Genomic DNA, 144,179 nt, shown 5'->3' on the forward strand with positions numbered 1-144,179 from the left:
TTGAATACTATGGATCGCTACCTCTGGCTACATTGAGTGTGGCGTATGGTTTACCTTTCCGGTTTTCGTACTTTACATGCGTGCAGCCAGTTTACCATTGCCTGGATTGCAGTTTTGAATGGGCTCTGGATTTGTGTCTCTGCAATACGGTGTCTCCTAACCCGGATTATGATCTACTAATGAGTCCCTTAGTTGCTCATGAACTAGACTGTTCTGGTGTCGGCATTATGGCCTGCACAGCAGCGCATGGAGTCCTAGACAATTGGGATATATGGACTGCAGCCCATGACTTCCTGGCTCGCAGTTATCTGGAAGAACAATCAAGTTGTCCTTTAATGGTGCTAGAGGCTCCGGCTGTTGAAGAACATGTGTGTTCTTTTCCATTACTGGCTTGGATGGCTGAAGTGTTCACTGGCGATAAGAACGACTTCCTATTGGAGGCGGTTGCAACGTACCATGCCTATATAAAGTTGGATTGAAGTGACAATTTTGTTTTACTTCATAGACACGTACTGGACTCATGATTTTTCCTCTTCATTTTTTCTTTCTACGCATTAGCTGTTTTAAACTCTATATACCCCTGTTGGTTTTTGAAGTTTTTTTTGTGGTTGCTGTTTTGGAATTTTACTCCCAATTATCCAGTTTGGCAAAATTTTGAACTTGGTTCTGTCTCATTTGAACTTAAACTCTGCGTTCTAAAATTGCCTCCCTTCTTGTGTGTTCTCCGATCAAGGGAGGGTATAGTGAGGTCAGATCTCTGTTTGCTCACATTGTTATGTTAGCATAAGCATAAGCATATTAGAAGTTTAAACGCCATTTTGCCTTTTTGCCGCTTTTGCACATCTTTTGCACATCTTACCCCCTCATTAATAGTTTGAGGTGGAAATATACCGATCAGGACTACAAAACATCTTTGGGCAAGGGCGAGGGTGCTGCAGAGGACACTTACAAGGATCACATATTATTCTGAGCTCCCCTTGATGATGGCACAGTCATGGCCCGTCACAGAAAACTAGAGAGGCCTGCACACATGGGTGGAGGCGGATCTTACTATGAATGCAAATCTGTTCAAGAGGGTGTACCCACCTTCTTCTTAGACTTGCAGGAGACCTACGACTTTCTGGCCGGGAATTTTCTTTTATATGAGGCCTTGAAGGGCAGGGTGAATGGCTATTGAGTTTCAGGAACTGTAGAGCTCCCAGAACATGAATGTCTCCCTTATCTCTTCCTTATAACGGGGAAGACTAAGTCTGTCGCACTCCTTTATCTAGCCTTCTTGAAGGGTGCCTAGACAGTGATGGGTGGCAGAAATACTGCTCTCCTTTGATAACGTGGCTTGGAGGAGGACACTGGCCCGAAGTGCAAGGATTAAGTTGATTCAGTTTTATTTTTTGCACAGGGCGTACCTCACACAGTGACGCATTCATGGCATGTTCCCCAAGGCTTTGTCGGCGTGCCCCCTCTTTGGTGCGGAGGATTCAGACTTTGCCATATGGTCTGGAACTGTCCAGTGCTGACCCCACTTCTGGGACATCATATTACAGGTTATCCATGGAGCCACGGATCGGTCCTCGAGCCAACCCCACAATTGTGCTTGCTAGGTTCACGCAGACACCGTGCAGCTCACAAAGTAATGGATAGGCTCACGGATATGGCACTTATTCTGACTTTCAGATAGTTAACAATGAGCTGGAAGTCGGCGGGAGGTGCTACCCCTTGTCAATAAAAATTCCATATGTGGTTGAAAGAAGTTGTTAAAGGAGCAGAATGTGACCAAGAAGCGATCCGGATGGAGGCGGACAAGGGGTGAGTAGGAACCCCAATCCTACCAGCACTGGATACAGTGCTGTATGCTTGCCCTAAGTTAGACCTTCAGGGTAGAATACTGATGGCGAAGGTAACCCCCAGGGAGTCCCCGACAAACCCGACCTCGCCCCTAGGGAGGGGCTGCTGTGAGCACCTAGTTGGGGTGGGTTTTGGTCATTGAACACTGGTAGGCCTGGTTGCTTAGAGCATGAGGATGTGAATGGGCAGTATAAAGTCCGGCCGTGTAATGGCACATTTATCTGGCTATGTTTGCAGATTGCTTGTGCAGGGAGTCATCACAACAGCCCCTTTTATGCTTGTGTTGTAATGTGAACACCTATATATCCTTTTATTTTAATGCCTCATTTGCAAGCCATGACTGTACACCTTATTGTTGATTTGTATTATTGTGTGAATTTGTTTTAAAAACAATAAAATGTTTTACAAAAAAAAGAAGACAAGAGAGATCAAAATATAGAGGGGCACAAGACAGGGCTGCCCGCTGCCCCTCGCCATTAACAATGAGATTGAGGAAGAGTTTAGGAATTGTACCTTTTCAACGTAATGGTTGGGAGGAGAAAGTGACTTTGTATGCCAACGACCTAATGGTTTTTACATTGGACTTGGAAATTTCCTACCCTACTTTAAAAGGAATTTTAAAGAATTTGGGGAGATCTTGGGGTTTTTGGTTAACAATACTAAAACCAAAATTATGGTATAGAACATGGGTACTCACAAACTTTCTCTCGGGGGCCAAATTTACAGTCTGGTTTATGGCCAAGGACCGCACCAGTGGGGGCGGGGTCAGTGGGGGATGGGCGGGGTTATAGCAAAAAAAGAAAACTGTGACCATGAGGTTGAACACAGGCCCATGCAGCGGACGCCTTCGCCCACTGAGCCACCAGACCTGGTATGTATATGTGTATGTGTGTGTATATATATATAGATATATATATATATATATATATATATCCAACAAATCCAGTATTACGAAAAGAATTCACACTGGTGCCGCGGCCTCAGTTCTTCAAACGCTTTTATTTATTTATTTATGCAACGGGTGCCCAACGCGTTTCGCTGTTTCAATCACAGCTTGTTCACGGGTTAAGTTTACACGGATGCAAATGTGTATTTAAAGTGGTAGAGACTAGTTCCGCCTTTACTAATGAAAACAGTGAAAAGAATCCATTGCCTAAACTTTTAAATTAATCAGTTTAGATACGTAAGTATTGTTCAACTCAAAATATAATACATAATTATGCATTCTTAGAGTTAGTAATAGTGCAAAAATAGATGTCACAACGTTTGCTGCCCAAGTGGGCGTGGCTTGATTTTTTTTTTTTTGCTTTTCTTTCTCTTTCTTCATGCCTTTGTATCGGTACATATTAGACAAAAGGAAAATGTTCAAATATACCGCCCTAGTGGGCTTTGGAAATTCATAATCCGCCGGGCATACCATGTACCTGTGTAGCATAATGTGCCCCTAAATACAATCAACTGAACATCATTCTGTTTTGCGCAAATGAAAATAAAAGTCCAGCTCAAGTGAGCATATACATAATTCATCTTCCGGATCTTCAAATCTGTCATACAGTTCATTCTGCAATGGAAACATATATTTTCTAATTAAGTGTCAGAGGAACTCTCTCTTAGTGAATATAAAAACAATCAGTTAAAAAACTATTCAAGAGACAAATTGACGCAAAGGTTCAGACAAATTAATTCATATTATTATCTCAGATGAATTGACAATTCCTCATCAAAGTTTAACCCTGCAGGTATCATGATATTAAACCTTATAATCATTTTGTATTTAAGTTTCCTCAACTCAATCATGCGATTTCCCCCTCTTTCCCTCTGGGGTACTGAATCTAACACACAGAATTTGAGGAGGTTTTGGTTTTGGTTGTGGGCTTCATGGAAATGGCGAGCAACCGGGTACTGTCTATCATTATTAGAGATTGCTCGTAGGTGTTCAAGAACTCGTAATTTGGCTTTCTGGATGGTACTTCCAATATAATTGAGGTCACAAGGACATCTCAATGCATACACTGCGAACTCAGTGTCGCAGGAGAAATGTCTATTGATTTTGAACACCGGTTTATCTTTCCTCAATTTGACTGTTTTGCAATTCTGACTATACTTGCATGCCTTGCACTTCATACAAGTAAAAAAAACGTCAATTGGATTTTTCTTTTTAGTTTCTTTTATAGAGTTTGTCATCAAAGTGTCTTTGAGGGACTTGCATCGTTGGAAAGTGATAGATGGGTATAGTCCCACATACTCACTGAGATCATCATCTGTTCTTAAAACTTCCCAAAATGTATTTAAGCTTTTCCGTACCTCCCAGGCCTGGTTGTTGTACGTAGTTATAAACCTAAGCTTATTGTCTGTTTCTTTCCTCTCTTTAGATTTATTCAACAGGTCATCCCTATTAAGATTCTTCATCTTCTCAACTGATGCTAGAATAGTGTCCTCTTTATAACCCCTTTCTCTAAATCTATTGCACATGATAGTCTTTTCTTTTATGTAGTCCTCAGCAGAGCTACAGTTGCGTTTGGCTCGCAATAGTTCTCCAAAAGGAATACTTGCAACTAGATTTCTAGGGTGACAACTCTGAGAAAGTAACAGACTGTTACCCGCAGTCCTTTTCCTGTGCAATCTACTCTGTATTGAATTGTTGTCAATATATACTTCAAGATCCAAGAAAACAATTCTTTCCTTACTGGTCTCACTGGTAAACTGTAAGTTACAATCATTCACATTGAGTATTCGGACAAATTCATCTGCTTTCTCCTGCTCACCTCTCCAAATACAAAAAATATCATCTATGTACCTTGCCCAGAGGAAGACATGGTCTTGGTACAATTTGATGTTCCGGACCACCTGCTTCTCCCACCAGCTGAGGTAAAGACCTGCAAAGCTGGGGGCGAAGCAGGTCCCCATTGCCGTCCCCTGGATTTGTCTGTACATGGTTTTATCAAAGATGAAAAAATTATTCTTCAAGCAAATACTGATCATATCCAGTATCATTTCTGTGTGAACTAGAAATGATAATGATCTTTCTTTTAAGAAGTGTCTGCACGCATCCACTCCTGCATTCTGTGGAATGCTGGTGTATAGGCTACATACATCCAAGCTTAAGAGCAGGTAATCATCTTGCCAATCAATTCCATTGATCTTCTTTAAAAAATCCCCTGTGTCTTTTATATAGGCCGGCAGGCTTTGCACATATGGTTGTAGAAAATAATCAACGTATTTTGATACATTTTCCAATGTGCTGCCTCTGGATGAAACTATTGGTCTACCTGGTGGTCTAGTGGCATTCTTGTGTATTTTGGGTAGGAGGTATAATACAGGAATTTTTGGATCTTTACAGTATAAATACATGTATTCACTATGCTCTAATAATTCCTGTTCCCTCCAATGTTTCAGATTGTCATATACCATTCTGTTTGACTCCTCATACTCTGATTTACTTGCCTTACAGTATTTAGTTACATCATTCAATTGCTTAAGGCCTTCCTCAACATACATATTTAGGGGCTAAACCACCACATTGCCCCCCTTGTCCGCTTTTTTAATAACAAAATCTCTGTGTTCCTCCAGCGCTACAATGGCATCTCTTTGTGCTTTGGTTAGATTCTGTTTACTTCTATGTTTTTTAGAATCCAACTTCTTAAGTTCTTGTATCATCCCTCTTTCCAAACAATTTATGACATCACTGTTCAATTGTGGTAAAAATATTGATTTGGGCTTAAAGCCACTATCACTCATCATTTCGATGTCAATGTTAGTATTGATCAAATTAAGAAAAGGATCATTGATAACATCCCCTTGGTTTCCCAATTCCTGCACAGTTTGAAGGGTTTCAATATCATGCACATTGAGATTGGTTGGGACATTAGAGACTTTGTTCGGTTTATTCTTATGCGTTGCATACCACTTCTTAAGTTTTAGTTTTCTAGTAAAGTTAAAAAGGTCAATTCCAGATTCAGTATAATTAAAATTAGCCGAAGAACAGAAGGACAATGCTTTGGACAGAACCTCAAGCTCTATGTCAGACAATGAATAATTGGAGAGATTTACCACTGTTAAGGTGTCAGCCATCATTTCTTCACCGTTTTTCCCCTTGTTAGCATTCCCACTGGGGTTTCTCCTGTACTGCGAGTGGATTGACCTCGTCCTCTTCCTCCTCTGCCTCCTCGTCCACGACTTGGTCCTGGACTTTCGCTTCCGGCCTGGATGTTTTGAGCTCTCCCTTTTGCCATTAGCGTGATCTCCTTTAAAAATCTTTATTTTACCCTTTCTGTATCCTTGGGGTCAAATGCTCCACTGGTAGAGGCAGGCACATTGTTGACTTCGTCAGTATGGCGTTTTATATAGTGGAGATAGCACGTAAGAATATGAGGCCAGCTGTGGTTGGTCAAAGGACTGGACCAACTTTCAAGAAAAAATACATGATTTTTTCAGGAAACCCTCACTCACCCTAGTGGTGACATGCTTCATCATCGGGTCCACTGGGGAGATCGAGTACCTCCCCAGTGTGCTACGACGCCAGGAGACTGCGGAGCAGGTTTTGTGAGAGTGAAGAGTGAAAAAAAGTGTGGTTAAAAACTGGGGAGGTACTCGATCTCCCCAGTGGACCCGATGATGAAGCATGTCACCACTAGGGTGAGTGAGGGTTTCCTGAAAAAATCATGTATTTTTTCTTGAAAGTTGGTCCAGTCCTTTGACCAACCACAGCTGGCCTCATATTCTTACGTGCTATCTCCACTATATAAAACGCCATACTGACGGACACTCTTCCTTTGTTTATGTACTTACTGATTGGGGACTAAGAGTGCCCTTGAACCCTGTCTCTCCTTTTGTTGACGGACATTGTTGACTTCTTCTTGCCCTCCTGTCGTTTCTTCAGCTGCAACTGTGACTGCTGCCACCGTTGTACCACTGGAATTTCCTTTTCTTAAGTGGTCAAATTTTTTACTGAATGTCAAAATTTGGCCATTTCTGTAATCTGCTTCATCACGTTCAAATTTAGATAACTTTTTTTGCTTGATTTCTTCTTCAATCTTGGATAATTTTTTATTCATTTTGCTGAGTTCCAGTTCGAGTTCATCAGCACTGCAGAGGTCTTTCAATTTTCCCATTAGTTCCTCGATTTCTTCATTGAGCTTGTCGCATTCTTTTTCTGCATACTATATGAGGATTCTTAGAATGTTAGCAGAGCATTCCTCGTTATTCCCCATCCATTTACTTATCATCTCCGGGTCAGGGTTCTGGAACGTAGGGATGGTATATATTCTAAAGCCTCTTGGTACCCTGCCGACCTCTACATACTGTCTTAATGCCATTGCTTCCCAACCTTTAGATTGTTCTTTTTTAGAAGCTTTCCATAAAGCATCCCATAATTTTCTTTTGTCAACTGGTACAACTGCTCCCAGTTGAGCCCCACCTGGGCCTGAATTGTTTGTCATAGATTTTGAAAACAGCAAAGTAGCTGCCTCTTTACGTTTATTTGACCTCTCCGATGCCATTTTTAAATTAACGCTTCTTTTCGCGTCTTCTGATGCGTTTTATCAGACCCAAGGAAGCACACTCAATTCGTGTAACTTCTTACAGTCCTCCGCTTTCCCTTGCGCATACACGGAGCCGATCGTGCACTTTGGTATATATATATATATATATATATATATATATATATATATATATATATATATATATATATATATATATATATATATATATATATATATATATATATATATATATATATATTACCTACTGGCAGTCGCCAGTAGGTAGTTATAGTTAGGATTTTTTTCAATGTTAATCTCAAAATTCTATTTGGAATAACTTTGGCGCCGGTTGACAAATCTGACTGAAAATTTCCTCAAAATGGCCTCGCGGCATCCCGGTCCTTCCCTGAAAGTTTGGAAGGGATTCGTCAAGCGGGAGCCGAGATAAAAGGGGGGTCCCATAACGCGTTTTCCCCATGTTAATTTTCATAGGGCGGTCGATTTCACTTTTAGCCCGAACGGCTGAATGGATTTCCACCAAACTTGGCAAAATTGTATGGACTGGTAGCCTGATGTGCCTTTGCTATGTCTCAAGATATGTGCTCCAGTGGATTTTGAGTAATTTAGGTTCAAAAAATATATATATCTATAGGTGCGCTCCGGTGCGCGCACCGGGGAGCGCACCAGGCGCGACACGCGACTTGCTCGCGGAAAGCTGATTGGCTCACGGGTGTCTGTAAACATTCGAAACAGTCCAGAGCGGCCGCCATCTTGTGTCTCGGTAGGATCGAGACACAAGAGGAGACATAAAAAAAGGGAGAAATGACTTATAAGGGGGTAGGGTAGACCCCCCTCCTGACCCCCTAGGTTTGATGTGGGGGCTAAAATAGGGTCCCGTGGGGCATTTTTATAAATAAAAAAAAATTTATTTGCGCGGGGGAGCGCCCGTTACGTGCACCGGGAAGCGTACCGGGGAGCGAAGCACGGGGAAAATCCAGGGCCAGTTTTGCGCCGCCTGTGCGTCACTTTTTGTGACGCACCAGCGGTGTAAAAAAATGCGCCTCGTTGCGCTATATTTAAAAAGTGACGCATCTAGGTAGATGGGTCACTTTTTAAAACCCTGCGCCACATTATACCTGCGTCAGGTATAATGTATGCAGAGGGGGCGTTCCGCCGCAAAAAGCTTCGTAATAGCGACGCAGTGAAATCTATGAGATTTCACTGCGTCACTTTTAGGATGCTGTTGCGTCAAAATCTCGCGCCTGCCTCACAGCGGGTGTAAGACTGACGCAAGACCTTTCACATGGTGCTTTCCCCATGTGAAAGGACGCATTACTGGAGTTGCGTCACTTTTGTGACGCACTCCAGCAATGCGTCACTTTTGTGTTTACAGATACGTCAGAAATACTGACGTATCTGTAACTCCTTGCGACATGATTTGTCATACATTAAATATGACACATCTGGAATGTCGTAAGGAGTGCGCACAGAAAAGTGACGCATCGCACCAGCGGTGTAAAAAAATGCGCCTCGTTGCGCTATATTTAAAAAGTGACGCATCTAGGTAGATGGGTCACTTTTTAAAACCCTGCGCCACATTATACCTGCAAATAAAACAGGTGATGGACAGAATGTGGATCAATGTCACACATTCATCCCAGTCCAAAGATCTGGGCCCAAATCCATCGTTTGTTTGCACTCCACACCTCCCTGGGTTAGACAATGGCGATATGCAAATCAGCTCTGACCCTGTGCCCCATGGGAACAGTCCAGTCCGGACTACAAAAGCCATGTCCTTCCCAGAACGGAATCAAGCATCCGAGGACCAGACCGGTTTCGAGGTAACACCTCTCATCAGCCCGGCTAGCTTGACTCCAGTGGTGTGGAGTGCCTGTGACCCACGTCTGAGCATCCCCAGCGCACTTATGGCGGTATTGCAAACAAAACAGGTGATGGACAGAATGTGAATCAATGTCACACATTTACCCCAGTCCAAAGATCTGGGCCCAAATCCATCGTTTTTTTGCACTCCACACCACCCTGGGTTAGACAATGGCGATATGCAAATCAGCTCTGACCCTGTGCCCCATGGGAATAGTCCAGTCCGAACTACAAAAGCCATGTCCTTCCCAGGACGGAATCAAGCATCCGAGGACCAGACCGGTTTCGAGATAACACCTCTCATCAGCCCGGCTAGCTTGACTCCAGTGGTGTGGAGTGCCTGGGACCCACGTCTGAGCATCCCCAGCGCACTTATGGCGGTATTGCAAACAAAACAGGTGATGGACAGAATGTGGATCAATGTCACACATTCACCCCAGTCCAAAGATCTGGGCCCAAATCCATCGTTTTTTTGCACTCCACACCACCCTGGGTTAGACAATGGCGATATGCAAATCAGCTCTGACCCTGTGCCCCATGGGAACAGTCCAGTCCGAACTACAAAAGCCATGTCCTTCCCAGAACGGAATCAAGCATCCGAGGACCGGACCGGTTTCGAGGTAACACCTCTCATCAGCCCGGCTAGCTTGACTACAGTGGTGTGGAGTGCCTGGGACCCACGTCTGAGCATCCCCAGCGCACTTATGGCGGTATTGCAAACAAAACAGGTGATGGACAGAATGTGGATCAGTGTCACACATTCAACCCAGTCCAAAGATCTGGGCCCAAATCCATCGTTTTTTTGCACTCCACACCACCCTGGGTTAGACAATGGCGATATGCAAATCAGCTCTGACCCTGTGCCCCATGGGAACAGTCCAGTCCGAACTACAAAAGCCATGTCCTTCCCAGAACGGAATCAAGCATCCGAGGACCGGACCGGTTTCGAGGTAACACCTCTCATCAGCCCAGCTAGCTTGACTCCAGTGGTGTGGAGTGCCTGGGACCAACGTCTGAGCATCCCCAGCGCACTTATGGCGGTATTGCAAACAAACCAGGTGATGGACAGAATGTGGGTCCCAGGCACTCCACACCACTGGAGTCAAGCTAGCCGGGCTGATGAGAGGTGTTACCTCGAAACCGGTCCGGTCCTCGATGCTTGATTCCGTTCTGGGAAGGACATGGCTTTTGTAGTTCGGACTGGACTGTTCCCATGGGGCACAAGGTCAGAGCTGATTTGCATATCGCCATTGCCTAACCCAGGGTGGTGTGGAGTGCAAAAAAATCGATGGATTTGGGCCCAGATCTTTGGACTGGGTTGAATGTGTGACATTGATCCACATTCTGTCCATCACCTGTTTTGTTTGCAATACCGCCATAAGTGCGCTGGGGATGCTCAGACGTGGGTCCCAGGCACTCCACACCACTGGAGTCAAGCTAGCCGGGCTGATGAGAGGTGTTACCTCGAAACCGGTCCGGTCCTCGGATGCTTGATTCCGTTCTGGGAAGGACATGGCTTTTGTAGTTCGGACTGGACTGTTCCCATGGGGCACAGGGTCAGAGCTGATTTGCATATCGCCATTGCCTAACCCAGGGTGGTGTGGAGTGCAAAAAAACGATGGATTTGGGCCCAGATCTTTGGACTGGGTTGAATGTGTGACATTGATCCACATTCTGTCCATCACCTGTTTTGTTTGCAATACCGCCATAAGTGCGCTGGGGATGCTCAGACGTGGGTCCCAGGCACTCCACACCACTGGAGTCAAGCTAGCCGGGCTGATGAGAGGTGTTACCTCGAAACCGGTCCGGTCCTCGGATGCTTGATTCCGTTCTGGGAAGGACATGGCTTTTGTAGTTCGGACTGGACTGTTCCCATGGGGCACAGGGTCAGAGCTGATTTGCATATCGCCATTGCCTAACCCAGGGTGGTGTGGAGTGCAAAAAAACGATGGATTTGGGCCCAGATCTTTGGAATGGGTTGAATGTATGACATTGATCCACATTCTGTCCATCACCTGTTTTGTTTGCAATACCGCCATAAGTGCGCTGGGGATGCTCAGACGTGGGTCCCAGGCACTCCACACCACTGGAGTCAAGCTAGCCGGGCTGATGAGAGGTGTTACCTCGAAACCGGTCCGGTCCTCGGATGCTTGATTCCGTTCTGGGAAGGACATGGCTTTTGTAGTTCGGACTGGACTGTTCCCATGGGGCACAGGGTCAGAGCTGATTTGCACATCGCCATTGCCTAACCCAGCGTGGTGTGGAGTGCAAAAAAATGATGGATTTGGGCCCAGATCTTTGGACTGGGTTGAATGTGTGACATTGATCCACATTCTGTCCATCACCTGTTTTGTTTGTAATACCGCCATAAGTGCGCTGGGGATGCTCAGACGTGGGTCCCAGGCACTCCACACTACTGGAGTCAAGCTAGCCGGGCTGATGAGAGGCGTTACCTCGAAACCCGTCCGGTCCTCGGATGCTTGATTCCGTTCTGGGAAGGACATGGCTTTTGTAGTTTGGACTGGACTGTTCCCATGGGGCACAGGGTCAGAGCTGATTTGCATATCGCCATTGCCTAACCCAGGGTGGTGTGGAGTGCAAAAAAACGATGGATTTGGGCCCAGATCTTTGGACTGGGTTGAATGTGTGACATTGATCCACATTCTGTCCATCACCTGTTTTGTTTGCAATACCGCCATAAGTGCGCTGGGGATGCTCAGACGTGGGTCCCAGGCACTCCACACCACTGGAGTCAAGCTAGCCGGGCTGATGAGAGGTGTTACCTCGAAACCCGTCCGGTCCTCGGATGCTTCATTCCGTTCTGGGAAGGACATGGCTTTTGTAGTTCGGACTGGACTGTTCCCATGGGGCACAGGGTCAGAGCTGATTTGCATATCGCCATTGCCTAACCCAGGGTGGTGTGGAGTGCAAAAAAACGATGGATTTGGGCCCAGATCTTTGGACTGGGTTGAATGTGTGACATTGATCCACATTCTGTCCATCACCTGTTTTGTTTGCAATACCGCCATAAGTGCGCTGGGGATGCTCAGACGTGGGTCCCAGGCACTCCACACCACTGGAGTCAAGCTAGCCGGGCTGATGAGAGGTGTTACCTCGAAACCGGTCCGGTCCTCGGATGCTTGATTCCGTTCTGGGAAGGACATGGCTTTTGTAGTTCGGACTGGACTGTTCCCATGGGGCACAGGGTCAGAGCTGATTTGCATATCGCCATTGCCTAACCCAGGGTGGTGTGGAGTGCAAAAAAACGATGGATTTGGGCCCAGATCTTTGGACTGGGTTGAATGTGTGACATTGATCCACATTCTGTCCATCACCTGTTTTGTCCACATTATACCTGCGTCAGGTATAATGTATGCAGAGGGGGCGTTCCCTCGCAAAAAGCTTCGTAATAGCGACGCAGTGAAATTTATGAGATTTCACTGCGTCACTTTTAGGATGCTGTTGCGTCAAAATCTTGCGCCTGCCTCACAGCAGGTGTAAGACTGACGCAAGACCTTTCACATGGTGCTTTCCCCATGTGAAAGGACGCATTACTGGAGTTGCGTCACTTTTGTGACGCACTCCAGCAATGCGTCACTTTTGTGTTTACAGATACGTCAGAAATACTGACCTATCTGTAACTCCTTGCGACATGATTCGTAATACATTAAATATGACACATCTGGAATGTTGTAAGGAGTGCGCACAGAAAAGTGATGCATCGCACCAGCGGTGTAAAAAAATGCGCCTCGTTGCGCTATATTTAAAAAGTGACGCATCTAGTTAGATGGGTCACTTTTTAAAACCCTGCGCCACATTATACCTGCGTCAGGTATAATGTATGCAGAGGGGGCGTTTCCCCGCAAAAAGCTTCGTAATAGCGACGCAGTGAAATCTATGAGATTTCACTGCGTCACTTTTAGGATGCTGTTGCGTCAAAATCTTGCGCCTGCCTCACAGCAGGTGTAAGACTGACGCAAGACCTTTCACATGGTGCTTTCCCCATGTGAAAGGACGCATTACTGGAGTTGCGTCACTTTTGTGACGCACTCCAGCAATGCGTCACTTTTGTGTTTACAGATACGTCAGAAATACTGACCTCTCTGTAACTCCTTGCGACATGATTCGTAATACATTAAATATGACACATCTGGAATGTCGTAAGGAGTGCGCACAGAAAAGTGACGCATCGCACCAGCGGTGTAAAAAAATGCGCCTCGTTGCGCTATATTTAAAAAGTGACGCATCTAGGTAGATGGGTCACTTTTTAAAACCCTGCGCCACATTATACCTGCGTCAGGTATAATGTATGCAGAGGGGCCGTTCCCCTGCAAAAAGCTTCGTAATAGAGACGCAGTGAAATCTATGAGATTTCACTGCGTCACTTTTAGGATGCTGTTGCGTCAAAATCTTGCGCCTGCCTCACAGCAGGTGTAAGACTGACGCAAGACCTTTCACATGGTGCTTTCCCTATGTGAAAGGACGCATTACTGGAGTTGCGTCACTTTTGTGACGCACTCCAGCAATGCGTCACTTTTGTGTTTACAGATACGTCAGAAATACTGACGTATCTGTAACTCCTTGCGACATGATTCGTCATACATTAAATATGACACATCTGGAATGTCGTAAGGAGTGCGCACAGAAAAGTGACGCATCGCTGTTTTCACGCAGTGATGCGTCACTTTTCAAAAATGAGGCCTCCAGTTTATTCACTGTGTCACCTCTACGACCCTTTCTTGCGTCAATACGTCCCTTTTGCATACATTACACCTGACGTAGGAATAATGTGGCGCAGGGGCTTACAAAGTGACGCATCTACCTAGATGCGCCACTTTGTAAATATGAATAAATAAGGTGCATTTTTTACTGGACTGATGCGTCACAAAAAGTGACGCTCTGGTGGTGTTAAGGTGACGCATGGCTTCATAAATGAGGCTTTCAGCCTTCAACTCCAGCAATGTATCTTTTCTTACCCTTCCACTCCCATTCCTTTTCAACATTTTCTTTGAATATCCACATTCCCCATATTCACTCTCCTTCTCCTTACATTCCTTCCCAACACTCACCTTCTTTCAGTCCCCCTACTTCACTTCCTTTCTCCTCTCATACCTTTCTGTTCTTTCTTACTCATTTTCCTTTCCATTATCAATGCTCTCCATTTCACTTACTCTTTTTCATTTTTTTTGTAAGAATATAGCTCTTTGATGAGAATTGGAGGTAGTTCTGAAAAGAACTTTTTGTTTTCTTCTTTTTTCAAAACAGGAACAAAAACAGGGAATGGAAACTGCTCAACAGGAGCAAAAAGAACAAACAAAAATAATTAGGGGTGGAAAGGGCAGCAATGGTTTTCTAATGCTCGAACCATGAGCTGTACACTTTGTTCTCCAAAGGTAAGCAGTTGATTGCAGTATCTGCATCTGAGGGCAGCATGGTTAAAAGCAGGTTGAATGTTTGGCACCAGCTCCTGCGATTGCCCCCTCCCAGAAGAAGTTGCTCCTCCGGTGGATGTTGAGGCCCCATCACTGGGAACCTGTTGTGCCAGAGCCCTGACACTTTCCCGGGCAAAATTCTGGGGGTGCTTCCTCTCCACATGCCGGATCATCGTGAAGTTTCCAAATGAATATTTTTTTAAGGGGTTACCCCGTGGCAGCACTTCTTTGCAGATCCTGCACTCCACTTTTGGAGCATTCACCTTTTTTTGGTTGGGTGGTATTTTAAAAAATTTCCAAATGTTCCTTCACCTTTCATTGAGGAGGCTCTTCATTGATAAATTCAGGTTCTTCATCACTGCTGGATTCTCTGGCAGCCATGGTAAAACCAAGAAAGATCCAGGAGCAAAAAGGCAGGTCTTGCAGTCACAAAAGTGAAAGAAGAAGTGAAGGAAATGGGTGGGGATTTCATTCTTTGTAAAAAAAACTGTTAGCAACCAATAAATAGTGTTATTTTAAGGTCACATGACTTGACGCGCTGACGCTGCGCGCTCCGGAGCGCTTCCGGGGCGCATATGCGGCGCGAACGTAGGCGCTTCCGGGGGCGCATACGCGGCGCAAACGTAGGCACTTCCGGGGGCGCATACGCGGCGCGAACGTAGGCGCTTCCAGGGGCGCTTACGTTGCGCGCCGAAGTCACGTCATCATAGTTTTACGGAAATGCATAATCATTTTCTTTTCCTTATAAAAAAAAAACCTGCTTTTATTTGTATGGTACGAAATGTTTTGCGTTATTATTAACTTTTCTTTCATATTTTTTCCCACGAACGAAAGTAGCGCTCTGGGTGCGCTTGCAGGAAAGCTTACCGGAGAGCTTACCGGAGAGCTTACCGGAGATCTTACCGGAGCGCGCACCCAGAGCGCCCCAGGAAAAAATGATTAAAAAAAAAAAAAAAATACAATTAATACTTGCACAAAACAGCAAATTGTAAAAAAAAACATAGGTTAGAAACTCGATATAGAAAGGAATTAGCATTTAAAAAACCTATGAAATTCACTGAAAAAAACCATAGGTTTCACACCAGTTATAGTTAGGAATTAGCATTTAAAAAACCTATTAAATTCACAGAAAAAACCATAGGTTTCACACCAGTTATAGTTAGCTGGAAATTTTATTGACATAAAACCATTGAAATTCCCACGTTATAGTTAGTTGGACTCACTATAACTTGCGCGCCTGCAATGCACTGCTGATGACGTCATATATTACATCACTCATGACATGGTCAGTGACATCACTCATGACATCACTGATGACACCATCCTTGTGACAGAGTGAGAGACCTCCTTTCAGTGTAATGTAAGCCTTGAAACACATATTCAAAAAAAGTCTTTAACATTTTCAAAAAAATGGAGATACCCATACCAGTTACAACAAACAATTCAGTAATTCCACCATCTATATACACATCCACTCATTCACCAACAGTTCTATATAGTCACTCATACCTATACTCACTCATTATATGTAGTGATACACCTATACATCCTGTTACACTTCGACAGTCATCCAAAAGTTACTCACACACATATTCACACATGCACAAAAACTATTGAACATCCATTTATTTGCATATACAGCAATACACACACTACCACTTTACTTCTAAGAATACTTACACATACTTACTCTCTTAAACAATCACTTATATAAACACATACTTATTTAAACAGAAACACTTTCAATCTCTCACTCTCACATATACTCACTTATATACATCAATACTCACATATGGTAGATTAAAACATATGTCGTTACTGAAAAAGACAACAGTGAGACAGACATTCACTCACTAACACACACATATACACACTCATCCACCCATACAGTCCTGCACATATGCTGTCTTAAAAACACATACAAACAGTGAGTCAGTCACCAACCCATACAGCCACTTTTACACAAAGTGAAACACTGATACATACATTTCAATATTTAAAAGTTATTGCTAATATATGTATTCACTAAGATACACTTAATAAGGCAGTTAACCAATCAATTCTTTTAAAAACAAACATCCATTTACACACTTATTTAACCATTTATTCTTCCATCGTACTTTACAAATACATATACAAAACAAATTTATTTTTCAGAAAGACACATATTCACAGGATGGTGTCATCAGTGATGTCATGAGTGATGTCACTGACCATGTCATGAGTGATGTAATATGTGACGTCATCAGCAGTGCATTGCAGGCGCGCAAGTTATAGTGAGTGCAACTAACTATAACGCGGGAATTTCAATGGTTTTATGTCAATAAAATTTCCAGCTAACTATAACTGATGTGAAACCTATGGTTTTTTCAGTGAATATATATATATATATATATATATATATATATATATATATATATATATATATATATATATATATATATATATATATATATATATATGTGTGTGTGTGTGTGTGTGTATGAATGTATATAATATATATATCCCACCCTCTGTCTCCCTCTGTCTGTCTCCCTCTCTGTCTCCCTGTCTCTCTCCCTCTCTCTTTCTGTCTCCCACTCTTTCCCTCTGTCTGTCTCTCTCTGTCTTCCACCCTTTATCTCCTTCCCTCTATCTCCCTCTGTCTGTCTCCCTCTGTCTGCCTCCCACTCCCTCCCTCGGTGTCCCACAGAATCCCTCCCTCTGTGTCCCCCTGACTCCCTCCCTCGGTCTCTCCCCGTCTCCCTCGACCTGTCTCTCTGTCTCTGTCCCTCTGTCTGTCTCCCCGTCTCTGCCTCTCTCTCTGCCTGTCTCCCTGTTTCTGCCTCTCTATCTCTGTCTCTATGTCCCCCTGTCTGTCTCTGTCTCCCTGTATCTCTGTCTCTTTCTCCCTTTCTCTTTCTCCCTGTCTCCGTCTCTTTCTGTCTGTCTCTGTCTCCCTGTCTCTGTCTGTCTGTCTCTGTCTCCCTGTCTCTGCCTCTCTCTCTGCCTGTCTCTGTCTCCCTGTCTGTCTCCGTCTCCCTGCCTCCGTCTCCCTGTTTCTGTCTCCCTGTCTCTCTGTCTCCCTGTCTCTGTTTGTCTCTGTCTCCCTGTCTCTGCCTCATCTGTCTCAGTCTCCCTGTCTCATCTGTCTGTCCCTGTCCCAGCTCTCACTCCCTGCTGCCCTCCGTCACCCTCTGTCACCTCACCCCGGGCTGATACAGCTTTCCGGGCACACACACCGCTACACCCGAGCAGTTCACAGGTCTTTATAAGACCATTTACATGTTAATGAGGCTTTGTTGTATTTCACCTCTTCTTAGCGCCCCTGCAACTCCACTCAGTCAGAGTCTTTAAAAGAATCGCCTAGCCACAATAGAGCAGAGTCCGCGCTGCTGCAACCAGCGGTATTTTGCATGTAAAAAAAGAAAACCACAGGTACGAGGTCTGCAAGGTCCGCGGGCCGCGAAGGAAGGCTTGCCGGGCCGCGGGCTGTCCTATGAGTACCCGTGGTATAGAACATCCATTGGGAGGGCCACCCAGAGATCAGATACTTAGGCATACTGGTGACATATGATTTGGAGGAGTAAGCACATGTAAGTTTCAATAAAGTTATGACTGAGATGAGAAAGCTCCTTAAGGAAATTGAAGGGAACCTGAACCTACACAAGAAAATTGAATCTTGACGAACGCAGAAAAGCCCTGGACGCCCCACCAGTGTCCGTCACATTGGACAGCCCACAGTCAAGAGAAGTGCTGGGCTGTTTATTTAAGTGAACTGTTAAGGAAGATGGCTTTGTATATACTATACCAAAATGAGTTCTAGAATGATAGGCCTACTTCTTTCTCATTTTTTCCACTCTCCAAATCACAGGAGAAGTATGAAAAGATCTGGACCATAAGCCTTGTGTGCCAGTTTCCCTGCCCTGCATAGCAGCTTTTCAGTTCCAGAGAGTCAAAGTAAGGTTGAAGAACTACATTTACATTTCTTTTCAAGTAACAAAAAATTCTTCAAGCATATGGCAGACTGGAATGGATTTTCTTCTGTTCCTGTCCGATTTGTGCCACAATAGTGTAGTAAGTGCTTTATTGTACAGTTAATAAAAACCATTACAAGTAGCAATTGGTAGTAATAAAAAAAAACAGGTTATAAAAAAAAAAATAGATAACAGTTAAAAAACTATTAAAAAGACAGAGTAAAAAATTAGAAGTGGGGGAATGTCCATCCTCCACGAGATACATATGTGTTTCTTAGACAAGGAATTTGTGTGTCTATCCTCGGTCTTGCTCACAACGGGCGTGGTGTTCTGTCAACTCCATTCCCCATATTGCCTTTCGTGGTACAGTCTAGCACTCTCCCTGATTGTTCATAACTCTTTGAGGTTGTCCTTCGTTGTGGCGGGTCAGTTTAAATCTCAGGGCAAGCCTGATGTTTAGGATCTGACGATGTTGAGGGAGTGGTGTCGATATCCCTTTGGTCTTTTGTTGTTTTGAGCCTTGTTTCTACCACTCCGAGGTATTTTACCAGTCGGCAGGCCATTTGCACATCCCCTCCACTGAAGCAAGTCAAGGTTGCTTCTCTGCAAGACCTGATTCCTTTTTTTATAAATAGGGGTCTCAGTAAGTTCTTACGGTCTTGCTGCAGCTCTTTGCAGATAGTAATGAGGTGTGCAATGTTTTCCTCGTGCATACCGCACAGGCGGCATCTTGCAGGCGTTGTTGGGCGCAGCCACGGGGCCATGTGACCAGCTGCTGGTAATACTCCCAGTCGTAGTTTTAAAAATGATTCTTTTGTTGTTTTGGTGAAACTGGTCAACAGATACGCCTGTGGAGTAAGTTTGTTGTAAGTTTGTACTGTCAGCCAGCCATGTGCTCTCTTAACTAGTGAAGCTTTATCTTGAAGGAGGGATTCTTTCTTAACGATTTTGTTTACAGTTTTTTTAAAACCCGCAAGGTTCCCTTGCAGTTCCCATAGCTGCCTTGCCCCCAGGTGGTTGATGGCATCCTCCAGAAAGAGTTTTGCTGGACGGTCATTTTTGCTTTGTAGGTCATTCCAGAGGAGTGCGTTAAGGGTGTTTGCTTCCCCTCTGCCACAATAGTGGTAGTAGTATTTTATACATGGTTAAGCATAAATCACGGGTCTCCAGCCTTTTCTGTAGTGAGAGCTACTTCTGATCAGTGTAAATAGTTGTGAGCTACTAAAGGCAAAGCACCTCGCGCATTGTTTTTTTTTAGAGACTGCACCAAGCCCAGTTTAATTGACTGTAAGCCTGGCTGGGCAGGCCATAGCAGGCACCGGGCGTTTCCCTAGTGGGTCGCTAGGGTGGGGGCCGATTTTATTACCGGGGGTCAGCAATATCAGCCCCCTGTAACAAAATCGTCCGAAACCGGCCCTCGCAAACTGCTTGGCTGCACTCCCCTTCACCCCCTTTGGGCGGCTGAGCAGTGTGCCAGGGCCGGTTCTATTCCCAGTCCGGCCCTGACTGTAAGCCTAATTTCTTTGGAGCCCATACTGTGATTTGAAAAAAAGGGGCGACACTCCCTCTTTTGAAGCAGACAGCTACAGGTTGAGCCACCTGAAGCAAAAGCTTGCCTTGCATGGCAGATTTCCTGGCAAGTGTAACAAGCTGCTACAGGATACAAGCCTATGACCTCCTTTTGTAATCCTCGATCAACTTGTTCACACACTGCAAAAGCTAAACCTCAACATATATTCCTTACCAAATGTTATTTTTTTAAAGTCTAGCTTAGATGTGCAGTCACTAGTTTTCCAAAAAGACACTAATTTTACTATGAATAACCTCAATTATTTCTCCTTCACCACATACTCTTTTTTTCACAGTTTTAAAATGTCCCATCCTGGTTCAGATGTAAATAATTTTTAACTCACTTGATTCATTATGGGGCTTTATTCTCTCTTTATGTAGAATACATATTTTCCAACGTAATACATGACCCAATCAAGTGCAAGCTTCATTGAGTTTGTGAAAAAAATAACATTTTAACTGTCACAGATGCTCTAGTCTCGGAGCCAATGGGAAGGTTTCCAGTTCTTCATGTGGCTATTCTATCTCTGCAAGTACGTACCCTCCCTTAGCTTACTTTGCAAACAGGATAACTTCTGAGATAGAGGCTATTTATTTGGGGGGAAAAAAGAGTTTGAAATGCTGCTTTATATCAATGATTAAATGTAGTCATTAATAAAGCAGAGTTTCACACCATGTTTTGTTTTAGACAGCATTTAATATGCAAATAAAATCTGCAACACTGCATCACCAATGCAGATACTAGGCCAGGGCAGAGGCCCACAATGAATGCATCTGTAAAAAAACTTTGGGATCCGACGATACATGAAAGTATGTTAAACACCTGTTGTTTTTTAAATGCTTTTATTGAATAAAGAGGAAGGCCGGCTATTTTGGAGTCAAAGCACTCTTAACAGATAAGCTCTGTTCCCAAGAGGCAGTCAAACTCAACCTCCAAACTGAGGATTTAAATAGAATACTCCAGATCTGTCCATGTTATCTAGAATCCAGAGAAACTGCTGTAGTGTTGGTGTTGATTACTGTAGTGTCCTGCTGGACACGGTCTAGTTGTTTTAGGTGATGTAACCCACACTCTACACCCACCCACCACTGGTGTCACGAGTCACGTGAGCCAGTTAATAAAGGGGGCCGGGCGCTCGTGCTCGAGGCCAGTTTAGTAACCCACTACCCTGTGTCCGTGTCTCCATGAGCGCTGCAATGCGGGCCTAGGGCCCAACACGACACTGGCGACAAGGTGGCTGTGCCCCCGCGTGCACCAGCCGAAGAAGAAGGGGGAGAGAATGATGCCCACCTAAAGGCACCCCCCTTGCGACGATCGGCGACGGCCACCGAGAGGCCTGCTGAGCGAGTGCCTAGCCCCGGGTTTGCACGTCCACGAGGAGGTGACCGGGACCCCACCCCGAACCTCTCCAGCCCTGCCGAGTGCTGCCATGCTGAGGAAGGCGCACAGGGACACAGCAGACCGACCGGAGCCCACCCGCGTTGGCCGCAATTGAGGCCCCACCACGTGGAGACCGACGCGGTGCCCACCCGCGAAGCAGAAGAGCCCGTAGGCCAGAGGTGAGCCCGGGCGCTGATAATGCCCTCGGGGGTCGCGTGAGCCTGAAGCGACCCCCCCCATTGAGACAGTAACAATAAGCGGAGCCCACCCGCTGTAAGGTGACAACGTGGCCCCACTAGTGCGACACAGACACTGGGGCCGCCCAACACTTCCCCCAATGAGAAGCAGGGCCAGCGGAGCCCACCCGCGGCCTGCCCGCAGCACCCCTGTCCCCGCCACGCAGCGCGCGTGGTGTGAGGCTGCGGCGGGGTGAATGAACAAAAAAAAATAAGAGAGAAGCGCCTGCAGCATGTGGAGAGCTGCCGGGCGGAAACATAGTGCAAGCGGAGCCCACCCGCAACCTGCCGGCAGCGGCCCCAGCAGAGTAAGGCCAGCAAGCTACGAGTCCGTCTCCAGGTTAAGAGGCTCCGCACCATACCCAGAGTTACTCCTGCACCAGTGACTCTGGAGCACCGCCCGCAGCGCAGCAGCGGGCCATCAGCAAAGCAGCTTGTGACGCCACTAGAGAGCTGCCTACCGCCATACCCCCCTCCCTATCAGCAGACTCAAGGCAGGCTACCTACGCTCGCCAACTGCTGAAAATAAATAACAAGGGAGCACCTACCTCACCACCAGCAGTGTGGGAGAGACCTGCACGTCCATAGGGAGAGAGTCCGCATCGGAGTGAATCCCTGGTCGGAGCAGACGCCCGAAGCTTCCAGGCCAGGAACTTAGGCGCTACACTGCCACCCAGCCTAGACCTCCATACAAAAGGAAGCAGCCGCACGCACCAGAGTCAGATTCTTGCACTCCCACACTGCCACGCACATCCGGAGGCTGCCAGCTGAGAGCATCACCCCTACGCCTACCTACGCTGCACTCCACCACCCAGAACCTTGAAAGGCCCTGAGGAGTATCAAGAAAGGGGGATCTCAAGCCGAGACAGACCGGTGTGGGGGACGGTGAAACATAGCACAAGAACGTGCCAACAAGAAATAGACAACAACGCCCATAAGATAGCAAGCCACAAGAAGACTGCCACACCAGAAGGGCGCCACGGCCTCACATGCCAGGAGACGGCGCAGGGACGCGCCGGAAGCGCTAAAAACGCGCAAAGAGTGCAGGAACTCAACAAAGGACACTCAAAGGACATCAGCACGTACACCCAGGAGAAGCAAGAAGCCCAGCCATCAGCACATGAAAAGAATTCGTCACAGGAGCGGTGGCGCAACCCTCCGGACACAGTGAAGCACCTGAAGAGCGCAGACAAAAGCGCGCCAAAGCAAAAGCAGCGCAAGCAACAAAGTGCAAGAACCACACAGCATCCTGCTAACTGATCGGCAACCGCAGCCAGCAGATCTCAGAGGACACCCCGCCATCACCAGGAAGACTGCCTGCTCACGCCCAGTGGCTGAAATGGACTGCACACAGGACACTCAGCAGAACGCACAGCAAAGTGCGCCCATGGAATCCAAAGCGCGCCAACGCTAAAGCATTGCAACGGAAAAAGAACAGTGATCACACAGATCGGAAGCATCCAAGAAGAAAACTGAGTACGTGTTATATTCTGATCATCTCTTTCCCTGCTGCTCAGCCTGTGTGTGTGTGATGTCATTAGAATGTTCGTGTATGCATGGTTTGAATGTGTGATCAGTTTGAATGAGTGGGGCTGAGCAGCTGGATGCTGCTCCCGGTGGTCCTTCCTATTTACCAACTTTTAACTAATAAACATCTATTTAAGAACATCTACAACTACTGGATCTACTTACATTACAAAGTACATTTAGCATTGTAACAATGGCGACGAGGGAGAAAGAACTACGCGTGCAGGAACTATATTTGAAACATGGAACTACAAGATGTGAAGAAAAGCTTTTAAATGAAGACAAGCAACGCTTCTTGATGCCCCACCGGTGTCATGATACATCTGACAGCCTACTGAATACATCTTTTCTAAAGGTATGTTTTGGGCGTTGGACAATGTTTGACTCATATTGCTTTAAATCAAATTCTCTACAAATGGTTATTTTAAATATTTTGTGAGCTGGAGTTTGAGACCTGAAACCTGCTATTACGACCAATTTTGGGATGTTTTGAACTTTACTTCTGTCATCCGTTTAATATGCTTCTGCCATCTAGTGGGTATTTTGCACCAGCTTCTCCCTGCAAACATCCTCCTTTATTTCTAAAGACATATAGGAAGCTATCTATTCATCCTTGTCCAAGCCTCCTTCCACATGGTTCACAATTCGACATCACAACTCGGCATCAACAATATTTTGAAAAACTGTTCAAGCGTGCTGTGGTCAAGTTTATAAGCTTTTGTCAAGCAGCTTGTGTGTGGAAAACCTAATGTTTCCTATTTTGAAAAGAAGCCGTCACACTCAGTAAGCTTTATTTGCCTTTCATCAAAAACTCTGACACTCACCGTCCGGTTGGCAGATGACAGTTGAGTTGTCAGTTGGTTTGCAGCGATCTTTGCCCTTTCCCTGCCTCAGTGTGATTGATGACGTCTTCTGAGGGCTTCGAGGAGTTAGCGAAGTGAAGCTCTCCTCGCGTTCTGCTGCTGTGATGTCAGACTTTGAGTCACCGCCTTTGTCCATTCGGAGTTTTCTTCTGTCAGCACATTTTCGCCGACAGCCATCTGGTGAAGACGTGACAGCGTGATGCTTGCTGCGTGCTGTCGTCATCAATCTAACGCTTTCATTTTGTTTTTTTTTTCCTTGCCAACTTCGTTTTCCTTTCTAGTGGTTTGCTTGCTTTACTTACGGAGGTCTCAATCAGGTCTGCCATCGCATCTCACCATCGTCCTACAGCGATAGGCACGCTTTATCATATTTGCCTATTTCATTTCTTCAAATTTCTTACAGCGACTGGCACGCTATCTTTTCTTTGAAACCCTGCATTCCACAAGTCTCCGGAATGTTTTGTTCTATTTTCATCGAGACAAGGTACTGTTTATTTCTTCATGAGTTACAACGTCTAGCATGTTTTCCGGTTGACAACGGTGACTACTTTTATTGTTTTAGTTTCTTATTTTGAATTATTTGCTAAACACATGTGTATTTATTTACATGGTTGTGTTCAGAGTGACTGATTTATTTACTTTTACTGCGTGGAACTGTTATGTGCTGAAATATTTTATGCAAGTGCTTTTTTACTGTTATTTTGATGCATTAATTTACGTTTACTGAATTTCTTTAAGTGTTGATTTTTAGTTGTCAGGCTTTACTATGCTGAGTCGTGGAAATGTTAAAATTTTCTTTATGGTAATGAACCACATATGTGCTCAATTTATTTGAGGTGTTCATTCTTTATTGTATTTGCTTTAATTTGTTGAGCCATATAAGTGCGCAATTTGAGATGCGATGCTCAATTTAATGTATTTCTAGTGATTGTTAAGTTGGAGCGTGTGATACTGATATATGTTTTGGAACTACTTTTGGTAAGTGTTGAGATTTATTTATGCTGTATGTTTTGATGAACCACTTATTTCATAGTGCTCTATTCTAATAGAGGGTGTTCACATATTTACTGCGAAGAGTCGTACAGGGACTACATTTTCCTTTTTATTGCTATGAACCACTTTAAGTGCTCAAATATTTTGAGGTGTTCAATTCTAGTGTGTATTTTTCTGAAGATTTGTTCTCCAGTTTGGATTTTTAGTATGCCTATTTTGCGAAGCCACATAGGTGCTCATTGTTTGAGGCGCTCCATCTGTTTCAGTGTATTTTCTGAAGATTAATTCTCCAGTTTGGATTTTTAGTATGCATATTTTGTGGAGCCACATACGTGCTCATTGTTTGAGGCACTCCATCTGTTTCAGATTGAATTATATGAGGTTGCAGAGTCCTCAGTTCTGTTAATGCTCAGTTGTATACATGATTTATTTTGTTGAACCACGTAAGTGCTCTATTCATTTAGAGGTGTTCATTTATACAGAGTGCCGTTGAGAAGTCATATACTCCGTGCATTTTATTTAGTTGGGTTCCCTGTTTATTGCTTTTCGTGACAGTCTGGCCAACTGGCATGATTGGTGATATTTTGGGTTTGGTTTGTGATGGGGGATGGTGGTTATGTAATTTTGCATTGGTTTTGTGCGAGAGGATATTATTTCTCTTTTCGTGTTTTATGCAAGTTTTATGCAACAATTCTTATGTTATGATATATTGCTATTTCATAATTTTTATTTACAGTCATTCATTTTCTTATGCTGACTGCTTATTTGAAATCCTGACCTTGTCATCGTCAGGGCATATTGTATTTAGTTTCTCTTGCTTTCTTTTGTTTTCATTGTTTTAAAAGAGGGAGATGTGTTATATTCTGATCATCTCTTTCCCTGCTGCTCAGCCTGTGTGTGTGTGATGTCATTAGAATGTTCGTGTATGCATGGTTTGAATGTGTGATCAGTTTGAATGAGTGGGGCTGAGCAGCTGGATGCTGCTCCCGGTGGGGCCTTCCTATTTACCAACTTTTAACTAATAAACATCTATTTAAGAACATCTACGACTACTGGATCTACTTACATTACAAAGTACATTTAGCTTTGCAACAGTACGCAAAGGACACGCAAAGCCAGAAGCGCGCAGGAGATCGCGCCTGTGAACCTGACTGCGCAGTCAGCACCCAGGAAACCTCTCCACACAGAAACACTGCTGAACGCTGGTCGGAGAGCACACACATCTCCACCGCCACAGCGAAGCCCTACAGTAGGCCAAAGACCACCCACGGTGTCCTCCCTCACACTGCCTTAAGACGGAGTCAGCCACGACCCAAGATCGGCAAGAGAGGAGTCGCACACCCCACGTGGCAGGCCGCCGCAGCACCATGTGCTCCAACAACCAGCGACACAAGACCGAACGTCACGTCGCCTAGCAAGCAAGAAAACACGTCACCAAGTGACTAGTCCAGACAAGCGCGCCAGAGCAAAGGCAGAAGCCGGTGCCACGACAGCGCCGCCTCGAGGTCCAAACACAACGCCCTCAAAGAAAAGAAGAAGAGTGACAGCTCTGTCACCCTGAAGACCGGATGAGCACAGGTGGGCTGAACAAGCCAACAAAGGGAGAACACCGAGGACTCACAGCCAGCCAAGAAGCACACCCTGACACGCCAGACAGCCACCAAGGCGGACTGACGTCCCAGGATACAGCCCCACGGATGAACCAAACAAGCCGCAGCATGCGCAGTCCACGTCTCATCCCAACGCTTCCCCAGGCGACCGTCCATCCCCAAGCGTCGGCAGTCTGAGTCAGTCGGCATCCCTGCTCCTGTCCGCAGATGCCACGGGCGAAGATCAGCACCGAGCGGCCGCCCTCTCACCGCCTCAAGATGGAGTCTGCAGTGGCCCCACAGCAGGCAAGAGAGAAACCGTACACGCTACGTGTCAAGCTGCCGCCCAAGGTCAACATCAACAAAGCAGAGACACATGGCTGCCAAGTCTGTCATCCAACATTCCCAGCAAGTCACCAACACCTATCATCCCGAGTCTCTACATGGCTGGTAATCACCATCACACCAGTCATCAGCACCTGCGCCAACCAACACCACTGCCAGAGACCGGCAGTGTGGACTGGCAAGAGGTTCAAGAAGTTCAAGTAAGACGTGGTCCGCGACCAAGGAACCAACGAACTCCGACACCCTCAAGAACTAGAAGTATAACCAGTTACAGGAGAAGGTCGCGGTGACTGCTCCAGTCACAGAGTGGAAAAGAAGACAGTGTCCTAGAGCAAGGACAAGACCAGAGGGAAAGGGGTGGTGTGCACGCCGCTCGGAGAAGCCTAGTCAGGAGGGCAAGAGCAGCGAGATGACCAGACCACATCGCGAAAAGGAAAACGGAGAAGAAGGGCACGACGCCATGAAGAAAGGAGAAGAAGAAAAGAGTCATGTGGCACGACGCCAGCAAGAACAACAACATCCAGAAAGGTGAGGAGAGGTGTGACAAGTCCACACACCCACCAGAAGAAGAGGTGACACGCGCCACAACACTGCGTACAGTGACCCACATCATGGCATTGTATGAGGAAAGATTCATCTTCCAGCACAATCCATATAGCATACACATCGTCAGATGGTATCGCTATATTGATGACGTCTGGTGCCAGTGGAGAGGAACCAAAACACAATTGACTGAGTTCCATGAATGGTTGAACAACAGACACCCTGATATAAAATCCAGTATGGCTATCAGTAACACATGCTTAACATTCCTAGATGTAGAAGTGTTCCATCAGGACAGCGAGTTGGTAACAACCTTATACCGCAAAAAAACAGACAAAAATACCATCCTCCACTACCGGAGCTTTCATCCAAAAAGCTTGAAAGAAAACTTACCATACAGCCAGTTGCTGCGAATCAGGCGCAACTGTTCGAGAAAGGAAGATTACTTAATACACGCAGAAATGCTGTGCGATCAACTTTCTAAAAGAGGATACCCCAAAAAAATGTTAAAACACGCGACTAAACGCTCTTGGTTCACGCCCAGGGAAGTGCTATTAACCAAACAAGACAAAAAGCCATTAGAACAACTGGTGTGTGTGTCCACATATGGTCCACTCACAAATAAATTCAAATCAATAATCTTAAAAAACTGGCATTTATTATCAAATTTGAACATTCCATTCCCTAAACCTATGTTTGCACTAAGAAAGAACAGGAACGGGGGAGGAGCTTCGTGGGCAACCAAGATGGCCGCGTGAGCTAGGAGCTCCGAAGACCCTCCGATCCTCCGAATTAATCCTGTTGTCTATCCTGTCCCACGGAAGTGGGAAACTGTCGGTGAACTGCTGCTGACACGGGACTCGTTGTCCGATTGAAAATCCGAGGTCCCTAGGTGGAGTTACACCGTGTGGAAGTTTGGGGACGACAACGTCATCAGCGCCCCTGCCTGAATCGGTGACTGCGACACAGCCGTGCGGTGGTGGAGTGGATAGGGAGTGACTGTCCCGTCTGAAGTAAAGCTTGCGGAGTTCCGGAGTTTGTTGGTGCCGCACAAGCGGTGCACACGGCTGCTACTGCTCATCGTGTTGGTGCTCCGGCAAAGGCCTGGGGGTTTTCCCGATCATGGTGGCCCTCGCCTATCATGGCTGGCAAGGGTGAACCCGACAGAGGGAAGCCCCGGGCCAGTAGAAAGTCAACTTTCTCTCAATCCACCAACATAGAACGCTACGCCCACCCAAAGGGTTCACCCGGGGCCGCTGCGAGGCCAAAGGACATGCATCGAGAAGCGTCGCCGGATGACTCGGCCCCAACCCTCCAGGACGTCATGGGTGCCATTGCGGGCATTAAAGCCGAGATGCACAAGCAACACGAGGTATTGACACATAAGGTCCACACGCTGGCCATTGAGGTCAACTTGATCAGGGCCGATCTGGGCAAGACCAATGATCGGGTCAAGTCCCTTGATATAAAAACATCGAGCCTGACCTCGGATGTATCGGACCTGCAATCGGAGGTCCGTGACCTAAAAGCTGCGAAATCGCTGTTTGCCCATAGGCTTGATGATTTTGAAGGACGTGCCAGGCGCCAGAACGTCCGAATTGTAGGTGTTCCGGAGGGGGCCGAGGAGGATGCCACCGACCTCTTTGTCGAGAACTTGGTCCAGAACCACCTGGCCCCGGGGGGCCTCAGCAAGTTTTTCTCGGTTGAGAGAGCTCATAGACTGCCCGGAGGCCGTCCAAAGCTGGGGGCCCTTCCGCGTCCTATCATCGCCCGCGTGTTCAACTTTAGGGACCGGGACGCTATCCTGCAGGCATCGAGGAGAGGTAGACCGCTGAAATGTCAAAAATGCTGACATTAACTTTTTCCCAGACTTCACCCAAGCAATGCAGAAGCGGAGGCAAAGTTTCACGGGTGTGAAGCGTAGACTACGCGAGTTGGGGATGAAGTACTCCATGCTGTTCCCCGCGAAACTACGTATCGAACATGATGGCCGTGCATTGTTCTTCGACATGCCTGAAGTCGTTGGGGACTGGCTGGACACTTTGCCTCAGCGCCGGGAGGGTCCCGAGGAACAGTCGGAGGGGGCAGCTGGAGGCCCTGATCCACGGGAATAGAACGATCCTTTGGACTTTGTTCGGACAATGAGACTGCCCAGGCAGTAATTTATACAGTACTGTATTTTTTGTTACTATCCTTGCGTATGAACGGGGGTACTGGGGGGGATAGGGTAGACTCCTTTCTCCTCTAGGGGCTTTTCGTAGAGTAGTTTTTGGGGGCGACAGGCACACTGCTAGTTGGGGGGGCTCTTTAGTCTAATGCAGGGGTGCAGGGTGGGGGGTGGATGGGTCGGTTGTTTTCTATGTGTTTCCTTTTTTCCTTTTTCTACTTCATGGCAAGGTAACTGTTATGCTGCTAATTGTGTTGTAGCGACGCCGCCCTGCAGGGCGGGCATGGGCTTCTACATTGACGATGGGGGGTAAGAAGTTAAATGTTCTGAGTTGGAATGTTAACGGGCTGGGGGATCGTATTAAGAGAGGTGTGGTGCTACAAATGTTTAAGAGATGCATGCCTGATGTCATTCTGCTGCAAGAAACTCATTTGATAGGAAATACATGCCACTTAATAGAAAAGGTTTCAAGATGGTGGCACACTCGGGGTTCTCTACGGGGTCCCGTGGGGCGGGGATTATGGTGCACATGTCACTCCCATTTGAGATGGAATCCAGCGTGATTGATGAGAGAGGACGCTACGTCGCCGTCACGGGTAGGTGGGAGGGGCGTACCCTAGTCTTGGTTTCTGCTTACGTCCCCCCTGGTTTGCAAACGACTATCTTGGGGGCGCCATTTTGGGTCTGCCCGAAGGTCTGCTTATAGTTGGTGGTGACTTCAACGCGGTTGGTTCTGGGACCTTAGATAGACATCCATCCAGAGATCTTCGGAGTGCGCAGTCCTGGCTTCCAGACTTCTTGGATACTATGGGGCTTATTGACTGCTGGAGGCTTCTTCATCCCACCCAGCGTCAGTACTCCTTTCACTCCGGAGCGCATGGTAGCCTCTCCAGGATTGATTACGTTCTGGCATTGGCGGCCCATGCGTCGGCTGTTTCTGAGGCCCGTCTGATGGCCAGGGGTATCTCGGACCATTCTCCGGACTGGGTGTCCTTTGATTTTGACATCGTGGTGGCTCAGAGGGTGGCGCCGGTTAACCCGTGGTACTTCCGTAACCATAAGACCCGTGGACTCCTGGCTAAAGCCATCGAGCTCTACTTTTCTGAAAATGCGGGCTCGGTTACGTCAGCTGTGTCCCTATGGGAGGCCTGCAAGACTGTCTTGAGAGGCGAAGCCTTCTCCTTAATAGCTGAGGCGCGCAGACGTAGAGACGAGGATGCGGTGCGGGTGAAATCAGAGATCGAGGAACTTGACTCCCAATTGGAGTCTGCCCCGACGCCTGCCCTGCTCCACGCTCTCTCCCTTAAGCAGTCTGAGTACCGGGCCATTGTTACTGACGCTGCCAAGGCTATGGGCAGAGAACAGCAAGGGAGGATATACGATGTTGGGGACAAGGCAGGCAAGCTTATTGCGTGGCTTGACAAAAAGGAGATGGCTTCCCGGGTTGTCCCTGAGGTGCTGGGGGAGGACGGCTTGTCTGTTACCGATCCCAGCGCTATCACGGTTTTCGCCGATTATTTCGAGTCCGTCTACACCTCGGTTTCTGATATGTCTGAGGCGGACTCTGACGCCCTTTTGAGAGAGGTGGACCTCCCGTGTCTGTCGGACAATGAACGCGACGACATGGATAGAGGTATAACAGCAGATGAGGTTGCATTGGTTCCGGCAAGGCACCCGGCCCTAATGGTCTCCCGGTGGAAATTATAAAATAAAGGCCAACACCATCGCCCCGCCCCTGCGGGACATGTTCTTGGAGGCGCGAGAGATGGGCGCGCTCCCCCCGGACCAGAGGTTGGCCACCATTGTGGTCATTCATGAGGAAGGGAAGCCCAGAGACCTGTGCCGATCGTATCGCCCTATTTCTTTGTTGAATGCCGAGCCTAAGATCCTGGCTAAATTATTGGCCAATCGACTGGTGGGCGTGATTAGCGACTTGGTTCACCCGGATCAATGGGGCTTCATTTCTCACCGCAACACCGCCCTTAACCTTAGGAGACTCCATGCGGTCATGGCGAGGATCCGTACGCTCCGGGAGCCGGCCGTTTTGGCGTCTTTGGATGCCACGATGGCCTTTGACTCCCTTGAGCGGAACTACCGTTGGGCGGTGCTGACGAAGTTTGGGTTTGGCCCTGACTTTATAGGATGGGTCAAACTTCTTTATGCTAGTCCACTTGCCAATGTTACGGTCAATGGCTGAGTGTCTGCATCCTTTGCTCTTCGCAGGGGCACCAGGCAGGGCTGCCCCTTGTCGCCTCTGTTGTTTGCGTTGGCGCTGGAACCTCTGGCTGCCTGGTTACGGATTCACCCAGATATCAACGGGATACGGTGGTCTTCTGGCTTCGAGGACCGCGTGTCTTTATATGCTGCCGACGTCTTGCTCTACCTTACCTCTCCCTGTACGTCCCTTATCGTGGTATGCGACGTGTTGTATACCTTTGGTAGGTATTCGGGCCTGGTCATTAACTGGTCGAAGTTCCACTTATATGTTTTGAGTGGTGAGACTCCGTGGCTCCCCAGGCGTTGCACCATACAGATCGCGAGGCAGGGGTTTAAATACCTGGGCATCTATATTTCAACCGATGCCCAGACACGTTATGCGAACAACTTGCTCCCCCCTCTTGCACGCCTTCGGCGTGATGTAGAGAGGTGGTGGAAGCTACCGCTTTCCCTTCTTGGACGTGCGGCGTTGTTCAAAATGATGTCCCTGCCCAGATTTTTGTATGCGCTCCAGAATACCCAGGACCCAGTCCCCTCCAGGTTCTTCAGAGAGGTCAAGGGCTTACAGCGGGCACCTTCTCTGGGACGGCAGACCGCGTATTGCTATAACCAAACTCACGCTCCCGTGGTATGACGGAGGTATCGCTTTGCCTGATATCCGGAGGTATTATTGGGCCTCCCAACTAGCCGCCCTCAACCATGGTTTCTACGGTCCAGCCGATAGTCCGGGGTACGCCATGGACCCGTGGCTCCTTGATGGTGGGAAATACTACAGGGCGTTGTATCGAGATCTCTGGATGGAGGAATGACGGGCCCTACCAGGACAGCGGTGCACATATATTGGGCTGTCACAAAGGCACAGGGATGGAAGGGGAGACTCACGTTGACCACCCCACTTTAAGACTCAGACCTACTGGGCAAATTGTGGCATACTAAGGGGTTTGACCGATGGGACCTCATTGGTAACTCCAAGGTCGACGACATGATGGCCAAGGGTGGGATAAAATCTTTCGCCGCTCTACAAACAGAGTTTCAACTGGGAGCAACGGAATTTTTTAGATACGCTCAATTGCGGCATGCCCTTCTGGCGGTGCTGCCGGTGGGTGAGAAGGTCCCTGAGTCGTCCCCGCTGGAAGATAGGGTGCTGGATGGTCATATGCCGGACAGTGCCATCTCGTTGGTATATAAAAAACTGATTAATGTCCGGACGGACCTCCTTCTGAGTGTGAGAGACCAATGGGTGCGTGATGGAGTTGAACTGGATGATGAGGATTGGCAGTGTGCGGTGTCATCCCCCAAGGAAGTGGCAATCCCAGCCAGACTACGTTTGGTCCAACTGAAAATTTTGCATAGAGTGTATGTGACCGGCCCCCGGTTGATCCACATGGGTCATTCGGTGGACGGTCTTTGTAGGCGTGGATGTGGTGAACTGGCCACCTTCATGCACATTATCTGGGAGTGCCACGCGGTCGCTTCCTACTGGAGGCGTGTCCACGCGGTGATGTGTGAGGTGACTAGTGTCGAATTGCCGGCTGAAGCCCGGCGCTGCCTACTGAATGTGTGGGGCCCCACGGACTACAATAATGCGCAAACCCAATGGGTCACTTTGAGAAACATGGTGGAAAAGCGTGACATCGCTCAGAAATGGGGAGCCACATCGCCTCCCTCTGTGGAATTGTGGAAGACCAATATGGACTGGTGCATGCTTGGTGAGAAAACTGTTTATGTGGCCCGGGGCAAACCCAAGAAATGGCTTGGGATCTGGGGGGCCTGGAACGAATACAGGGGTGATATCTGTCTCCCTCCCGACACTGCCCCATTGGAGGTACGACTTTCCCCTTAGCCTTTACTTCCAACCAAACTGCCATTACCTTGCAAATCCTGCATTCTTCCCCTCCCGATATCGTCCATTTTGCACTGATCAAACGTGTACTCTTTGGGCTCAAGGCCCAGCCTTCTCCTGCGCCGGGCACTGTCGCACTTAAGTACTTTTGCCTTGCCTTTTTTGCACTGTTTCTGGTGCTCTTTTATGGTATTTTAATTTATGTTTTCATTACTTATAACATAAAACTAAACCTTGTACGATTTTATAATATGCACTGTGTGCACTGATCATCCTCTTTTTATACTGCTGCCTAGCCTCCGGGATGTAAGGCTGAATAGCCGTGTACTTTAATCTGTAAATAAAAATTAAAAAAAAAAAAAAAAGAAAGAACAAGAACATAGGGCAGCAAATAATTAGGGCAGACCTGGGTATCTCCCAAACAAAGAGTGACTTGCACACACTATGGAAATTAAAACCAGTGAAGGGCCACCATAAATGTGGAACCTGCATATCATGCGCAAGCACCATTGAAGGCTCCATGTTTGAGCACAATACCATCAGATGGACTCATACGGAGTTCACAAACTGCAAAAGCAAAAACATTGTCTATGTAATCATTTGTCCTTGCGACAAACTTTACATTGGCAAAACTACACAACAAATTGCGCAAAGACTGGCCCAACACAGATCAAGGATAAAACAAAAGGTGTTGAATGCACCAATGGTCCAACACTGCATAGACCAAGGACACTCAGAAAGGGATTTAAAATGGTCAGTATTGTCAAAGATAAAAGCTCCACCAAGAGGAGGAAACGTAGAAGCTCTACTATTAAAGAGAGAAGCTTACCTGATTTTGAAGTTCGACTGAGTGAGTGCAGGTTTGAATGAGTACGGAGAATGCTACAATCAGTAAATAGGTCAAACGTAAATCGGATCACTGTTAACAACCACAAAGAGCGACCCATGGAATAATTCATTTCCTGGACTACATGTCCCATAAACGCCAGGTCACATGTCTGTCCTTTTAAGCAGTCACGTGATTGCAACCATTACTCACACGAGTGAAACTGTAGCAGACAGAAGCATCAAAATCGACAACTGCAGGTAAACGCCACACGCGCCCGCTAGAACATACCCACATCCGTGGGAGATATACCCTCTAACACAAGCTTTATTTGCCCCTTCAGCACAAGCGGCAATTCAAAATAGCTTTGAAAACAAAGGCGGCGCCCCACCTACTGAACGCCCGGCATTCAACCCGATTGTGAATAAAATTAAGTAAGTACCAGACAGCATCGCGAAAGGCTTGCAAAGAGAAAGCATGACATTTGAAAGGTATGCCCCCTAATTTAAATTCCGCTCGCCCCCACGGCACAAACGATGATTTCAGAATAAAGAATAGAAAAGACGGCGCCCCATTCAATGGATATCCCGGTGCTCCACGCCAGTATAACCAAAACGAAGTAAGTGTAAGCCACCGTTCTAACCCGCCTGCGGTCTTTGCCTGCAAATTCTTTAGTATCCAAACTAAAAAACGCTCGATTTAATGTTGCAGATATTGATGACTGCTCAGCACTCAAAATAAAGAACCACAAATTGGAAGACATGTACCGCTCGAGAAATGACGTAAGTTACATCATGAGCATCCCTTTTAACTTAATGATGTGCAGTCCCCTAGACAGAAACAGAAACAAATATCACTGTTTATATTACAGAATACAGTGATATGTCCCAGTTAAGAGGTTCAAGAAACGGATTAAACCCACACAACCCCTACAGGAAGGTAAAAATAATTGTAGATAAGTGTTACACTGGTGACAACATACGTGAAGGTCCTACACTAAAGTTTACCCTTCGCTTGCATTTATACAGGTGCCCACCCCAAAGCCCTGAAGAAGAGCCTGACAAGCCACACACAGGCTCGGAAACGCGTCAGCTTTACATACATTCGTTAACATTACGAATGGTTTCTTTTTCCGCATAAGGCTTCATAAAAAATCATATGAAACAAAGGGAATGAAATTAAATTGTATGCCTTTTGCGCTACTAGGTCATACCTTGTGAGAAAAATTGTATCATATTGGCCTGGTTGAATTTGTTGGCAGGGTACTATCACGACAAGTGACAATAATGATTTCTTGTTAAATGTTTCATGTAATTGTTAGAAGTATTTCAATGTTTGTTTTGTATTTCAATAATTGTTTTCAGTACATGTAAATATACGCCTTTGCGCAGGACAGCGAGTAAACCTCGGACATTTGTTTAAATAATCCTAAAAAAAACTTTTTCACTATTTTATAAAGAAAATGTAAAGCACCCAAGGATTAAATACCTTAGGGTGGACAAAAATAAAGCTGCAGAACAAATACAGTGACCGGGTCTTTTTTCTTGAAAATACTATTTGTTGTCCAACCCGGCCACAGTGTAGGACACAACCCCACATATGATAAAGCAGGAGAACATTGGTGGCACTAGAAACAGAACAGGCATCTACTTACAAGTTCCCCGAACAACCCGTCGACTGCAGGAATGAACAGGCTGGACCATTGGCAACACCCACCTTTGGGATTGAGCGGAAGCCTGGATGCGGAGAATGTTCAGACGTCCGGCAGAAGGAGAACTGACCACTCCACACCAGCCCGTGGATATCCAAGGGGCAAAGGCCTCAGGGACACCGGTGGCAGAGGGTCCCGACACGAGAGATGGATCCGTCGTCGTCAACCCTGCACGTCCCAGGAAGAAGAGGAACTTGTGCGCAAAGGAAAGATTCAACAACCACCCTCCAGGCGGAGCTACGGATGCATGGTAGTAATCTCATCGCCTCCTCAATTCACACCGGCTTGTGGAGTTGGAGCAACGCTGCAGAGAACACCCTGCCCAGTGGAAACCTGAAGAAGAGGGCCTCCGGGACATCTCGTGGCAGGAGAACACCCGCGAGAGGGGCGTCCCAGTGAGAGGGATACCCTTCAACCACTCCCTCCTTTGCAATGTGAAGCCACGCTGCCTCAGTGAAGAAACCCGACGAACTAGTAAAAGACAACCTCCATCAAGTCTACCATCTGGTCATCCTGTTCGGCGTCACCCCAAAATCAAGATCTCAATAGACCGAAGAACACACTGCCATGGCGCCAGTCCAGAAGAGCACGCCCACCGAGAACTAGGACGTCGAGCCCATGAAAACTAACACTTCAGTGTCAAGTGCCACCAGCGTCATCTAGCAAGCAGCTGAAGAGACTCTTTCTAAAATTATGAGTTTGCATATTTTGTGTTTTTCCTCCCACAGGTTCGGACTTTATTTTGTCTCAACTTTTATTAAAGTTGGGGAGGAATGTAGTGTCCTGCTGGACACGGTCTAGTTGTTTTAGGTGATGTAACCCACACTCTACACCCACCCACCACTGGTGTCACGAGTCACGTGACCCAGTTAATAAAGGGGGCCGGGCGCTCGTGCTCGAGGCCAGTTTAGTAACCCACTACCCTGTGTCCGTGTCTTCATGAGCGCCGCAATGCGGGCCTAGGGCCCAACACGACAATTACCACATGCGCAAGGAACAGAGACCCACCCTTTCAGGAGGACCCCGATGGAGCCAGAACTGTTCTGCACAGAGCATTGCCCGAATTACCTTTCATAATTTTAAAACAAATTGCTTTAAATATCATTTTCCTTTCATTTATTTTGAATCTGGGTAATGCGTAAGAGTGTTAGACATTTTGCAGAGATATTTTGTGGTAATATTTCATGCAATATCCATAAAAAAGTTTATTTTAGAATGAAACAGGATATCACATTAGAAATGGGACTGCGTCACAGATTATTTGCAGTAATGTTAGTGAGCTGCTGCTGTGTTAAATATCGGAAACACACATCACTATCCCTGAATACTGAATATATTATAAATACATGTATAATTTGGACGAGTGTGACCGGGGTCTGTCAGTGACCTGTCTACAGACGGTATGAAAGAGTGGACCCTGGAGCATAAATTCATAGCTGTGCTGAAGAGAGGAACAATTTACATTACTTTTAGGAGTGCAGACAGGGAGAGCTTTGTTTGTATTGTGCCTTACGTAAAGGGAACTGAAACTCACCCTGCTTCTACTGATTTATAGCCCAGAGCTGTAAAGTGGGAGAAAAAGATATTCCCAGTCTTTTGCGCCCATGGCATACAAGCGGCTGAGTACAAAAGGCACACATCGCAACTCCAGTCTGGAGAAAGAGGATTATAACTTTACTTGGCAGGTCGGTGCTTACAGATTATCTGCTGCTTATATATAAAGTGTCAGGAAGGAAGTGCGGGTTCATAGCAGTCAATACTGCTTGTGCCACCTCCATGTTAGCAGGCTTTCAGGGACCTGCTGCTCCACTCCGGCCCACCTACTGCTTGCTCCGGCACACAATCAAGACCTCGGTACCAGGCTGTGAAAGCCAAGTGACGTGCAGAGGCAGTTCAGCAACAGCATCATCATCTTTTGCCTGCCCCGCCCACGCTAGGCTCAGTTAGGCCAATCTGAGCAGCTGGTTTTGGTGAGGGCAGGCAACAGCTATGAAAAAAGCCTAAAAACAATAAATGAGAAAAACAGGCTATAAAATTGAGATGCAAGGCACAAGCTACTCACGGGGGTTCGGTGAGCTACAGGTAGCTCGCGATCGACCGGTTGGAGACTCCTGTTGTAAAGCCTCTTCTCTATATTGTGCTTGATCCATAATTATGATGTTGCCCCCCTTATCCTAGGGCTTGATGATGATCATAGGATCCGTTGATTTCTGGATAGATTTTCATATTTCCTGGTCATTTTCCTATGTCGCATTTTGATTAAGTCCTTTATTACTGCCGAACTGTACGCTTCAATATTATCATTTGGGACATTAGGATTGTATTTGGATTTTAGTCCACTGTGACATGTTCTATTAGGTTCTAGATCTAGATGTTCTAACATCAGATTGACATTTCCCTGTTGTTGTTGGTTATTTTCCATTGCTAGGTCATAGAGGTCACACATTGCCCCATGTCTCCCACTTGTAGTTCAGCAACGGACGTAGTATCATCTCGCCTACCTGAATTCTTTGATCCAATTGCCATTTTATAGAGTTTCATTTATTTATGAGCTTATAAAGCGCACTTATGCCCAAAGGCGTCCTGGCGCTACCTACTGACTCCTGCCGGGGTGTCTATTCCATAAATAACCAGGTCTTAAGCCCCTTACGAAATGAAAGTTGCTTTGAGGCATTTCTAAGATGCACCAGTAAATTGTTCCAGGCTTTTGCAGCACAGAAGGAGAAGCTATTTCCTCCCCATCTGGCCTTTTTTACTCGTGGCACCGCAACTAGTCTGCCTTCGACTGATCAAAGCGCTCTGCCCAGCACATACCACTTTATACAGTTGCTCAAAAACTATGCATCAGCGCTTTAAAAACTGTGCACAGAGCTTTAAACTGAGCACGTCTTGATACCGGCAATCAATATAGTTGCCTAAAACCCTCGCGTACTGATGCATATCTAGGGATTCCTAGCAGAAGTCTTGCTGCCGCCTTTTTTGAACCAACTACAGTCTGTATCCATGCTTCTTTCTCAAATTCAGGTACAGACTATTGCAGTAGTCCAAGCACGACAGTTTGAGGGCAGTAACTGCCGTCCTGAAACCCTATACTGGAAGGAAGGATTTTATTTTCCTTAATATCCTAAGGATATGGAAACAGGATGACACTACTCCACTAACCTAGTCTCCGAAGTCCAAATTTTGGTCAACAATCGCACCCAGATTTTTAGCCTTCCCAGTAGGGATAGGTAGACTTCCCAAGGCCTAAGGCCACATATCAGGGGTCAATATGTGTGGATTGTTTCCAAACATAATGAACTCGGTCTTACCGGCGTTTAATTTGAGGCAGTTGGAGGCCATCCATTCTGCCACAACAGTCGTGACATCTCGCTGCCATATCCACTTGAGACCCTTGTTGTATAGATAACACAATTCGAGTATCATCTCTGTACAATGTAAGTTGCAGGCCAAACGATCTTATCAAGGCCGCCAGTGGGGTGACATAAATATTAAAGAGCGTGGGCTCAATTGCCCTTTTATAGAATTTCATCAGCTTAAGTTTGCGAATAAAGAGGAACAAATCAATTCTGGTATCCGTGTAATTCAGATTATTGGTGGGGCAGAAGGACAAGCCCAGATTGAGCATGGATTTTTCAAACTTCGAAAGGGGACGAGAAGATAGTTTGATGATAGAATTTGTTTAGTTGTTATCCTCTGATTGTTGCCTTTTGAGCTGTGTTCTTCCTCCCCTTCTTTTACCTAGTCAGAATCTTTTTATTGTTCCTCTTCTTGGACCTTTGACTCTTGCCCCCCTGCCTCTTTCTGTGTTGCATGTCCGGTTGTCCTTTCTTCTGTTTGAGAATCTGAAACTCGTGAAGAAAGGTTAGGGGACACACCCCTAAAGGGACCACAGAATTACGTGCCTCTGAATCGAAACTGAGATCAGAGCTAGATCCGGTTGAGACTTCTTGTTCCAGTCGTTGACTCAGAGTGGACCTCAAGTTTCTTTGTGCCCAGTCAAAACGTTTAGCGTAAGTAAGAATATGTCCTTCAGCGTAATCTTGTTTATCTTGTCGAAACTTCAGTTGATTCTTTTGTTTGATTGTCTCCTCGTATTCTTTAAGCTTTGTTGGTATTGAATTAAAAAATTCGATCACAACTTTGTCAGTTTTTATTTTCTCCAAGTTAATTCTCAGTGCGGATAATTCTTTTCTAGTTGCCTCCAGGTCAATTTGTGCGTACTTAATAAGAATCTCCAACATTCCTTTGCAGGTTTTTGCCATATACTCCGTCCATTCTGGAAGTAATTCAGGATTGGGATTTTCATACGTTGGTACAATAGATATCCTTAGATCCTTGGGCACTCAGCCTACTTCCACGTAGTTTGTCAATGAAGTAATTTCCCACCACTTGTTTATTTCACGTTTCGAAAGTTTTTCAAGTTGAAATAATTTTTGTTTGATGGAGGGTTCAATTCCTATGGGTTCCGGAGTAGAGTGCTACTCGACGAAAAAGCAATGTGACGCCTCGTCAGGGGTAGTAACCGCTATATAAATGCAATTACAATATAAAATAAAATACAACAGTTGACGGAGCTTAGCACAGTTGGCGAAGAACAATTGCAAACAGATACAAGCTGGTGAGGGAGCCAGAGCTGAGGCTCACCGCCACTGTGTGTGTTGTGCAGACGATAATACTTGTCATGTGGCAATGCAGGGACCAATGGAGGAGTGAGGCTTTATTTACCACCTCTTCCAAAATAAACTGATTTTACTATGCCATGTTTTTAGGCTTCTGGGGAAAGGATGTGAAATTATGGAATGGGTGGGGTTGGCTGTTAATTGTGAGGCGTTACAGTCTTCTAAAATTAAAACTTCACAGTAATGAACATTCTGAATGTTTTAAACATCAAATATAGATAGACCTCACCCTTCTCCCCTTTATTATTAGGTGCAAAAGCGTACAAGATGTGCGGAAGCGGGGCTATAGCAGATGTGGTAAAAAGATGCGTTAGGTGTGGTTGCAGAAATTGTTATGCTCGTTTTAAAGGAGTGAGGGGTACCTGCAGCGCAACTAAGCAAAAGTTCAGATTTGGGATAAAATGAGAAAACAAAAATCCAGCTCTGGGGCAGATCAGACATAACATTATGGCTTGTGCTTGCCTGAATGGTCTCCAAATTTACACTTATTTCTAGAGCTGTAACTGCTAATGCATTAGCTGCTTTGATCAACCTGCCGTAGGCAAAGGAATGCATCATATGATAGCGCAAATAATGCATTGTGGTAAACAGCATATCCCTGCCCCAGCACTTACGTTTCTGTTTCCTCCAAAGCCCCAGTTCCCATCTTTATTAGGCAGACGGAGCTGACGGAGGCGATTGTGGCACTGAGGTGGGTGCTTTAGTTTGAGGCTGGTGAGGGACAGGAGACAGAATTTAGAAAGCAACATGGTAGAGTGCTGCAGAGCGAGTCAGATCCACCAACGACTATTAGATGCCCGGGGCAGGATTTAGAAAGCGAGACAGGTGAAGTGCTGCAGAGCGAGTCATCTCCACACATGACTATTAGTTGCTGGGAACAGCAGGGGGGGCAGGATTTCGAAAGCGACACAGGTGGAGTGCTGCAGAGCAACTTGCAGTCAGCACTACCAACAGCTATTAGCTGCCATGGGCAGGATTTAGAAAGCGACATGTGTGGAGTGCTGTAGAGCACGTCAGCTCCACCCATGACTGTTAATTGCTGGGAACAGCAAAGTGTATGTGTGTTTTTAAGCAGAGGTGTACGAGCTGTGCCATGTTAAACAAAAGAAAGGTGCAGCCAGTATACTTAAAGATAAAACATGGCGCACTGCAGAAAAATAAAACATAGATTGTTTTAAAAGTTGAGTTAGGTGAGCAGCGAAGAACCAAAGAAAGGCGCGCGGCCGGCATTGTTAAAGATAAAGAGCAGGATCGAAAAAAAGTGACCAGCAAAGCTGAAGCCGAGAGCATCTCCGGGCAAGCAAGAAACGGCATGGGACATTCAATGGAAAAAAAAGTGCACCAAACATAAGATAAATAAAGCTAGGAGTAGGGAGACTTGTAGCAGGGGCAGTCTCCACAAAAGTCAAAACCCACCCAAAGGTGGGACAACGAACAGCATTTCACAAATGAAAAGAAAGCTATTTTGACATGCACCGGAAGGAACAAATGGAAAGCGATGGGCATGGTCTATACCACAGACTAGATACAGCATGCCTCGTAGGGCAATGCATAATCGCTGCTAAGCTTGACCTAAAGATTAATAAAAAATTAACTAACATAAAAAATGCCTTCTAATTAATACTTGTGAAGCTGGCAACATCTTCCTGTCTGTTCTAATTATTGCTTGTTATAGTTTTTTTTTATGGGGGTGGGACTTTAACAATTGTAGGGTAGATGCTGGGAAATAGTACATGAATTACAACACGTGCAGCAGATGGACACTAGGGAGAATAAAAAGGTGCCAGATTCCGAGGGCAGACTACATTTATGGTAATGGGGCCATTAGAAACTGGGTGGACAGAGTCTGAAATCAGTCAAATATATTTAGAAGCATTGAGCCCAGAGATAGAGAATGAAAAACTGAGGTAAGAGGGTGTGTGTAGGGGAAATAAATAAATATGTGAGAAAGTGACTGGATTAGTTTGAGAGGACAGCAATAGAATAGAAAGAATGATACCTACAGGAAGGAGAAGGGGTGACAGAGAAAGAAGTAAGATAGAGTAAGAGTAAGAAATTGCATGTGTGTATCTGCTTGAGATAGAGGAAGCGAAAGGAAGAAGATGGGAGAAAGAGAAATAAGAAGAGTGTGCACAAGAGTGGATAAGATGGAGAGAAACATAACAAGAAGGAGAGAGAAAGATTGAGGAAGAGGAGAGAGAAGGAAGACTAAGGAGAGATTGGTAGGAAGAGAGAAGATGAAAAGAGGAAGCGAACGTGGGATAGAAATTAGAGAGAGGGACCAGAGGAAAATAAAAGACAGGACGAGTAAGGAAAGAGAAAGATGGTGAGAGCAAGAGAGAACCATTGGGGGAAGGAAAGAAGAGCAGACGAAGGTGGACGAGCAATAAGAAAGAGAGTGTAAGAAGAAGAGAAATTAATTTGTAAGAGGCATTTAAATTGTTATTTGTGTAATTACCCATACACACAAATACAAATTCCATTTTTACAGTTTATGCATTTCTTTTGCATAGGAGGGCTGAGCAAAGTCCTGCATGATAATTATAGTTTCTCTTATTCGCTAGTGAAGTGATAACATGCCTACCAATACCAGTCACCAACAGCGCGAAACAGAGTACAGGGCTCACCTATGAATAGGGTGCAGATGTCAGAAACCAGCTGGCACTAGCAAGCCACTGAGTACACGGCAGAACACATACTACAGGAACCACCAGCTAACGGCCAGAGGACCGGTGCCACTTATCTGCCATGACCTGCCTAAACATGAAACACTATATGTGGACAGAAGCAGGAAACATTAAATAAAGTTATCTTTGGTTACATAGAATTTAAAAAAAAAAAATCTTTTTATTAATATAAAAACAAGAATAATAAAGGCGTATCAGGTGCAATACAGTCAATTACGAACATTAAATTAAACAATTGAAGATCAGGATACATGCAGGACAACAAGCAGGACGCTGAGACCCCAACGCCTATAATCAGTCGACAATACAAAACAAATAAAATTTACGATATACCCTAAGCATGCAGCTCTCAGGTCCCGCCCAGCCATAAAGTCAGGATAACGAAGCTTGCATTGCCCCCTCGATACTAAAACCATAAGCAGGATACATTTCAGACATCTACACATAAAATAAACAAATCAGGATAGTAAAGCTTGTGTTGCCCCTTGATACTGGAACATAATCAGGATGAATCACAAATATTCACGCATGAAAGAAGCCAGAAAAAAGGAAAACGAAAAAGAAAAATAAACAACGCAACGTGCGCAACTCCCCACCCCTCACCCTGCACCCCTGCATGTAGCTTATGTTAGACCCCAACTAGCAGTGTGCCTGTCGCCCCATCTAATCTACAATAACTAAAAATAGTAAGTGGAGGAGGACCTTTGTTCAGGCTCTCGGCCTCTCCCCCCGCCAGATATGAGCCTCCCCTTTATTTACGGGTTCACTAGCAAATTATCAATCGATCTAAAATCAGGGGAATCCTTGTTCGCCTACGTTCGCCTCCTGTTACCAATATTGTAAAGTGAGTCCCGCACCGCCACCAAGTCAACAAATGTCATCAAACGGTCAACCATTCTCAACCTTGGCCCGTCCGATCAGGCGCATGGATGCTTCCTAGCCGAGCTGCCTCCATCTAAAGAGATTCAAAGGACCAAACGTTTTCGTCCAGTTGCACACGGAAGCGAGCCTGGAACAACTAAGCATATTCAATCCCATTGTCACTGAGTTCCCTCCGCACCGACAAGAACCCCTGGCATTGTGTCCGGTCCAGTAGTATAGAATCCAGGAAGGAAGAAAGGGCTGCATTGTCGAACCACATTTGAGTCCCAGCATGAGCCGTCAGAAGAATAGCACGGAGCAATTTTTACACAGTCAAAGCTGATGTCGGCACACTGACTCTTCCGTGACTCCCAGGGCTCGGACATTAGCTAGCTTGTAGTCCAGAAACTCCCGCACCTCCCGTTTCATGGGGTTTACGTCATTGATTAGTTTGGCCTTTGTGGGTGTCATGGCTCTCATTTTGTCATGCAATTGAACGAAGGCCGTTCTCATTAGCCCCAGTTCAAACGTAACAGCGACAAGGTTTATTTTTCAGGGCTTGGGCTCTCCGGCCCAGGGAAGAATGTAGACCACGGATAGCCGCCATGACAGCTCCAAGCGTCGGTTCAACCCTGGCCAACGCCAATTCTTCTCCCTCAATAGTGACAGTCTTTTGCTCTTTCAGAGACCCCTTAGACAGGATATATCGTCCCAATTCGTCCGTTTGGTCTTTTTCGATCACTTTGGAGGGGCGGTCTGAATTGTACATAGGTCGGTATTGGGCGCCATTTTGTTCAACTCATTCGCGATCTATGCCCTGTTCTGTAGATGTAGACCCCGCTCTGTTGTATAGTTACGGCCCACGTATTAACCCATCGATTTGCTGGGATACTTCAGGGTAGCCTTCCAGGTTACACCCGCTTCCATCGGGCCGAGTTTCAGACGATGTCCGAGCAGTTTATACTCTGGGCTCCGTCATTTATGGCACTCCAATTGCAGCAGCCGTGTTATTATATCGCTCCAATTTTGCCGCTAATAAGTTTGGAAGTTCACCTCTAGAATCAGGCAAAACTCCACTTCCATACCGGTTGACCGGTCCCTCCCGGACTCCCACGGCCGATGTTGTTCAACTAGTAGCCGGCTGCTCCCTTACTCGAGGCCCCGGCTCCAAAGCTGATGTAGGCCTCAATCTTAAAGGCGACGTTTCTCCGTCCTCTAAGCTGGTGGATCACTCGGGATCACTCGATCAGGCGTTGTTTCGACTTATCTATGCGGGGGCGTTGCATAGGCGCAGGATAAATAGCAGGATCTAGTGGCAGGATAAGGAGGTCTACGGAGCCAGGAGCCTAAGCGGCCATCTTGGTCACAAGCTTGCCCTCGAGCCGGTTACATAGAACTTTTAAACATCTGCTTTGTGATGTAAATGTACACCAAGTTTTTATACAGCCCTTAGTATTAGAGCTTACCCTGTCTTTAAGAGCAGCCAATGGTTGCATAAAAAGGAATTTGGGCATAATGAGATGCACTAGTTTTCCCACGATTGACCAGTAGAAGTCATCAGACACCAGGTTATATGAGTTGGTGAAAATTATTCAAATGCAAATGTTGCCACTAAAGAACAGCAACTACCGAATATTTACAACCTGGCTGCTAGATGTATTGATTTGGATCGATTATGAAATACTTGAGATGGAAATTAAAAATTAAACTGGACAATTTTAAGCAAAATTATTCGGGTCTACAAACAACAAGAAGCAACCCTTTTAAAACAAATTCTCCATAGAGAACGCACAGTTAAATTAACAAGCAGAAATCTGGGTAACTGGAGCAGAGATACAGAGAGGAGTTTATGTTTCAAGGTTTTGTAGTGTGCCATATGAGCAGGTGTTTTGTGTACGCAAATGTTTTCTTTATTTTAGGATGTCTTGGAAGTCTATTTTTGTTTTTGCAGGCCACCTAAACCACCTTAACCAACTTAGCCACCATGAAGGGAAATGTTTTGTACTTTATTGCAAGCTCAAATCAAGGGCCTCGTAGAGTAGAAATTGAGATGGATAAAGTGGGGCCTTACTAGAAATAATATTATCACATATGAGTTATGTCACAGTAAATAAGCTGCTTGCACATCTTTTGAGTACCAACAACTTAATTTTTGTGCTGTGTTCTGTGTGCAACTACTTGAATATGGAATAGTATCCTTTAACCTCGTAGCAGAGGCACATTGAAATGTATTCCAAACTGAAGCTGGGTAGGAGTAATGGCTTTATTTCTAGTGCTAAGAAACAGAAAAAGTACAATAAGGAGCTCTGAATAAAACTCAATACCTTTACTCTGCTTTCTTTAATTTAAAGGGAGAGCTTTTTAAAAGTGAGGAGGTACTGTTGTAGCAGCCCCAGTATCCTTTAGCCTTTGCGCATAGGCACAGTACAATTTATTGCTTACGGACATGCTGGTTTTTGTGAGGCTGTTTCAAATGCAACAACAAAGCGGAGCGCTATCATTGGAGGGTGATGGGATATTTTTTTTCTTCTTTTTATTGAAATATAAAAACAAGCAAGGCATAAATCATGTTGTACAAAGTGCCAGTTCAATTAAGGGAGGAAGAAATACAATGAGCAGCAATCGATATAAAGAAAGGGGAGGGGGGACAGGGTCAGATGTAATAAAAAAAATACAATAGAATGGTCAAAATGCATGGGTCAGGGGGAAGGTGGAACATAAATGTTATCAACTGCAGGCGGTATACATATGTTTCCACGATAACTATTCCAAGGTCCCCACACTCTACACCATTCCGGGGACGGCCCCAGGCTATGTACACAGTCTTTTCCCTGAACATACACCAATCCATGTTTTCCTTCCATAAGTCTACTGTAGGAGGCCCCCCACAACTGAGCAATATCTCGCTTGGCGATCAAGGCCCCCAGGGATGCACACTGAGTCTGAGCTACAATGTAGTCCGTAGGTTCCCAAACGTTCAACAAGCAGCGTCTGGCCTCCGGCAAGAGAGCAACACCAGTCACTTCCTTCATGACCTCATGGACCCCACTCCAAAAAGCAGCAATCTCGAGACATTCCAAATAATATGAAGAAATGTAGCAACCTGCCCACATCCTCGCTTGCATAATCCCTCCTCAGAAAAGCCCATTCGGACCAAATGGGGGCTCGCGACGTAAATCCTGTGGAGGATCTTAAGTTGTACCAGTCGGAGTCGAGCTGGAATTGCGACCTCCTTGGGAGAGGAGATCGCAGATTGCCAGTCCTCCTCATCCAATTCAAGGCCGTCATATTCAGGCCTATTATTAATTAATTTCTTGTAAACAAGGGAGATGGTGCTGTCGGGTACATGGCCATCCAATAGCTTATCCTCAAGTGGGGATGATTCCGGAATCACCTCACCCAAAGGGAAGACCGACATTAAGGCATGGTGAACCTGGAGGTAGCGAAAGTACTCTGTGTCTGTCAGCGTCAAGCCACTCCTCTGTTTCCGTGTGATGCCAAAAGGGGTCCACCTCCAGACTTCCCCAACTCTGGAAAGAAGCAACTCAGAGTAGTGAGGTAGTCAGGCAAGGGAAAATATGGATGAGGGAAGGACCAGTGGGAAGTGAGAGACCTGCAACAAAAGAATACAGTTTTAATACATATCCTGTCAAAGCTTGCTACTCTCATATAATCTCACTAGAGCTCACTAGTACCTTTCCACTGGCCGTAGACTCCTGTAGAAGTACTTCTAATATTTTGGGACATCAGCTTCTGACTCAAAGCCTTCCTACAACGATAAACCACAATGTTTAATATTCCACTCCACTTGCATACTCTTACTCAGAAAAGGAAAGTATTTAATCAGTTCAGTTCAAAATACTTTTATTCGATTAACTTGTGATAATCATAAAAAGTGCATCATACAGTACAATTTATATAAAAACATTGTTACAGAATAAAAATAGAAGTAGGAATAAAAAGATAAAAATATGGATCATATTATCAACAGTATTTAAATGGTAGAATTCATTTTGCTACGAATCAACAAGCAGGATTTTAAAAACAGAGCAACATTTTTGGCTACATATTGAGTTTCTAGCATCTGTAACGCCAGAAATGCTGGGCGACAGAACCTCAACCCCATTTGTCTCAAGAGTGGGGTGATCCAGCGCTTGCGTGCTTCTTTATAATAACCACAGAACAAAATAACGTGAATAGTTGATTGAATGGACTCATGATCACATGGGCATTTGGTTAGTTCGTGAGACCAGTCAGACACAGTTGGAAAAGTAACAAGGCGAAAAAGTAAATTAAAGCGAAACCTGGTCAGTAAATACTTTTCATAGTTTGATAAATAAAAAGTAAGATAAGGCTGTATACTAAAAGAAACTTGAACCGTCAACAGATGCGTGTTAGTTTTCTTTGTTACTTCAGACAGAAGGCGCAAATCCCTTAGTAGGTTAAAACATACATTTTTCAAGGACTTTCTAGTAATGTCTACCATTGTTGAGGGCTCAGTAAAGTATTGTGGGCAGTTCAGGTCGTTGAAGAAGTTAAAAGTGTAAAGTAGCCATGGAATCTTCTTCCAACGAGCCAGGTTTAAACAATCGAGAATCAAGGAGCGTGTTAGGTGGCATTGTGGCTTCGTCCATATGCGATGCCATAGGAGAATTGGTTGGCATTTGATGACATCGGAAAGATAATCCACACCAAGCTCGATGTGGCAAGCATAATTTGGGGCGCTACTTGGAAGAGCCAGAAGATATTTTAAGAGGCCATTTTGAACCTTCTGTAAATCATCGGTGGGTACATAGCCCCAGACTCCCGCGCCGTAGATTGCTATGCTTTGGCATTTTGCTTGGTGGAATTTTAGCAAATCAGGCGGGGCGGGTTTACCCAGCTTCCTAGAAAAGGAAACTAACGCCGAGGTCGCCCTTTGAAAGAGGAGCTTTCTACTTGCCAGCCCTCTCTTCCAGGACAGTTGGTCATCCACCAACACCCCCAAATACGGATACTCTCTAGCTCGTTCCAGCCTGGTATGCTCAATAAAGAGAGGTTTTAGATTCTTAATCTTGGATCCTGTATACATTACAAAGGTTTTACTTTTATTTACCTTCAGTCCTAATGAAAGCATGAAATTACAGTATTTGTCAAGCTGTATTTGTAGCTGCACTAGGGTTCTTGCAAGAATTACAGAGTCGTCTGCGTAAAGTAGTGCTGGGATGGGGCGATGACTGATGGATGGTAGGTCCTGGCTCCCTTCCAACATGGCCGTTTCCAGCCCGTTGGTATACAGGTTGAATAAAAAGGGAGCCAGAACACAACCCTGTCTAACACCTCGGGTGACTGGAAATAGGGGTGTGAGTTCGCCTCCAATCCCATACCTCACGCAGGCGGTAGCATCTGAGTAGAGCTCGCGCAGAAACCTAATAAGTGGGGGGTCCACACCCAGACCTTCTAAGATGGACCATAGTTTGGCGTGGATTACGCAGTCAAACGCCGCACTAAGGTCGACGTAGACCAAGTACAAATTACCCCCCTTCGCTCCTACGTACTTGCCTATTAAAAGGGTTAGGTTTAAGGCCTGCTCCACAGTACCCAGCCCCTCCCGGAATCCATATTGTAGGTCGGTCATGATGTTATTCTCAGACGCCCAGTCCTGGAGGCGTTCCAGGATCAGGCGTCCGGCGACCTTCCCCAAGGAATCCAGGAGGGAAATGGGCCTGTAGCAGGCTGGGTTGTTCCGGTCGCCCTTTTTAAATATGGGAAGAAGTATGGAGGAGGACCAGGAGTCTAATAGGCCGGTATTTAAGGCTGCCACCATCAGCTTATAGACGATTGGAGACCATAAATCTATATTGGTAACGAAGATGTCAAGGAGGATGCCATCGGGGCCGGGTGCCTTACCGGTTTTAGAGATGGTTAAGGCGTGGGTGATCTCACTTAGACTAAAATGGAGATCTATTGGGTAGACCTGTGTTCCGTGAGAATCAGTATCCATTTCAGCCTGCACAGTACTGGCTGGGGGGGAGCCACTAAAGATCTTTGAAAAGTGGGATACCCACTCATCAGCGGTTACTGCCACATCCAAGTGCCGATGAGAGTTTACGTTATCCAAAAAGGGAGATTTAACTACGAGCCAAAACTGCGAGCTATCCTTAGTTCGGCAGCTTGCGTGTAATTGAGCCCATAGATTCTTCTTATGCTCCTTTTTACAATTCTTTAGGGCTGTTTTGTACTCTAATCGTAGTTTAGCTATTTCTTTCTGGTCTCTAGCAGAGTTATGTGTTGCTGTTTTTAAGGCGGATAAGGCTTTGCGACAGGTCGTGTTAAACCAGCCAGGAGATGAGTGATTGCCTGTCTTATGGTGACGGTATAGCTCGGCCTGTATGATGCTTAAAATCTCTTTAAAACTAAGCATAACTTGCGTGGGTGAAGACTCATCCGCAAGACAGATATTTACCTGGGGGAGTGCCTTTGAAATGATTTTTGTAGAAGTTATTATGGGGTCTATTTTGGACCATTTCACTGAAAAACCATTAGTTCTATCCATAGCCAGTCTGTTCTGGGACAATAAACTTTTTCTGGTTGTTGGGGCTTCGCTCACTTCTATCCTAAGAGTGAGGCTGTTCGGAAAGTGGTCACCAAAAAACTCAGAACCTGTGTTAAATTTTAATACATTGCCCTTTAAGGTATATGAACATAAAATAAAATCTATAATAGTTAAGAAACCCCTACCATGAAATGTAGGTTTAAAATCTACAGTGGGGTCTACAAGTTCATTAGCAAAAGTTAGTTCCAACAAAGTAAGACTGACATTAATCGATTCACCTGGTTGAGAGTGCGAGAAATGTGTCAGGGGGCATTCATCTTCATCCAATAGGCCACAGATGCCTTTCTTGTAGTTGGTACACAGTGGGACATTGAAATCCCCCCCACAAATTACTTTTAGGACGAGCGATGGTTGTTTAGATCGTTGCTCATTTATGATATATGAAATATCGGAGACAGTTTTCGCACAATCAGCAGGGGTTAAGTTGTTATAGAAATTAATAAAACAGTATGACAAACTCCTGGTAAAATTAACCATTAAAATCTGGTAATTGACAGTAAAATGGAGGACTGAAATATTCTTGGCAAGCAGATTATTTGAAATATACATAGCTAAACCTCCCTTATGTCTACCATGAGTGGTATTAATTGCTGGGGATTGAAAAGTTTTGTAGCCCTGTATATGTAATGCTTCAGATGTCCAGGTTTCCTGGAGGCAGATTATCTGATGGATATAGACAAAGTCCAACCATGGTTTAAGGGTAATCTTTGTTGAGAGGCCTGCAACATTCCAGAATAGTACAGATAACGTAATGGTTGAAAAAGTTAAAGGATTGTCTGCTGAACTATCTGGATGCAGGGAGGGAGAAGGAGGAATGACAATTGCTTCGGAGATTACAGGGGATTGAACTACGGAGCTTTGTTGAATAGACAAATCTGCTGGTATAGATGACAATACACTGGGAGGGGAGGAGTACGCCTTGTGGCAGATGTTAATAGATGATGGTCAATCCACCATCTCCAGACAATCATATCTGTTATGCGTAGGGACTCCTCGCCAGCCAAAAGATGGGCCAACTTCCCTAGCCCCCTGACCTGACCAATCTACCCAGTTGGGTCTCCTATTCCAATTTCCTACCTGGGTCCAGTTCCAATCTGGGTCAGACATAAAGCGTTTAGCTGGGGGGTAGAAAAATGATAAGCGATTTGTTCTTATTCCATCGTGGGTAGGATGCGACCCCCAGGAACAAATATGTTCAACTGCTTGGGGATCTTCAAAATTTATAATAATACAATCCCCAGAGATGGTTTTTGGTTCATTACCAACCCACGGAACCCTGCGAACACTAGTCAGTCTATAGTTGGAGTAGGGAGGCGGGGGCTTATTGACGGACAACCAATGTAGCACTTTGTTTTTCAAAGACCACCCCGGTTCTTCAGCGTTAGGATTCAACTCTGGGACCCCCGTCATGATGACAACAAACGGGGAGGTATCCGGTGGGAGATGATGCGAATAACTAACTTTCCGCTTGGTGTTATAAGCGGCATTCTTGGATGCTGGAGTTTTGGGTAAATCTGGTACATGAGATATAGCATGGGTTGTAACAGCGGCCGACAAAGGGTCTGAGGCCGATGGAATTACTGGGCCACTCTTTGCGGCTGCTGTTGGATTTGTTGGCTGGGGAACCGAGCTTAAAGGGTTCTGTTGTGCTGCAGTTATAACAGGGGTAGGTTTGGAAACATGAGAAGGCAATGTTGGCCCAATACTAATAGAATTAGGGTTGGGATTTAATTTGGGCTTAGTTATTAAAGTCTTGGCCTTCGAAGAAGTAGAAATTGGAGTCTTACGAGATTTAAGTTCTTTGGTTAGAACTTCTAAAGCTGTTTCCAAGTTCTCCACTGATGATATAATGGGTTGCATGTAAGACTTGATTAGTGTTTCTATACTGTGCAGCATTTGAGGATCGTAATTAGGAGTAACGCACCCTCTATTCCCATTATCATTTGACGTTATAATGGGTAAAGTTAACGAAGGGTTGGTGATAACTGTAGTGTGAACTTGTGCCTCGTGCTGGAATGGTACTGGTTGGTTCGTAACGAGGTTTAAGGAAGAAGACTGCGTGGTAGGAGAAAGTTGTAAATCTGTAGGGGGTAAGGGAAAAGCAATCAGGGGCATGATCTTATTCTCGTTAGATCCACAGTTTTTCTTGGATATTGCACCCTCCCGAAGCCCCCTGGTGTGAGAATCCTCCCCACTAACGTTAGAGAAGAGGATCGGGGTTCTTTCAAGTGATGGACGAGTTTGGGGTGAGGGTGGCTGAGAGATCTGGGTAGTCGAGAGATCTATGGTCACAGATAAGTCCACGATGCCAGGGACTGTATGTGTATCCAGAGATACTCTTTGATTGGATGTACGCGTAGGGGTCCTAGCCGCCACCAATAGTCCCAGTGAGGAACGTTTGGCTGCGGCCAGGTCCTGGGAGACCCGCCTTTCCAGGATGAGAGCTCCCTGGTTAATTGCATCATTCGCTCGTGCAATGAAATGGTCAATTGGTCCAATAATTTCGGCTGCATGGGAAGTTTTAGTACTTCTGGTCTTTCTTGGCGACATATTTGAGAAGCAATAGGAGGGGGATACAAAGTAATAGAATAACAGAATGTCAGGATTAAATAAGCGTGATATGTCACTGATGCGACAATAGGAAGTCTATATATCGGGCGAGGTAATGACAATGGGGTGGCCCAGTCCAGTCTTACCCGGGCTGGAACGGGATAGAACGGGCCCGCCCTTGGCCCGGGCTTCGCCCGGCGTCCCGCAAGACGGGGGTAACAGCAGCTTTATGCGCCGCCTGGCGCGTGACTGACGCGGGATGCGTCTCCAGGGATGCTGGGAGTTGTAGTCCGTAGGCTGCAACCTGCACCGCGCTCCGCTCGGCGGCCGGACCCGGTGATGAAGCAGAGGTCTGGCAGCGGGAGGCGGGCGGTCTAGGGCACTGATTAGAGTAATTAGCGCTGTCCTCTCCTCGCAGCAAGTGAGTCCTGGCACTGGTGAGTTTTGTAATGGTTCCCCCCCCTCGACCGGGGTAACAGCAGCTTTATGCGCCGCCTGGCGCGTGACTGACGCGGGATGCGTCTCCAGGGATGCTGGGAGTTGTAGTCCGTAGGCTGCAACCTGCACCGCTCGGCGGCCGGACCCGGTGATGAAGCAGAGGTCTGGCAGCGGGAGGCGGGTGGTCTAGGGCACTGATTAGAGTAATTAGCGCTGTCCTCTCCTCGCAGCAAGTGAGTCCTGGCACTGGTGAGTTTTGTAATCATACATACCCTGCAGCCACTCATCCAGATATAACTTAAACACAGCTCCCAGAATAGGGCTTCCTTCCCATCCAAGAATGAGATTTAAACGAGCCCAAGGAAAGGTGCTCCGCTAGTTCGGAGTATGAGTTAGAAATGAGGCACAAAACAATAAACTCAGGGTCCATAGGAAGGAGTGGTTTCTCCTCGAGTGCAGAAGCAACAAAACCAGCAAGCGCTTCCTTCAGCGCGAAATATAGAAGAACACAGCTCCTACTTGAGCAAATAGTCAAACAGTCTTTTCCCAAACGAGTAAAATGAAATGTTCGGCTTACTTTAGGATAAGGGTAGACTCCAGAAAACGAAGCGCTTCCTTCAGCGCGAGGATTTGTAAACAAAATGTCTATCACAATAAAGATCCAGTAAGACTTCCAACCGATGATTCAAGGCTGAAAGGCTACACGATGTGTTGATTAGCGCTTCCCTCAGCGCGAAGATATCAACACCAACAAGGATAAATAAAGCACGGCGGGAAATGAACACGAACACCCCTTCCATTCCGTGAGAGTTAGTCTTTGAATGGCGCTCCCAGCAACGCCCGAAAAGAAGCTCCTCCAGAGGCGGAGAAAACAGCGCTACCCCAGCGCACAAGGAAGGTCCGGCGAAAGGCACGCCGCTCAGCTGGAATCCAGGAAGAGAGAGAGCCTCCACGCAACCAGCGTGAGACTCGATAATGAGGAATAGATACAAACGGCAGATTACGCTCACTTCAGCCCATGCCTTGCTGGGTGATATAGACGATGCTCCTCCCCACCAGGCTTTCTGGGAGATGTAGTCCAGAGCATACGTGACGGTGTAATAGTAGGCGCTTTGAATACTGCTGGCTCCAGTCAGCGCCTGACAGTGTCACCCAATTCAAACTCCGTCTTTAACATCTCAAATGATTTCACCTGGCCCTTAACCGAGAGGTCGCTCACCTTACTAATACCGATAAGGTCCCATCTATCGAACCCCTTGGTTTTCCACAACTTCCCAAGCATGTCAGAACCGAAGAGCGGGGTCGCTAAAGTCAAGCGATCTTTCCACCCCAGGGAAGTATAAGCGTCCTGCCACGTACGCACCGCCATCTTTGTAGGCCCCGACAGAGTCTTAACCACCGATTTTGAGTAAAGCGCCCTATAATAATTATCCCCGGGCAGCAGCCATCTATCCATAGCAAAAGCAGGATTCAATGCAGGACCATACATACCATGGTTGATGGCACCCAAATGAGCAGCCCAGTAATAGCGTTTGATGTCAGGGAGAGCGATTCCCCCGTCATACCAGGGGAGCGTCAATTTGGCAAGAGCAATGCGAGGTCTACCGTCCCATATCAACTTCCTCTGAAGGTCTTCGACAGCACGAAAATAGCTAGCGGGGACAATATCAACAGTGTTCTGGAGAGCATACAAAAAACGAGGCAGAGACCGAGCGGCGAAAGCGGAAGTTTACGCCAACCCGCAACGTCCTGTTTCAATCTAGCCAGAGGTGGGAGAAGGTTCTGTTCATAACGGGCCATCAGATCCAACAAGATAAAGATACCGAGGTACTTAAATCCCGTCAGAGTCACCTGAATAGGGCAGGTACGTGGGAGAAGAGGGACATCACCAGAGAGAACGTATAAGTAGGATTTCGCCCAATTGATAATCAAACCAGAGTTCCTACCAAAGGATGCCAAGACATCGCACAGAACCATCAATGACTTCCGGGGTGAGGTCAAATACAGTAAGATATCATCCGCGTAGAGCGAGATGCGATCCTCGAATTCAGGAGACCATTGAATACCCTTCATTGAGGGTTCCCATCGGATCCACGCAGCAAGGGGTTCTAGGGCTAGGGCAAACAATAACGGAGACAAGGGACAGCCCTGACGAGTGCCTCTTCCAAGACTAAACTGAGTAGAAACACGACCATTCACGACAATTTGCACAAGGGGGTCCTCGTAGAGAAGCCGCACCCAGCCAATAAAACCAGGTCCAAACCCTAACTTAGCCAACACGGCCCATAAGTATGGCTATTCCACGGTATAAAAAGCCATTGTGGCATCTAACGACGCCAAGACGGCCGGCTCACGCAACGTCGTAGCTCTCGCGAGTACGCCGTGCAGACGCCTGAGATTCAGGGCAGTATTTCTATGCGGAATGAAACCGGATTGATCCGGATGTATCCATTCACCGATAACGGTGATCAAGCGGTTAGCCAGCAGTTTTGCAAGGATCTTAGGTTCGGCGTTCAAAAGAGAAATCGGCCTGTACGATGTGCACCTGTCCCTCGGTTTCCCTTCCTTATGGATCACCACAATGGTCGCGAGACGTTGATCGCTGGGTAGAGAACCGCACTCACGAGACTCCAAAAACATATCTCTTACATAGGGCGATATCTTGTCAGGCCTCAATTTGTAAAGTTCAATAGGCAGGCCGTTAGGACCCATTGCCTTTCCCGAACGCAAGGAGCGAATCGCGAGAGCCACCTTGTCTGCAGTTATTGGAGCATCCATTTGTTCCCTATCCAAATCAGAAAGACGCGGTAGAGCAATATCACGCAACAATAGATGTGAATCTTCCTCCGGCCTATCCGACACAGAGGCATACACTGACTGAAAGTGATCTCCAAAACACTGAACGATCTCTTCAGGGTCAGTAACCCAACAACCGCTCGCCGTCTTGATCACAGGCACCACACGACTAGCCCTATCCTTCTTATCCAGCCACGCTATCAATTTGCCAGCTTTATCTCCTACGTCATAAAGCCGTCCCTGCTGTTCTCTACTCATTGCCTTAGCCGCGTCAGTAACTAACGCCCTATATTCCAACTGCTTGAGTCGCAAAACATGCGTCCTGGCACGCATAACTTCCCGCTCCAGGCCGAGCTCAAGGTCCGCTATCTCCGCTTCAATCTTAACCACCTCCTCGTCTCTCCGTTTCTTAACACCTGCGATTAACGACAGGGCCTGGCCCCTAAGAACAGTCTTGAAAGCCTCCCAAAGAGACACCGCAGACAAAACCGAACCCTCATTCTCAAGAAAATAGTGGTCAAGAGAATTCACCAGATCCGCACGAGTTTTAGGGTTCCGGAGGTACTATGGGTTGATCGGGGCTACCCGACCCTCCTTCCCAGGACTGGACCCCATACAAAGCCATAGTGGAGAATGATCAGAGATCCCCCGAGCAAGATGCTTAACCTCAGTAACAGAAAGCGCCTGTGCAGCCGGGACCAAAACATAATCAATTCTAGAAAGACTACCGTGCGCGCCCGAGTGAGAGGTGTACTGCCGCTGAACGGGATGCAACAACCTCCAACAATCTACCAAGCCCAAAGTATCAATGAAATCATGAAGCCAGTTCTGCGCCCCCTTAAGATCTCTAGGTGGGTGCCGATCAGCCATACCAGAAGCCACAGCGTTAAAATCACCACCCAATAGCAATGACCCCTCGGGGAGAGCGAGGACCACCCGTCCCAAGTCCACGAAAGTAGTTGACTGTAAGCCAGGGGGGACATAAACAGAAACCAGGGAAAGAGTTCGACCCTCCCACCTACCAGTTAGAGCAACAAAGCGCCCCCTGTCATCTAGGACCGTTGCATCGATCTCCAATGGGAGAGAAGCCTTAATCAGAATACCAACCCCCCTTGAGCCTGAGGAAAACCCGGCATGGGTGACCAGACGATACCCCTTCCTATTCATGGCATGACAAGTATTACCTATCAAGTGAGTCTCCTGAAGAAGGACTACATCTGGGGAAAGACGTTTCAACAATTGCAGCACTACTCTGCGTTTAATCCTATCCCCCAACCCATTCACATTCCAACTCATCAGTTTCAGCCCCCTACCCCCATCCGAAAGTGAAAGTTCCAACCCCAACGAGAATCCAGCTCTTCAATCAGAAAGTCTGACAATACATTGCCTTGCAGGAAAACAAACACACAACCCAACAAAAAAAAAAACACTCCCCCCACCAACATCCCGTTAGGAAACCCCCACCCTGCACCCCTGCGTAAGACTAGAAAGCCACCCCAACTTGCAGTGTGCCTGTCGCCCCCACATCAACTAAGCTACAAAAAGTAAGTCAGAGGAGGAAAGAGACCAACCAATAGCCCCGCAACCCCCCCCGGATGTCACAACCATTCACATTGCAGGATTAGCGAACCACATTTCGAGGCCAACTGGGAACCCCAGAAACCAGGCAAAGGTGTCTATTCCTGCTCCATCGGTCCGCTTCTGCCCATCCGGATTGTTCCTCTGGCGCAGGATGGTTCGGTAGAGTGTCAAGCCAGTCGGCCACCGCATCAGGCCGATCAAAAAAATAAGTGCGCTCAGCGTGTTCGATCCTCAACTTGGCCAGAAAAAGCATAGCGTACTTAAGTCCCATATCACACAGTCTCCTCTTTACCCCCAGGAAACCAAGTCTCTGCCTTTGAACAGATTGGGTAAAGTCCGGGTAGAAGTTGATAGTAGTGTTCTCGAACTTCATAGGTCCACTCATCCGCGAAGCCTGCAGGATAGCGTCTCTGGCACGAAAATTGAAAATCCTTGCGATCATAGGCCGCGGTGGGGCCCCCACCTTTGGCTTACCACCCGGAACTCTATGGGCCCACTCGACCATGAAAAATTTACTTAGTCCCTTGGGTGCCAGATGGTTAACAACCAAGTTTTCGACGAAGAGGTCAGCTGCAGAATCTTCCGCCTTCTCCGGGACACCAATAATGCGAACATTGTTCCGCTGAGCCCTCCCTTCAAAATCCTCCAGACGACGGACAAAGAGATCATTGGAGGCCCTCAAATTGCGGACCTCCGTCTACAGATCAGCAACATCGCTCTTCAAACTGGAGGTCTTAATGTCCAACGACTTGACTTTCTCGTTAGTTTTTGTCAGGTCCGTACTGATCAGATTAACATCGATCGCCGCAGTGTCAAGTTTATGAGCGAGGGTCTCCATTTGTTGCCCAAGGGAGGACTTGATCCCATCTATGGCGGCCATAACGTCTTGTAGGGTCGGTTCGGTTGCCGAAGTCGGAACATCTCTAGTGTCCTCCAGCGATCTGCCCGGTCCGCTAGGAGATCCCCTAGTTTGGGCATAACGGTCCATATTGTTAGTCTGGGTATAGCCACCCCACCGCGTTGTCTTGAGCTTTTGCTTTTCACCCTCTGGTTTCCCCGCCATTGCGGAGTACAGACCCACGTGAGGCAGATAGACTAGGTAGGAAGATGGCAGTTCCAGGACCTCAGGGCCGCGGCCCAGCCTCACTCAGGAGGGCACACGCCAGGTATCCTATTAAGATTCTCAAAGCGGTGAGGAGGTACACTCGGATGTGGCGTAGAATAGCCGACCGCGGCACTAAGGGGCCGCTTGCCGTCGAATCTCCCTCGGGAAAAGACCAAATTGAAAGTGAAAGTCAACCAGACCGGTCGACCCCACCACCTCAGGCCGATGTTGTTCAACTACAGCTCGGGCACTGTCCCAACTCCACAGCCGGGCATCACGGAGGCGTAGGTCGCAATCTTCAGAGCACCACAACTCCGGTCTCCGGGGTCCGATTCGGAATCTGAAAGCAGATCTCGCCTCACCCGTGGTTCATCTTCACGGATATGTCAATGAAGGACAGGATAAACGACAGGATAAATGTGGGAGGCTACGAGGATCTAGGGAGCCCTGTGCTCACGCGGCCATCTTGGTCACGCGCGAAACTCCTCCTCTCCGGGTGATGGAATAGTTGATGCACATTCCCATTTTTATGTTGCAGATTCTATTGATTTGGGGCATACTTTCCTTTCTGAGCACCCATCCCTCTTCAAGACACGGATAGAAATTGCACTACACTAAATGTTAATATTGTTATTTTTAAACAGAGTGCAACTCAATAGCACCAACAAATTAGAGTTTTCTCATGTTGTGTGCTTGTAGCTCACTATGCTGGTTTCCTTATTGTGTTCTGGACGTGAATTATGTCATCATGGGAGGCACCACTTGAGTACAACTGTTGGAGATGTGGTAACATTCCACACCTTCCCTCCTCTAACCCAAATCATTGTATGTGACTCAAGAAATCTAGTGAAAGCATTTAGAAGTGCTGTCCTTTGGCTCTAGAAGCAATGCTGCTTGGACCTAAGTCTATCAGTGTTTGCCCTATAAAATGTGAGAATACCTTCTACTGCAGTTACATAACAGAATTGTAGAACATCTGTAAATGACCATTTAGGTGTCAAACTGAGAGCTATAAGGAATCTTTGCGAGTTTAGTGCCTGGTAAAGGGGGGTGTTGTTGGTTGATAATAGCGCCTTTTACTTTAGTGCCCAGAGACCTTTTAGTGCGTGTGCACGCTCTATATAGGGGACACTGGCATTTATAATGAGATGTAGTGTAGTGCCCTGGAAACTGGAGTCTCCTACTGGCTCCTGCCTATGGTCAAATTATTGTTTCATTCTGGGCAATGCATGCAGGGTCAGTAGGAACCTCCTTAGGCCGCTATCCATTACTCTGGCCCAGGTTTCAGATAGCAAAATGCGGTGTGCAAACGTAAAAAATAACCAACTAACTGCATTACATAACAACCAACTGGAACTGGTCAACCAGAATTTACAAACGGGAACCACACCCTGGCAGAAATCCCGCGGTTCCTCACCATTATATATATATATCTTTTCGAACAGGCAATGTATACCTCAAAACAGCAGCAATACTTGTAGTAGTTAAAGTGTCTCCTTTAGGTTTTGCTCAAATGGCCTCTTTAATTTCTTGGCCAGTTTCTCCACTTAAGAGTGACATCTGAGAACGACATCCTGGCTAAAGAAACAAAGGAAGGACTACAACAGACGACTGCCGGCAGGACTAGAGGCGGAGGACAATCGAGCAAAGGTGATGCTGCAATAGGAGCTGTGAAATCAACACATTAAATTCAGTGGTCAAAGAGCATTAAAGAAGCATGGAAACTGTAGAGCGTTTACATATTGTACCGGAGCGGAGAGGCTTGTAGATGCTGAAGTAGAAAGCAAGGTGACTTACTGCTTTTTGTGCTCAGCTCTGCCGCTCCGAGGCTCTGTAAAATTAAAAGTGAAAGCTGCGTGTGATGAAATGTGGCGCCATGAAGTGTGTGCTGAGTGGTAGCTGCAAGATACAGTGTGGCAGGGCCGCGCTGAGTATGAAAACAAATCACAAGCACTGATGGTTTTGCTTGTGGTGGTGGGGAAGTTGTTCACATACAAGAAAAAAATCCTCTCCTAGTTATAGAAGCTTTATTTAATTGAATGTGGACGCAAGGGGCCCACGCCCTCTTGTACAGAGCGCGCATTGGACGACCTTGTTCTGCTTCTGGATGTTTAGGATTGGAGCACTGGGGTCACCACAGCCAATCCATGTGCGCTGCACAGAATCGGGACGTGCCTATTGGTTGTCAAGTCCTATGTGCCTTGGCAGTGTATAAACACTGAAAGAGAAAGATGGTAGTGGTCTGAAAGGGTGCGGTATAACATCGAGAGCTGCTGACTGGTGAACCGGGTGCGAGTCTGCATCAGCTCTCCTGTGCCTACAAAATAAATGCCAATCGCAACAAGTACTAATTGAATTGTGAAATGGAAACAAAATTACAAATGCCCATGTACATCCACACTGGCAATTATTTAACTCAAACAGTAGAAAAGCCCACATCAAAGAAAACAAGGGGGTAAAAGCAAAGGTGCTGTGCACATACGAAAGAAAAGCCCACATCAACGAAAACAAGGGAGTTAAAGTGAAGTTGCAGTGCACGTCGGAGACAAGTAAATGCATGGGTCAGGTCGTAAATCCAAGACAAAACAAGTAGATAAAGCGTGCACACATGAAACGGGCGCAGCGTTGAGAGAGACACAACAATACAGGAGCATGCTCTTTCTACATAGAAGGAAAATAAAAAAAAAAGAGTGCAACTGACACAAAATTCAACAACAAAATTGGAAGTAGACAAGTCCTGCAGCAATATACTCCATGGGAGTTAACTTTTGAAAAAGTGGTGGGCCATGCAACAACCATAAGCCACTTAGAGTCTACGGTATTTTAATGACACTAACAAAAGCCAATCCAAAGCAGGGGGCAGGCTCCAAGCCCATAGAGTGAATACACCATGTCTCGAAGAGCCAGTGCTAGCGCTGCCTATCCTCGACCTGAAAAGAAAGAAAGTAGCTTTTAGTTAAAGATTTAAAGATAACCTTTGAAGTCATGTAGATACATTTGCGCACATGCGTTCACCGACCAAATTATTTAGTTTCCAAACATTCACATTTTTCCACTCCATTTTACTAGTCTGCAGATATTACCTCATTGCTTACCATCAACCGCAGGCCTGTACTCTACTTTCCACCCAAAGCTGAAATACCGACACCAGAGAGCTAATAAAGCTTTCGCACACCAGCCCTTCTGTTTCTCTACGTCGCCTCCTATAACCCTCCCTCTAGGCTGGCCCCTCTTCCTTTCTCTCCTCCCCTTTGCCAACCCACCCAACTCTATGCTATCTCTAAAACTGGCCCTTAACCCGTCTTTTGCTTTATTCCCCTCATCGTACAGTGTACTGCTCTCAGTCCCAAAGTTGTCCCTCATTTATTTCGACCGCCCTTTCTCCGCCGCTTGCCACGAACACCTCCCACTTTCGGTTCGGGGCGCACTCTGTTGGTTTTGTTTCACTGCAATGGTCGCTACCTCTGCTCCTCACCTCGCCTTCCCTTTCCCCTTCAGTCCCAAGCTTTCGTCATCTCGTATCTTTGACACCCGTCCTGTTTCTGTCTTCGTCGCATTTCCTCCCCCTAGCCCAGCCATCCAACTGCTATGTCTCTCGCCCGCCCCTTCAACTCTTTCCTCCCACCCCCCGGTCCTGCCCTCCCTCCCCCGCCTTTCCTTGCCCTGGACGCTGATCTTCCTCCCAATAAAGTTGCCTTATTGTGCGGGGCGCGTGGGGCTGGGAAGCCGTGACAACACCCGGGCAACGGCAGCGAAGCCCAGGGGGCGAGCGTCGCAGTTCACGGAGAGGTGAGGAGCTACCGGCCTACGGGTAGATAGAGAGAGGCCTGGCGGCGCGGGGAGAAGGTGGCCCGGGAAAGGCGGAGATAAACCCGGCCTGGTGCAAGGGAGACTGCCACTACTGGAGGATGCGGGGTAGAGGATTAGAGGCAGGAACCTGGCCACGGCAGAGGGCGCAGGCAACATGGAGAGGAAGATGACCATGATTGATGAGTGATAATGGAGAACTAAGTATGAGCCTGCCCGAGAGGACTTGTGACAGGGCGTGGGGAGTGTAGTGGAGATCATGGGCGAGAAAGTCCATTGGGCGTGGGAGAAAAGCGTGATAGAAAAGGCGTGAGTATTTATTTATTTATGGAGCAAAGGTAATACCCGAAGGCTGCTTTACATAAAGATTGGAACGTTACATACGGAAATGAATTTTTACACGCATTTCATATTGAGTAGCAAAGAACCCCTTTTACACAGGTTTTATTTAATGTAAGAGGAGAAAGACAAGCGTAGCACCGTGAATCCAATTAGCATTATTATATGGACATTTTGTGAAAAAGTGAGAGTAGAAGATGGTGCTTCAGTTCAGTGTGAATTAAGTGTAAAACATAATAATTAGACAACGTAAACAGGCAGCGAAGATCCATCAGTAAGTCATGGTGGTGCAGTATGTCACTGGGCAGAAAAACAGGAAAAGGGCAGGTGAGAAAGTGTGAGTTCAAAGTGCCAAGAAGAAGCAGATCAGAAGGAATATAGCCATAATTTGAAGTGTCTTTGAAGAAGGGCTTTCAGTTCGCCCCTGAAAGTAGGCAACAAATTAGTAGTTCATAGGCCTGGAGGAAGAGTTATCGCATTACCAACAAGCATTGGCTAAGTCAATAGGTCTTGTCAATCCGAGGGCTACAGACGTTGGCAATGTAAATGCATTTGTGCAGTCCTGTGTTGTTTTTATTGAGATAAACAAAAGCATTAACATTGCCAATGCCTGGGGCTGCCACTCGCACTCGCATGACTGTACATACATGGCAACATTTTCAAGGTGGGAGAATCCTTTTGAAAAATGGGGTAATGTAGTTTCCCCATTGGTTTATATTGACGGATTGAGGCATAAACAGTGACTCCTGGCAGTGGACACAATGTTTGTCTAAGCTGGCGATTCCTCCATAAGCTTACATCATGGGCTAATAATGAGGGGGAAATCGTGGCTGGTGTTGGAGTTGACAAGGGGTAACTGAAGAAAAACAAGCATTGGAAATGCAATAGGTCTCGCATTAGAAAAGTTGGAGCTATTGGTCTTGTAAATGACACATATTTTATTTATGTGTTGGTTTTTAAAATAGCTAAATTGATAGCTTTGTCATTTACAATGCCAATAGTTATACTTTTGCAAATGTGACACCTATAGCATTTGTAATGCAATATGTTTTATTTACGTGACTTAGATGTATTCATATTACAAATAACAATGGCCTTTATTTTTTTAAATAATTAATACTTAAATAAAACGTTATTGTAATTTATAATGGCAATAGCTTAAACTTTTGTAAATAACTTTTGTGAAGATTATGTTCAGTGTATTTTATTGTGACGAAAATCCAAGAACAGAAGTGAAATATTAACATCTTTTTGTGACATTTGTAATAAACCTTGAAACATTGAGAGAACATATTTGAACCAGTTGTTGTTGAATGGTTGCACAGACTGATGCTCTGGTGGCGCTGAGTGATGTGGTGGCGACGAATGATGCTCTGGCGTTCAGTGATGCTGTGGTAGTGCTTAGTGATGTTGTGGTGCCCCTGAGTGATGCTGTGGTGGTGCTGAGTGATGCTGTGGTGGTGCTGAGTGATGCTGTGGTGGTGCGATAGACAGATAGATAGAGTGAGGGTGATTGATAGATAGAGGGAGAGCGATAGAGGGAGGGCGGAAGATAGAGGGAGGGCGATAGAGTGAGGGTGATAGATAAATAGATAGATAGATTGAGTGAGGGCGATAGAGGTAGAGAGAGGGGTGTGTAGAGAGAGGGGTGTGTAGAGAGAGAGGGGTGTGTAGAGAGAGAGGGGTGTGTAGAGAGAGAGGGGTGTGTAGAGTGAGTAATGTAGAGAGGGTTGTAGAGTGAGTGGGGGGTGTAGAGTGAGTGGGGGGTGTAGAGGGGTTGGCGCCACATCCTCTCCTTGAGTTGAGAGATTTTGAATTCTAAGACTTTTGAGCATCCACACAGCAGCCCGGCAGGCCCAGTGATCGGACAAGGGGATTACCCAAACTCAGACCCTTGTTCTCCTATGAGAATAGACCCAATGTGGTGCAGAATTCTTCTTCTGTCTTTATTAATTAGGGGTTGGAGGTAAAGCAGACTGCACGAGGTAAACAGTGAAGCTTTTACCACCATGGAAGCCCGTCCCCTCCCTCTTGTTCCGGCCTATAGACATTTGGGGTGCCTGGAGTGCTTTTATTTTGTTGTTAACACTCACCTGACAGGCCCTCCTGCAAAGCCCACAAATCTGTCAAGACAGTCAAGTGGGAGCCCTTCTCTGAGCTGCGCCCCGGATACAGGCCAGAGCCTAGCAATTAGAATCATACCACGGGTACTTTCCCATTTGTGGGTGAAATAGCATAAATCATGGGTCATAATTCGCCTCGTGGTAATCTAATTACCGCCGTGGGTATTACCGCTGCCAGCCGGGCGCTCTCATGAGGCCTTTCAAAGTGAAAAGCAAAAACTCCGGGAGTGTCTTACTGTGCACAAAGAAAAATGCTATGGATGCTGACTGACCAAAGTTTACTGTTCAAACCCAAATCCTATATCTCATTTTTTTGGAACCGATTTAACATGGAAAAATGTATACACGTAGCATACAAACGTATGGAAAAGAAAAATGGTGTTGGGGGTGAGGAAGTCGCGGATTGCATATCATGTTGAGGGATGATTATTCACACCTCCTAGGAAGAATTAACACATGTTTAAGGACCTGGAATGAAATTTAAGATTTCGGTTTTTGCATAAGAAATAATCCCAGTTTTGCAAAGTGGAGGCAACATAGGTCTGGACTCCACATTTCTTACCTGATATCAAAAACATGATTTTAGTTCTGCTAGCTGTTGAGTTCCAGCAGGTTCCTGCTGCCATGAAGAGGCTGCAATGCGCTTTGCGAGCTCGAGCTTTTTTCCGCCTGAATAGTGAATGCAGTGGAGTATGTTAGCTGTGAATAATGAGATTTAAGGTACAGCCAGTAAGTCATCAGCTGTGCTAAATTAAACAGGCATTGCTAGCACTGTGCTGCTCGACATGAAGCGCAGTGTAGGAGTTTACTGCGTTTCAAATGTTGAACAGCAAAATGCCAGTTTATCTTATCCAAACTGTGCTAACATTTACCAGCATTGTTAGCACCATCGTGCTGTTCAAAAGGAAAAGAATGTGCCGAAGGAGTGAGGTGAACCACTGCTGTAGGGGCGGTGTGAGAGCATGGGCGAGAGCAAAACGAAGTACGGCGAGAAAGCAAACGGGCGAGAAAGAGCCACTCTGAGCATGGGGGAGAGAATCGCACAGAAGCGACGTGGTAATATAATTACCGCCGTGAGTATTACCGCTGCCAGCCGGGCGCTCTCATGAGGCCTTTCAAAGTAAAAAGCGAAAACTCCGGGAGTGTCTTACTGTGCACACTGACCAAAGTTTACTGTTCAAACCCAAATCCTATAACTCATTTTATTGGAACAGATTTAACATGGAAAAATGTATACACGTAGCATACAAACGTATGGAAAAGAAAAATAAGGAAAGAAATTAGACAGAAATGTAGAGGGGTTGAAAATACACAGCAGGGGTGCCAGCATATGCAGAGCGCTCAATGGAGAGAGATAAAACAAAACAATACAGAGGGCATTGCTGTGGGGAGGGGGGAGGAGAAATGCGACACGGCCGCAGCAGGGGGCGGAGCAGGGAGAGTGGCCTTTGAAGTGCACTTCAAAGGTGTGGGAGGAGTGATGCTAAGGTATAGCGCACACTGGGGGAAACTTGTGGGGCGGAGTGGGACGAGCTGCTGGGGGAACAGATGGCTGGCGATTTGATGCTGTGCACGCGCATTTTAGGTCAATGCGCTTGCGCATTGACCTAAAAGCGCACGGGCACAGCACCAAATCGCCAGTTGTTTAAAGTCTGTTTAAGTCCCTATTGTCTTGCTCTGCTCAATGCGCATGCGCATTGAGAGACGAGACCTAAAAATGGCCCCAGTCGTGCACACAGGGGCGCTGTGCACCAAGTCAATGTAAGTGATATAAATGGAAATATGGACTTGGTGGTACTTACTATTCAAAGTACCTGTGCAGGTACTAAATACCGGATAGTACATGCTGACGTAAAGCACTGGTCAAGACAGGGGAGGCAACGAAGGGCCAGACAACAAGCCGCAACTAGAGGGAGCTGAGAACAGGGAGAATCGAAAACTGGAGTGAGTTATAACAATGAGAATTAGGTGGCTGATAGTGGGAGAACAAACTCATGACCCCCCACCGGTTTAAGTCCTGCTAATACAGAACGCACATATATTTGAAAACTCTCTATTGATCGTAATCCTAGAAATGAATTCTAGCTCAGCGCACAAGAATATCAAAATATAATCTGGACTTTGGAAAAGCGCCTCAAGTGGCAAAGCAGATTGGTCTCGGAAAAGCACTGGGAGCCTCATGAAAAGCGCTGTTAACAAACAATCAAAAAAGTAGTGCAGACATAATGTCCTAAATTGGCCTCTGCGTAGGTCGAGGAGTAATTGGGCGGGTGACTTGGGGAGGGCAAAACACAGAAGAGACATGCCTTATGCATGCCCTTGATAAATGGGGAGAAGGAAAAAAAGAGCAACAAGGCTTCCAGCAAATGGGAAGCCTATAGGCGGGCTGTATGCCCAGAAGCAGATACAACATGTCTCTCTTTGAGACAACAAATGTGCGGCGTCTAGACCAGAGACAAAAATAGGGCTGTTTAAATGTATGTTCCTCTCTGAAAGTCAGTGGTTCAAGAAGCAGAAGCAGTGTGCTGGTTTGTGTGTGAACCTGAGCATGCCAAATATCTTAGCTTCGATGCTAGGTGTTGTGGAGCAGAGATGTGTAGGACTTTGAGTGCTGAAGGTGTTTCATATATAGCTATAGCTGCAATGGGAAGCCATTTGAGAATTTGAAGTACTGTGGTGATGCTTTTTAACAGCAGAATCGAAGCACCCTGCAGCATGGAGCACAGCTTTCGAGGGAGAAAGTTACGTTTTGGGCAGTCCAGTCAGAAGATCGAAATGTAGACACTCCTTTAGACCATGTCCACCAGTTCCCTCATCCCAAAGCCAAAAAGTTAGTTGTTAGGGTCTTTGAGGAGAAACGTGATATAGAATTGTGAAAGGACCGATCTTGATTGAAGTATTGGATATGTGTGTGTCATTTTTATGTCTGAGTATTTCATTCTTCACGTACTATATCACTTTGTCACTTCATCTCACTTAAGTCACTTTCTGTTTATATTGATGAAATACTTTTTGTGACCGCCATATATATAAATCTATTTTTTAATCAAATCAAAAAGTGAGTAGTACAAATATGTGAATAATTTGTTTTTCTTCTCTGTGTGTTTTCGTTGTTTGTCCAAACGTGGGCAAATCATTTTTTTGTGATATTATTTGTTAATGAGATACTAAGCAATTGATCTACCCGACAGTACCGGCTGTAGATTTACCTATAATCTGTTTGGAAGCACAAATTGCATGTAGGTGATCCCATTTGCTAAAACCATAAATATGTTCATACTTGCTAAACACTGGTTGGCTTTTAACTGAAACCCTTTCAAGTTACTTATTCCAGTGTATCTTCAAGTGCACTTTTCACCTTACTCTTTTCAGCGCAAAACTTGGTCCGAAACTGGTTTTTAACCACAAACTGCAATATGTTTTCTACTCATGTTTGTAGCTGCTGCTTTAGCATCATAATTGACTTTTGGTCCCGCTTCAATCCAACAGAAAAAGGACAGACCACAATTATTAAGTACCTGTAGTAACTGCATCTATCGATCATATCTACAAAGACCATATGAAGGGCTTTAAAGAAACCTTGTGGTTGTGGAATGGTTGAATTTATTACTTTCAATGTGGGTTTAGGGGAGAATTGCTGACAGACAATGAATTTATGAAGGAACATGGTGAGTGTCGTGTAGATTGGGAACAAACCAGTCTTGTTTTATTTGCATAAACAAATGAGCTCTTTAGGTATGGGCTGATAAACGCAGCTGGCGAAGAGCTATCGTAAGCAAAGTCTGTGGCATCATTGGTTTACCTGTTAATAGCTGTCTATACATTAGGTCATTTCTTGAATTGTTTTTCCTGGAGGAGCAGCCTCCTGTAGTTTTCTGAGATGCAACCATGCTTTCTCAGCATAATGAGGCGTGTCAGTCTGTGGTAATATTAGACTCACTCAGGCAGTGAGGCAACTTGGGCGGTGAGGCAGTCTGAACCACCAGAACAGGGACATGTTGTGAATCTGATGCCACAGGAGGGGCTGTGCACTCAGCTGCGTAATTAACTGCCCAATCTGCTAGTGCATTAGCCTGGGGCACAAAATCCTGTCCACTTGTATCTTCTGGACATTTCACAACTGCCACTGCTTTTGGTAATGCAAGTGCTTGTATTAGCACCTTTAAAAGGTTTATATGCATAATAGGACTTCGGTATGACTTAAGGAAACCTCTCCTGGCCCAACTCATGATACTGGAATGCACAGTGGTTGTCACATAAGCTGAACAAATTGTATTGACTTCTCCTAGCTTAAGAGCAGCTAATAAAAAAACTGATTTTATTGATCCATTTTCAAAAACATCAGAGCAGTTCAGCAATGTCCAACATAGCATTCATGATGTACTTGTTGACAGCCTATCAAACAATTACTCATCCGAGTGCTTCATAGTCATAGCTCATGTTGGATCAAACCCTTGCCCCCCCCTCCCCCGAGAGTCGCTAATGTGGTGATTGTATCTTGGGAGTAGAGATGCAGGTATGGCCAGTTTGGGCACATTCCTAGTACGTCGTCCCGCTAACTTGTGCATGGCTGTAAGATCTGTTTGACATGATAGTCATCCGGGCAATTTTGTTTCTGGCTGTGCTCCTAAGTTAGGGAATGCACACTACAGATTTGCCCCCTCTTTGTCCTCCTGGTCCCCCTACCCCAGGTGCTCTAGGTCATGCATGAGGGTCACCGGGAAAAGCTGAGACTTCTCCCAGCTCACTTTTAGCCCTGATCTGGAGCCATGCCTCTCGAGCAGCGTGCGGGCACCCATCAAATCTTCTTCCCTCCCTTCCAGGAACAGAACCTGGTCGTCAGCGTAGAGTGCTATGAGGTGGTATGTATTTCTGACATGCAGCCCTCTGTAAAGTTGCTCTGTTCTTGCTGCGTTTGCTAGTGGTTCTACAGCCAGGGTGAAAAGCAAAGGGGAGAGCGGGCAACCTTGTCTGGTGCCTCACTCTACTGGCCACCTTTGCAATATAATTCTCCCAGTCCGCACTCGAGCTGTGGTCCTAGTATATAGGAGTTTGATCCATTTGATAAATTCCTCTCCCATCATCAAGCACGCCATGACTCAAGTAGGACTTTAAACAATAGGAGAGTCAGGGTGTACGACAATCACTCTTTTACCCCTAAGATCAAACTTTTGTTAACAACGGAAGAGTGATCAATACAAAACACCTCAAGTGGCAATTCAATGAGAAAACCAATGAGAAAACAAGAAAACCAAAAATAGCTAAACCTGGTGAAGGAACATAAAAGTTAATTATAAAAAGAACTCTCACTCACCAACCTGGTGGTGACATGCTTCATCATTTTGTTACCACTGGAAGGACTGAATGTCCTCCCAGTGTGCTACTGCGCCTGTTTACAGCGGAGCTGGTTCTTTTGTGTGTTGATGCAGTGAAAAACCAAAAGTGATAAATGAGTGCAAAACTTAAAAAATGCGTAGTTGTGACGGTCAACTACTTTATTAATAGTCCAACCAGCATTAGTTAAAAACAGGTGAATGTGGGACTAAGAAGTAGGTTTTTTAAAAATGAAAACCCTTAGTCCTCTAAAAAATTGGTCAACATGTTTCAGCTTAAGAGCCAGAATTGCTCAGCATTCGTCTGGACCGTAAATGTAATCCTCTGGCGGTATGCACGCGCTAAGGCGCACCCAACCGTGAGGATATAAATGTGAAATTTTTTTTTTAGTAAAAATTGTAGTGAATTATTCACGGATTTATCCGTGGGGGCACGCTCAGTAATTTACTGGGGCCGTTCTATCTGTAGGGAGGAAATAGAGCAGTAATTCAAGAGACATATTAATCACATGATTATATTTATACCTTGTAACAGAAATCACAGGGCAGTGTTTCCAAACCCTTGCCTTCACCAGCTCACACCCATTATGGTGGCACACTATTCATGCAAGCATATATCGTGCTTAAGTTGCCAAGAAATGGATTTTTCTTCACTTCTTGGTATTGCCATATTGCAACAAATCGACTGTTATTGAGGAGTTAGAGTGAATTTACGGCGACTATAATTGTCGCAGCAATTTGTCAGAGGCTGCAAAATATTCAAACTATTCAGTAGAAAAGAACCACGCCTCAGGTCATACAAAGAAAATAGTAGTGCACGCTGTTTAAAATCATAGACTAACCGCGACAGAACCAGTGAGAGCTCCGTTATTAGTTAAAATCATGGAAGGAAAAGCAACCTCTCCTGGGACTTACAAAATGCGCTTTTTGTCTGCATGTCATGGGCATACACGACAGGGGTTTCCTTCACGCCGTGCAATCTGTAATTGGATAAGTGAAAAAGCTGTTAATATCTCCCGCAACATCCGCGTTGCTTAGACTTTCTCACTCCCAATCGCATTGCCTCTCAAAACTCCCGCCTTGCTAACCCACTTACTTTTTTGTTGCCGGCGGCTCTCCACAGGCAACCTATCGTTTTCACTTCCCTGGCCCGATTGAACATCGGACCAGGGCGCCGCGGTGTGAAATAACGTCAAACGCGGGTCACGTGGGTCGCGTATCATGACGTTTGTTTCTATTCCTTTCCACTTAAGGGGCCAGAAGTTGTTTCAAGTTTAAAACTTTATTGTTACGCTCAGAGTCTTCGAGCTTAACACTCCGCTCCACTCCGTGTTATTAGAGGGAAATACAAAACTTTTTAATGTTATTTTTAAGTACATGTTGGTAGAAGCTAATGCTTATTGGTACTTATAGGGTGCTCTGTCTTGGCTGGCATGGATGTATTTGTGCACAGAGAGGGGTACCCAATGATCCCTTGTTTTTATAGTATGTGGAGAAACTATCTTTACAGAGAGAAGTATGGTGTGTTTTGTTCATCTGCATTCTTTGCAGGTCATGCTGTTAACGTCGCAACACTGATCCCCATGGAATGTCATCGTTCAATCCTGAACGGTGACTAGACAGACGATGGATCCATCTCTGTTCTTTCTCGAACAGACTCCTTTCATTACCACCGGTGATATGCTCAATAATGGTCCAGCGCATGTTGTTTGGTGTATGATTTCTCTCAATTAAATGATTTGTCAGCTTGGTAGCATTCCTCTTACATCGGACGTTACTCCGATGTTCACAAATCCTCAATTTAACACGTCTGGTTGTCATTCCCACATACTTGAGGTCACAAGGGCATGTTATTAAATAAACCACATTACATGTGTTAGTTTGTGTGGCTGCGTTGTACCCACTGTTTCCCAGGTTCGATATTTAGAAACTTTTATTGTACAGTTAAGTTGCAGACACTACAATTCCCTCATGGGAAATGGCCCATCACAGCTGGGAGCACCCAGGCATTAAGTACTGTAGTTTCCTGTCTACTCTGATGTTTTACTGGGCGAGTGTGAACTAGTGAGTCTTTAAGGCTTGTGGCTCTTGTATGAAAATAGGGGGTTGCCCCAGTTAAATTGGTTGCTTGTTATGATTTTCCAGTGTTTTTGGATGCAGCGACTCACGGCATTTGACAAGGGATTGAAGGTGGTTACGCACGTTAAAGGTACCTCCGTTGTTGTTTCTTTCGTGTATGAGTCCAGTAAAGCCTCCCTGTGCTGGTTGGTAGCTCTCTTCCTACTTGTAGCAAGAATCTTTTTTGGGTGTTCACGTAATTCCAACTTTTTTGTCAATTCATCTGCTTGGATTTTAAAATCATCCTTCTCACTGCAGTTCCTCCTGATGCAGAGGTTTTGTCCAAACGGGAGGTTCTCCCTCAGGGGGCGCGGGTGGAAACTGGAAAAGTGCAACAAATTATTTTTGGAGGTCGGTTTATAAAAGGTTTTAGTTTGGAGCAGATTCTCTCGTTTGTTGATTGTCACATCAAGGAACGTAATACTCTCTTTTGCACACTCATGGGTAAATTTAAGATGAGGATTGCAGTGGTTGATCCAGTAAAAGAAAGGGAGAAGCGTCGCCTCTTCACCTTTCCATATCATGAGGACATCGTCTATATAACGTTGCCATAGAACGATGTTGGATGCAAAAGGGTTTTCCGGAACCAGAATGAATTTCTTCTCAAAGCTATAGACATACAATCCTGCCACCGAAGGGGCAAAAGTGCTGCCCAAAGAAGTCCCTGTTATTTGAAGGAAGATCTTGCCTTCATATTCAAAAAAAGTTCCGCTTCAGTGCCAGTGTGGCACAATCCACAGTGGGTTGTGGAAAAATTCCAGGTGGTTTGTTCTAGAGCCTCAGCAACCACCTTGATGGTCTCGTTTTGTGGTATGCAGGTGTAAAGGCTTTTGATATCGAGAGTGACCAGGAAACAGGGTTCCTCTGGCATTTCGATTGTCCGTAGCATTGCTAGCAGGCTCTTAGTATCCTTTATGTACGTCTGTGTAGACTGTATTATTGGTTTAAAAAAGAAATCGCAGTATTGCAATAAAGGTTCCAATAGAGACCCGATGCCCGAGACTATCGGTCGTCCGGATGGTGGCAGGATGTTTTTATGGGTTTTTGGTAACGTATAAAAATACGGTACTTTCCCACTTGAGGACATCAGGAAATCAGATTCTCGTTTTGAAATCCAGCCTTCCCGTTCAGCTGTGGAGACTAGCTCACAGATCTCATTGCGTAGATTTTCCGAAGGATCTTCTCTCAGGAGTACATAGTTATTGTTGTGGTTCAGTAATCATTGGCATTCACAATCAAAATCCAGTTTATCCTGAATCACTATGCCTCCGGCTTTGTCAGCACTTTTGATCACAATTTCTGTGTTCTGTTTAAGTGACTGGATCGCTTGATATTCAGTCACTTTCAAGTTCTTAAAAGGGGTTGGATTAGTTAAGGTTTCCACCTCATGAAGTACAGCCTGTTCAAAGGCTAAAATCTCAGGAGGTATGAGAAGTGGTGGAGGGGTAAAGTTTGATTTTGGTTTGAATGGCGTGTCATTCAGAGTAGTGTTTGGTAGTTAATTTTCCTTCTTTTCAAAAAAGCTCTTTAATCTCAGTTTCCTAAAAAACTCACTGAGCTCACATTGTAATTTGAACCGATCCAGTCGGGGAGTGGGTATGAACCCCAAGCCTTTTTCCAGAACTATTTTTTCTGCTGCGCCTAGTGTATACAAGGACAAATTTGTCACTAGGCTCTCATGTTGCTTGGGCCTGCTCTTTGATCCCCCGTCTTGCTCTGCTTGTTGTCCCCCACTGCTTCTGGTTGTTCCCAGTGGACTTGGCTGGATCCCTTTTGTTTCCCCCTGCCTCGTCGGCCCTTGTCTAAAAAAAGACTGAGGGTACGTGTTTTGATGGAATTGGGGATGTGGGGCAAAGTGCGGATTGCACCCCATCATTGGGGGAAAAGGGGGTCGGAAAGGGTTGTGTTGGTATGGTGCTAGTCCCTGTTGGAAATGTGGTGGCCATCCTTGAAAATTGGGATAACTTTGATTCCCTCGGCCTCTTCCTCGACCCCTCCCTCGACCCCTCTCTATTTCTTCTTTTGGTGTTGCCTCCACTTGAGGCACTTGTGTTTGAATCTGCTGAGGAGTCTGAATTATAATCAGTCACTGCTGTCGGGACATATTCTGGGCTGGCTTAAGTATAGACGCGGGTATAGGACCAGCGTTTAAGATCTTTCTGCAATTTTTGTGCCTTAGATTGGGCTAGGTTTTCTTTATATTCATTCTGCTCCTTATTTAGCTCTTCCAGCTTCTTTTTATAGCCTGTGAGTGTCGCTTTAAAATGGGATTCAGTGGTTTGGATTTCTAATAGGGCTTCAGACAAACGAAGTGCCGTTTTGATGATTAGAACGCCCCAATCCCTGGTGCAGTGCCACGCAATCTGCGCCCACTCTTTGCGGAACACTGCATCATCCAAAAAGATTCTTGGGGCATTCGTCACTGATGAGTGAGGGTTCTTTTTATTATTAACTTTTGTTTCCTTCACCAGGTTTAGCTATTTTTGTTTTTCTTGTTTTCTCATTGAATTGCCACTTGAGGTGTTTTGTATTGATCACTCTTCCGTTCCTACAGGTAGGTCATTTTGTGGCTGTCAAAAGCTTTTTCTGTGTTCACTGCTAGGACTGCCGCCGTTTCTGGGGCTCCTTTGTTTGCCTCTAAGATGGGTAGGGGGTGTCGTATTTTCTCTGCCTTATTGCGAACAGGAATGAATCCAGCCTGGTCTTTATGCACCAGAGTGGTCATTAAAGGCAAAAGATCGGTAGCGAGTATTCATATTAGGATTTTATCATCTATATTTAGCATTGACAGCTGGCGGTATGCCAATTTGTCATGGGCTGGTTTATTTGGTTTTAAAACGGGGATTATAATGGCCTCTCTAGTATTTTCTGGTAGGCAGCCGTTGCTGCTGGCCGCTTCATATGTAGCGTTACCAAGTGAGGGTCAAACCGCCGCAGAATATGTGGAGTAAAACTCCGCCGGGAACCCATCTGTGCCTGGTGTTTTATTCCGCGCCATTTTGTTTGATAGTGCCTGTTATCCCATGGGCAGCTATATCTCGTCCCAGAGCGTCTGCCTCTTTCTCCGTGATCCGCGGGATTGGGAGGCCTGTCAGCCATGCCTACGCTTCCTGCCCGTCGTTGACGGTGGGGCTCGCATAGAGCGCCAAATAATAGTCTGCAAATGTGTAGTTGATCTTCTCTGGCGAATATACTCTAGAGCCCTCTCTGTCGTCGAGTTCCAGAACAGGGGAGCTGCACTTGTCCGGGTTGGCCAGCCATGCTAGTAGCATGACTGATTTGTCTCTGTAAGCGTGGGTCTTGTCAGTGTACATCCGATAGTCAAAACATCGGAGCCTCTCGACTTACATTGCCACCTCCTCCTTTGCTGATAACAAGTCGTGCTGAAGCTCGGGAGCTTCCGGTCGTTTGATTTCTATACTGTGTAGGCGAGCCTCAGGACTTTCTATATCTTTTAAAAGAGTCTGTCTGATCCCATTGGACTCAGTTATGCAATACCCTCTCATCACAACTTTAAAGGCGTCCCATTTGATTTGTGGGCTGGCTGCGGACCCAGCATTGTCAGCAAAGTAGCGAGTGATTTTGGTCCTGATTGTCTCACGGAAGACCTGGTCCTCTAGCAATTTAGGCTTTAGTTTCCATGTAGAAATGGAGGGTTTGGGGCCTGCCCACTGCAGCCGGAGTAGAACCGGGTTAAGGTCCGAAATGGTGCGGGACAGGTATTCAATGTCATTAATTGAGCTATGGACATCACTGGTACAGAGAAATAAAGCTAAATGTACGTGTAGCTCATGAAGACTTGAAAAATAGGAGTAATCTCGACTCAGCAGGTGTCGGTGTCTCCAGGAGTTCACAAGGCCCCGTTGTTGCTGCTAAGCAGAGAATACCTTGGCCGAGCCGGTCGTCTGGGAGTCAAGCAGCGGGGGTGCGAGCGATCCAGTAGGGTGTTCGAGACCAAGTTAAAACCGCCCCCTATGAGTGTCGTCGTTGTTAGCCATAGAGCCAGGTGCTAAAAAAAGGTACCCTGGTCTGTATTGGGAGCATATATGCTCACCAGTGTTAACTCATTGCCATCTAATCTGCCTTTTATGGCCACATACCTACCCTCAGTATCTATCATGGTGACTGAGTTGGAATGGGACCTCTGCTTTTATCCATATGTGTTCCTCTGACATATGCAGAGTATGCTTGGCCTCACCATTGCTTTTTCAGCGACTGGCCTTCTTTAGCAGTGAGTTGCGTCTCCTGTAGGAGTGCGATGTGCGATCCCCTTCTATATAGGTACGAGAACACTTTGTACCTTTTCGCCAAGGTATGCCTACCCCTGACATTCCACGTCGGACATTTACATCTTAGGTCTTTAGCCATGTGTGGTGTCTGTGTGGAGTAAAGACTCACCTCTTTCTAAAGCTGCGATCCCATTCATCTTTCGTATTGTGACACCATCTGCTTCGTGTGTATCTTGTGTGTGACTCGCTAAGCTCCAACTGTAACAGCATCAGCCAACAACCCCAACTTCCCCTCCCCAGGGCCAGCAGCAACAGACCACTCATCCAAACCGTATTAATGTTGTTAGCGTTCGGAGAAGAGCCTCTATAGCGCTCTGCGATGTGAGGGTGTGTCATTCTTCTTCTCCAGGCAGCCAGGCTCTGATCCAGCATAATTAGGAATTATTGTGGAGCCTTCCTTTGAAGTACTTATCCAAATATAATCCCAGAATCTATGGTTGAGGACAGTAGCAACCCGGGCTGCAGATCAGCGCAGTAAGCCAGCAAGAGGGTGCATGATTTATTATATAATCTGCAGTGCGTGGTGTGATCTTGCGCATCTCTAAACTGGATGTCCTATAGGTATTAGATTCCGGGTCCGATTCAGAGTCTAGAGGGAGCAGCTCCTGCTCTGATGTATCCTGCTCCGGTTGGCCCCTAATTATTTCAGCTACTACCTCCATCGCTCGTTGTCGTCCCAGGCGAGCCTCAGCCTGAGAGGGCAGAGTTACTTGCTGTCAGCGACGTGCCCATCTGGGATTCCTGCGCGGGAGCTCTTGCTCCTGATCCTCTGCGCTGAGTCTTGGTTGGCCCAGGATTTCTAGCCAGTCCCACGCTTCCTGCTGGGTCTGAAAGAACTGCACCCCGTTTGGAGTACTGGAGATCCCATCTGTTGCAATTTCTTTTTAACCTTCTGGCTGGAAGCCCATTGGACCTCTCTCGAAGTCCGGGAAGATGCGCACCGTTGGGTTAGCGACCTTCTCCCTCCTTGCCGGAATGGAGTCCCGATCTCTATGGTACAGGAGCCTCGCCTTCGTGGGCCACGGGAAAGCCCCTGGTGGTGGAGGTCTGGCTGGAACTTGATGCACTCTCTCCAGGGCTAAGAAAGCAGAGAGGCCCACCTCTCTGCCACACTGGTGTGCAACCACTGCTCCAGGTATTGCACTGCGTTTGTTCCTTCAATTTTGTCTGGGAGGTCCTAGTTCCAAATGTTATTGCGGCTGGAGCGGTTTTCGGTGTCTTCGGCTCCTGTCTCGAGTCCGCACCTTGGCCTGTACTGCCTACAGCTGCTTCCTTATTGCGGCCATAACTTGGGAGACCTCCCCAAATGCGCGCTCATTGCTGGTCACCTTCTCCGCTAGCTTTCTGTGGTCCTCTTTCAATAGGCTGAGATGAGTGCCAATCGAGTCAATTTAATTTTAAATTCAACGTCCTCTCTGGAGGCCGTGATGGCCTGAAGTATATTTTGGAGAATGTGCGGCGTCAGCCCCCGTGGTTGTCGACGCAGTTGTTTCCAATGTCGCCTAGATGTGAAGCAGGGGGAGGGGAGGGTTTCGCTTATAGATGACGCAAGGTGCTGGGTGCCTCGTGGCAGGACCTGCTCTACTTCACATGTGAAATGCTGCCCCCACCACTGCTTGTGCTGCCTGCCAGGTCTTCCTATTGTCCACTCCTGAAGTTGCAGGTCCGTTATGGAGCCCTGATAGCTGGCTGCTACTTTAATCGCTTAAGGGCACCCTGCAACCTCTCAGCTGGCAAGAGCGTTGTTTCACCTTATTTAGTTTTCTCTCCTCTACTCCGACTCCCACGCGTCAGGGGTAGCCCAGTTCTCTCATCTTCCCCTCTTTCCGGGATACAGTACCGCAGGCTCCACGCTCCCCAGCCAGACAACTCAGTCCATCCACGCAGTGGGGCTCTCAGGCCCAGCCCCACTGTAGTGTTTTTCCCAGGATTTGTTCCGTCTTCTTTATTTAGTATTGGGTTCGACAGGGGCCCATCCAGGGCAGTATGGGTGCAGCTCTGCCAACCCCCCTATTAGCTTCTGGGTCAGACCATCTCTGGTTACCTCACTAGCTGTGGGCCTGGTTCCTCAGGTAGTCGGCAACCCAGTTCCCCTCCTCCAAGGCAGCAGCTAATCAGGCGCCTCCTCCAGTTGCATAGATCTGTAAGGCCCTATTTTCCTCCACATACAGGCGGGGACCCCCACTCGCAGCTCCGTGACTATACAGTTCTCGTTCTCTGCTGGGGGCAGTGTTAGTGCGGCGAAGCTGTGTGCAATACAGTCCTTCTCCGCAGTCAGGCCTCCTCAGTGTCAGTCTTGTCAGGGCAGAGAGCCCCCCACCTCGTGCTACAATCAGTTAGTGCTCTGCAGGCTGCCCCTTGTGGCTGGCCCCCTGCGCTCCTACCTGCTTGGAGGGCCGTCAGTGCCACGGTCATATCTTTAAAATAGGACCAGCGCTGGCTCCCGATTCCCGTCTTCTCTTAGTGCCGCACGCTGAGTTACCTGGTGTTCGTGCACGTCCTCGGTGGTCGCTAGCAGGCTGTCCGCCACTTCCCAGGTGCAGGGACGCCACAGTCCCGCAGACACCTCGATTCAGCTCGCAACAGCCCAGGGCCGTCATCAATCGCCTCTGCCGACCCAATCTTCATTAAGCCAAGGCAAGCCCAGACGACCTCTCCTGGCGGCCTGTCTCAGTAGCAGCGCCCAACTGTGCGGCCAGGCTGTCTCAGTTCTGCAGCTCACCTCTCTTCCTGCTCTAAGGTGAATCTGGTCTGGGTGACCTCTCCCTGCCGCCGATATGGCCTTTGTACTTGGCTGTACTATCATATCAGGTCAGTTCCGGTCCTTATTTCAATCCTGCCTTTGCCCTCCGCAGTACTCTGGCTCCCTCCGTCAGGCACTGTCGGGTCTTCCAGGCTTCACCATCTTGGATCCTAGGGGCAGGGCCTCCACAGGTTCGCAGACACCTCGGTTCAGCCCACAATAACCCAGGGCCGTTATCAGTCGCCTCTGCTTTGCGTGATCTTCCTTAGGCCAAGGTCAACCCAGACAAGCTTTCCTTGCTGTCTGTCTCAATATCAGTGCCCCGCTGTGCGGCCAGGCTGGATCAGTTACACACTCACCTCTCCTCCTTCTCTAAGGTGAAACCAGTCCTGGTAATCTCTCCCTGCCACGACACAGCCTCAGTACTTCACTGTGCCGTCAGATCAAGTCTGTTCCAGGCCACATTTCTATCCCACCTTTGCCCTCCGCAGTACTCCGTTCCCTCGCCAGGCACTGTCTGGTCTCTCGGGCTCCACCATCTTGGGTCCAGAGTCGATTAGCGGAAAGGAATTCAGGGCTACAGAGAGGGATAAGCGCCTTGTGGTCACTCGTACCCTCTTCAACAGTGATCAGCCCCTAATCAGAGCTCCCACGGCCATGTAGGGGGGGGGGGGTCAGGTTGTCGCTAGATCATGCTAGCTACGAGGAGCTTCGAGATGAGCTGCTCACTCCATCACCGTCGGGCCACGTCCCCAAGAGCACCTATTAATGCTTTTTATTCCGCTGCTTGGGTGAAATTATGCTCTGGTAGTCGCAACTGCTCTACTATATGGAGTGTATCAGAATCGTGCTGTTGTGCTCTTATTACTGCTGCACAGCTGTACCTAATTCCTGTATCCTGGACAATAGTATAAGAACCTTAAACAAAATAGACTATGCTATGTGGTGTTGGATCCTCTGTTGCTTGACTAGATTTATTGGGAATATAGTTTGCACAGTCATGCGCATCCTCCTTAGTCTAATATTGGATGGGCAAAGAATGTCACAGGATTCACCGTATGGCACTTCACAGACTTCAAAGATGATAGTGACAGTATCATCTTATATCCGGACACTCTGAGTAGTCAGAGTGGTCTTAGCTTCTGAATAATGGCAGACACTGCATGTTCTTCATAGAGCTTTAAAGGTCCCCCAGTGACAAAGAGGGTAGTCTTCTGCACTGCAAAGGCTGCAGTGGTGAGAGCTTGCTCACAGAATGTCCTTTCATTACTAAATCCAGCAGTCCACTAAAATATGCAATGGGTTTATGTCCTAAGGGATATTTTTGTGTAAGGAGCTGTTCTCACCTGACCATTCCAGTGGCAGATTAAAGGGAACTCCTTGGTGTAGTCAGGAGTTCCCAAATCTGGAGCATTTGTTGTTTCAGTTTTCAAGTCCTGGAAAGTCTCATTTCTTGCTAGTTCTATCTCTTGTCTTTTTTGTTAGAAGCCAACAAGTGGGCTATTGCTATAATCAAAGACCCACTGTCTTACATAATTACAGAGACCAAGAAACTTCTGCATCCCTTTGACAGTTTCTGGTTCAGTCATTTGATGGATGAATGCTGCCCCTTCAGGGGACACTTGCCCCTAGAAACTGATAACAATTGCCCTAAAAGATGGACCTCTTCCTGAGAGTTAAACGTTTCTCTCTCCACTTTGTTTCCTCCCTGTGCAAGAGTGACTAGAAGAGATATCCTGTCTCTTCTGCACTGCTGCTCAGTAGGGCTATAAATCAATACGTCATTGGCATATTGCAACAGTGTGCTATCGCATTTGACAAGTCATTCTTTATCAGTCTGTTAAAACACTAAAAGACAAAAAAAAGACAGGAATTTAAAAAAATCATTAAACAAAAAAGTCACGACCAAAACACTGATAAGTAATGCAACATGGGAACAAACCTTTGTTAATTTAATAACTATTGTCAGAACTGTGAATTCAATGAATCACATGAATTTAAGTAAAATAACGCAAGCTCTTTAATTTGGAAATTATGTAACAATCTTTCCTGATTTCAAATTGTGACAACGGAAATGGTGGGATTGACCAGGTCTATAAAGCAGGTTCAACGAATATACTTCGACACACGAAGGTGAGGGCAAAGAGGTAATGAAAATTACGGAAGAATTTCAGGAATACTAAAAGGTTCTCCGACATCACCAGGACATAAAGGTGCTTACAAACTCATTGATTGTTACAGATAATTCCATCTCTTTGAGTAGGGATCCTCCAACTCAAGAGCAGCATGTATATGCTAATAGCGCGTCCTCCCTGATTATGATTGGACCAACTGAACGTGATACTCAGGGGGTTAAAAACACTGCAAGGCAGACTCTGAGGAAATATGCCCAGGAGTTCTGTGTTATGTTTATCAGTAGTGTCCCTGCGAGGACACCGTATGTTGGTAGTAGTTGTGGGTCTCTGTGAGGACACCATACTGCCCATACCCTAACCAGCTGTCTGTTGTCAATGACAGTTGACAGCTGATGACTCGACGTGCAGGGCACCCCTTACGCTCTGCCCACGGAGCCAGTGTTCTACTCTACTTTCATTTGTGCAATTGAGTTCTTAACAAAGTGGCGACGAGGCACCAACACTGGAATCCACCGACATCTGAAGACATATAATGAATTCTTGGTGAAATTTTACTGAAAGGTATAGGAACCTTCGTTGAAACAGTTCAAGCAATAAAGAAAACCAAAGTATCATCTTACAAAGGTTTGTGAAGTTCACAAACTTTAAGAAATTCTAATACAACTATAGGAGAATAGGAGAATAGAACGTTCCTGGACATTTAAGGAAAATTAGAAAGAAATATATATATATATATATATATATATATATATATATATATATATATATATATATATATATATATATATATATATATATATATATATATATATATATATATATATATATATATATATATATATATATATATATATATATATATATATATATATATATATATATATATATATATATATATATATATATATATATATATATATATATATATATATATATATATATATATATATATATATATATATATATATATATATATATATATATATATATATATATATATATATATATATATATCGACAGTAACTCCAAACGACCACCTCCAGTCCAGCAGGACCAGCGAAGCAGGAGACAGACCACAGCATTCGGGTAAGTGTTTTTATTTCACCAGCTTTTTCCCATTACCAACCAAAACATGACGCGTTTCGGGCTTTGCAGCCCTTGTTCACATGCAAGGCATTGGTGTGCAATACAGTGCTTTTAAGGTGTTTAAAGTGCTCCGCCTACAACCCGTGATCCCATAGGAGTCATGTGACCCCAATAACAAGGGAAAACAGACTACCTCTTTACAGGCTCCAAATACACAAGCAAAAATTAATCTTTTTTTAAAATAAAAACTTTTTTCAAATGCCGGCATGAATGCGCTAGTATAAATTGTATTATAAGCATGTACTGTGTTTCATACATGAAGACAAAAAAAGTTCAATTGTCACATAGATTCCTAAAAAGGAACTACTATCTGGTTAAATCCAGACACATCATATACACAGTAGATGTTAAGAGCAAATAACAGTTATCCAACGGAGATAGTAAAAGTTATTATCAAAATCAATCTTAAAATTGTCATACCGGAAGAATTAACATCTTTCCATAAATGTAAGGCTTGACGGAGCTATTGTAACTAACAACCACAACAAAGCTAGGACAACCATGCCTAGTGTGCAAAGAGGCTAAAGATAAAGTGCAGACTGCATATTCATAAAGACAATAAAATACAAATTCATGGAATATCAAAGAATGCACTCAAAAACACAATTTTTCCCCGTCATAAAATCAGGGAATGTTCTTTGCATTAAAATGGCATTTCTAAAAACATAAATTTCTTGCTGATGTTGTCTAAAAAAACATTGCAGACTATATTATAAACATTAAATAGTGATAAAATGTGATAAAAAGTGAAGGGAAGAATTATAAACCAATGATCTTAAAATTGGTTAAGAGACGGCACAAATGTAGACATATAAATAAACACATAAATATGTAAAACAGTTCATATTATTTTACATAATAAAGTGCTATTGATTTGGAATAGTAGTCAACCCACGATAGATAACAGGGAACCTGACTATCTATCAATACTCAAAGTACAGGAGAGAGAATGTACAAATATCTGCCAAGTGTGATGTGTCATGATGAGCAACAGGGAACCTGACTACTCATAAACATGAAGGCAGATAGAATGCAATGAACCTACACAGACTTAGTGAGATGGAACAGATACCCCAGGAAGGAACAGAATGATACATATTATCCAGGCCGAGTTCGTACTGATCTACAAAAAATTATAAAAATCTTCAGTATTGTTAAGGCCATTAGGCCATTTACTGTCGAACTCCAATATGTAACGTGTTTCAAGTGGTCGCAGTAACAACTCTCTGTTACCTCCTCTCCGTAAGGGCAATACTGATTTGTGCAATTGAGTTCTTGGTGAAATTTTACTGAAAGGTATAGGAACCTTCGTTGAAACAGTTCAAGCAATAAAGAAAACCAAAGTATCATCTTACAAAGGTTTGTGAAGTTCACAAAATTTAAGAAATTCTAATACAACTATAGGAGAATAGAACGTTCCTGGACATTTAAGGAAAATTAGAAAGAAATATATATATATATATATATATATATATAACTGGAAAGTAAGAATATTTCGACACTGTGTACTGCACTTGTGAAGCAAAGGTCATAAATTCAGCGGATGACAGTTGAGCTATTTCAACGTAAATAACGACTTGCAACTGACCGCTGATTGAGACGTCACAACAGATGGTGTTACGAAGTGACGCATGACGCACGAAAAAGGCAATTTTGAGGAATTAAGAACCAGCTGTCTAGTTGTTATAGTGACGCGTCACGCACGTCTGCTGCGCTCCATCTTGGTGTCAAAGGAGTAACTGATTCTTCACAGTAAAACTCCACAGAGGACCTTGGCATGTCAACTTGAATGAGGAAACCTCTTGCAATATGAGCGCGAAATATCTACGAACTGAGAGGCATAAGGTTTGGGGCAGTGCATGCGACCCCTCGAGTGAACAAGTTAAAGGACAATTAGTAAAAGCCGGCATTACTTATGTTTAAATACAAGCGCTCATTTGCACAATAAGACAAAAAGTGTATTAAGTCAAATTCACACACGCTATATAACGTTATACAAACGAACTTATAAATGATAAAAGGAGCGTTTTTAAACAGATAACTAACAAACTGAGAATTCCAGCTTTTGCAACAGCATACTAACATGGCGTCAGGATATCTATGGAATCATTCTCCACCACAAGCATTCCTTCCTTTTTGGGTGAACCCTTGATCAAGTGGGAGGAGTGGAGAGAGTATTTAGAAAATTACATTTCACAATTTGAAGATGACAATTTTCTACTAAAAAGAAATTCAAACTTTTGTTTCATTGTTTAGGGGCTGGGGGTATCCAGGTGTACAACAAAAAACGGAGGAGAAAGTGAGAATAATGTTTATGCCAATACAATTGATGACCTCAATACATAATATAAGCCCACAGTATGTGTAGGTGTAGACCAATACAAATTCTTCCATAGAAAGCAGGGCAAGGAAGAGTCGGTCGACAACTACGTGTCTGTTCTCAAGGATTTTAGCGTTAATTGTCGTTTTGGCGATCTACATGAGGAATTTATAAGAGACCAAATCTTCATGCAGGGGTCAAATTCAGACATACAGGACAATTAATGGGCTAAAGGGGAGTACCCTGTCCAAAACATAATCGACATTGCTAGAAAAGCTGAATTAACTGGACGCTGTGCCAAAGCGGTCATATCAGAATGCCAAGAGAAGAAGGAAGAGGGAACTGTAAGCAGAGTGACGCAATCAAAGCCAAATATTAAACAAAAATGGAGCAATACAGCACCCAAAACGACAAACAGCAGACAACAGGGTAATGACAAAAGATGTTGCTACAGGTGTGGGAATAACTTACACTGGGCAGATGACAAAAATGCCTGGCAAGAGCAGTAAAATGCAGATATCGCGGCGTAGTAGGCGATTTCTAAAAGGTGCGTCAGAGGAAAAATATACGTAAAGTTCAACTAGTGTACGATGATGCAAACAACCTAGACTTACCAGATGATGAGAATATGAGCATGTGTGTCCTCCGCATAGAAGACGAACTGGTTAATGAGGTTAGTGCCAGTACGATCATTAAGACCAAGAAACCCGTCTGTGACATGACAATATGCGGGGTTAAAATCAGCATTGTTGCAGATTCAGGATCCCCATACACAATTGTAAACAGGAGGATTTGGGATGAAAAATGTACACCAAGCATAGGAAAACAGCTAGATAAAGTGGACATCAATATTAAATCATTCACAGGAGAACCAATAAATGTATGTGGCGTAAGGAGGCTCAAATTTGCATACAAAGGAAAGGAGTCTGATGTTAAACTATGTTTCCTCTGTCGGTACATCTATATTGGCATGGGTGGATCAAGGACATTTTGGAATCATTCTTGACCCAAGTAAAGAGGAACCTGTCCTTCTTATCCAAGGTAACGACTACTATGGTAAGTCTCTAATGAGCAAATACGCCAACGTGTTTAATGGCAAAATTGGTGCCTTGAAGGGGTACCAGCACAGGATCCAGGTCAAAGCACGTGCTGTACATAAGGCCAGGAATCTTCCATTTTCAATAAGGGAAGAAGTAAAAGCGCAATTGGAGAAATTAATTGAGGAAGGCATCATTAAACAGGTGGAGGCCTCTGAGTGGGTGGCGCCCCGGATTGTGGCGAGACGTCCTAACGGCAACGCGAGGTTGTGCATAGACTTGCGCGAACTCGACAATAATATAGTGGTTGAACAATTCCCGCTCCCAAAAATAAACAAAATGTTGGCAACCACAAAAGGGGTGAAGTGGTTTTCCACGAGCGACCTAAAGGCAGCGTGTCACCAGGTCCCACTTCATCACAACAGTAAGAAACTCACAACCTTCATAACACCCTCTGGGCGTTTTCAGTTCACAAGAGTGCCATTCGGTCTGGCTTCCGCAGCCACAATGTTTCAGAGACTAATGAGTAACATTTTCAAGGGAGTGTCAGGAATACTGTTGTTCCAAGACTACATCCTCGTGATGGGAAAGTCAAGAGAAGAACACGATGAGAAGGTAGAACAAGTACTTACAATTTTAGATTCAAAGGGACTAACAGCGGAACACAAAAAATACAAATTCGCATGTAAATCTGTAAACTATCTGGGACATGAAGTCGATGGCGAGGGAATCCGCCTGAAGCAGGATCTACTGAACGCCATCAAGGACTCACCTATTCCAAGCGACAATGATGAATTGAGATCTTCTTTAGGTCTAGTAGAGTTTTATTCAAAGTTTATCAAAAACGTTTCAAGCAAAAGTTATGAAATGAGGCGTCTTCTGAAAATGAAGAGCAAATTCAAGTGGAGCGATCTATGTCAAAGCTCATTCAATTCACTAAAAAAAGAAATGTGCGAGTCCATGCAAGGATTTGACCCATTGCTCAAGAGTATAATCACCACCGAAGCAAGTTCCAAGGGCCTGGGAGCAGTTTTAATCCAAAAAGACAGTAAAGGAGTGGAAAGCACCATCGCGTTTGCTTCACGTCCATTAACGCCAACAGAGGAAAGATTTTCAGTGATTGAATGCGAGGCATTGCATGCATATGGGCATTAGAACACTTCTGCCAATTTGTTTGGGGAAATAAGGTCACTTTGTGCACAGACCACAAGCCACTTACTAAAGTGTTCACTACAAAAGTTTTGTATGCTGCATCTCCCAGGTTAGCACGCTTATCTGTACGTAATTTTTAATTACAACTACGACATTCAGTACGTCCCTGGAATAAAAAATGTAGTAGCAGATTTCCTCAGTAGAATCCCAATCAAAACTTTAGGCAGGATTTTTCCACAGAAAGAGAAGAAACCTGTATTGCCAGCCTTAGTGAAAACTTTCAGGGACTCTCTAAGAACGAATGCCTCACTGAACAGGAAAAGGACACTAACTTATGTCAGGTAAAAAACATGTTTGAGAAAGGGTGGACATGCAAGAAGAGATTCACTGATGCATTAAGACATTTTTGTGAGATAAAAGAGGAATTATCATACGAAAAAGGATTACTATTAAGGGGTGGCAGGGCAGTTCCCCTAGTCACTCTAAGAATTATGGACTTGTGCCATGAAGAACACTTGGGGATTATAAAAACTAAAAACAGGATAAAAGAAAACTACTGGTGGCCAGGGGTCGGTATTGCAGTAGAGAGATTGGTCAGAGACTGTAACGTACTTTAACTGACAAGTCACGTCACCCTCAGACCACCCCTTCATCCCATCCCCTGCCCCTCCATGCCGTGGGAAAGGGTAGCGGTGAATATAATGGGACCAGACCTGGAACGTGATGAACAGTGGTACATTGTTGTCATCGTTGATCATTTTACCAAGTGGCCTGAAATTAAGTTTCTCACAAGACCCAATTCCAAGAGCATAGTGGAATTCTTAGATGGTGTATTTATAAGAGAGGGATTACCAAATCAAATTGTCAGTGACAATGGACCACAGTTCCTGTCCAATGCATTCAGAGCATATACAGAAAGGAACCAGATTGAACACAAGACAACCTCCGTTTACCACCCTGCTGGAAACGGTGCAGTGGAACAGTTTAACAGAGTTTGAGGCAACAGGTTAAGCTGGAACAAGAAATAGTAAAGACCATGTGGGCCTACTGTATCACCCCATGCGACACCACAGCTCATAGTCCATTCGTACTCATGCGGGGCAGGACACTCCTCACTAAGGACAATGTGGGTTGGTCCAAAGCTGCAAAAAGAGTGCACTGGTCAGCCGACCAAGTAAGGAAGATAGAGCAAACACAATTCAGTTACAAAACCCGTTTCGACCTAAACCATGGGTGGAAACCTGTGCAGCTCAAGGTTGGAGACACCATAAAGGTCAAGAGAAGTGGGCACATTAGCAAGGGACAGGATAGGTTCTCCTCACTCCTGTCTGTACGTGAAGTGTACTGCAACTCTGCCCTGTTGAGCGATGGCACTTCTCTGCCCTTTCAGTGTGCAAACACACACCAGAGAACCCTGCAAACATCTCACAGGAGGCAGCGGGTAGCGAACAACCTAGAGGCAGTAAAAACAGCTCCTTCACTGATTCATCTAACAGCGAGTCTGAACACGAGCCTAGCACTTCTGAGGCTGCTTCACCCAGCACAGCCTCACTACAGCCAGCTACCAGTGTCCAAGCCGCTTCCCAGGGCATCAACACTGGAAGAGTCAGCAGACAGCTGCTTTCCATTCCAGAGGGGTGTGTAGCTCCCTCTGTCTGTACCAGCAGATTTGGGAGAAGAGTGTTGCCCCCTGTTAGACTTTCTGATTATTTTTGCGATTAGCTATTTTTAATATGTATACTGTGCTACCTTAACTTACATACTCCTCTCCCCTTCTCTCACTCACTCTCTCTCTCGCGTGCTCGCTCCCCCCCCCCCCCTTCCTTCTCGTCCTACACCTCCTCCTCCTGGTTCCCTTCCCTGTTCCCTTCGGGGGAAGATGTGTTATGTTTATCAGTAGTGTTCCTGCGAGGACACCGTATGTTGGTACTAGTTGTGTGGCGCTGTGAGGACACCGTACTGCCCCTACCCTCACCAGCTGTCTGTTGTCAATGACAGTTGACAGCTGATGACCCGACGTGCAAGACATCCCTTATGCACCGCCCGCGGAGCCAGTGTTGGTGAATACAATAAAGAACTCGTTTTACTTGACTTTCATTTGTGCAGTTGAGTTCTTAACATTCTTTTACAACAAAAGATCACACACTATAGAAACTGACACTGATAAAAATCAACTTTTGTTTGTGTTATGAATTTGAAGGTTATTTGACATTTTGAACTGCCAGAATATTCTCACTGTTTTACTCCATTTCTCAGATTTGGAACACGTTAAGTCAGCGGATCTATTGTCACTTCAGTTTCTTACTAACAGTAAGACTCAAAGGGAATGTACACATTCTAATTGGTCCAGTCGTCATGATTATGAAAAAGTACTTGGAAAAAGCAGACCTGCTATCAGATTTGGGGACAACCATAAAAACAGCGGAGGGACGAAAATAGCCCTCCCTCTTTAAGGAAGAAGCCAGTTATTTCTCTAGGTATTCTCCATACTCTGCTATGACAATCATGACATCTTTCAAAGGCCTGGAAGATAATTACAGTATGGCCACCAACAACTTAGCAATTACTTTAGGTTGTAATAATAGTAAAATGAACAGATCTGTTAATTGTTAACTGCCAGAGACCACACCTCTCAGACCAGCAGCATTGGCAAACCTGATAGCGGCAAAGAAGAAGCAGCTTATGTTAAAAAGTTCTTTGAGATCTGGTTCTGGACTGGCTGACAGGCAAGAAAAAAATCATCATCCGAATCTTTATAGTTTTTGAATGCTTATGATATTATTTGATTATAGGAACCTTGGAAGTCCGCTGACTTGAACTATATATCTCTGGATATTCCAGCACCTAAAGGACTTTTAGGTAGACAGAGTGAAGGTTTAACTGTACTTTTGAGATGTAGCGCTGGTGTAGCTAAATATTGAATCTCCTAAGGGACTAAAAACATTCTGGCAGTATGGGTAAAGTATGTAACAAACACTCAAATTTACTTGATTAATGACTACATTCCCCCTTTAGAAGCCCAGGATAAGAAGAAACTAGCCAATATCCTGGAAAAAGTCACAATTATACTAGGTTTTATGCCAAGATCTTGTTGCCTGGTGACTTCAATAACATTTTTCCAACAAGGACAAAAAAGTTCCCCATGGGGACAATATTCACCAACAATCATCCGTCCTGGTCCAAATCTTTAAAATAGAAAGTTCACCTGTTTGGTTAGACTAGTTAGTTCTTCATTTATGGACCCGGGGCTTCTTCATATAAATAGTAGGCACATGAATGATCAACCTGCCCAACCATCTTTAAAAATAACAGGCCAAGTAGCAGTTATAGATAATACTTTTTTGCACAATAACTATATTTAACAAAATTCAAAAATAATATCTAGACCAGAGAATGATCACTTCCCACAACATATCACTCTAAGTATTGATGCCGTCAAATTTAGAAAAAGTATGACTTCTGGCAAGGAAGATCTTACAATGAAGAAAGTGAACAAAGGTTGATACCTCAGATTTGTCAGCTACAAGATGAGATCTGGGACCAACCATTTTCAATTAGCTTCCTGCCAATAGTAAAAACGCACCTGTAAAGCTTAAGAAATGCGACTTTGCACTTCACCGTGCTTCTTGACCAAATTTGAGGATTTTCTAGCGACAGCTCGCTCAAATCCCTATGAGGAGACCTGTAAAAGCCCAGTAGAGCTCAAATAAAACTACAAAAGGCTATGTATACAAAGGATTTAAGTAGGCTGCAGAAATGTGTATTGGGCGTACCTCAAAAAATGCAAATCTAAGGTAAGAACTGAAATCCGTCACACAAAAAAAGGAGAGCAAGAATGTGAAAGGACGGATTTGCACCATGCTATACTTACGAAAAGCACTCAGGACATTTGACTCTTAGCAAGGGCGCCAAAACACATAAAGCTTGGTGTGATTTTCACATAGCAGATTAGAAATGGAAAGAGCGCGTTATGCGGGGCTTTAGACACTAGTCATTTGAGTTAGGCATGGAAGATAGGGCACCATTTGGGACCAGTCAAGCTGCAGTTCTGGAACTAATTAACATCTGTAAAACGTCATGTGCACCTAGCCCCAATGGGCTACTTTCCCAAATGAAGCTCAATCTAGACAACTGGGACCACCTTTTAATTCCAATTTTTAATTTGGTTATACAAACAGGCCTAGTATTACCTTCATTGAAAGGTTCAGTTTTGCAACCTATTTATAAGAGGCTGAAGGATTCCCCCAGTAGTTTCAACTCAAGGCTCTATTGGATGCAGACCGGAACTATTTGCTAATCATCTTTTATCTCCTCTGCAAGTATGGGTCGAAAAATCAAATATATTAACTTTCCATCAGTCAGGATTGCACCCAAAATGTAGGCAGCCAGACTATATTATAGCATTAACAATGATCTGGCAGAAAGCCTGTAGCCAGAAAAACCATCTCTTTGCTTGTTGTATTGTTCTTTTGTCAGCTTTTGATAGTGAATCCATTGCAGCTTTAATGGAAGCTTCACAAGTGGGTAATTCCCCCTGATCTCTACAGCGATAATAGAACTACATAGTAATACACGGGTAAGAGGCAAGTTGTCAGAGGGTAATGCCCTATCTCTCAATATCTTTACTGATAATGGTCTGAAGCCGGGGTGCATTCTGGCCTGCTCGTTTTTAACCTGGTTGATCTATTAGTAAGCAGACTAGATGACATCCCAAAGCTAGGTGGGATGAACGTCCACTTTTTAGCTTATACTGATGATCTGGTTATTTTGGTGATTGTCCATATAGGCGTACAAAGGCAACTAGGTAGAATGCAAGCGTACAATGAAGAACATACCCTTTTATGACCAGGCTCTATACTGGACCACCTGCTTCCTCCCCGACAGAACCCAGAGGGTGCGCCTCCCCCTTTCTATTCCGAAGCCACCAAGATAATCTGCGGCGTACTCCAGTGATCGTCCCTCAGCCCTAACCTTTTCAACGTCTACATGGCACCGCTCGCCAACATAGTCTGCTCGCACAACCTCTACATCATCTCCTATGCCGACGACACTCCACTGATCCTCTCACTCGCCAAAAACCCCGCCACCGCCAAAACCAACCTCCACAAAGAAATGCAGACCAGCCACCTGAAACTTAACTCTGACAAGATAGAGGTCCTAATCTTCGGATCCACTCCCTCAACCTGGGACAACTCTTCTTGGTGGCCAGCCACCCTGGGAGCCTCACCCACACCCACCGACCATGCACGCATCCTGGGGTTCATCATGGACTCATCGCTCTCAATGACACAGCAAGTCAACGCCGTCTCCTCCTCCTGCTTCAACACCCTCCACTTGCTCTGCAAAATCTACAGAAGGATCCCAACTGGAACCAGGACGGTCACACAGGCCCTCGTCAGCAGCAGAATGGACTACAGCAATGCCCTCTGCGCAGGGACCACTGTCAAACTCCAGAAGAGACTCCAATGCATACAGAATGCCTCCGCACGCCTCATCCTCTACATACCCTGCCACACCCATATCACGGCCCACCTGAAAGAAATGCACTGGCTCCCAGTCAACAAGAGGATCACCTTCAAGCTCATCACCCAGTCCCACAAAGCACTACACCACGCCGGACCAGCAACCCTCAACAAGCGTCTCACCTTCTACACCCCGAACCACCAGCTTCGCTCCACCGACCTCGCCCTCGCTACCATCCCACGTGTGAGAAGTTGGCCTGGTATATGCTGTCTACTTGTTATAGTGGGCACCTTGCACCAGTCCAAACAACCCTTATTGATTAGGTTTAAGACAACCTTTATTTAAGCTATCCTAATGGTAGCTATGGAGAGCAACCTTCAGGCTAAGTCGTGAAGGAGTGTGAAGCAGCTTGGTTTACCAGATTATAACCTCTTGAATTACTAAATGAAAGGAGAACCACACAAGGTGTATATATAAAATATATGTATTTATTACTAAACACTCTCTACTAACCTCTTTATGAGATTAGAGAGCAAGATACATAATGTCAACACATTAGAATGTACATAAATAGCACAATATATAATGGACCCCAGGGGGAGACCAAACCATATATTAAGAAAGTGGTATAAGAACCACAACTTGACTAGACACGGTGCCTAGAGCACGTGAATCGCTGGGACCCCAAGTAACCACCCTAGGTTGTAACACAGGGGACCAACGAGGGACGCGTGCAGTGTGGGAACACCGCCACGAGCTCCATACAATCCTATGGGAAAGTCACGTTTGGAGTTTTAAAGATTAGGTACACTTCGGAGACGACTTGGAGCAAACCCTTTTAGACTTAGATGGTTCTAAGGCCAGCACCCAAGTGAGCACCGGAGTACTCTTGTTACCTCACCCAGGGAAGCTGGGTGCATAGGTACCAAATGGTGTCGGGAATCGTCACTGTTTTCAATGGTGAATTGCTGCAAAGTGCTGCTGTCGTTGAACGGGAAAGGGTCCGGTGTGATCCAAGCCTGGATCGGAGATGTGAAGAACCTGAAAACAGAGGGGACCGTCTGGGTCGCTTCAGGGTGACCAGGGGCACGGTAGACCACCAATGTTGGGTGTTTCAGGTGTGATGAGGTGAGGCTTGACTCTGCTGCCACACGGACCAGGAGACGTCGACGATGACCAGAGTCCACAGGCGAGCTGTCCCACGAAGGATGTAGAGTGCTGGGGGGTCGGTGTCCGGATCGGAGACCAACAAGCCTTGGCAACAGCAACCCACGCAGTGAGATTAAAAAGGCTTCGGGGTGGACTAGTAAAGACCTGTTGACTCCCCAAGCGATGGAGAGTCAGGGCACTTCTGGAGCAACCAGGTAAGCACATTGAAAGTTGCAGTACCCTTCTCAGGGACCCACAAGTCGACGGACAAGAGATCACGAAGGGACCTCTATAGAAATCGCTAAATACCAGCCCACGGGTCACTCGTGGAGTGTAGGCCAGTAATTTTCGGTGGAATCACTGCTAGGGGTCTGGACTACAAGATGCCCAAAGCACCGCCTCCGGGATCGCCAAAAAACATATGCTGCTGCAAATGTGAACAGTGTCCAGGGGTTCGGGTTGCATGGTCCCCACAAGGGCTTTGGATCTCAGGTTTGCTTCGAGCACGGATCGGCCTCGGAGAAGCTTGGAAACCCACCTCCTGTGTTGCAAAGTCTTCGGAGTCCTTCAGGAGCTGCGTAGTTGCAAACCGTAAAGATGCGTCTTTGGTGCCTGCTTTGCAGGGGAGTAACTCCTTTACTCCAAGGGAGATTCTTCGGTCATCCAACGAAGTGTAGATAGTTGAAGTTCTGGGATTCTGTAGCAGAGTTTTGTCCAGGTAAATCCAAAGTTCTGTAGTTAGGGGTTCCTACTTTATACCCAAGGAAGGGGTGGAACAAACGCTGGGGACCCACCTATGGGGGAGGGTCAGGACAAGAGGGGTGGTTACACCCATGTCCTTTATCCAGTTTCGTGCCAGAGCAGGGGCTGAGTGTCCCTGCAGCCGGTTTGAGCTGGACTATGCACAGGGACACCAAAGGTGCCCCCAGTGCAGACATCAAAGCTCTGAGTGCACGCACCCAGCCCCAATACACTAAAGCCTGTCTGGGAGGTGGTCACACCTCCCTGTGACGAGAAACCTATTGTCCAGCCTCCCTTGCCAGAGTTTCGTCCAGCAGCAGGAGGGCAGGCGCATGTCTGTGGCTGGCAGCATCCACTTTGTGATGCCAGGGTTCGGTGAAGCTGGTACCAGGTGTATATTATGTTATGTTAATAGCTTTTATAAAGCATGGTGATTACCCAAGGGTGTCCTTGCACTAACATATCTATCCTGAGGGAGCAAGGTGGAACTAAGCTTATTCAGCAAAAAAATAGGTTTTCAAACCCTTCCTAAAATCAAACCGGTCAGTAGAGTTTATTAGACGAAACGGAAAGTCATTCCAGGCTTTCGCCGCGCACAAAGCAGAGCTTCTGCCCCCCCACCCCACAAAGCTTTCCTCCTGGATGGTACAGAAACCAGCTTAGCCCCTAGCGAGCCAAGTGCTCTTTTTGGAATGTACCACTGGAACAGCTGGTTCAAGTAGTCTGGGCATTTGCCATGCAGAGCTCTGAAGAACTTGCAAAGTGATTTGAAACGCACTCGACTCCTTACTGGGAACCAGTGCAGCTTCCTTATTTCCTTGGAGATGGAGAATTTGGATGTACTGGTCTGAAGTCTCGCTGTTGCATTTTGCAGCAGCTGGAGTTTATCCAACCTTTTTTTTAGGATATTCAGATGCAGGCTGTTGCAGTAGTCCAGCCTCGGCAGCATCAGAGCTATGACCACTGTTTGGCGACTACCTGGATTTAGGAATTATATTACTTTCCTAACCGTTCTGAGCACATATGCAGTTGATGATGTTACCGCATTAACCTGATCCCCAAAGGGGAGTGTCTCATCCGTGTACCGGTGGAATCATACCTCCCCCGCTAGGACTGGCGGGGAGGTATGATTCCAAGGTGTTTGACACCAAACACATGTTTCCTTGCAGCTATTTCAAAGTTAGCTTATACAACGAGGTTATAATGCACTTAAGAGTATATGGTTTGGCTGCATCACAGAACAACCCCAGGAGAATAGATTCCGAAGGCTGCAGAGGGGCCCTGCTCATGCATGGGCACCCTCTCATACAAAACCCAGCACCCTGCCTTCAGGATTGATCAGGCCTGCCTTATGGGTGGCTGACAGGTTTATATGTGTAGTGATATAAGGTAGATATAGGGAACCTATATCTAAGTAAGGGGTGCATACACCACCTTACACAGGCTGCTGTAGCAGACCTGTTGTGTCATTTTGAATGGTCTTTCAAGGGTGGCATAACACATGCTGCAGCCCCTGAGAGGCCTCTGGGGTACCTATGCCCTGGGTATAAAGAATACCATATTCTAAGGACTTATAAGGGTACCCCAGAATCCAATCTGTGTTGTACATGCAATAATTTTAAAGAGGAAGCAGCTAGGCTGGGGTCCTGGATAACAGGGCCCCAGCCAGACTAAAGTAAAAAAACAGTGAAACATCAGCAAAAAGTGGGGGTAACTATAAGAAGCAGACCCTATTCTACACCGCGCATCCGGAGGATCTCTACTGGAGGAAGATCCTTCTCATACCTCGCCACCAAGACATGGATCACACTCCCCACACAGCTGCGACAGGCCCAGGACATGAGACTTCTCAAGACCTGGCTGTTCGAGCAGTAGGTGCACCCCACCCCCTCTCAGTGCCTTGAGACCCTCATGGGTTATTAGTGCACTCTACAAATGACTGATTGATTGATTGGTTTTCATTAACATTGATAAAACCACAGTAATGTCCTTTGGTCGAAAGAACTCTGATTTTTATTTGGACGATAGGCAATATTAAATTAGAAGTGGTCCAGGAATACACATGTCCGAGCACTACACTAAACAAAAAACGAAATTGAAAAAGCCATGTTGAGAAATTAAGTAGAATTTCTGAAGCACTTAAAAGGCTTTCTACAGAATGTTGAGCGATAGGTCCTTTATTGGATGTCATAAAAGCAAAGATTAATCCGGTTCTCTTAAACAGTTCCTTGATTTGGCCTTGTGCAATCATCCAGTACTTAAATTCAGTCCTCTCGAACTGTATTGGAAAACTCCTATGTTCAAGGCAGTCTACCCCTTTGTGTTGTGTAAGGCTAGAACTAGGCTTTACCTCTCTGCCTACTATGGCTGATGTTAACTACTTTATAGATTCTTAGGAGGAAGGAATTAAAGCTTCATTTGTGCATGCTCTTAAGTGATGGCTGCGCTCGACGAAAGCATCTTTCTCAAAGTGCAACGAGTGCAAAGTTGCTGGTCGGTAATCTCCCTACCATAGAGGCACTAGCAGACATGTCTAGAACCGTTCGGAAGCTAGTGGTAAAAAAAAAGGAGTTAAAGCTCGTAGCCTGCTCAGGGATATTGAGCCTTCAGCAAGAGGCAAAGCAAGTACACCATTGAAACTTTTACTCCTTAAGGCAATGTTGTCTCGATTTATAATTTGCGGCCATGGAAGAAGATGGCTTTCCTGCGTTTTAGACTTTTTTTTATTCTCCTTTTAAGGATTTCGATGGTGTCTGCACTTTCAAAGGGTCAAACTTACAGTATGTGCAGGATGTGTAAACTAGCTCTGCAGGATGTGTAAACTGGACCAGGAGTCCATAGCACATGTAATGTGCTTGTGCCCAGCATTACTGGATGCTCAGAAAAAACATCTAAAGCCAATTTTTAACGCTGCGGGCAAAAGAACAATGTCAGAGATCCTGTTATTTAGCTTTAATGGCACTATATAAAGACCTCTTTTGGTGATAAGTGCGCTATACAAGAGCTTTTGACATCTATCAAAATCCACGGGCAACACTGTAAAATGTTTGTCTGGCCCTAAAACTTCAGGAGAAAAGTAGCCTGATCTGAGCGGCTCTGGGCTGATGTACTAGTATAAAGACAGATTGCATTTGATATTTATTTTTTTATCTAATTTATAATGGAGAAATCCTTTGTAGTGTTTTTAACATGTGCACCTGCTCATCATCTTGTCTTCATACTATTTTGATCAAGTATTTATCAAACCAGTATCTCTGTAAGGTAACATTGTATATAGTTTTATGTAAACGTAAACAATAAACTCATTCATTCACTCCCATCTGTCAGGGCTCCTCTCAGATCAGACAGTCTGTCCAGTCCGCTTCTAATCATTTGCAGATTCAGAAAGTGTTCTGATGAGTTCCTTGGGGTGTCCCATTTATCTTTTGCACTAGCCCGTGAATGGGGCGACTCCTAGACATTCCCTAATTAATTGGAAACAAGTTCCCAGGAACATCCCTCTCCACTTTTGCCAGACAAATCTCCAGTGCATCTTGCTCCTAAAATTCAATATGGGGAATCCCAATCCTGCTTCCCACCCCAACTGCCCTTCTTGGGACGCAAAGTATCAAATGCACCACACGCAGTCTATCATGTTAACAGGTCTAAGCCATTGCTCTGCTCTGGGAACAGTTTTAACACTTCATTAAGGTCAAGCACTTCCTGGCCAACCGCTGGCAGACTAATGCAAATTAACCTTCAAAAGGTCTAGGCAGGGAAAAGGTAATTTTTTAAGATTTACTTTCCCTAAATATTTATTAATAATATAAATTTACCAATGAATTGAATATTTGTTAAATATAAAGATAGTCTTTGAATAACTATTTCAGCTGTTTCCTGTCTAAAGTTTCAGAGTAAAGTTTATAACCTATACTTTGCCATTTTCTATGATCCATGACATTTTCTAGGATCCAGCCCTGCCAGTGAAAATAGCTTTTGGATTGTAGTTGTTGTAAAAAATCCTTTATGTAGCTAAAATCTTTAATCTCCACATATTCAACAAAGGGAGGACATGCCCGTTTATTGTATATGCACGAAATGAAACCACTGGGAGAGTGACCGACCCATAAGAGAAGCAAAAGTCAGTCTCCAATTACACATGCTGCAAGTCCATTCTTAAAATACTATTTTTGGTAAACAGCCATAACTCCAATACAATATTAACAATAGAAAAAGCGTTGTTTTTCTGTTCTTTCCCACCCAGTTGGCTTACTTCATAATCGCACATTTCCTGAGGACGCAGCTCTCCTGTTTTTATGATTCTAGCAGTCACGCTACCTATACAAATCTAAGTTTGGAACCTCTCCTGCTGCTCTGAATTTCCTGAAAAATATCCAAGTGACATAGGTTACCAGAAACACAAAATATGAGGAGGAAAAAACACTTCAGTCAGACCATATGTAGACCTTTTTTCAAAGCAGGCTGTAGATTATTTACCAGATAATTGTGCAACTTATACATGCACTTTATCCACTGATTTAAATAGCCTCATACAAAATTTGCTTTGTTACATGATAATAATGCTTTGCAGTTTCTGCGTGAGAGACCGGCAAAACAGAATAATGGACAGAATGATTAGGGCCTAAAGTTAAATTAAGGTTTTGATTGCTTTCATAGTCACCGGAAGAACATTGTAACTTTAATTTTGCACACATTACACTTTTGAATATTAGGCACCCTACTTTCTGGGTGACAAGGTGTACTTAGGGTTAACCATGTTTCAAAGCAGGGTTAAAAAGTCTTATTTTGACAGGTGTCAGCAGGGGTTTTATGCTGCTGCGTCAGGTGATACATGATAGACTTGTAGCAATATATTACATCATAGGTGCTAAAGCCCACAAGGGGTATTTACTATCCAGTTCCTATATGTATTTCTTTCACCATATACTAGGGACTAATAGGAAAGTTAAGTATGTGAATCAAGGATAAGCAGATTTGCCTATATTTAAAGGAGGGAGCAGAGGCACTGTGCAGCTGGTTAGCAGACGTAATATACCCAGAGTTCAACAACCACCAAAAATGGCATCCAGAAAAAGGTGAAAAATCTCGGGTTACTATGCAGAAAAGGTGGGTTTGCTACAGTGTTGATTTGCATCAACACAAAGGTTGCAAAGATTGAATGTGTTTGTTGAGAAGCACTGACGATGGTGGGTTTGCAATCTTTGATATGAATTGAGAAATTCCTTGACTGAGCTGGCAGTAGTGAGTGGGAGGAAGAGGTGAGATGAAATTCTGCCCGACTTTAAAAGATTTAGGGTATGTGCTAAATAAAAATTTAATTGGGAAAAGAGATCTTAACATATTTTATTGTAACATTTGAATAGTTCTTACTTTCCCTATGTGGGTTCTGAAGCGCATGCCCACCCGAATCGAAAGCTACTCCGTGTATTGTGTGTAGTTTGGAAGGTGGAGGTGTTGTTTCGAGCCTATAAGGGAAGTGTTGTCATGTTGGCGTGATGACCATCTAAGTATGGTTATCGTAGATAGGATGCAGTGCCTGGCAGTGTGATGGATGAGTGTATATGTGAGATAGGCCTGCAAATTATAATAAGGATTAACTAGCATAGACACGGGGCCAGTGAGATGTTGTGTGCCCATACACCAGAAAAGGGTGGTAACCCGAAAAGGCCCAGTAATCCATAGTGACCTGCACCAGCGGAGATGCTGTTGAATTAGTAAAAAGGATGCCAAAAAGGCACAAATGGGAATTTTTGACAAAATTAGTAGCCATGCACCATGTTAAGTATTTATTTTATACTGTCTACTGCTGAGCAAATAAACCCCATGAAAGAAGTGAGAATGCGGAGTAGCATGTAAGGCTGGTAACCTGAGTAGAAACTACATACGTTTTAAAAGGTCCAGATTCCACCCACTCTTGCTAAGCCGACTGAAGTCTAAATTTGATTCACACCCCAAGCCCCTCTCAGTCCCTCAAAGATTGACAAGCACCAGTCCGGTGAGCCCTAGTCAGGTTGTAGCTCTGACATATTTAGTCTACAATCCCTCCCATTTCTTGATGGCATGCACCTTACGTTATGTATCTGAAAGAAACAGGTTAGTATTAGATTCCTTACCTTAGAATATCCCCAGGCGTCAGACTGGATCCGGCAACTTTTGCGTAGCAATACCCCTGAGAGTCGGTAGGCGTCGTCCACGCTCGGCGTCAGTCGTCGCCGTCGTTCGCACCGGAATGACGTCGCCGGAGTACTTAGACGCCGCCCTAGCTCGCTGACGTCAGTTCTTTTTTCTGCGCCAGCTAGCGCAGATCTGAAGAAGCTCTACCCCTTAGTCAATTTTTGACTAAACTTTTTTGATCTTTTGATCTGTTTTTCTCGAGTCGTTCGACTCCTACGGTGCCGGTAGGGATGCCTGGGTTCAAACCCTGCGTCGATTGCAGCCGACTGATGTTGGTTACCCACCCCCATCGCCGGTGTCTTCATTATCTGGGCCCGACCACGACGACCGAGCCTGCTCCGATTGTCGGGCTCTGACGTCCAAGGCTAGACGGGTGCGGTCCTGCAAGCGACTTGAGCTCCGGCAGTCGGCCCGCGCCGTTCAAGGTCCCGGTCCAGGAGGAGTTCGAGGGACCGGTCGCGGGGTCTGAGTCGTCGTAGCTCCGAGAGTCGGCATTGGTCTTCGGGCTCAAAATCCTCAGGTAAGAGGCATTAGAGGTCGGGGAGGCGTCACCGCTCTTCCACCCCCCCCCCCCCCCCCAATGCTCGTGAGACGCGGCCAGGGGTTCTGGTGACTCCGCCCACGCGGCTCCGCCGGAGTAGCTGGGCTGCCCCATACCTTCCGGTCCCAGAGCATGATGAGACGCCGGAGGAGATCGAGTGCTACCTCATGGCAATGAGGTCGCTCCCTCCTCCGTAGGGTTCCGCTGCGCCTTTGGGCACAGCGGCCCCGACTGGGGGGGGTCGGGCGGGTCAGGTGCTTCGGCCCCGGCGCAGCCGGCGACTTCGGTCCCGGCACCGCTGGATCCAGTTCCGGATCCGGGTCGACACCCGGTGCCGGCCCCTAGGGTGACACCCCCGGCGCCGCCTCCGAGCGATGCCGCCCCCAATCCCACCCTAGATTTGGTTCCGGCGACGGAGCGGCGCCGCCCCCTCGACGTTGCTTGGAGATTTTTACTTCAATGGACCGCCTGCATCCTTTGAACCTGAATTTCAGGTGATGAGTGACGAGGGGGATTAGGAGGTGTCTGTGGACCCTCTGGCACAGGAGTGCCAGTCTCAACAGGACTGGAAATGTGAGCTTGGGGATGCCAGTGGGCTAGACACTTCGCCAGACACTGTTTTTGTCTCCCCTCCAACCGTTGCTACGGAGGAGGGGGCTGCCTACAGTGTAGTGTTGATGCGGGCGGCCAAGACATTGGGCCTAGAGCTCCCGGTCGTGGCCGTGGGGACTAACCTCCTCACTGAGGTCCTTAAACCGCAGGCAAGCTTGGCTGAGCCTCTGCTGCCATTTAATGAGGCCTTGTGTGACGTTCTTTTGGGCACTTGGTCCAAGCCCGCTACAGGTCCGCCTGTGGATAGGAACGTGGCCAGACGCTACCGCCCGGCTCCGGGCGACGCTTGCTTCCTGTCCACCCACCCCACCCCGTGAGCCTGGTTATCCAAGCCTCTACTTCCCAGACTGCATTCCCGACGGCTCCGCCCGATCGGGAATCCAAGAGGTACGAGCAATTCGGTAAGGTGTTCTCGTCCCTGAGTTTGGGACTGCAGTCAGTCAACACCGCATGCCTCTTGGGCTGCTACACCCACACTCTGTGGGACACGGTCACGGACGTGCTGCCACAATGTCCGGAGGGGGTTTGGACTAAACTCGCCCAAGCCCTTGTGGAGGGTCAAGATGCGGCACGCTATTCCATCCGTTGTGGGCTGGATACCACGGATTCACTAGGCGGAGTGATGGCAACGACGGTGGTGGTTCGACGCCACGCCTGGTTGAGTACGGCCAACTTTTCGGCTGATGTCCAGGCCACTCTTCTGGACTTGCCGTTTGATGGCCGTCGCCTCTCTGGCGACAAGGCAGACCATCCACGTGAGTGTTTTAAGGACTCCAGGGCTACGGCTAAGTCCTTGTGCCTCTCGGCCCCACAACACCAAAAAAGGTGCCTTTCGCTCCTTTCGTGGCCAAGGAAGGGGCGCTCCCACACGTACTGCCAGCCACGCACCGCATACTAATATACAGCGCAGTGGCGGCTGTGGAAACCGCCGTGGCGGCGGTCGGGGACAACGACGAGGCCAGTCCACACCTTCCCCTGCAGCATCCGCCTCAAAACCCTCCTAGTCCGTGCTTTCAGGCCCAGTGGGGGGCAGGGTTCGCCATCACCACTTCCACTGGCGCACTGTCACGTCGGACATGTGGGTGCTGCAAACTCCCTCCCCTTCGAGGCGACCCCTCCAGCCATGCCACCGCAATACCACCGAGTGTCGGGGGATCACTTCCGACTTCTGCAAGAGGAAGTTATGGCCCTCTTGGCCAAGGGGGCCATCGAGCGTGTTCCTGGGCCGGAAGTAGAGTGTGGTTGTTACTCCCACTACTTCCTGGTACCCAAGAAGGGCAAAGGGGGCCTGCGCCCTATCTTGGACTTACGGAACGTCAGCGGCTTCCTCCGGAAGGAGAAGTTCAAAATGCTGACATTGGCTCAGGTCTTAGCTGCCCTGGACCCAGGAGACTGGATGGTAGCGTTGGACTTGCAGGATGCTTATTTCCACATCCCTGTCCTGCCGGCCCACCGGCGCTACCTGTGGCTCATTGTAGGCCAGAGCACTTTCAGTTTACGTGCTCCCCTTCGGCCTTATCAGCACCCCACGGGTGTTCACGAAAGTGATGGCGGTGGTCGCAGCTCATCTGCGTAGGTTAGGGGTTTCAGTCTTACCCTACCTCGACGACTGGTTGTTTATGGCGGGCTCGCCCCAGACAGTCATCAGCCACCTCCAGACAACGGCGGACCTCCTGCACCAGCTGGGGTTTTCCATCAATGTGCCGAAGTCACACCTGTGCCCCTCTCAGAAGCTCCTCTTCACCAGAGCAGTTCTCGACTCGGCGCAGTTTCGGGCTTATCCTCTTCGAACAGCGGGTCCGGGATATTCAGGCTCTGATTCCAATCTTTCAGTCTTTATCCTGGGTCTCGGTCAGGTTGGCGCTGCGGCTTCTGGGGCTGATGGCCTCCTGCATCCTTCTGGTGCATCACGCCCGGTGGCGGATGCGGGCTCTGCATTGGGACCTGAAGTTTTAGTGGGCCCAGCATCAGGGCAACCTGTCCGACCATGTCCTGATCATGTCCTGATCTGTCTCGCACAGCTGCAGTGGTGGCTCAGGGACCGCGATTGGGTCAGCGGCAGATCTCTCTCTCCCTTCCCTAACTGGAGCACGTAGTTGTGACGGACGCGTCCCTCCAGGACTGGGGAGGCCACATGGGAGAGGTGGAGATCAGAAGCCTCTGGTCTCCGGCGGAGTCACGTCTCCATATCAACCTTCTGGAGCTGCGGGCAATTCGTCTAGCACGGAAGGCATTCCTCCCCTCTGTCCGGGGGAGTGTAGTGCAGGTGTTCACGGACCACACCACCGCCATGTGGTACTGCAACAAACAGGGCGGGGTGGGGTCGTGGACCCTCTGCCAGGAGGCTCTGCGCCTCTGGCAGGGGCTGGCACATCAGGGGGTGACCCTGCTGGTTCAACACCTGGCAGGTTCTCTGAACGCCAGGGCGGACGAGCTCAGCCGAAGGTGCATGCTGGATCACGAATGGCGTATGACCTCGGACGTGGCGCAATGTCTCTTTCTGCAGTGGGGAGAGCCTCGGTTAGATCTATTCGCCACCGAAGAGAACGCACAATGTCATCAGTTCTGCGCGTTGGAATTTCCAAGGCGGCACTCGCTCGGGGACACTTTTCGTCGCGAGTGGAGTTGTGGTCTGTTGTACGCCTTTCCGCCTATACCACTTCTGCCCATAGTGCTGAAGAAAATCAAGCGCGACCGGGCCCAAGTCATCCTTGTGGTTCCGGACTGGGCGCGAAGGTACTGGTATCCCGAGCTAATCAGTATGTCAGTCGATTCCCCGATTCGTCTGCCTCTTCGGGAGGACCTTCTGTCGCAGCAGCAGGGGACGGTCCTCCACCCGAACCTGTCCAGTCTCCACCTCCATGCTTGGAGATTGAGCGGCGACAGTTGAGGCCATTTGACTTGCCTCCTGGTTTGCAGTCCCACCACTCGGGTTGGTATTGCTGGGGTATCTATTCGAAGGTAAGGAATCTAACACTAACCTGTTTCTTTCAGATGAACAAGTTACTTACCTTCGGTAACGATATATCTGTAAGAAACAGTAGTTAGTATTAGATTCCTTACCGACCCACCCATCCTCCCTGTTCTGCGAACGGATATCTAGGGTTAAGGTCATCCCCTTTCAGGGCCCTAGTTTCATGGCACCAGTGTTGGTTCTATCATGGCTCTGCGTATCTGGCTTGGAAAAGCTGTGTATAAGAACTGATGTCAGCTCGCGAGGGCGGCGTCTAAGTACTCCGATCGACATTCTGGCTCTAACAACGCAGACGACGGACGCGGTCGACGCCTACCGACACGCAGGGGTATTGATACGCAAAAGTTTCCGGATCCAGTCTGACGCCTGGGGATATTCTAAGGTAAGGAATCTAATACTAACTACTGTTTCTTACAGATATATCGTTATCGAAGGTAAGTAACTTGTTCGTCTGCCTCTCCATCTCCTTTTATAAAGCCACAACATCCTGTTTCATTCCCCCTTAGACACTCCTACCTCATATAATTGGTAAACGGATTCATTCTGGAGCCACGGTTTTCAATATTGCATTTTTTAAATCCTTTCAAAGTACATTGAATGTTTCAGCCTCTGTTAGATTAAGGATTCCATTATTGCACATTTTGATGTTTCTTTTTGCAAATTACATGTTTCCATGAGTATCTGTGTTGCCCTATATCACTTCTGTGAGCTCAGGTGGAATCACCAGGTACTTCATTCATCCTTCTTCATTTGACCGTATGATAAATCCCGTTTTATTTCAGCCTTTTCCCTCCCACTCCCACTGTTGCCCTAACATCCATGAGTGTTGTATCAACTAAATCATAATGTAGCATGTATAAGAACAAATGGCATTTTAGAATGCCTAAAGTCAGGACATAACTTGGAATTCCAGTTTTCTCTGACTTAGTTAATTTGTGTATTTATATTATTTTTTCATATTTCTTTCTGCAGAGTAATCGGAGGGCATTGAAAATGGGTGACTGTGAGGAGGAAGAGATGGGGAAAAATGTCCATTTCCCAGCTGAAGATTATGCAGCGGAGTCCTTGGCTGCTGACATGGATCCCTGGCTAATTTTTGATGCCAGGAAAACCCCTAGAGCGGAATTTGAGGACTGGCTGGAAACAAACCGGCCTTCACGGGTACTGCGATATGGTGACCCTGAGCGTAGCATGGAGGCTGTGGGTTGGATCGCAGTCAAAGGGCCAAATTACTGGCATGAAGCCGGACAAGTGTCGGAGCTGCAGGAAGACTGGGAGCGTTTACAGGCCAGTGGTCGCCACATCACCTTTGACACTATTAAGGAACTGGCACTGAACCACAAGGTAGTGACTGGCAAGTGGCTTATGCACCTGGACACTGGCTTCAAGATTGATCATGCCTGGCGTGGCATTGCCACCTTGGTTGTTGAGGGCAAAATTGGTGTGGCCAAAGTCAGCCCCTTTATGCCCAACTTAGAACGCAAACATGTCATCTGTGTCTATAATCAAGACTTCACGGATGAGGAAAGTGTGATGGATGTGGATGCTGCCATTCGCAGTGCAGGCATCAAGTGCTCCATTTCATATAAGCCTGATGTGTACACCTACCTTGGCATCTACCGCAACAACCGCTGGAGACTCTGTCCGACCATCTATGAAAGCAAATATGATCTGGAGTGCATTCCTAGACGCTCCCGAATCACCAACAAAGTGAGCAACACTGAAGTCTCGTAGGAGCTGAGAGATGGGAATTGGGACTTGTGTGTTGTTGGGACTGGGCAAAACAGACACAAGTTAGGATCATTATTAATTAATTTTATTTTTAGAAAGATGTACATTTTACTGTGCCGAACGTACGGACTGTGATTTTTTCAGTTTATCACAGCAGCAGTTTTGCTGTACAAACATGAAATAATTTCCTTTTGTTTAACTGTACTGAATTTTACTAATGCACACAGAAGAGATGTGGTATTTCAGCAGTTTGATCTATACATCGAGTTTATAAAACCTCTCACCACCTCTTTTCTTACCTCCAACCCATTTGTAGCTCTGACTAAACTGTGCCTTCCACCATGATTTGTTGTATTGTAGCTCTGTTCTGTCTGCCTTTGTGCTTCCTAAAATTATTTGATTAGAGCTTAGATAGGTGTATCTCTTTAAACCACAACTGTGCACATCTTTCACATCTTAACCCTCCCATGCCATTCAGAAAGAAGTGAATGAAATGTGTATTCTAACAGTTGTAATGACTTGAATATTAGCACACAATACAAAGTCTCAGGAAGCATTTAAAGTCTTCAGTTCTTTGCGTGCCCCTTCAGATTTTTAGGTCCAACCTGGGCAGCGCATGCACTGCTCTGCTAGGCATGCTGTATTTAGGTAAGGACTTGAAGCTCTGCCCATTTTCCGCCCATCTTTTTAATTGGCTCCTGTCACTGTACTTTGTAAACTGTGACTTCTGATAGATACATCTGCCAGTGGATTCCTCACCTTGTGAATATCCCCTTGCGTCAAACATTTGGAAATTCTTTCGTAGCTTCGCGCCGACGTGGGCGACGTCATAGAGGCACGTCATCGCGCGTGACTCTGCTGACGTCACCGACACCATAATAGGCCCACGCCGGCGTGATGACATCAGTTCCCTTTTTTCCGCATCGTCGACGCTAACGGTTTTCTAGGGATCGTCCGTAGCAATTGCTGTAACATTGTTACATTGTGTTAATTGTGCTTCTTGTCTTTTCACTCGACATGTCTCCGAAGAAGACCGGGTTTAAGGCTTGTGGTGAGTGTGGAAAGACTATGTCCATTACAGATCCACACGAGTGCTGTATATGGTGTTTAAGCTCCGACCACGATGTCGAGGACTGCCAGTCTTGTAGGAAAATGACTTCCAAGGCCCTCAGAGAGAAAGAGAAACCAAGCTTCTTGTGGCGAAACTTAAAGGGAGAAAAGAGAAGAAAAGTTTGAGGTCGCGAACTCGCCGTTCGAGGTAGAGTTCTCGATCGAGGTCGCGCTCGGACTCGACTTCGGCCCATGCATCACATTCTTCAAAGAAGAAACACAAGAAGAGAACCCATGAGTCCAGGCATCATTCGAGGAAGGACTCTATTTCAAAGCCGAAGTCGCAGGGGAAGCTGGTTGAAAAGGTCGTGGTGTCTTCGGCTTCGGAAGAGCAGGACGCCGAGGGTGAAGTGTCGCCTGCGAATTCGCCACGTTCACCAGGGCAGGTAGCGAATCCATATCCGGCACCATCCCATCCTTCAGGTCGAGAGGATGAAGGTGAGGAGGAGGTGGTTGGTGAGGGAGAGACTCCGTTGCCAGCGGGTCCGTCGAGTCCGGTGCACGAGCCAGAGGAGGAAGTCGACGTCTAATCGACTCCACGCCCTCATAAGCAGCCCGGGGGTATGTACCCTTCATTCCCGGCTCCAGGTCAGGATCCATCGCAGTTCCTGAACGCGATGTTTGGGATTTACAACTGGGGCTCCTGCTGGTCCCACGGGTCCGTTGGCGTATGGTTTGGGTGTTCCCCAGACCTATGCACCTGCACCCTTTATGCACTTCATGCCGGCTCCGGCGCCGCATTGGCATTTTCCGACGCCAGCGAGGCCTTAAACACTGACGCCATCGACGCCGAAGCCGTTGACGCCGATTCCATCGACGCCTAATCCATCAACTCCAATGCTGAACCCTGATCGACCTCGTACAAAAGTCGCCCGTCAGAGTAGACAGGGGATCCGTCGGCCTCGTATTTGAAGCACAGGTCGAGGCGTGAAGCCCAGAGGCTTATGGAGGGAGAAAGGTTTCGAGGAGGTAATTTGGAGGAGGGTGAGCTACAGGAGTCTGAGGACCTATTTGATGACCTAACAGTGGCTAGTGGCCTTGAACTGTCTCCTGAGTGGGATTTAGTTTCAGTGCCGGATGCACCCTCTAAGGATGTAGCTCCTTACCATATGGTGATAAGGAAGACGGCAAGTTTGTTGAACATTACTCTTCCAACTGCTGAGTTTAAATCGAACCTTCTAACGGAGGTCCTTCACTCTCCATCCTCGGTGGTTGAACCAATTCTGCCGTTTAATGATGCACTGGCAGAGCCAATTTTGGATGTTTGGAAGAAACCTTTGTCGGCTCCTGCAGTATCTAGGGCTGTAGCCAGAAGATACAGAGTTGCTCCAGATGACCCTGAATTTTTATCCACTCACCCTCTGCCTGAGAGTTTAGTGGTGCAGGCTACCTGTTCCAGGAAGTCAACGGAAGCATTCCCACAGGTACCTGCAGAAAACAAGTTGAGAAAACAGGATCAGGCTGCTAAAAAGATTTTCTCCTCTGCCAGCATGGCGTTAAAGTCCACAAATGCGACCTGTCTGATGGGACGTTATATCCACGCCCTTATGGACACTGTGAAACAATTGGTGCCAAAGTTACCGGAAGAAGATAGAAAGGACTTGCAGGAGGTAATTTCGGACACTCAGGCTGCGGCAAGGCAGGTAATCCAGAGTGGTTTGGACACAGCGGATTCTGTGGCTAGGGTCATGGGCTCTTCGGTGGCTACGAGGAGAGCTGCATGGCTAAAGTCTTCTGAGTTTTCCGCGGATGTCCAGTCTCCGTTATTGGATCTGCCATTTGACGGATCTGGTCTGTTTGGCAAAAAGGCAGATGCTGCCTTAGAACGTTTTAAAGACAGCAGGGCAACAGCTAAGTCGTTGGGCCTTCAGACCAGGGGATCTTTTGGAAAACGCTTTAGAGGTTTTGGCAGAACTTCTTTTCGTTCCTTCAAGTCCAATCAGCAGCAGCCACAGCAGCAGCAAAACTCTCTGTATAAGGCATACAGAGGCAGACAGAGAGCACGCCCCAGAAGTCGTCAAGTCGCCTCCTCCTCTTCTTCCTCTTCTCCTTCCCAGCCCCCTGCCAACGCATCAAAGCAGCCCTAGATCCGCCTTTCCGGATCATGCGGGCCCAGTGGGGGGCTGGCGTACCCATTTCCTATGATATTCGGAATTGATTACATCGGATCTTTGGGTTCTCAATCTCGTGGGGAATGGGTATGTTCTTCCCTTTCGGGAGTTTCCCCCAAATTACCCTCCTTGCAAGGGTTATTGTACGGAGGACCACCTGCTTCGCTTGCAGGAAGAAGGCCTGGCGCTGTTCAGAAAGGGTGCCATAGAGGTGGTTCCAGAGCAGGAAAGGGGTCAGGGGTGCTACTCCCGGTATTTTCTGATCCACAAGAAGGATGGCAGGCTTTGGCCAATCCTGGATCTCAGGATCTTGAACCTCTACCTGAAGCAGGAGAAGTTCAAGATGCTCACCCTTGCACAGGTTCTTCAGGCGCTGATGGAAGAAGACTGGATGGTGTCAATCGACTTACAAGATGCTTATTTTCATATTCCCATCTTGACGTCGCACAGGAAGTATCTCCGTTTTACGGTTGGGTCGCAACACTACCAGTTTGCGGTCCTTCCGTTTGGCCTTACTACTGCGCCACGAGTCTTCACCAAGGTGATGGCAGTGGTGGCGGCACATCTCAGGAGGTCGGGGATTCCTGTATACCCGTATCTGGACGACTGGCTGATCAAGGCAGAGTCGCCGGAGAAGGTGCTCCATCACCTGCAGGAGACAACTCAGTTGTTGCACAGGTTGGGTTTTTCGATAAATGTACCCAAATCGCACCTGGTGCCCTCCCAGCGCAACCTGTTCATGGATGCGGTACTGGACACTACTGTTTGTCGTGCATTCCCACCTCAAAGGATTCGCAACATTCAGAAAATGATTCCTTTGTTTTACAGTGGAGCGGTCGTTCCAGTCCTGAAGGTCCTTCGCTTGCTCGGTCTGATGACTTCTTGCATACTGCTGGTCAACCATGCACGCTGGCACATGAGGGCACTCCAGTGGTGCCTCCGCAGGCAGTGGTATCAACACAACGGGGATCTCAGGGAGTCAGTGAGGATCTCCAGAGAAACTGCAGCGGATCTGACTTGGTGGAGTGTGGAAGGCAATCTGTCACAAGGAAAGCCTTTTCATCTACCTCCATCGGTGGCCACGGTGATAACAGATGCATCCACTCTAGGGTGGGGTGCTCATCTGGGGGATCTGGAGGTCAAGGGTCTTTGGTCTCCAGAGGAAAGGTTGCTTCATATCAACCTTCTAGAGTTGCGGGCAATACGTTTGGCACTCAAGGCCTTCCTCCCTTCCCTTCGCGGTCAGTCAGTTCAAGTTCTGACGGACAACACGGCCGCCATGTGGTATGTCAACAAGCAGGGAGGAGTGGGGTCGCAGTGTCTCTGCAGAGAGACTCTGCGTCTCTGGTCCTGGGTTCAGGACCACCAGATTTGTCTGATGGCAAGTCATTTGGCCGGGGTACTGAATGTACGTGCGGACACTCTGTCGGCAGTTCTTGGCCAACCACGAGTGGAGGCTCCATCCAGAGATAGTTTGTTGGGTCTTTCGGACTTGGTGAACTCCTCTGGTGGATCTATTTGCCACTCACGAGAATGCTCACTGCCAGTCATTCTGCAGTCTCCAGTTTCCGATGCAGGGAGCCTTGGGGGATGCGTTTCAGTCGAGTTGGGACTCACAGCTCCTTTACGCGTTTCCCCCCCATACCCTTGATTCCTCGGGTTCTGAGGAAGGTTCGCCAAGACCGGGCCCAAGTTATTTTGATCGCCCCGGATTGGCCAAGAAGGGTGTGGTACACAGATCTTCTCCACCTCTGCTCGTGCTCGCCGCTCCGTCTCCCTCACAGGGCAGATCTCCTCTCCCAGATGGAGGGGCAGGTTCTACACCCCCACCTCCAGACCTTACACCTTCATGCCTGGAGATTGAACGGGGAAACCTGAGTTCATTTTCTCTCCCACACGATGTGGTGGATGTCATCTTATCGGCCAGGTGTGACTCCACTAAGTCCATTTATTCTTATAGATGGTCTAAGTTTGTTGTTTGGTGTGGGGAGAAGTCCATTGACCCATTGAGGGCTCGTTGTCCAATATTCTTCAATTTGCTCTCTCCTTGGCTCATCAGGGTTTTGCAGTGGCAACTATTAAGGGTTATTTGTCGGCCTTATCGGCATTCCTTTGTTTGCTGGACAAGCCCTTTTTGTTTAAGTCGCCTATCTTTTTACGGTTCATCAAGGGCCTAACCAATACATTTCCTCCAACTCCTTTTATTGTACCTCAGTGGGACTTAAACCTTGTACTAACTTTTCTAATGGGTTCGCCTTTCGAACCATTACACAAGTGTCCCTTGAGGCTTTTGTCCTTTAAAACTGTTTTTCTGATGGCAATTACCTCGGCAAGGAGGGTAAGTGAGCTTCAAGCTCTAAGTTCAAAGCCCCCGTTTTTATCCATTCATGCAGATCGGATGGTTCTCAGGACCAGGCCTGCTTTTCTGCCAAAGGTGGTAACTCCTTTCCACCTGTGGCAGTCCATTACCCTACCTACCTTTTATCCCCCCCCCCCCTTCCAAGGAGGAGGAGATACTGCACCGTCTGGACCCTAGGAGGGTGGTGTCCTTTAACCTGGACAGAATGAGTGAGTTCAGGTCAAATGACCAGCTTTTTGTCAGATTTACTGACTGCAGGAAGGGGAAGGCAGTGCACAAGCGCCCGCTATCAAGATGGATAATTTTATGCATCAAGATCTGCTACTCCCTGGCGGGTAAGGAACCTCCAGAGGGTATAAGGGCTCATTCCACTAGAGCAAAGTCTGCAACATCTGCTTTGGCTAGAGATGTGCCTGTAGAGGACATTTGTAGAGCTGCGATTTGGGCCGCCCTCCACACTTTCGCGAAGCATTACTGCTTAGATTCCGAAGTGAGGGGGGGACGGCTGCTTTGCACGCTCTGTCCTCCAGGATTTCTTGGTATAGAAGAGTGGACACCCTCCTCCGGGAGTGGGGACTGCTGTGGGAGTCTATTCACAAGGTGAGGAATCCACTGGAAGATGTATCTATCAGAAGAACAAGTTACTTACCTTCGGTAACGCTTTTTCTGGTTGATGCAATATCTGCCTGTGAATTCCTCACTGACCCACCCGCCTCCCCGTTGTCCACTCTTCTATACCAGAGTTAATGTAATATATTTACTTTAATGTCAAGGAATTGATTGATTCAGATATTTTATTGCATTTGTTTCACACTGTGTGTGTTACCTTGATGTTTGTGTACTGTGTATACTATGTATATTTCTACTGTCATTGGTCTGTCCGTGTGCCTCGAATGCACGGAAAAAAAGGGCGGAACTGATGTCATCACGCCGGCGTGGGCCTATTATGGTGTCGGTGACATCAGCGGAGTCGCGCGCGATGCTGTGCCTCTATGACGTCGCCCACGTCGGCGCAAAGCTACGAAAGAATTTCCGAATGTTGCTGACGCAAGGGGGATATTCACAAGGTGAGGAATCCACAGTGTGAGAAGTTGGCCTGATATATGATGTTTCCAATTCTGGAACCACCTTGTATCAGTCCAAACAATCCCTTATGATGTCTGGTTGTAAGTCAACCTTATAGACAAGCTATCTTAATGGTAGCATAAACTAAGCAGCCTTAAAGGCTAAACTCAAGAGGTCGTGTTAAGCGAGCTGTTTTACCAATCACAATCCTGTAATATCAAATGAAAGGACACCACACAAGTATATTTTATAAAAATATGTGTTTATTACTAAAAATAATCCCCAGTACTCTTTATGAGCAAAGGGGCACAAGCGTTAAATCAAAAGCACAGTATAACATACAAAGTTGCACAATTATGGATGAGGGCGGGTGGTCACTCAAACCATATAATAAGAAAGTGGTATAAGAGATACCAATCGAACAGTTGTTAGGCCTAGGGAATCGCTGGGAGCAGTCGGGACAGGCAATGCTGAAGTCGGGAAAAGCCCGCGGGATTCGGGTGCAGCGCTTAAAGCACACGCATGCACCAATGTTAAGTCAATGGTGCGTAAAAGTTACACAACTAGTTTTAGGATACTTCCGCTGAACCTAGATGGAGAAAACTTTAGACACAGACCCTAGAGGTGTGTACCTGTGTGGGAACACCGGCGTTGCAATGTTACCTCAGCCACAGGAAGCGGGTGCATAGGGTCGAAGTGGCGTCGGGTTTCGTCACGCAGGTTCTTGGTGCTTGAAGCTGAAGATGCTGCAGGCGATGTGAAGGAGAAGTGTCCGGTGTGATCCAAGGGTGGATCAGAGTAGAAAAGTACCTGAAAGAAGAGGGGACAGAGTCTGGGTCACTCAGCAGTGACCAGGGTGGAACCAGGACGGAACCAGGCAATGTGGGGCGCAATCAGGTGGTTGTCGAGGAGCTTCTCTCCGCTGCCACGTGGGCTCTGGGGCATCTGCGACGTCCAGGAGCAGGTCACGAGCTGTCCCACGCAGGCTCTCACCGTCGGCGCTGTCGGCTTCAAGATCGGAGCAAACAACACTTGGCAAGAGCAATCCACGCATGACGGGAAGATTGCTTCTCACTCGGACCAGGAGGGTCAGAGCGGGTGCTCCTTTTCAGAGGAGCTGGTGCAAGTCTGGAGCAACCAGAATCGCAAGTCGGTTTTAGGTTTTCGTCGGCACAGGGGCCACAAGCCAGCTGGCAAGTGACCGGGCCAATGCGTCGAGCCAAAGCAAGCAGAAGGGCCCCACGCAGCACTCGTCGAGTGTAGAGGGGTGAGCTTCGGTGCAAGAGTGGCTCAGGGTTGGGGCTTCTCAAACCCCGGTGTACAGCTTCGAGGGTCACTCGTGGGCTGCACGGTCAGCGTCTCGTGGTCTTTTCAAGATGGCGTGGCCCACGCTTCCGGTCGCCTCCACGGGTCTCAGCTCTGCAGGGACTGTGGATCGGGCTGTAAGAAGGCAGGCAAGCTTGATCTCGTCGATCTCTGTCGCTCGAGTTCCGGCGGGAACTGCAACAAAGCAGACGTCGAGGTGCTGGATGGTGCCTGTTTGCACAGGGTGGTCACTCCTTGACCACAAGGCAGATTCTTCAGTCTTCTACGTTGAGTAGGATGTCGAAGGGTCCAGAGTTTCGTTTAAAATGTTTCATCAGGATAATCTGAGTGCGTTGGCACTGCTCCCATTCTTATACCAATCTAGGGGGCTGGATTACCTGCGAGGTCCCCTCCTATGGGTGGGACCCAGGAAGGGGGTGGATACACCCCTTTCCTTTGATCCAGGCCGCGCTGGGACAGGGGCTGGTGTGCCCCAGAACCGGTTTGGCCGGATTATACAAGGGGCAGCCTTGTGCTCCCCAGGCAGTGTCTGGTTTCTTTCAAACCTCCCTGCTACAATCCACAATCTCCTGTCTGGGGTGGTGTAACACCTCCCTGCGACAGGAAAGCCTTTGTCCAGGCCTCCTCTGCTGAGTTTCGGTCGGCAGCAGGAGGTCAGACTTGTGTCTGTGGCAGAGGCATCCATTTTGTGGATCTGAGGCTCTTTTAAAAATCAACCGGGTTTCAGTAAAGAAACATGCCTTCTCCCTCTAGAGGGGTGGAATGCTATCCCCGTCGACAGAACTGTCGAGAGGAAAGTTTTCCAAATAGTATGACACCTTACACGACATGTTAAAGCCAACCCAAAGTTAACATATAACCGCGAGGATTATAATGCACTTAATAGTATATGGTATGGCATTATCCCGGAACAGCTTAGGGAATTGGTCCTGACAGCTGCAGACAGGCTCAGCTCATGCTAGAGCACCATCTCACCTAAAACCAAGCACTCTGCCTCCAGGAAAGTTAAGGTCTGCCATAGGAGTGACTGATAGGTATATATGTGTCCAGTTAGGTTTAGATATAGGCATACTATATCTAAGCAAGGGGTGATTACACCACCTTGCCCCAGCTGACTGATCAGCCAGTTGTGTAAATTTTGGATAGCCAGCCAGGGGTGGCAAAAGATATGCTGCAGCCCCTGGTAGGCCTTGAATGCACCTATGCCCTGGGCACCTATAGTGCACTGTACAGGGGCTGATAAGGGGACCCAAGCCAATTTAGTTATGCACCTAGGGTACATGGAATCCATTTTACAGAGAGAGCAGATAGCCTGGGGCCCTGATTAGCAGGGAACCAGGCCAACTAAGTCGAAAACCAGCTAAACACAAGGCAAAAAAATCTGGGGTAACCATAGTCAGGTAGCCACCTTCCTACACACAGGCAGATATTGTATCTACCAGAAAAAGCGTTACCTAAGGTAAGTAACTTGTTCTTTTCATTGGTCCATAGGCTTAGTAGTCCCTCCTTAGTACAGTCTTGTTGCATCTTGTAACCTCCCATATGGACCGGCCCTCTTACGTACCATGTTACTCTGTAGGCTTTAATTACATCCTCTGAGCACTAGTATCTTTAATGACGTTGTCCTGCCTGCCATTGCAGGCAGGACATGCTCTCAACTGCTTTATATTTTTTTAACCACGCTAGCCTTTCTTTATGCGTCCCTCGCCATATTAATTTTTTTTTTAAAGCGCTGTGACGTGCTTAAACTTTAAATATGATTGCACTATTTTTTTAATGATGTTCTCCAGCCTGCCGTAGCTTGCAGGACATGTCCTTAACAACTTTTTAATAAATAAATGATCCAGCGTGTGCCTTTCCTTAGGGGCCCTCCCCATATTAATGCTTTTTTTTAAGCACTGCAACGTTGCGCTTCAACTTTAAATATAATTTATTTCAATGCAGCACACTGCATAAATCAACTTTTAAAAGCCTTATTTTTTTCCAGTAGCAGCAAAATGCTGCGCTTTTAACTTTAACAATGGCACCTGTGTGCCTATTGTGAGCAGTTTGGCGGGTGGTTTCCTGAATGTAGGTAGCTCCGAGATCCCTAGAGTCCTGGCAGACATTAGACAGCTGCAGAAAATTTGTTTACTTTAGCTGATCCTTTTGCCTTCAACTGAACCTCTCTCCGAAAGCTTGTTGCTCTTGGAGTGGCTCTTGTTTGAGGGTCTTATGACTGAAGTGTGTGCCATATTAATGTAATAGGTCTCGCATTTGTGATAGTTTGAGCTATTGCCACTGTAAATGACAACGCCTTTTATTCGTTTGTTTTTGAAAACCGAAAAATAAGTCATTGTCATTTACAATGCCAATAGCTTAAACTCTCGCAAATGCGAGGCCTATTGCATTGCAAATGCTTGTTATTTATTGTCTGCAAAAATAGTGCTTGCTTTGATATTTCATAATTTTTTTTTACATAATCAATTTTATTAGCATTTGTAGAAACAAAACCGATAAAGACAGCAGAGGAATGCACGATACATCGAAGTCCATCATCATCAGCAGACAGCAGGAGGCCTCACGTAAATATAAGACCCTTGAACAAGCCTTCTCATATGAAGAAAGAGAGCAGCGATACAAGAGAAAAACAAGCATAGAATTCAAAACAGTGTAAACCCTGACTGCCCACAGGATTGGATGGTGACCCCTACTGTTAGCAGCGCAAAGCAGAAAGAATACAGTCGCAGACTGATTTGGTTCAGGATTTTACTCTCAAAGAGCTAATACACCGGGTTAAGTAGAACTAAGAGTTACACCACTCTGTTCCTATGATAGCTTCCTAAACCGTCCTCCGCATGAGTGTCGTCCTGACACTCTCCAACGGAGGGCACTGTGCTAAGCAGTAGCCGACAATGCCACTCGACTCTCGAACAACTAGCCAGTTGTTCAGAAACTGTCCCCCGCAGTGGTGCTGGTCCCAGCACCTTCCAACGTGGGGTACAGTCTGTCCTGGTTAAGTGAGCACCAAAGACCCAAGAGTCAGTTGTTGGCTTGCCAGTGCTTGTTTAGCGTGGGACCGCTTACGAGCCTCGGCTCTTCCAGGTGGCCCACACGAGGGCGTGTAGAGTCTTAACGTCCCAAGATGAATGAGCCGCTGAACTCTCCCACCGACTTGGGGAATCTTGTCAGAGTGTAACTGACGAGGTCTGTCTATACCCGGAGCAACCGAGTCCGTGTATATGCAAAGTCAGATACGAACTCCGGGAACAGGGATAACAAGGCTGCAAGATTTCAGGCTTCTAAGGCTTGAAAACGGGTTCGCTATTGAATCTCAGAACACAGAACAGGGAACGCGCTTCCCTTACCTTCCCGGCGCCTTCCTTCGGTATCTTCAATATCCGACGCCGTCTCCCGTTGCCGCTTCTGTTTTTATGTGTCACCGATGTTCGCGCATGGGCAGCGCACAGACTCACGGGACCTGTAGTTCTCTCGGCTGTGCGGCTGTTCGCGCATGCGCGGCGCACAGCCTCCCGGGACACGTAGTCCCCTCGTCGGCCGTTCTAGTAGTTCCCTGCTTTCGGTAATGCGACATAGCGGAGCTGAACATGACAGCACATCCCCCTTCACACCGGTCCCCTGGAAGGGCTGGGTTTTGTGGGATATTTCGTGTGAAAAGCCGCTAGCATCTGTGGAGCCGAAATGCCAGCCACGGGCTCCCACAACTGTTCCTCGGGGCTGTACCCCTTCCATGCCACCAGATACCACAGCTTGCCCCTTTTCCACTTGGAATCGCGGATGCCCTCTACCTCGTAGTCGCGCTCTGCCTCTACCCGCACATCCACACGGGAAGAAGGTGTCCTGGAGACGGAGGGCTTCAGCAGCGATATGTGGAATACAGGATGGAACCGCATTGCGGTGGGTAATGCGAGCTTCATGGTCACCGGGCTGATGCATTTCTTGATGCGATACGGGCCGATGTATTTAGGATGAAATAGGCTGCGTTTCCGGAAGCGCATGTTGCGGGATGACACCCACACATAATCCCCGGCTTTGTACAACGGCCCTGGTCTCTGGTGTTTATCCGCTTGGGTCTTGTACCTGGCTTTCGCCTCCACCAGGCATTTTTGTGTACGCACCAGCAGATCCCTGAGGTGCCCTGCTCTTTTTTTTGTTTCCGGCACTGTCTTTATACTAGCAGGGTGCTCCAAAGGCAGAAATCTTGGATGGTGCCCGTAGTTGGCATAGAAAGGAGACACCATGGTCGAATTGTGTGAAGCATTGTTATATGCGATTTCTGCAAGCCAGAGGTGCTCCACCCATTCCTCTTTACCCTGGTCGATGAAACAACGCAGGTATTGTTTTAGGGTTTGATTGAGCCTCTCTGTTTGGCCGTCTGTTTGTGGGTGGTAGCTCGTGGACAGGGCCGACTTGACGTGCAAGGAAGAGCACAAAGTTTTCCAGAAGTGAGCTGTAAACTGCGAACCCCTGTCGGACACAATCACTTTGGGTAGGCCATGCAGTCTCACGATCTCTCTCAGTAACACCGAGGCCATCCTCCCAGCTGAAGGCAGTCCTTTGCAGGCTATGAAGTGCCCCATCTTGGTGAGGTAGTCGACCACTACCAAGATCACCGTATTCCCTTGGTCAGAAGGCAACCCAACCACAAAATCCAATGATATGTTTTCCCAAGGTCGTGAAGGTGTGGGAAGGGGTTGCAGCATTCCTTGTGGTTTGCGGTGATCCGACTTCATGGTAGCGCACACTCTGCAGGAGGCGACCCACTCCGCCACGTCTCTTCTCATACTTGGCCACCAGAACTGTCTTGAGACATATTCCCTAGTCTTTTCCGTTCCCAAGTGCCCCGCACTGGGCGACTCATGACACCATCGAAACGCCTGTTTCCTCAATAGCAGAGCAGGCAACAACATGGCAGTCCCCTTGATAGGAATGCCCTCTTTTACGTGCCACTCCGGGTGGTGATGAAGCCAGGTTCTCCATTCAAGGGTGCGGACCCCCTCCTGTACCCGCTTCATGAAGCTGTCCGGTTGTATAGCCCCGATCACTTTCTCAGGGTAGATGATAGAGGCCACCGGCGCAGGAGGCGCCGTGGTGCCAGAGGATTGCCTAGAGAGGGCATCCGCTTTGCGGTTTTCGGCTCCGGGCCTATAGGTTATAACAAAATCAAACCCGAAAAGAACAGCATCCACCTCATTTGCCTCGGTGATAGGTGTCTTGCAGCGGTCATGAATTGGAGGTTTCGGTGATCCGTGAACACCGATACCACGTGCCTAGCCCCCATCAGGAGGTGCCTCTTCTCCGAGAAGGCGTCCTTGATCGCCAGCAGATCCTTTTCGGCAATGTGGTAATTTCTCTCCGCCTCCGTCAGCTTCCTGGACATAAATGCCACCGGATGAAGCACCCCGTGCCCTCCTCTCTCTGAGACAGGATGGCCCCAATTGCCATGTCTGATGCATCCGCTTCGACAACAAAGGGCAAGTCCGGGTTCGGATGAGCCAGCACTGGAGCGGTGCCGAACGCTCGTTTCAGGGCAGAGAAGCCTTCTCCCGCCTCCTGGGTCCAGGTAAACGTCTGTGATTTCCGCAGAGATGAGTGATAGGGGTCACCAGTCCTGAAAACCCCTCGATAAAACGCCGATAGAAATTGGCAAAGCCAAAGAAGCTCTGCACCTCCTTGACGTTCCGAGGGGGCTGCCACTCTTTTATGGCCTTGACCTTTCTGTCTGCCATCGTCTGGCCGTCCGGGCTCAACATGACTCCTAAAAACTCCACAGATGTGACATGGAAGTCACACTTGTTTAGCTTGCAGTACAGCAAGTTCTCCCTGAGAATGCGCAACACTGTGGACACATGTTTTACGTGTTCTGTCTCGCTGTCCGAATACACCAGAATGTCGTCAATTTAGACCACGCCAAAGACGTCCAGGAGCTCGTGCAACACGTTGTTAAAAAAGAACTGGAACGTCGCAGGGGCGTTACAGAGCCCAAAGGGCATCACCGTATATTCGTATAACCCGAACCGCGTCTTAAACGCGATCTTCCATTTGTCCCCCGACCTCATACGCACCAGGTGGTACGCTCCTTTTAGGTCAAGCTTGGTGTATATATTAGCTGTTTTCACCTGTTCTAATAGTACGTTGCTTAGGGGCAGTGGGTATCTGTTCTTTACGGTGATGGCGTTGAGGGCTCTGAGGTCCACACAGGCGTGGAGTTCCCCATTGGCCTTGGGGATGAAAAACAGGGGAGAAGCTGCTGGGGATTTGGACGGTCGAATAAATCCTAAACTCAGCATGTTGTCCAGGTACGAACGCAAGTGCACGTTCTCGGGTTCTGATAACGCGTATAGCCTTCCACTTGGCACGCTCGCACCCGGGACCAGGTCGATTTGGCAGTCGTACACCCGATGAGGGGGCAGTACTTTGGCCTGCGTGTCATCGAACACATCGGCATAGGGCTGGTATACTTCAGGGAGTGTTACATCTTTTTCTCCTGCTGTGGCTACCGTGTATGGTCCTCCCACAAATTATCAGGTTGCTCGATTGACACCCGCAATGAGTGATGCAATAGGCTGAACTCATGTTGACCTCTTGTTTCTCCCAATCTATTGCTGGGTTGTGTTTCCGTAGCCAGGGTAGCCCTAGGATTACTCCATACTGGGGGGCTCGTATGATGTTGAAGTCGATGGTTTCCACGTGTTCCTTTCCGTACCTTGCCAGCACCCCTCTGGTGTGTTGTCGTATGGGCCCTGAGATCAAACAGCGCCCGTCAACAGCGTAAATGCTCTCTGGTGTTTCCTTCTGGGTGAGGACTATGTGCAGATCCCTGGCCTTCTCAACATCCATGAAGAGCCCCGTGGCCCCAGAGTCCACCATAGCATCCACCGAAACCCATGTATCCCTCACCTTGAGGCGGATGGGTATGAACAAATGTTTCTGTGTGGAAGGCATCCTCACGTGCATGGAAGGGACAAAACAACGACTCCGTGAATCCCCTTCTTTCTTCCTGGAGTCTTCTAGTTTTCCGCCGACCCATCAACGGCGGCGTTTGTCAATCGTGCTGACCGAAAACGCTTTGTTTTTGGTTTGGTCGGGCATTCCTTCACGAAGTGTCCTTTCTTCCCGCAATACAGGCAAAGCCCTTGTTTGCGTCTTGATTCTTTTTCTGTGGATGTTAAGCTGGGTTCGTCGGTGCATCGGGGGCCCCAGGCGGACCTTGCACGTGTAGGGGTTTGTCTTTTTTCTTGTGGTCTTCCTTGCGTTCTCCCAGTCTATGGTCTAGTCGAAGGACCAAGCCTATGAGGTCCTCACATGTGGCCGGTTGTGGGTCGATCTGTGCCACCACATCTTTTAATTCCTCGCTGAGGCCTTGATGGAAGAGAGCCGCTCTCTTTTCGTTAGGCCACTTTGTTTCCGACACCAACCGACGGAAGGCATTCATGTATGCCACCAGTCCAGAGCTGCCTTGTCGTAACTCTAGCAGTTCTCTGTCCGCCGTGTATGAATCGGCCCTCCTGTCAAGCACCTTTTATAAATTCTTCTTGAAAGGTATCTGTCATGAATAAGCGGGTCGTCTCTGCTTACCAATGGTACTGCCCACTGTGCCGCGTTTCCCGCTAGATAGGTATCAGAAAGGCGACTCTCGCTTGGTTGGTGGGGAAGGAGCGGGGTTTTCATGTGAAGTGCAGGTCTACTTGTGTCAAGAACACCTGAACCGTGCTTGGATCTCCACTATATCTTTCCGGCGTGGCAAGCGGTATGGACACCGGCATCTCCAACGTCACCGCGGTTTGTTGCGTTACTGGGGACGGTCCGGCATTGAACGGATTCCTTTGGAGATGTTCCATTCTGGCCCTTATGTCTGCGGTTTCCAGCCTGGATGCCGCTAGTTCGTTCTGTACCGCCTGTAAGGCGTTTAGCACGTCGTCCATGTCTGCCATGAGCCACTATCCAACCGGGTGGCTGTTAATGGAAAAAAAAGGTTGGATATTTTGTAAACCCTGACTGCCCACAGGATTGGATGGTGACCCCTACTGTTAGCAGCGCAAAGCAGAAAGAATACAGTCGCAGACTGATTTGGTTTGGTTCAGGATTTTACTCTCAAAGAGCTAATACACCGGGTTAAGTAGAACTAAGATTCACACCACTCTGTTCCTATGGTAGCTTCCTAAACCGTCCTCTGCATGAGTGTCGTCCTGACACTCTCCAACGGAGGGCACTGTGCTAAGCAGTGGCCGACAATGCCACTCGACTCTTGAACAACTAGCCAGTTGTTCAGAAACTGTCCCCCGCAGTGGTGCTGGTCCTAGCACCTTCAAACGTGGGGTACAGTCTGTCCTGGTTAAGTGAGCACCAAAGACCCAAGAGTCAGTTGTTGGCTTGCCAGTGCTTGTTTAACGTGGGACCACTTACGAGCCTCGGCTCTTCCAGGTGGCCCACACGAGGGCGTGTAGAGTCTTCACGTCCCAAGGTGAATGAGCCGCTGAACTCTCTCACCGACTTGGGGAATCTTGTCAGAGTGCAACTGACGAGGTCTGTCTATACCCGGAGCAACCGAGTCCGTGTATATGCAAAGTCAGATACGAACTCCGGGAACAGGGATAACAAGGCTGCAAGATTTCGGGCTTCTAAGGCTTGAAAACGGGTTCGCTATCGAATCTCAGTACACAGAACAGGGAACGCGCTTCCCTTACCTTCCTGGGGTCTTCCTTCGGTATCTTCAATATCCGACGCCGTCTCCCGTTGCCGCTTCTGTTTTTATGCGTCACGGATGTTCGCGCATGCGCAGCGCACAGACTCACGGGACCTGTAGTTCTCTCTGCTGCGCAGCTGTTGGCGCATGCGCCTCCCGGGACACATAGTCCCCTCGTCGGCCGTTCTAGTAGTTCCCTGCGTTTGGTAATGCGCCATAGCGGAGCTGAACATGACAAACAGCAGATTTAGCCATTCGGCTCACACCTTCTCAAATTTTTCAGGGCATCCTCAGAGGGGTTCCTCTTGGGCCGCGCACCAATCCACCCCCGGTGCCATTTGCGTACATTGGGAGGCTTGGCCTGTGACCAGGCTGCCGCAATATCTTGTTTGGCCACTGCCACCCCCGTGCCCAAGAAACGCTTGTCGGCTTGAAAGCCATCAAATACTCCTAGGAGGAGGCATATGGGAACCTGAGGGACCTTCTATCTCAGAGCATTCGTGAGCTCCGAATCTACACCCACCCAGAAGGAGGCGAGACCAGGTTATTGCCAGACCATGTGATAAAAATGGGCCAGGGCTTGGCCACAACGTGTACAATCCGGTGAGGGGTGTAGAACAGCCCTATGTAGGTGTGCAGGGGTGAGGTACGCCGTGTGGAGGTAGTAAAGTTGAATGAGGCTTAATTTAGAGGAGGTTGTCAGAATTATGAGAGCCATAAGGGCGTCTCGCATGTCTGCCTCCTCCAGGGGACCCAGCCATCCCTCCCAGCGAGTCTAAGGTGGCAGGGCCATTGTTCACAAATGAGTGGTATATCCGCGACACTCCCCCCCTCTAACCAGGTTACCCATCATGACCTGGGCTTCTAACAGGCTAAATTCTGGGAGTGAGGTGCCTGGTGGAATACTTGTGTAGTAAGGGCCTGAGGGAGTTGCAGATATTTTTAAAATTGAGTCGTGAGAAGGGAGTGGCGTTGTTGCAGATCGGAGAAGGCCCGAATGTGGTCTCCCACCCAAACGTCCCCAAGGAGTGTAATCCCGATCCGATCCCATTGTTGAAACCCTCGGAGTGTCGATACCTCGCGTAGCCATGTGCCTTGCCACAGAGGCGTATGTTGGGTGAGCTTCTTGTCCCATTGTATGTAGCGCAGAGCGCCAGGCCGTTAGGACTGCTCTGGTAATAGACTGGGTGTTCTGCGGAATGGGTTCCCGTACAGGTAAGCTTGAATCCGTGGGAAATCCATAGATCTGAGCTTAGTCCGGTAGGCCAGATCAGACCAGACCCCAGCGAACCAGTCGTGGACGACAATGAGTCGGGTGGCAAAGTAGTGGAGGTGAAGGTTGGTCACCCCGATACCTCCATCAAAGGGAGGTATCCGAGGCCATACGTGGTCTCCCACTCCCCCATAGAAACTTGGTAATTACCCCGTCAAACTCGCTGAACCAGCTACCCGGGATATGAAAAGTGATGTTTTGAAGAATGTATAAAAACTGGGGGAAAATCATCATTTTAAAAAGTGCCCCTCGTCCAAGGGGATTAAGCGGGACAGCCTGCCAACGCTTAAGGTCCGACTTAGCTTTCGTATCCAGGGCTGTGAGGTTAAGAGCCCACTCCAAATCAGGAAGCAAGGTTATCCAGATCCCCAGATATGTAAACGATTTTCTCTGTAGGGGGATAGTAGACTGCCAATCAAAGCAGGCTCTCAAGAGGCAGAGGGGGACCAAGGTGGACTTCGCTGGGTTGAGCCGTAGGCCAAAGACCTTCTCAAAGGTCCAAAGCACCTTCAGACAGCGTGGGCCGGAGCTCTCCGGGTCGGCCAGGAAAAGCAGAATGTCGTCCACATATAGGGCAATTTTGTCAATCTGATGGGGGGGGTCCCAGGACCCACCCTTGAATTTGGGGATCACTGCGTATGAAGCATGCCAATGGCTCCAGCGCAAATAAAAGCAGTAAAAGAGGGCACCCCTGACAGGTGCCTCTTTGGATGGAGAACGCCTCTAAGAAGGCGCCGTTGGTCAGGACCCTTCCCTTGGGACTCGAGTACAAGACTCGGATGAGACGTCGAAAGTGGGGGCCGAAGCCCATTGTGGCAAGAGCGTCCAAGTAGCACCAATCGACTGTATCAAAGGCCTTCTCAAAATCGATTAGCAGCTGGGCCAATTATGGGGTAAGCAAATGGCGATGGGCCTAGGCAAGATGGAGGTGTCGTATACAGTGCCGAGTGCCGCCAGCAGGCAAAAAGCCACATTGATCGGGGTGGATCAATTCATGCAGCAAGGGGCGAAGACGAGCCAGGGCAGTGGCGAAGATTTTAATTTCGGTGTTGATAAGAGAGATCAGGTGGTAGTCCGCTCAAGAAACAGAAGGCTGATGGGTTTTCGGACTGACCGTGATAGTGGCTATGTCCGTCTCCGGAGGGAAAGAGCCCATCTCTACCACGTGTTGAAAGAGATCGACCAGGTGAGGAACCAACAAGTCTTGGTAGGTTGTGTAATATTCCTGCGGAAACCGCCAGACCCTGGCGTCTTCCCAGGGTGCATTAGGGAGATAGCGCCCTGGATCTCCTCCGGAGTAAAAGGAAGGTCGATGTCCACTGAATCAGACTGAGCTAAGCAAGGGAGTTGGACCTCCGCTCGATCCAATAGGTCGGCCAGAGAGGCCCCAGGGGGCCGGACTGAATAGAGCTCAGCATTAACCAGCGAAAGCTTAGCAATAGCTGATTGAGTACCGGCTTCCCACAATGTGCCTGCAGAGGGAACAGAGCCCTTGTTGGCAAGGAAATAATGTTTCAATTCTACTGCAAGCTCGTCCTTGATCTCTGTGTCCAGTTGACAGTGGGTGGGGTGGAGGAACAGGTCAATACGGAAGTGGGTATGGTGTCCAGCTGAAGTGTGTGTATATTGCTTCCCCCCCCCGCGCGCGCGTGGGGGGGGGGGGGGGGGGGCTTTAGGAAATCCTACAAGCGGCACATAGACCAAGGGCAGATGACCAGTCCGATAACCATTTCGAACAAGTGAGGCGTGATAGGGAGGGATCCCCCGTGGCGTCGAGTCTGCTGCATTACCGCATTGAAGTCCCTCCAACCCCCCCCATGCCCCCCCCCCCCAATTATAGTTTGGCCTTGGGGCAACGCGGAGAGTAACTCCTTATGGTGATGGAGAGTAGAGGGGAGTGTGGCTGGAGGAATATTCACTGAAAGGAGATTAAAGACCTGCACCCTCAAGCCTACCGAAGAGGGCCACGTAACGTTCTTGTGGGTCGGCCGAGTCAGTATAGCCACCCCCTGGAAGCCTCGTTTGGAACCTGAGTGCCAGACCCTGTCGAACCCATAACAGGCAAGGAATGACCATTCTGTTCCCAGGAGGTGTGTCTCTTGAAGGAGGAGCACATCGGGAGACTGGCGTTGGGCGCGCCTGAGAATGTCAGTGCATTTGATACGGTCTAGCAACCCATTGACGTTCCATGACAAGATTTGGTGGGACCTACAGTGTATAGGCATCTGGAAAAGCAGGTGGCGCGGGGAGAAAATAGCTGGGGAGGTCTAGGTCTTGGTGAGGTGAGGTGAGGTGATGCTTTGCGGCCGTGATAGAGAGATGTGGCTTACACATGGTGGTATGCCCCCTGTCTGTGAAGATGGCGTGTATACACGGTGGGCTGTCCTAAAGAACACAAAACAAATCAATGCAAACAACGCTGTGAACAGTGACTCGAAAGGAGTCAAAACAAATAGAATACAGAGGGCAACAACCCCCTCTCCCCAAACCCCTCCCAACACCCCCCCCAACACCCCCCACCCTTTACTTCCAAACCCGAAGCATCTGTCGCACAAGAACAAGAAGCTACACTAAAACGGTTAGCAGGGCAAGTCGTGGCAATGGCAATGGACCCCTCCATATAGATGTATAACACAGTGTCAGCAGTTGAATATTACTGCCACAAGGCCCAAGAGTTCTGATTTAGCTCCACTTCCATGGGACCCCACTGTCCGAGTCCTGCAACTTCACCGGATTCCCGGAGCGCGGGACTTTGAGACCGGTGTGAGTCGGATAGGTGTCGGGCACAGCATCGCAGCTGGGTCATGTCCACTGTTCAAGTCTATCAGTGAACTGGCTCGGCTGTAGTCATCCAGAAGAGCTCAGCAATTGGGTCCCCCCGCGGCCCCCTCTCCCCCACCTCCCCCTCTTCTATCAGTCAGGTTGTGCCTCCGTTGCTGTTTGGGAGGAGACCGGTGCAACCGGGGAGGCCCTGACAAGGGACGAGGGGAAGCAGGTTGGGGCAGCAGAGGCCGCTCCTCCGTGAGCTAGGTCCATGCCACCTGTGGAGTGTCGAAGAAGATTGCCTTACCCTGGAAGATAACTCTGAGGTGGGCTGGCAAGAGGAGTCTGTAGCGCAAACTCAGATTACGGAGTTTTTGTTTGACATCTATGTACGTATGACACTGGGCCTGAACGTCCCTCAGGTAGTCTGGGAAAAGCATTATGGTATTGTTCTTATTTTAGGGGACCGTGGGCTTGCTTTTCCCTCAGGAAAAGCATCTCTGGCTTGGAAGTTAAGGATCCGGATGATAATAGGACGGGGTGGAGCCCCGGGGGGAGGCTTGGCTGCCAGAGAGCGGTGCACGCGCTCTATCGTTAACCATGGTGAGAGAGCATCTTTGGGTATCCAGGACTTGACCCAAGTCTCCACTAAGGAGTCTGTGTGCCCGTGTTTGGCATTCTCAGGAAAACCAATGGGTGCAGGTTGTTCCACCGCAAGCGGTTCTCAGCGTCCTCGGCCTGGCGGTGCAACTCTGAGGTCTGAGTCTGCAGGCAGGCCACCTGAGTTTTCAACTGGCCCAATTCATCTTCAGCAGTGTAGAGGTGTGTCTCTGCCTCTGACAATCTCGCTGTGGCGTTGCGGAGGCCTGACGGAAAAGGGCCACGTCGACACGCACCTCGCCGATCTTGCCCTCCACAGATGCCTATGGGGTGCCAATCACTTGCAGGATAGTCGAAAGGTTTTCTCCGGCAAGGGGGCGGCCGCCGGACGCCCCCCTCGTTGGACTCCGGTCAGCAGTAGTGTACTGGTCCATTTTAGTTTGGGTTTGTGGTGCAGGTGTTTTCAGGGCACATCGCAGCCCACCCTGGCTGTAAGTGCAGAACCTGGACGTCCCTCTGGATGTAGGAGGTAGGCTCACAGGCAAACGGTCTCAACAAGGGAGGGGGGGGGGGGGGGGTTGAGTGCCCAAGCTGTCGATACTCAGGCTGGGTGCCGAACCCACCCCGGGAGGAGCTCTCAGTTCCATGGGGTGCAGACACACCAGGGACGTGGGCCCCGCCCCCCGCCGCCCAAAATAATGGCCGAACCAGCGGGGGGGGGGGAACCTCTCAAGCTGTTTGGGGCAAGCACCGACTGGTCGAAGGGAGACTTGAGAGGGAATGGATGTCTCTGTCCATGGACCACCCGCTGCTCGATGAATACGGCCGAACCCGCCCCACCTCTGCTGGGTTTACGAAGGATAAAGGCAGCCAAGGGGACAACAGTCCAGAGACAAGGACGTAGGCTATGTGTTGAGGCGCCATGCAGCAAGGAAGTGGAAAGGGCAAATAGAGTAAGCGTCCTGCCCTCCAATGTATGTGGGCGATGTAGGACGGCGACTGCGAGCCCCTGAGGCACCCCACGCCGCCCGATGTGTTCGGCCGAGGCGGGCTTCAGCCCCGGGTGCTATCCCGGTTCGGGGCGCAGAGCAAGAGCATGGAGCCGTTGATCCCCATGGCCGAGCCTGCCGGGCTGGAGGCAACGTCCCACCAGGCCTCAAACCGCAAAGGAGCCAGCGTCTCAGTCTCTGGTGCAGTGGTGGCGCAGGTACGCAGAGGCCAGGCAGGAGTAGAGAGTTGGTGCACCAACCGGAGTGAAGCAAGACCGGCCAGACCCTGACAGGGGGGCTTTGGTGACACCCAAGGGTGAGACGGGGTGCGACCATTTGGATGCAGCTGGGGAGGGGGGGACCGGGCCAGGAAACTCCCACCAATCCCCGCCACCGATGTCCAACAGTCGCCCACCGCCTCACAGCAGACAGCGATCGTGTCCGCAGTTTCACCATGGAGCAAGGAGTCCCGGGAGCGCCAGGGTTCAGAGCATGGGACACAGCACAGGTGGTTACAGCAGCGACTGAGAGGGTCTCTCACTCCCCCAGGCCTCAGGAACATCTGGCGACAACGCAGGGAGGACCCGCTCTTCAAGACCCAGGTGTGGGCGACTGCGGCTCCATCCACGGGTAACGTCGGGCCGCCACCTCGCAGCAGGCAGGGTACTGGGCCAGAGTCGGTCCCAAGCCCAAGTGGAGCAGCAAGCAGTGGATCCCGCGGCCCCCCTCTGCTCGATTCAGCGGCTGACACAGCTGCAGGAGGTAGGATCCAGCATAGCTCCCTTCACCCCGTAGGCCGAACCATGGAAGGCGGAACACAGCCAGGTAGGGGCAGGCGCCCCACACAGACCGCACGGCATGTAGCTCAGTGGAGGGCACAGTCCAGGCAGGTAGGATATACGCCGGCGGTGTAATGCACCGGAGCGCCGCCAATCCCACGGCAGGAAGGCCGATGCAGGAGACCAGAGCTAGGGCTGCCAGGCGCTGCCATCTTAGGGTCTCGGAGGTCACCTCTGCGGATTCACCCAACAGCAGGCTGTTCTGTTGAGAAATCGGCACGTAGGGAATTCCTCTCCACTACAGAGACGTCTGGGAAGCAGTGGGGATCAATAGGAGCACCGATGGCTGTGGATTACAACGCGGATGACTGAGAGGTCCGGAGAACTATCAAAGTGCGACTGCCATCTTGGCGCATTGGCACGCCCCCTCTGATATTTCATTATTAATAGTGAAATTTGTGTTACCTACAATGTGATATTTTCCCAGATATCAAAGTGGATACGGTCAGTTTTGTCTTGCTTCTTCTGATTGCCCACATATTTAGTGCCAGACTATCCATTCAGGCATTTTGGAATATCCTGCTATCCCCAAAACCCAGCAGCAGCCAGAGCAGTTACGGACTGATGGTTCTGACTTGGTCTTGCCAATCCCTCATAACCTTCCCCGTTAGTGGTATAATCTAGATGGAGACACAGTGAGCATATGAATTTTTGTGAGGTTTGACTAGTGCCAAGAACACAGTTAAGACTGCCACTCAATCTAATGCGCTCTCCTTTCTGCCTCTTATGAGGTAATGAAGAGGTAAGAGGTTGGAACTGAAACACAGGTGGCAGTCTAATAAAGTGTGAGCTGCAGCATCATTGCTCATCTAAAATGGGTCTGTAGAAGCAACTTGTGGCATTATTTTATTACTACAGGAAAATTCAGTGGAACAACACAATAATGATACATTACATTTTATTTGAAACCTTTTGTAGGAATATGCCTCTATCTTTTATATTAAAGTGTTAGAGCAAATATTATTTTCCTTTATTGGCTTTTGTGCACTAGAAGCGGTGTTTGCGATCAAGAAGATGGCTTATTTTGTTTGTGGGCGGATACAGAGGGCCTGGAAAGGATTTCTACCTCTAAAATTAGTACTTCATCATGCCCTTAAGACACACTTTTTCAGCTGTGTGGAAGATTTCAATACTACCTAAAGCCATATATATTTTTAAGAATCATTTTATTGGCACTTATTCACAATGTCATGCATTGTTCAATAGCTAGTCTACATTAATCTGTTAGAAGTGTATGTAAGGTATATGTTATGATTTCATTATTTCGCCTCTGGGGTAAGCTGTACATGGACCAACTGCAACCTGGAATTCAACACTAAAACTCATCCAAAGTCCCTGTATGACTACTGCCTGCTTCCTCTTTCAATCGTGGATACATTTGAGGAACCTGTATATGCTTCCATGGACTACAGGTTCCATAATGAACTTTCAAGTTTTCACTAAGAACCACTTCCACTATGCAATGCTTTTAATGGGAGTGGTCTTCAGGACTTGTGAGAAATGGAAATTGTACACACCTGTGACTAGTATTTGTGCTGGCCAGTCATGTGACCCTACCATGGGCTTGCTGGTACTGCTTATAAGCTGCCCATTGCTTAAAGTTCCTTGTTAGTGCATTGAAGTATTAATTTCTGTGTCAGGAACTGTCTGGGACACAGTCAGGGACTTGGGCAAGGACTGCTGACTGCGTAGAAAATGTAAGCAGAAAGATTAGCACAGCGCTGCCCAGGGTCACACAAGAAGTTAGAGGAGAAATGGAATTCAAAGGGGGAGCCTGCACAAAGGAACTAGATAGCTAGAACTCAGAAAGGATAAGCACTTGAGGTGATTTAGCATTCAGAATAACTACACCCAGGATGGATGTGCAAGATATAAAACAACATTAACAATATAGGGAGTGTGGGGTAAAGCAATTGAGCGCGCCACACAGTAAGATTGAAGCTCGCCCACAATTGCTGTTACAGATACTGACTGCAAATACCCACATCTAGGATATGTATGCAAAGGCCGGGTCTGTGGAGCTGATACCTATGGTGAGGTTATTAATGTAACTCAAAGACAATATTCACAGTGAACAAGAAACACCACCCAGGTTGTCAGGTGGCCCACAGATCCTGGTGATAAAGCAGTAACACACAAGGCAGTAACAGCAAGGGGGTAGAACTAAACACAAGCACAATAGACAAGGAGCTAGCAAGGAGGAGTGCTTAACAGGAAAAGAAGGAAACCACAGGTTGCACTTGGCAGAAAGCAAGTAACAAACATACAAGGTAATAGAAGCAAGGCATCAGAAGCAGAAAGACTGCAAATTAGGAACTGGAAGAAAGGTAATGGGAAGAAAGACAGGGTCTGGCAAAGGGTAAATACAGAGGGAGAGAGGTTCAAGACCGCACTCCATTAGTAGTGGATCAGGAATCAAGGAAAAAAGGCTAGTACAGAAGGAAGTGCTAGTTCAGGAACGAGAAATAGCAATAGCTCTGGAATTAAGTAATCTATGAAGCACTGCGAGCAGTGCTATTCAGAAACAACGAATAGCTATAGCTCTAGAATCTAAGTAGCACTGGCAGGCAGTGCTAGTTCAGGAAACGGGGAATAGCTACAGCTCAGAAAACAGAGTGCTGCAAGCAGTGCAAATCGGGAATAAGAAATAGCTGCAGTTCAGGAACAAAGAATAACTATTGCTCAGGAAACAAGGCAGCACTGCAGGTAGTGCCAATCCAGGCACAAGGAATAGCTATATTTCCGGAATAAAGAAATAACTAAAGTTCAGGTTAACATTGTAACAGCAAGGGTGTAGAACTAATCATGGAAAATGTAGCACTGGAGCAAGTGCTATTTCAGGAACAATGAATAGCTATAGCTCTGGAATCTTGGTGGCACTAGCAGACAATGCTAGTTCTGGAAACGGAATAGCTACAGCTCATGAAACAAGGAGTCAAGAGAACGCTGCAAGCAATGCAAATCTGGAACAAGAAATAGCTGCAGCTCAGGAACAAAGAATAACTATAGCTTAGGAAACAAGGTAGCACTGCAGGTAGTGCTAATTTAAGCACAAGGAATAGCTATAGCTCAGGAATAAAGAAATTACTAAGGCACTGTGTTGTAACTTTGCACTTGGAATCTCCCACCCTTCCTATTTTCCCCCTCCTATTTCCTTTCCCCTTGGTATGGCCCGAGCTGTCACTTGAGGCAGCATTGGAATGTTGTGGAATTTCGGTCCTGTCAAGCTGGGAGCACCTTGGTGAATTATACTTAATAAACGTTCGTGAAACTAACCACGTGTGGACAACTTTACTACATTTTTTGGCGACGAGGGAAACGGAGCTGAGCCAGGGTCAGTGGGGTGCTCTCCCCTGGAATTATTTGAGCTTGGACAAGGAAAAAGAAGATATCATGAAATGAATTGATGACCTACTTCGGGCGTTCTTGTGAGCTAGAGTTTGAAAAAGGAATAAGACCCGAGTTGATGTATTTTGAAGCAGGCGAAAGTCCGTAAACTGAGCAGCAGAAGTTTAAGAAGAGATTACCTACTTCGGGCGTTCTGGTGAGATGGAGATTGAAAAGAGGAATAAGTCCCGAGTCAATGAGTTTTGAAGTAGGCGAAAGTCCGTGAAATGAGCAGCTGAAGCTTCTGAAGAGATGACCTACATCGGGCGTTCTTATGAGATTGAGTAAAGGAAGAGGAGTAAGACCCGATTTGATGAGCATTGAAATAGGCGAAAGTCCGTGAGGTGAGCAGCTGAAGCTTATGAAGTAAGCTGGGCGGAGCGGGAGACGAAATTGGTGTTAAACGTTCTCACCGCGTCTTGAAGTTGAAAATAAGAGCCGAGGTGACGAAGTTGATAAATGAGCTCTGGAACAAGGCAAAAGTCCGTGTGAAAAGGGGACGTGTGAGACCCAAGTACATGGCGAAAGTTCATGAGGTGAGCAGTTTCAGATAGTGAGGAAAGCTGAACGGAGCGGGATACGTTTGTGGAATCGTTGACTCCGTGTTTGAACTTGGAATAAAAAAAAAAAAATAATAATTTTTGAGCCTTGAGGAAAGAGTGAGAAAGCGAGCGAGACAGGAGTGCCCTGAGTTATCTGTTTCCGCAAGTGATATTGAGGGGAATCAGCAGTATTATCGTTTGAAAGAAAACCTCCCTCAGCCTTTCCGTGTGCAGCCCAAGTTTAGTCATGTTTATTAATATTCTCCTCAAATTCCGCCGATAAAAAAAACCAAAATCATCACAGGGAAGACACTGCCACCGTGTGGACATTTTAGGCATTAAAGTGTGTGGAAAATCTCTGTTCAGCGCATGACAGTTCAACTGTTTAATGGGGAAGTGAAGCAAAATTTAGCAGCGGTTTCCTGCGGTTGTGAAAATGCCGGAAGGAAAGGGGTGTAAATCTCCTCAGTGATTTGCGTGGGAGTGCAACCATACCAGAGCAGAAAAGCAGCGTAAGAGAGAATCGACGGAAAGGAATATGAAGACCCGGTGCGTCCGAGCATCTACTAAGGGCGATTTGGTGAGTCATTGGGTCTGGGAGGAGGAGAAGTGAGAAGGGCAGGGAGCGATCTACTCCCGGGAACTGCATTTGGAACTATTGTGAGGCACGGCAGAGTGCAAGGGGGAGCCATCCCATGGTGAACTTGAAGGTTACAAAGGCTGTAGTGATTTGAAAATGAGCGAGAAAAGGAGCAGCTAAGCGCGTAGGAGAGCGTGTTGTGGTATAAAGACTTTTAGTATTCTATAGTTTAACACGCAGCGCGAGAGCAATGTTCATGGAGCAATTACATTAAAAGTGCAGCAAAAGTGCCAGCTTAACAGATGGCGTGGTAAAGAGACATTGAATATTCCACACAATAACACGCAGAGCGAGGGCAATGCTCATGGAATAATCACATCAAAAGGCTGTGCAAAATTGGCGTCAGGGCAGGCGTTACCCCCCTGAGACTGTAATTGTACAAGTTATAGTGTAAATCTATAGAGGTTCCAAATTATAACGTGACGAAGAGGACACTGCAAGCGCTCCAATTGAGTTTCCTCCCATACCTCCAGTGTTCAGTTAAGAGCGTAACGTATTCGAGGCCAACGGCCATTTTGTGTCTGGCAGACACCTTTCGTGCTTGCAAATTAGATGCGCGCGTGTTGTCATTAAGGGGAGCTGATCTCAAATTTCATCAGTCGAGAGTATAAACTCCTACCATTTTCACTCTTAGCGTGCTTCGCTAGTAACTGTACCGAGGGAAACCTACAGGTTGTGTCACATCAACCCGGATTTATAGCAATATCAGCATGGAAATAAACAAAGGGAACAACTTATCTCCAATGGAGCCATTTCTTGGAAGGGATGGCAATGTTACAAATACTAGAGAAGAGTGCAAGGAGTATCTTCGTAATTTTGAAGCTAAAAAAGAGAATGAGATAAAACCATTACTTCCCAATGATAGGGTGAAAATGTTGATTAATAGAATAAGTGTTGGAAGGGAAGAAGCCTACTTTGACAGTGAAAAGAAGAACCATGAGGGAGCTGAGAGTAATGTAGGTGTAGGAGTCATGGAAGAGACAGTGGAAAATGATATGCAAGTTAAGTCCAGTGAGGTACAAAGGAACAAAGTTATCGGAGATGGCAAAATGGGGAAGAACATGTGTAAAGTCAACCCGGGGTGTACTATCAACTCAGGAGGTAGGGAAAATGGAAAAAAAATGGATGCTAGGTCACATGATTCTACTGTGAGCACGAGTTGGTGTAAAACTAAGTTAGCTGGAGCGTGTGGATTTGAGATCATAGGGACCAACATACCCCTTAATAAGTACATGAGCGATGAAAATGACATGATAGGGAGCAAAGAGCTGGAATGGAGACACAAGAAAGGTGGTACTAGAAATACTAGTAACGTCACAGAAATTGAAACCTTCGATCTGGGGGGGGTGGTACAAAGGAAATCTAGATGTATGATATACCAAGAAAGAAATGAACATAAGAGTGATCGGGAGAGAATCAGCAGTGAACAAATAGCCAGGTTGGAGTGGTTTAAAGAAAGGAAACCACCAAATAAGGGTGAGATAGCATGGAAAGGTTCTGCTAGGAGAGTGGAATGGACAGAATATGTTATTATGGACAATCTCAAAGTAAAACGTAGTACGTTTAAAGGACTAGGAAGGAGAATGAATATGAGCAAGGAATCGGTGAAGGAAAAAAGTGAAGGAGGTAGGAACAGAGAAATAGAACTTGGTAAGAAAGGAAAATGTAAGGCTACCCCAACCAAAGGAGTAAAGGAGGAAAAGGGTAGTCCTATTCGCCACAATGTTTGGAGAGAGTGGCTAGAAGTTTCATGTAATGAGCCGATGTCAAGAGGTTCAGGTGCTGAGTGTGTAAAGAGATTCGAAGTGGGAGGATGGCCCAGACCTGACAACAAGGATGAAAAGGTGTATGAGGTCCGGGGTGTTACAAGGCGCAGACGCAGTGCAGTCTGGTCCAGGAAACTACCCAAGGTAAAGACGGTAAAGTTATAATCACTCACCAGGAGGAGGCGATGATACGATGGGGAGAATTACGGAGCACCACAGTGAAAGAGTTCCCTATTACCTGGGAGCAGGGTAAAGAGGCACACCATCAGGTGCAAAGCTCACCCCTCGAATGTAACTTAGGAAATTGACTGGTGGCTGACTGGCATAGCTGTAAAGCAAGAGTCCCAGGAGACTTATACTCGGCAGCACACGCCGGGGCAGTCCAGGTTTCCTCGTTGGATCTAGGCCAGGTTATTAGGCTGGCCGTCACTGATCAAAGACTCTCGTTGAAAGCAATGCCTCCTGTGTAACTGTGAACTGAGGATTTCTATAAGATTGACATGAAGTTGGCCACCACAGAACTGGCAATTGTGGTATACATTATACCCCATGTGACATTTGAATGAGAATAACCATTAGTTTAATAGTTGGCCCCTACGGCCATGATCAGGGGGTTGTGATATCTTACCAGTGTTTGCATTATTTCCTCGAGCACCGTCACACGTAGCATTTAGAGCATTATGCCTCAGGGTCTTTTGTTTTTATTAAGGGGGGTCAGGGTGTACAGGATGTGGGGGTGAAGTTTAGACCCGGTTTCAGGTATCCACCCTCCCGCCTCGGTATTTCCCCACCCCGCCCTCCTCAGTTATAGTTTATCTCTTGTGATGTGGTCATCTGCCAGCATTGGTAGAGGCTTTGGGGGTCTTTTCCCCTAGACTTCCCGGTCCTCTCCGGGGTTCAGTCCTTCTGTGCGGGACCTTCAGCCTTCCTGTCCCCCCCCCCCTCCCCACCCGTAGTGTTCCCTTCCCACTTTGCTCAGCTGACTGTCTCTCTTTGATCTTTCTCTCTCTCTCCCTCTTCCCTCCTTCACCCTCCTCTCCACCTCGCCCCCTCGCCCTTTCAGCTGTCCTATGCCTTTTCCCCTTTGTCTCCCTAGGGAGGATGATGTGTTGTAACTTTGCACTTGGAATCTCCCACCCTTCCTATTTTCCCCCTCCTATTTCCTTTCCCCTTGGTATGGCCCGAGCTGTCACTTGAGGCAGCATTGGAATGTTGTGGAATTTCGGTCCTGTCAAGCTGGGAGCACCTTGGTGAATTATACTTAATAAACGTTCGTGAAACTAACCACGTGTGGACAACTTTACTACACACTGGAAACAAGGGTCAGTATCACCGGTACACAGCTACAATGACCAACACTGGACTGAAGGGAGCTGGGGATGCAGCCTGGGTATCACTGCAAAGAGCTGTGGCAAAATGCATCACAATTGTGCCCCAGCCGTGAAACACTCTGGGGTGTCTAAATGGATTTTTGGACCAGGCATCTGTCTGCCCAGCAACGAGAAGCCTTCATGTGCCATTAAAAGAGCTCACAGTAATTCAATGCATCAGGTGTGAGCAGGCTAGCAGCAGCTAGCCACAGGTGAGCTGAATTCCTCGACCCATCCTTTGCCTGCAGGGGTGGAGACTCAGCAGAGAGCAGGGAATTCTAGGTAATAGAGTTTCAAGAATGAGCAGGCTGGCTTTCACAAAACACGGCATGGTTTGGGGATGGATGGCGATTTCCAAGTAGCGTCCAAATGGCTGGAAGTTACGATATTCATGAAGCGAAGTGTCCAGAAGCTGCTTATGACATTGGAAAGTCCCACGACCAGCTCCCAAAATCTGTAACTGGATTAAAAGCCTTTCCTTTGCTCAGAGATGTAGTGCAAGATACCAGAGGACTGCAGAAAAATCGATGTTCTGGAGGCTAGAATATTAGGCTGTAAATTAACAGCAGTACTGAAGGCAGAACCTGAAGAGTCCAAATCCAGTAACAGAGGCTTAGAAGCTTGAATCAAAGGTGTTTGAAGTCCTGATGATGGCATGCTAAAGTAGCACTCTGAAAACAAAGGCAGATTGACTGTAGGGTCAAAAGCAGATAACGGATTGGCAGGAGGCACAGAGGTCAAAGGCAACCCAGCTGAAGTCAAGGAGGTAACAGGAAGCACACTTGAAGATGTGACCCTGAAGGAAAACGTACAGAATACTCACATGTAGGAGAATCTGGAAGCAGGTATGCAGGAAACCTAGGCCCTGGAGGCCGACATGTTGAGGGTAAATCCCTGAGGCTGAAAGTTCAGTCTGTGAAAGTATATGTGCTGAGACCTTTGAAGGCAGGCAAACTGGAAGCACAGGGTCAAAAAGTAGGCAAGAGAGAGGCTCAAGGTCGGAAGGCAGGCAAGCTAGGCACTTGGTGTCAGAAGGCAGGCTGGAAGCTCTGGCTCTGAAGACAGACCGGCTCTTTGGAAGCTCTGGCTCTGTAATCAGGCTTTTAGGAGACTAGCTCTATAAGCAAATTGTTTGGAGGCTGAGCAGGCAGGCAGGCCAGATTTTGGGCTCGATGGCATGCAGGTTGAATTTCTGATGGTAGGTCAGCTGAGGACTCAGTCTCTGGAGGCAGCAGGCTGGCTGACGACTCTGGCTCTGGAGGTAGCAGCCCGGCTGACATCTCAGGCTCTGGAGGCAGCAGGCCAGCTGACGGCTCGGGAGACTCTGCAAGAAGACAAACTGAAGTCTGAGAGGCATAAGGATGACAGTCTTTAAATTCTGGGAATGGTGATAGCCCATGAACCGTAGGTTCCCGGTTTTCAGTAGTGAAATCGTCACAGTTCCTTGGCACATTAAAACACACTGAAGCGCTTTCTTAGGGATGGCTAAGAATAGTGCGTTTCTTAGAGTCTCTGATGACCAGACTTCCTTTACCATTCGGCAGTTCGCATCTCTTAGTCAGTAGAAACAGGTCAGAGATTATTTGGTCATGGGAGATTTTTTCAATTTCCTCTTCATTACAAGGTGTTACAGATTTATTGGTGCATAGAGTACAGATATTTCCTGACTTTTCAATATGTGGTTTGCTTGAAGGCAAAAGAGCAAGCAAGGGGTCAGGATTTTGTTTCTTCTCAACGAGGAGGTTAGCTTCAGTCGCAGCAGTTAGATCAAGAGCATGGTCTGAGTCACCGGATATTGTCACATCAAGGATTATGAGGGGCACTGGTTCAGGTTTAAAAAAAAATAAAAAATTTAATGGCCTGTCTACGGGTTATCGGACACAGAACTGACCTTAGTACCAGGAAAAGAAAGAAGGGAGAAGTATTGTGTTTTGCCTGGCATTCAGGCTTCCTTTAAACTGGAGGGACACATCCCAGATGTAGCGCCTAGATGAAATTTAGCACTAGAAGACAAAACATTAGTGAAGTTTAAAAAAATTCAGAATTCAAACAAATACTTTCCTGAACTGCACTTTGAGACAAGATACTATGGCTATTGTGAGTGGAATTTGAGTGATCAGCCACAGTATTTTTAACACAATCTCTGGACCAGCTCTGAGGGGAACCAAAAGGTAGCATAAGGTTTCATTTTCAATTTATAAGGAGGCTAACATAGATTCAGAAAAGTAGTCTTGGACAGGGGTTTTAGATTCCCACTTGGACTGTGGGTTATAATGTTTTAGCAGGGTCTGAAAAGTGTATTCTCTTGTTGTAGTGCCAGAATCTTAGATTTAACTATATCTTGTGAAGACTTTAGCTCATTTTCTATAAGGACAGTGGTAGGCTTGGCAGCGTCACAACAACCAGCAGAACAAAATCTTGGATTTTTTTTTAACTGACTATTAGTTGCCAGTGTTTAAATAGGCCTTTTCTCGCTTTTGTTAAACTGATTGTTTACTTTGAATGTAGCATTAAACATTGCCTCTTTAGTGTCAGGGCCTGTGAACTTCACTGGGTCACAAGACTGAGCTATATGGTTTCAATCAATCAATTATGGGTTTGTTGAGCTGACTACTCACCTGTGAGGGTCTCAAGGCGCTGGGGAGGGGGGAGGTGCAGGTTCCAGTCCATCAGGGAGGAGGTCTGTTGAAGAGCCATGTTTTGAGGTTTTTCGTGAAGATGGGGAGTGATGTCTGTCTGAGTTGGAGCTGTAGAGTGTTCCAGGCTCTGGCCGCGAGAAAGGAGAAGGAGCGGCCTCCCGATCTGGACTTCCTGGTGCGGGGGGGCCACGGCGTAGGTGAACTCAGCTGATCGTAGGGTCCTTTGGGGGTGGTTGGAATCGGAGTCGGCTGTTCAGGTATGCAGGTCCTGTGTTGTGGAGGGCTTTGTGTGCGTGGGTGTGTATCTTGAAGGTGATTCTAGCCTCGATGTGGCGCCAATGGAGTGTGCGCAGGTGCTGGGAGATGTGGCAGTGTCTTGGCAGGTTGAGGACCAGTCTTTCGGCAGCCTTATGAATGTTTTGTAGCTTGCGGTGAGTTTTCTGTTTATTCCATCGTAGAGTGCGTTGCCGTAGTCCAGTCTGCTGATTTGGATGTAAAACAGGTTACGAAATTAATCTACTCTTTCTTTGTCTGTTGTGTGGTTAAACATACTTTACCTGGCGTCATTGAACTACCGGTTTGGTAAGTTGCTAATACATACGGTGTATGGAATTTGTCTTCAGTGAAAAAATTGTCTTGTCAGAGTTACAAACATTTCCCTTAACAGTACCGCTCTTTGAATTACTATTTTGTCTTTCTGCTGCTAACAAGGTTTGCAGAAATTAGTTTTCATCCTGTAGGTCACTGGCTGACATCGGGTTTGGATCAGGGTTACAGATGGAATGAAAATCTAATATAGAAGGATCAGCCAACCACAGGGAATAATATCCAGCACATAAAAGTCTGTTTTGTTCCAAGAATATATCCCTAGTGTCAAAGGACCTTCAAATAGGTTGTACAAAACTATGCTATCTTGGCAATGGATGTCTGCCAACACATGCACACTTTCTGGATCGTATGCTAAACATCTTGGCCAGAACTGACTGGGTGGGCTTAAAAAAAAAAGGTACATAACTGAATGCAAAGAAATCTCACAAGTGACCCTGGAAATGTGGGTTGGTCATACTATCAGGGACTGTACGGGACACAGGCAGGGACTAGGGCAAGGACTAGAGACTACATAGAAAACGTAAGCAGAAAGATTAGCACAGCGCTGCACAGGATCACACACAAGAAGTCAGAGGAGAAAAGGGATCCAAAGGTGAAGCCTGCACAAAGGAACAAGATAGCTAGAATTCAGAAAGGATAAGCACTTGAGAGGTAATTTAGCTTTCAGAATAACTACATCCAGCATGGATGTGCACGACGTATATATAAAACAACATTAACCATAAAGGGGAATGTAAGGTAAAGTACTAGGGAGCTCCACACAGTAAGACTGAAGCTCAGTAAGTTCCTCACCCACAATTGCTGTTAAAGGCACTGACTGAAAATACTCACATGTAGGATATGCATGCAAAGTCAGGCTCTGTGCAGCGGATACCTATGGTGATGTTATAAATGTAACTCATACAATACGGTGAACAAGAAACACCACCCAGGTTGTCATCTGTGCCCTCGGATCCTGGCGATCAAACCGGAATGCACAAGGCAGTAACAGCAAGGGGGTAGAACTAAACATAAGCACAATAGACAAGAGCTAACAAGGAGGAGTGCTTAACAGGAAAAGAAAGAAGTCACCGGGCACACTTGGCAGAAAGCAAGTAAGAAACATACAAGGTAATAGAAGCAAGGCATCAGAAGCAGAAAGACTGCACACTAGGAACTGGAACAAAGGTAATGGGAAGAAAGTCAGGGTCTGGCAAAGGGTAAATACAGAGGGAGAGAGGTTCAAGACCGCACTCCAGTAGTAGTGGATCAGGAATCAAGGAAAAAGGGTAGCACTGAAAGAAGTGCTAGTTCAGAAACGAGGAATAGCAATAGCTCTGGAATTAAGTAATCTAGGAAGCACTGTGAGCAGTGCTATTTCGGAAACAACAAATAGCTATAGCTCTGGAATGTAAGTAGCATTGGCAGGCATTGCTAGTTCTGGAAACGGAATAGCTACAGCTCAGGAAGCAGAGTCAAGAGAGTGCTGCAAGCAGTGCAAATCAGGAATAAGAAATAGCTGCAGCTCAGGAACAAAGGATAACTATTGCTGAGGGACAGCGGAAACAAGCTAGCACTGCAGGCAGTGCGAATTCAGGCACAAGGAATAGATATATCTCAGGAATAAGGAAATAACCAAAGCTCAGGAAACACTGGAAACCAGGATATCAAAAGCTCAGGAAACACTGGAAACAAGGGTAGGTCTCCCCGGTACACAGCTACAATGACCAGTGCTGGCCTGAAGGGATCTGGGAATTAAAAGAGCTTGCAGTAATTACATGCTTAGGTGTGAGCAGGCTAGCAGCAGCCAGCCACCGTTGAGCTGCATTCCTCTACCCATCCTTTGCCTGCAGGGACGGAGACTAAGCAGAGAGTAGGGAATTCTAGGTAATAGAGTTTCAGCAATGAGCAGGCTGGCTTCCACAAAACACGGATTGGTTTGGGACTGGATGGCGATTTCCAAGTAGCTTCCAAATGGCTGGAAATCAGGACATGGAAGAAGCTGAGTGTCCAGAAGTGTATTATGACATTGGAAAGTCCCACAATTCGGGCCGCAGGTAGTGGGCATGAAAGCACAGGGAGCGAATTGTGACAGTAAACCCCCCTCCAACGATTGGCTCCCAAAATCTGTAACTGGATTCAAAGCATTTGCTCCTATGAAATGAGTCAATTTCTATCAGAGATGTAGTGCAAGATACCAGAGGACTTGTAGAAAAACTGATGTTCTGGAGCGTAGAATAATAGGCTGTAAATTAACAGTAGTACTAAAGGCAGAACCTGAAGAGTCCAAATCCAGTAACGGGCATAGACGCCTGAATCAAAGGTGTTTGAAGTGCTGATGATGGCATGCTAGAGTAGACTCTGAAAACAAAGGCGAAACGAAAGCACAGGGAGCAAATCGACCAGACCTCTTGTTGTCCTGCTCCTTCCTGCCTTGGTTCAGCCAGAATCTTTTTCTTGTTCCTGTGCAGCTTGCTGCAGATATCCCTCAGCTCTGCAC

General features: G+C 46.9%; 1 protein-coding gene across 2 annotated transcripts; it reads left to right on the forward strand.

Annotated features, from left to right (window-relative positions):
• The first annotated feature begins 63,039 nt into the window (after positions 1-63,039).
• Positions 63,040-107,971, forward strand: C9H11orf68 (chromosome 9 C11orf68 homolog). 2 transcript variants are annotated; one of them, XM_086938305.1, is made up of 2 exons: positions 63,040-63,488; positions 106,868-107,971. In XM_086938305.1, the coding sequence occupies exon 2, from the start codon at positions 106,889-106,891 to the stop codon at positions 107,627-107,629; it is 741 nt and encodes a 246-aa protein (XP_086794431.1). In that variant the 5' UTR covers positions 63,040-63,488; positions 106,868-106,888; the 3' UTR covers positions 107,630-107,971. The 2 variants fall into 2 exon arrangements, with proteins under 2 accessions (XP_086794431.1, XP_086794432.1); XM_086938306.1 differs by having other exon boundaries at positions 63,363-63,815.
• Positions 107,972-144,179: the final 36,208 nt, after the last annotated feature.

The sequence above is a fragment of the Lissotriton vulgaris genome, chromosome 9, assembly GCF_964263255.1.
Source record: "Lissotriton vulgaris chromosome 9, aLisVul1.2, whole genome shotgun sequence".
NCBI classification, from domain to species: Eukaryota; Metazoa; Chordata; class Amphibia; order Caudata; family Salamandridae; genus Lissotriton; species Lissotriton vulgaris.

Excerpts from the sequence above, each read along its gene's own strand:
- C9H11orf68 (XM_086938305.1), top strand. The coding sequence starts at position 106,889 with ATGGGTGACTGTGAGGAGGAAGAGATGGGGAAAAATGTCCATTTCCCA.